This window comes from Salvelinus fontinalis, chromosome 22 (assembly GCF_029448725.1).
Source record: "Salvelinus fontinalis isolate EN_2023a chromosome 22, ASM2944872v1, whole genome shotgun sequence".
Lineage (NCBI taxonomy): Eukaryota > Metazoa > Chordata > Actinopteri > Salmoniformes > Salmonidae > Salvelinus > Salvelinus fontinalis.
This window is the reverse complement of record NC_074686.1, coordinates 2306839-2451017: the sequence shown is the minus strand read 5'-3', so window position 1 is coordinate 2451017 and position 144179 is coordinate 2306839. Positions and strand designations below refer to the sequence as shown.

Sequence of the window (144179 nt, the reverse complement as noted above, 5' to 3'; positions counted from 1 at the left end):
GCCTCTCCTTGTTCGGGCGGTGCTCGGCGATCAACGTCACCGGTCTTCTAGCCATCATTGATCGATGTTTCATTTTCCATTGGTTTTGTCAGGTCTTCTTACACACCTGGTTCCAATCCCATTCATTAATTGTTGTGTATTTAACCCTCTGTTTCCCCTCATGTCTCTGTCAGAGATTGTTTATTGTTATGTTAATGTTTTATTGGTGTGCGACGGGTTCTTGTACCCACATTTATTTTATTATGGACTTTGGTTTTGGAGTTAATGTTTTAAGTTATTAAAATACTCCATTTATACCAAGTTGAATTCTCCTGCGCTTGACTTCCCTGCCACCTACATACGTGACATGACACGACGTGACACTGCTACGTATGCTGTCTGACAAATCACTATTTTAATAGATCTTCAAAGTAAATATGGCATATTTTGATACATACTATCAGTGGCGACCCGTCATTCAGGGCAGGTGGAGCAGAGCCCAACCTGTTTTGAGCCCCACATTTTGATTCCAAATTTGCTGTCAAGTTTCAGTGTAGGACGGAGTCAGGCGCAGGACACAGAACTGAGTAAAAACGTACTTTACTCGAATAAATCACAAACAAATTCCATACAGGGAAAATATTCCAGCTCGACACAAAAGAGCGACCACTTAACAAAGAACAAACATGCACAAAACCATGTGGGAACCAGAGGGTTAAATAGGGAATAAATTAGAACGTCATGGAAACCAGATGTGTACAATCAAGACAAAACAAATGGATAAAGATCCCAAACAAATTCCATACAGGAAAAATATTCCAGCTCGACACAAAAGGGCGACCACTTAACAAAAAACAAAGACGCACAAGACCATGTGGGAACCAGAGGGTTAAGTATGGAATAAATTAGAACGTAATGGAAACCAGGTGTGTACAATCAAGACAAAACAAATGGACAAAGAAACGTAGATCGGTGGCGGCTAGAAAGCCAGTGACGTCGACCGCCGAACGCCGCCCGAACAAGGAGAGGCACCAACTTCGGCGTAAGTCGTAACTGTCCCCCCCGCCCCCCCACTTGATGCGCGGCTCCAGCAGCGCACCGACACCGGCCTTGGGGACGACCCGGAGGACGAGGTGCAGGACGATTCGGATGGAGACGGTAAATTCCTGCAGTGAGGAAGGGTCCAGGATGTCCTCCACCGGCACCCAGCATCTCTCCTCCGGACCGTACCCCTCCCACTCCACGAGGCCCCTCGCCCGACGCCTTGAGTCCATGATGGCTCGCACAGTATACGCCGGGGTCTCCTCGATGTCCAGAGGGGGCGGAGGAACCTCCCGCACCTCAGACTGCTGGAGCGGACCAGCCACCACCGGCCTGAGGAGAGACACATGGAACGAGGGGTTAGTACGGAAATCAGGGGGAGCTGTAACCTATAACAAACCTCGTTCAGTCTCCTCAGGACTTAAATGGCCCCACAAACCGCGGACCCAGCTTCCGGCAGGGCAGGTGAAGGGGTAGGTTTCGGGTCGAGAGCCAGACCCGGTCCCCCGGTGCATACACCGGGGCCTCACTGCGGTGGTGGTCGGCGCTCGCCTTCTGCCTCCTGATGGCCCATTGCAGGCGCACATGGGCAGCGTCCCATGTCTCCTCCGAGCGCAGAAACCATTCATCCGCAGTCTGTAGAGCCGTAGGGAGACCGGGCAAAGGAAGGGGGACAGCAGGACTTAGAAAACCGATCCACAACGACCAGGATCGTGGTGTTACCTCGTGACGAAAAAAGATCCATCACGAAATACACCGATAGGTGTGACCACGGCCGTTTTAGAACGGGTTGAGGTGTAATTTCCCTCTGGGCAGGTGTCTAGGTGCCTTGCACTGGGCGCACACCGAGCAGGAGGAAACATAAACCCTCATGTCCTTAGCTAAAGTGGGCCACCAGTACTTCCCACTAAGACAGTGCACAGTACGACCGATGCCAGGATGACCAGAGGAGGGTGACGTGTGGGCCCAACAGATCAAACGATCGCGGACATCAGACGGAACGTACAGACACCCAACTGGACACTGAGTGGGAGTGGGCTCTGTACGTAAACGCCCGCTCGATGTCCGCGTCCACCTCCCATACCACCGGTGCCACCAGGCAAGAAATCGGAAGTATGGGAGTGGGATCCATGGACCGCTCCTCTGTGTCATACATCCGGGACGGTGCGTCTGTCTTAGCGTTCTGGGAACCTGGTCTGTAGGATAGGGTGAAAACAAAACGGGTGAACAACAAGGCCCACCTTGCCTGGCGAGGGTCTCCTCGCCGCCTGGATGTACTCCAGATTGCGAGCCAATGCCTCCACGCCTTCAGAGCCTTGACAACAGACACAGAAGCGTAGATCGGTGGCGGCTGGAAAGCCGGTGACGTCGACCTCCGAACGCCGCCCAAACAAGGAGAGGCACCACTTCGGCGGAAGTTGTGACATTTGCAAAGAAGACAATACTCAAGTTTTTGTGATGGACCTCATTCATCTACAAAGAACACAACCACATCCATATTATAGACAATCATTTACTGATAATTATTGTTATTAATATTAGCCTATTATTACTACAATCTGTGAGTTCATTCAATACGACACGACAGTATCAACATTCAAGCAACATACAAATCCAACAAAAAACAGACTGATAACTGTAGTATAATAAGACTGTTCACTTCTATCAAGAAGTCATTACAGGATATTGTTAGGCCTACAAGTATGATTTAATTTATGCATATAACTGGACTCAGGGCCGGCCCTAGGCAAAAGCGACATAAGCGGACACTTAGGGCCTCTGGCTGCTAGGGGCCCCCAAAAAAGGAACTCAGTCGGGTCTCAGCTTACTGTTGAGAGTTGGAATGGTAGAATCGAAGAGAGAGGGATAACTGGGCCCCAAAATCTGCACAAGGTCAAAAAAGCACAAGGTCTCCACCAGGTGGCGTTTCTTTAGTTTTTTCCGCTCACCAAGCGAAGAGTTTTTGTATGGAGGTCAATGAGAGTGTCAAATTTTGTTAACAAAAAAATGTAATGGCTTATTTGCGAATATACGTGTTCTAATGATTAGGTTGTTACAAGTGTATTGATATAAGTAGGACATGTGACATCCCGGCAACTTTGAGAAAAAACATTATATCGGTGTCACGGCCCGTTGTAGGGAGGAGACCAAGGCGCAGTGTGATAAGCGTACATTCTTCTCTATATAAAGAATGAACACTGAACAAAACAAACAAAATAACAAAACGAACCGTTAAGCTAATATGGCTAGTGCAGACAGGCAACTAAACATAGAATAAGAACCCACAAATACCCAAGGGAAAATGGCAACCTAAATATGATCCCCAATCAGAGACAACGATAAACAGCTGCCTCTGATTGGGAACCAATTCAGGCCATCATAGACCTACATATGCCTAGACTTACAAACACCCCTAGACATACAAAAGCCCTAGACAATACAAAACAAGCATACCCACCCTCGTCACACCCTGACCTAACCAAAATAATAAACAAAACATAGATAACTAAGGTCAGGGCGTGACAATCGGAGATGTGCATGGTCGTAGTCACAACAGCCCAACAGTCCTAAACCCCATCTATTTCTACAATTGATGCCTTAAAATGTGATTTTAAACCTAAACCTAACCTTAACTACAATGCAAACCTTGTGCTTAACCCTAACCTTAAACTAAAATAAAAACTTTTACAATATAGCCAATATTGACATTGTATCTGTGATAACTAGTGGAAACCGTTTTGCCTGTTGTTCACACGCGTATCTGCCCTCTCATTGGCTCAACATTTTCTTTTCTTTTCATTGTTTGAGCAGCCACTAGAGTATCTGGTCAATATAATGGATAAACTGTGGTAGAATGCACAAGGTGCAATTTCAAATTTGGTTGTGTATCAGCAGTTTTCCTCTTGTTATGTCAGTCACTGACAGTCACTCAATTAGCTTATGTCAGCAATTTTTTTTAGATTGGTAAGTTAGTCTATCCAGCTATGCAAACTTGTAGAACTCATGGCCGAATTACAAAACGGATACGAAGGGCACGTGCCCAGGGGCCGTGACCTCCAGGGGGTCCCTATTGATTTTGTTAGTCACTCTTACTCAGATATCATATTAACATGGCATGGCAACATTTTTTAAATGTCAGGACATTAGCTTTAAAACTTGCAAATTCTTCTCTCTGCTACATGTTGAATTGTGCAGAATATCAGGTAACTTGCTTTAAAACCACAACATTTTCTCTATGCCCAATGGCAAAACATGCAGAATTGCAGGAAATTAACTTTAAAAAGTCAAAATGTCTCCGCCGTCAAGAGGGGAACCACTCAAATGTATTGTCCGCGAGGTGGGGGCCCCACAACCAAATCTTGCTTAGGGCCCCCAAAAGGCTAGGGCCGGCCCTGATTGAACGTAAAAGTCTATTTGTAAAAGATGGTGTTCTATTGTTAACATCTCAGCCACCTTCGGACAGCAACTCTGCTTCTTTCCTCATTATACTAGGTATTCATATAAATTCACCAGTAAACTGGTGTAAATCAGTGTAAATAATGAATAATATACGCCTTTTTACAGAAATGTATGCACTATATCCAATGTCCAAATGGTTGGTTGTAGTAAAGGGAGAAGTCATAACATTCCCATTGAGAACACTGATTTAAATAACCCGTATTCTAATTAATTCTGTTGTCAGACTCCTTGACAGAAAGCGAAGCGTCTGACTAACTCCAATTAACACCTCCTAACAAGCTAGGGTTCTGATTGTTCTGGCCTCTCAGGAAGGAAGCGTGCAAGAAATAGACTCTGGGGGGGATGGAGATTGGAACAAAAATCGACCTCGTTTGCTCTGTGTTTATGTCAGTGGATAAACGTATTCCGGAGCATCTGAAGCATCTGACGAGCTAGGTGCTCTTGTGTATTGACCTCTGCCTATAACACCAGGCATGAGGTGTGGCCATACAGTCAACTATGTAGCTTGACATTTAGGCGTGTCAAGTGAACACCCAAGATATTTGCCTTGAAGGAAATTAGTGCTTTAAAAGTAGCCTGCATAGATATTGGAGGGCAATGCAGCACAGGGCCACTAAGGTCTCAAGGGGCCCAGTAGCCTTGAGCCTCTACGCTAGAGGGCCACTTGCATCGTTGGTGCTTGAGGACCTTTATTGCATATGGTCTGGTCCTTTTCTCTTGCAGTCCATAATATACAGTCAAATCCTGATTTGAATATGACACGTGGGACCCACCAATCCTAAAGAAGTTCATAGATATTCCCTAGACAAAACAAGAGAGAGCCACGGGAGCCGCTACAAGTCAGAACTCCGAGAACAAGTCGATAGACTCTGGTTGCCGTTCACAACCATTCATGGCATGCACTTGAAACTCAGACCTTATTGAGTACAAGAGCTGGGTGCAGTGGGAGGAGAGCAGCAATAGGAAGTGGAGAATTTACTATTCTTTTTCAACTGCCAATGTGCACATCGGTCACACAGCTTCTCATAACAATGTTGTTTTGATTCAGTATCAGTTAGGCTCTATATTAGCCATCGATTTCATCTACATTGAATTAACCGGCAAGCTGTAATTTGAACAACTAGGCCTATTGCATTGGTATAGGTCTGAGTATACAGGGACTTTGTATGTGCCCTTCCCATAGGCCTTCTGTTTTCACATAAGAACCCAACTCAATCACCAAAGAAAATGCGTTCTCCGTACATAACTACAGCAACAGAGATATACACTTTGGGGCCGTATTAATTATGCACTGTGCGGCTGGGGCGAATGTGGTTCCGCCTTTAGATTATGCACTGTGTGGCCGTTTTAATTACGAAGTATTTTGACGTGTTTTAGCTGTCAGTCAAACTATGCAAAAGTGAAACCGAAACGTTAAGTTCGACAATTAAGTTTAGGCATTCATTCCGAGTGGTTAAGGTAAGGTTTAAGGTTTGGAATAGGGTTAAAACAAAACATTTTAAATGAATGCCTAGAACTGGGATTGAACCCGCGATCCTCGGAGCCTTAGCACATGCGCCTACTAGATGGTAATAGGCGCTCGCGCTGCCCCTAGTGGACGGTAGGAAATTGCAGTGGAAATAATAATGACACCTTGGAGTCTTATGCACCCAGGAGCAGTGGCGACCCGTCACTCAGGGCAGGTGGGGCAATTTTTTTTTGGGGGGGGCTTGCCTGTTTTGCATGTTATTTTGGCATTAATACGTGTCACTTACCAGTTTGCAAACAATGTAAAAAAATATATATATCATTGAGTTAATAAAGCCGCATAAAAACATGGTCTCTTTTTAGTTTTCTTGAGTAAGGGAGCTCCAAAATGCAGGTGTTTCAGCCTAGCTCAGTGCTTTCTGTGATGGTGGGGCAAGCCAGCAGAAAATACGGATTGGCTCCGTGATTGGCTCACTGTTATGTCACTAATGGGGACACTATGTCACCGCTAAGTCTAAGGGTAGAACTCTAAAGTTCTATCCCCATTTGGGTGCTGCCATAGAGTTACATTAGAAGTGCCCAACCAATAAGGCTCAAGGTCATTGGACACAGATAAAATTACGTCAAATCAAGTTATATCTACAGTAGCTTCGATTGGACTGATCATGTCAACATCATACTTTCAAAATCTTAGCTAGCAGTCATCATCATGAATCAAGTCAACAATCTACTGGCAAATCCCTTTTAATCCTTGTCATGTGAAGATAAATAATGAAAAGAAATTATAGAGAAAATGCTCAAAGTTGGAAATCGCAAATTCAACAATAAGTGGTTTGAAAGTAATCAGTGGCAAACTGTGAGTTCAAGACAACTGGGAACACGGGAAAAACGAGCTACGACTGTGAAAATAAGTTTTGAACTCGAATTGTAAATCGGGAACTCGGGCCTCTTTCTAGAGCTACGACCTGAAGATCGCTGACATCATCATGAGTCAACCTTTTTCTCCCAGTGTTCCCAGTTGTCTTGAAAGCACTATAAATACAGAGAATTGATGATGACAAAGTTTGATGACAGAATTTGCCCACGAAGGACCGCCGTGCCACCTTCAAGTGAGCACAGCACAACAAGGTGAGTCCAAAAATGTATCTTATGCTGCTGCATAAATTATGCAATATGGCAGGGAGATTTGTACAGTTGAAGTCAGAAGGTTACATACACTTAGGTTGGAGTCATTAAACCCCGTTTTTCAACCACTCCACACATTTCTTGTTAACAAACTATAGTTTTGGCAAGTTGGTTAGGACATCTACTTTGTGCATGACACAAGTAATTTTTCCAACAATTGTTCACAGACAGATTATTTAAATTATAATTCACTGTATCACAATTCCAGTGGGTCAGAAGTTTAAATACACTAAGTTGACTGTGCCTTTAAACAGCTTGGAAAATTCCAGAAAATGATGTCATTGCTTTAGAGGCTTCTGATAGGCTAATTGACAACATTTGAGTCAATTGGAAGTTTACCTGCGGATGAATTTCAAGGCCTATATTCAAACTCCGTGGCTCTTTGCTTGACATCATTGGAAAATCAAAAGAAACCAGCCAAGACCTCAGAAAAAAATTGTGGACCTCCACAAGTCTGGTTCATCCTTGGGAGCAATTTCCGAACACTTGAAGGTACCACGTTCATCTGTGGAAGGCTACCCAAAACGTTTGGCCCAAGTTAAACAATTTAAAGGCAATGCTGCCAAATACTAATTGAGTGTATGTAAACTTCTTACCCACTGGGAATGTGATAAAATAAATAAAAGCTAAAATAAGTAATTCTCTCTACTATTATTCTGACATTTCACATTCTTAAAATAAAGTGGTGATCCTAACTGACCTAGGACAGGGAATTTCTACGAGGATTAAATGTCAGGAATTGTGAAAAACTGAGTTGAAATGTATTTGGCTAAGGTGTATGTAAACTTCCGACTTCAACTGTATACTGTATGTTGTGTGTTGTGTAGTAAACTGTTAGTAACCCATGTGCCTAACCCTAATAATTTGGTCTGTCTTCTCCTCTTAATTTTGCCTACTGTTCTGACTTGGTGGCGCACATGTAGCTTATAACTTGTTTTTGGGAAATCCAATCATTGAATATTGTAAGAGCTTTCATTGTCTGCTTATATGCCCCCTTTATTTATCCTATGGTTCTGACTTGGTGTACAGGGAGAACACTGTGAGAACGGCCCATGTCCTGAATTCTGTTGCTGTAAATTTAAACACATAGTTATATTGACTAAGTTCATTCTAGCTCGCTCATTAATGTCTTAATCGAAATTATGGATTGCCTCTTGTCTGCTTGTTGCCGCCTTACAGTGCCTTGCGAAAGTATTCACTCCCCTTGGCATTTTTCCTATTTTGTTGCCTTAAAACCTGGATTTTTGGGGGGTTTGTAATTATTTGATTTACACAAAATACTTACCACTTTGAAGATGCAAAATATTTTTTATTGTGAAACAAACAACTTCAGCGTGCTTAAACGTGCATAACTATTCACCCCCCCAAAGTCAATACTTTGTAGAGCCACCTTTTGGAGCTATTACAGCTGCAAGTCTCTTGTGGTATGTCACTATAAGTTTGGCACATCTAAACACTGGGATTTTTGCCCATTATTCAAGGCAAAACTGCTCCAGCTCCTTCAAGTTGGATGGGTTTCGGTTGGTGTACAGCAGTCTTTAAGTCATACCACAGATTTACAATTGGATTGAGGTCTGGGCTTTGACTAGGCCATTCCAAGTCATTTAAACTACCGAGTGTTGCTTTAGCAGTATGCTTAGGGTCATTGTCCTGCTGTAAGGTGAACCTCCGTCCCAGTCTCAAATCTCTGGAAGACTGAAACAGGTTTCCCTTAAGAATTTCCCATCCATCATTCCTTCAATTCTGACCAGTTTACCAGTCCCTGCTGATGAAAAAACATCCCCACAGCATGATGCTGCCACCACCATGGATGGTGTTTTCGGGGGGATGAGAGGTGTTTGGTTTGCGCCAGACAGAGCATTTTCCTTGATGGTCAAAAAGCTCAATTTTAGTCTCATTGGACCAGAGTACTTTCTTGAATATGTTTGAGGAGTCTTCCACATGCCTTTTGGCGAACACCAAACGTGTTTGTTTGTTTTTTTCTTTCAGCAATGATTTTCTTCTGGCCACTCTTCCACAAAGCCCAGCACTGTGGAGTGTACGGCTTAAAGTGGTCCTTTGGACAAATACTCCAATGTCCGCTGTGGAGCTTTGCAGCTCCTTCTGGGTTATCTTTGGTCTCTTTGTTGCCTCTCTGATTGATGCCCTCCTTGCCTGGTCTGTGAGTTTTGGTGGGTGGCCCTCACTTGGCAGGTTTGTTGTGGTGCCATATTCTTTCAATTTTGTTTATGATGGATTTAATGGTGCTCCGTGGGATGTTCAAAGTTTCGGATATTTTTTTTATAACCCAACCCTGATCTGTACTTCTCCACAACTTTGTCTCTGACCTGTTTGGAGAGCTCCTTGGTCTTCATGGTGCCGCTTGCTTGGTGGTGCCCCTTGCTTAGTGGTGTTGCAGACTCTGGGGCCTTTCAGAACAGGTGTATATACAGTGGGGCAAAAAAGTATTTAGTCAGCCACCAATTGTGCAAGTTCTCCCACTTAAAAAGATGAGAGAGGCCTGTAATTTTCATCATAGGTACACTTCAACTATGACAGACAAAATGAGAAAAAAAATCCAGATAGTCAGATTGTAGGATTTTTAATGAATTTATTTGCAAATTATGGTGGAAAATAAGTATTTGGTCAATAACAAAAGTTTATCTGTCACGATCGTCAAAGGGACTGAGAGAGGACCAAGGCGCAGCGTGTGGAAAGTACATCTTCTTTTATTAGAAGAGAGGAAGAAACATGAAACAAACACTATACACAAACTAACCAAAACAACAAACGACCGTGAAGCTACAAACGCAAGTGCACACACAAACTACTTACGTTCAACATAGACAATTCCCCACAAACAGCTAAAGCCTATGGTTGCCTTAAATATGGCTCCCAATCAGAGACAACAATAACCAGCTGTCTCTAATTGAGACCCAATTCAGGCAACCATAGACTTTCCTAGATGCCTACACTCAACCATAGACACAGCTAGACTTCTATACTAAACATAAACCCAACTACTCTAATAAACCCCCTAAACTTTACAACCACCCTAGACACTACAAAAAACACATACATTCCCCATGTCACACCCTGACCTAACTAAAATAATTAAGAAAACAAAGAATACTAAGGTCAGGGCGTGACATTATCTCAATACTTTGTTATATACCCTTTGTTGGCAATGACAGAGGTCAAACGTTTTCTGTAAGTCTTCACAAGGTTTTCACACACTGTTGCTGGTATTTTGGCCCATTCCTCCATGCAGATCTCCTCTAGAGCAGTGATGTTTTGGGGCTGTTGCTGGGCAACACGGACTTTCAACTCCCTCCAAAGATTTTCTATGGGGTTGAGATCTGGAGACTGGCTAGGCCACTCCAGGACCTTGAAATGCTTCTTACGAAGCCACTCCTTCGTTGCCCGGGCGGTGTGTTTGGGATCATTGTCATGCTGAAAGACCCAGCCACGTTTCATCTTCAATGCCCTTGCTGATGGAAGGAGGTTTTCACTCAAAATCTCACGATACATGGCCCCATTCATTCTTTCCTTTACACGGATCAGTCCTCCTGGTCCCTTTGCAGAAAAACAGCCCCAAAGCATGATGTTTCCACCCCCATGCTTCACAGTAGGTATTGTGTTCTTTGGATGCAACTCAGCATTCTTTGTCCTCCAAACACGACGAGTTGAGTTTTTACCAAAACGTTATATTTTGGTTTCATCTGACCATATGACATTCTCCCAATCTTCTTCTGGATCATCCAAATGCTCTCTAGCAAACTTCAGATGGGCCTGGACATGTACTGGCTTAAGCAGGGGGACACGTCTGGCACTGCAGGATTTGAGTCCCTGGCGGCGTAGTGTGTTACTGATGGTAGGCTTTGTTACTTTGGTCCCAGCTCTCTGCAGGTCATTCACTAGGTCCCCCCGTGTGGTTCTGGGATTTTTGCTCACCGTTCTTGTGATCATTTTGACCCCACGGGGTGAGATCTTGCATGGAGCCCCAGATCGAGGGAGATTATCAGTGGTCTTGTATGTCTTCCATTTCCTAATAATTGCTCCCACAGTTGATTTCTTCAAACCAAGCTGCTTACCTATTGCAGATTCAGTCTTCCCAACCTGGTGCAGGTCTACAATTTTGTTTCTGGTGTCCTTTGACAGCTCTTTGGTCTTGGCCATAGTGGAGTTTGGAGTGTGACTGTTTGAGGTTGTGGACAGGTGTCTTTTATACTGATAACTAGTTCAAACAGGTGCCATTAATACAGGTAACGAGTGGAGGACAGAGGAGCCTCTTAAACAGGTCTGTGAGAGCCAGAAATCTTGCTTGTTTGTAGGTGACCAAATACTTATTTTCCACCATAATTTGCAAATAAATTCATTAAAAATCCTTTAATGTGATTTTCTGGATTTTTTTTCTCGTTTTGTCTGTCATAGTTGAAGTGTACCTATGATGAAAATTACAGGCCTCTCTCATCTTTTTAAGTGGGAGAACTTGCACAATTGGTGGCTGACTAAATACTTTTTTGCCCCACTGAGATCATGTGACAGATCATGTGACACTTAGATCGCGCACAAGTGGACTTTATTTAACTAATTCTGTGAGTTCTGAAGGTAATTGGTTGCACCAGATCTTATTTAGGGGCTTCATATTAAAGGGGGTGAATACATATGCACGCACCAATTATCATTTAAAAAATATATATTCTTTTGAAACAAGTCATTTTTTTAATTTCACTTCACCAATTTGGACTATTTTGTGTATGTCCACTACATGAAATCCAAATCCAAATCAATTTAAATTACAGGTTTTAATGCAACAAAATAGGAAAAACGCCAAGGGGGATGAATACTTTTGCAAGGCACTATATGCCATAGTTTGTACATCTCAATTGTCAGTCTAAACCACATTTGTTTAATAACTTCTTGAGAATACAGGGGGTGCTGTTTTCGCATTAGCATAATTGCCTCTACAGATTAAACTGCCTCTTATTCAATTATTGCTGTTACTATATGCATATAACCATATACCATTGGATAGAAAACAAGCTATGGTTTCTAAATCCGTTTCAATTTTGTCTCTGAGTGAAACACAGGTCATTTGACAGCACTTTCCCTGAGCCAGAAGAAGATTGCAAGATGTGTATGCTCGCTTCAACGCTCTGCCTATATATGGTCACGCCACCTATGACCCGAAACACACTTCATTCGACTTCCTCTGGGTGTCAGGAAGACGTCAGAGGAGAAATTTTTTGTTTATCTTGTACTGACGTGAAATAAGACCTATTTCTTTAGCGTGACCGACAACTTCCGGTTTTCTGAAACGCGCGTTTTAGAGGTGCAATTGTCTTTTGTTATGCTGACGTTACGGATGAAAACTATCTCCGTCTCGAAGTTTGTTTGATACATGTGACCATATCATCGTAATGTATGTTTTTTCAATATAGTTTAATCAGATTATTTGAATTTTTTCGGGAGTTTTGCCGTGTTCCGTTCTGTGAGTTTTTTAACTTTGGACAGGGACCGTGCCAGTCGACCAGTACCCAGGCTAAATGAAGAGGGAAAGTTGCCATTGTGAATGGATTGAACGACTCATCAGGACTAAGGACACCTTGATCAACATTCTCATGAAAGATCAGCAATAGTAAGACCCAATTTACGATGTTATTTCATATATCTGTCGTGCATGTGAACTGGTCGGGCGCGCCCAGCTGGTTCTGGCTGGCGTGGTTATGCTAATTTAGCGCTACATTTTGTTTTCGCTATAAAACATTTAATAAATCTGAAATATTGTTTGGATTCACCAGATGTTGGGCTTTCAATATCTGTACGCTGTGTATTTTTTCTGAAATGTTTTAAGACAAGTAATTAGTTATATAACGTTGGTCTCTGTAATTGTTCTAGCTGCATCAGCACTATATCAGATTGCAGCTGCAATGTAGAACTGTGATTTATACCTGAAAAATGCACATTTAAAAAAAAAAACCTATGCTATACCATAAATATGTTATCAGACTGTCATCTTATGAATTTGTTTGTTGGTTAGTGGCTATCAATATCTTAGTTTAGCCGAATTGGTGATAGCACCTGATGGAGTAAGAAACTGTTGGAGTAAGAAAATAGTGTCTTTTGCTAACGTGTTTAGCTAATAGATTTACACATTGTGTCTTCCCTGTAAAACATTTAAAAAATCTGAAATGGTGGTTTTATTCACAAGATCTGTGTCTTTCATTGGGTGTCTTGGACTTGTGATTTAATGATATTTAGATGCTACTATTTAATTGTGACGCTATGCTAGCGATGCTAATCAGTGTGGGGGGGGTGGGGGGTGCTCCCGGATCCGGGTTAGGTACTCTGTAGAGGTTTTAAGCAAGTCAGCCATATCCGCAATGTTTTTTTAAAGGCAATAAATGTTGCTGAATGAACTGTTTCGCTGCCAGACAAGGCTCCGCTGATAGCCAGGTGTAGCAGTGGTAAGGTGTTGGGACTGCTGTTAGGACTCTGCTGTTGGGACAGCTTTATGTAGGCCCGGACAGTGTGTGGGCAGCGTTTGTCACCGTTCTAGTGCAGTTAATGTATTGTTTAGTGTTGTGTTGTGTAGTGGCTTTACTGGCATGCATCCTACATTTATTTTATTTGCCCCACCAAGATTTACATGCTAAAATCGACCACCGCCTATCAGTCATAATCCGTACGAAAACGTCATGTTAGAGCCACGAGAAAGGCCACAGTGGCCTCTGAGACAGAGAACCAAGGAGGGTTGACATCCTCAGACCAGAACCTGAGGCTGTTTCCTCACCTCTCCAGTCACACACTATCATTGCTCTCACTGGCTAAACGGGACCACAGGTAACAACATGTTTCTGGGTCAGGAGGGTTCTAAAGCTCCCCTTCAGAAAGTAACCAAAGATACGCATTGATGCATTGAGATAGTGGTGAGTGTTTTACAGATGTAAAGTAGACTTTTCCTGGTTAAATAAAGGTTCAGTCAAATAAAACGTTGATTATTTGTAATATTTCCTCTTTTGATGTGTTGGATATTATGTCAGCCGATCTGCTAAGATCGTTCAACGAAAAGTCGCAGCTCAACAGATCCGTAAAAAGACAAGACAAGCATTTGGTTGACAACATGGACATAGAGTCACCATGTCAAAGTATTCATACAAGCCTATGTGCTTTATTGGTACCAGTTTAATGAATCTTTCATGCAGTTCTCGGCATATTTTATGCCCCCCCCCAAAAAAAAATCTTGCAAGCAAGGAAAATGTATCTTTGTCTTCTGTATTTTCAGCAACTGGTTCTTCACACATACATAGACTGTACAAACACATACAATACATCCACCCTCAAAAACATCAAATATATATTTTTTTACCTTTATTTAACTAGGCAGGTCAGTTAAAAACAAATTCTTCTTTACAATTACGGCCTAGGAACAGTGGGTTAACTGTCTTGTTCAGGGGTAGAACGACAGATTATTACCTTGTCAGCTCGGGCATTCGATCTAGCAACCTTTCGGTTACCGACCCAACGCTCTAACCACTAGCCTACCTGCCACCCCATGAGCTCTGTGACACTTCCACATTCCTTTATAAGGGAGACTGGGTCTGGGTGTCACTTTTTACTCAGACATTTTACTCTTGTGTGTTTTTCTCAAAAACAGTACATCTTACAAGACTATTTTGAACGTTAATATAAAGACGAAGGTCTTGGGTAGAAATGGTGACAGTTTTTATCGGCTTTCACCGAGGTCCAGAGGGCCGCACTGAAAATGTGTTATATTTCCTTGAGGTCAAAATGTTCCAAAAAGATTCTTCAGCTGTCCCCATAGGAAAACCCTTTTTGGATCCAGAAAGAATCATTTTTGGTTCAATGCGGGACTCTTTGGGTTTCATGTCGAACCCAATGGGAAAAGGGATATACTTGGAACCCATTACGGTTCTACCTGCAATCAAAAGGGTTCTTTCTGGAACCAAAAAGGTTCCATAGGTTCTCCTATGGGGACAGCCGAAGAACCCTTTTAGGTTCTAGATAGTACCTTTTTTTCTAAGAGTGTAGCCAACTACGTCCTCCTCGGACCCTGAGAGATACAGCCTAGTCATTGAGGGTCCCACTCGGTGGCGCATGACTAATGCCGGAGTGAGAGAGAGAGTGTCCTGCGGCTAGGCTGCACTTAACAGTGCATTGATTTTAAACCCCCAGTGCTCTTCCCATGGGGTGGTGGAACGCACCTCTGCCCCGTCGCCTTCCCCCGTCTATCTCCACACCACATCCTGTACCCACCTCTGTGCCCATTTGGGTGAACTAGATTGGATAGGTCTCTCCATACACCCCCCCCCCCCCCTTCCCTACCTTCCCTATGCTGGGGGTCTCAGGGGAGCCATCCAAGGTTCAGGGGCACTAAAGCTCCCACAAGACCGCAGACATGGTTTGGGGGTGGGATTGGGACAAGTGGAGTCAGGAGGCGGCCGAGTGGAACAGGTCTGTGGTCAAAATCAATGCATTGGCAATTTGAAGAACGCTTCAGACACATTTGGGAATTTCACATTCCCTATACCCTTCTCTCCTTGCGCCTGGGAGAGCTGCACCACTAGAGAAAAACAGGCGGATTACCAGGGCGCGTACTCAGAGCAAGTGTCTTCACTGACATTTTCAACCTCTCCCTGACCCAGTGTGTAATACCTACAGTATTAAGCAGACCACTATAGACCCTTTGCCCAAGAACGCCAAGGTAACTTGTCTAAATGACTATCACCCCGTAGCACTCATTCTGTAGCCATGAAACGCTTTGAAAGGCTGGTCATGGCTCATATCAACACCATCATCCGAGACACCCTGGACCCACTCCAATTCACAGACCGCCCCAGCAGATCCACAGATGACACAATCTCTAGTGCACTCCACACTGCCCTTTCCCACCTGGACAAAAGGAACACCAACAGTGCATTCAGACCCATTTACTTTTTCCACATTTTGTTACGTTACAGCCTTATTCAAAAACAGGTTTAGACATTTTTGCAAATGTATTCAAATTAAAAAACAGAAATACCTTATTTACATAAGTATTCAGAACTTTTGCTATGAGACTCAAAGTTGAGCTTAGTTGATTCTGTTTGATCATCCTTGATCATCCTTGAGATGTTTCTACAATGGGATTGAGTCCAACTGTGGTAAATTAAATTGATTGGACATGATTTGGAAAGGCACACACCTGTCTATATAAGGTCCCATAGTTGACATTGCATATTAGAGCAAAAACCAAGCCATGAGGTCAAAGGAATTGTCCGTAGAGCTCTGAGACAGGATTGTGTCGAGGCACAGATCTGGGGAAGCGTACCAAAAAAATGTCTGCTGCATTGAATGTCCCCAAGAACACAGTGGCCGCCATCATTCTTTAATGGAAGAAGTTTGGAACCACCAAAACTCTTCCTAGAGCTGGCTGCCCCGCCAAACTGAGCAATCAGGGGACAAGAGCCTCTGTCAGGGAGGTGACCAAGAACCCGATGGTCACTCTGACAGAGCTCCAGAGTTCCTCTGTGGAGATGGGAGAACCTTCCAGAATGACAACCATTTCTGCAGCACTCCACCAATCAGGCCTTTATGGTAGAGTGGCCAGTCGGAAACCACTCCTCAGTAAAAGGCACATAACAGCCCGCTTGGAGTTTGCCAAAAGGCACCTAAAGGACTCAGACCATGAGAAACAAGAATCTCTGGTCTGATGAAACCAAGATTGAAATCTTTGGCCTTAATGCCAAACATCAGGTCTGGAGGAAACCTGGCACCATCCCTACGGTGAAACATGGTGGTGGCAGCATCATGCTGTGGGGAAGTTTTTCAGCGGCAGGTACTGGGGGACTAGTCAGGATCAAGGGAAAGATGAACGGCGCAAAGTACAGTAGCCTACAGCATAAAGTCTTCTCTTTTCAACAGGAGCCATTTGCTTTCCAACCTGTGTTTTACCTCGATTGTATTTGAAATATTGTGGAAGGCCTGTTTGTCTGCGTGCTGTTTTTTCACGGACAGATTCACTATTCCTTATTGGGCTACAATCCACAGCGAGGCTATTTTTAAAAGAAGCTATTGATCTTCTGTGGCTAAATTATATGCCTTCTCGTGATGTAGTAGGCTATTCTGAATGATTTAATTTATTTCTGAACAGACAGCAGTAATTCTATAACTTTGGAAAATGTATTTCAATTTATCAGGGGTGCTGCAGTTCCATCCGAACCCTTTGATTGGCTATGATTCTATAAGGAAATAAATGATGAAGGGCAACGCTGAGAGTTCCAGGCTCACGTCTATCAGAGCAGAGAGGGAGAGAGATCATAGAAAGTGAATCTCATTCTAGTTATTGGGCCAGATACTGGCGTGCTTCTCACATAGCCACTGGCACGCCTTGGTCTCAAACATAGGTTACAATGTTTTGCAAACCATGAACCCGGGCCAGCCCAACCCGAATCAACTCTTAGAATATTAGGCCCAGGCTGAAAATCAACTTTTTCACAAGACATTTTTTTGTGGGGGCAGGAGAATTAACGAAGAGGCAACTCAAATTAACTTTTGCATCTTTTCAAATTTTTACATTGCAAAAAGTGAAAATAATTTCTCATGCCATGAGAGGTTCCCCCGAGCCTCTCCGGTGCATGTTTTGGTTTTTGCCTTAGCACCACACAGCTGATTCAAATAATCGAAGCTTGTTAATGGTTATTTAAATAAGCTGTGTTGTGCTATGACAAAAATCTAAACATGCCTTCAAGGTTCACCTTCCAGCAGGACGATGACCCTAAGCATACAGCTAAAGCAACACTCGAGTGGTTTAAGGGGAAACATTTACATGTCTTGGAATGGCCTAGTCAAAGCCCAGACCTCAATCCAATTGAGAATCTGTGGTATGACTTAAAGATTGCTGTACACCAGCGAAACCCATCCAACTTGAAGGAGCTGGAGCAGTTTTGCCTTGAAGAATGGGCAAAAATCCCAGTGGCTAGATGGGCCAAGCTTATAGAGACATTTTTTGTTTCAGAATTTTTATTTAAATACTTTCGCAAGCCACTGTAGATACCTCTCATTTTTAAACTGTGAAATCAATGCCTTTTGCTCTCCACTTTGGTGTTTTGAGATTGAAAACTCGTAATGCATTGTTAGGTAGAAATGTGTATCTTTCAGTGTTAACAGTGCAGGTGGGGACGCCTAAGTAGCTTTCATGTGTGCATGATAGTTCAGATTGATTTCTTCCAGCTGCATTCAGTATGGCGCATGCTTTAAGTACGGAAGACGGCATGTTTCCCTGTGTGTTAATGGGCTCTCAGCATATTAAGACTCAGGGCACAATTAGGAGGTGCTAGTTTGATCTCCCACCTCACAGTTCTATTTCAGCTCTGCCATGTGATTATGCCTTTGGGTGGGGGGGGGGGGGGGGTCTATTTAAAGGTAGGCTCCCACGAACACTGTTGAAAGGTAGGCTTTGGCTGGTTGAACCTTTCTGTTTGACTTACAGCACTCTCTTGTTGTAATGTTCAGAATGACTATGGGTATGTCTTTTGTCTGCAAGATGGTGTCGGGTTTGTAACATAGAGAGACATCTAAGGGCTTCAAATTGAATGGAAAGGCTTGTTGATCAGGCCAAACATGTCAGGGTTGGGGATGATTGTATTTCAGTGCATTTAGGAAGTGCATTGGGATTCCAATTAAAGAATAGAAAAATCCTTATTTAAAATAATTTACAATACATTTCCCATTCAATAAACAAATTATATTCTTAGGGGAAATTCAATACATTTCTGGAATTTAATGTAGCTTATTAAAATGAAAATGACCCCAACCCTGTAACCTTTTACAATGCATGAATTAAGAAAATATTGCAGTGTCTAAGTAGTTTTAATCAAGAACTTAACTGGCCCTTCTATTCCTAATATATTTTAGTATTGTGATTTGTGTTGAGTAACTATAACCATATCTTCTAATGCGTGGACCATTCCTCCCTAGGGCAAAAGTTTGTAATAGTGGACTGCCACCTGCTGGTTAGAATGAGAAAGTGCATTCTGTCTCTGACACTGATCAGACTCAGAAGCCTTACTTATTTAATCACAATAACAACAGCAAAAATGGTCTATATAGTTTATAATCATTGTGCTTCATAGTACATTTTGTCTCCTGAAGAGTAATTAATAATTTAATAATCAGTCAAAATGGTTTTGTTACAAATTGTATAATTAGTTACCTTACGTGAGTGAATATGCCTTATATCTCTGGTTTTAATTGAGAAATGATGATGATCTCTGAGGTCTGCTGTGGAAACTTGACCTATCCTTTAGTCTAGGGACTAGCAGTGATTCTCAACTAAAGTATCTATATCCACAGTAAAACAAGTCCTATATCGACATAACCTGAAACGCTGCTCAGCAAGGAAGAAGCCACTGCTCCAAAACCGCCCCAAAAAAGCCAGACTATGGTTTGCAACTGCACATAGGGACAAAGATCGTACATTTTGGGGAAATGTCCTCTGGTCTGATAAAACAAAAATAAAACTTTTTGGCCATAATGACCATTGTTATGTTTGGAGGAAAAAGGGCGAGGATTGCAAGCCGATGAACACCATCCCAACCGTGAAGCACGGGGGTGGCAGCCTCATTTTGTGAGGGTGCTTTGCTGCAGGAGGGACTGGTGCACTTCACAAAATATATGGCATCATGGGGCAGGAAAATTATGTGCATATATTGAAGCAACATCTCAAGACATCAATCAGGAAGTTAAAGCTTGGTCGCAAATGGGTCTTCCAAATGGACAATGACCCCAAGCATTCTTCCAAAGTTGTGGCAAAATGGCTTAAGGACAACAAAGTTAAGGTATTGTAGTGGCCATCACAAAGCCCTGACCTCAAACCTATAGAGAATTTGTGGGCAGAACTGAAAAAGCATGTGTGAGCAAGGAGGCCTACAAACCTGACTCAGTTACACCAGCTCTGTCAGGAGGAATGGGCCAAAATTCACCCAACTTATTGTGGGAAGCTTGTGGCAGGCTACCCGAAACGTTTGACCCAAGTTAAACAATTTAAAGGCAATGCTACCAAATACTAACTGAATGTATGTCAACTTCTGACCCACTGGGAATGTGATGAAAGAAATAAAAGGTGAAATAAATAATTCTCTCTACTAATATTCTGACATTTCACATTCTTAAAATAAAGTTGTGTTCCTAACTGACCTAAAACAGGGAATTTTTACTTGGATTAAATGTCAGGAATTGTGAAAAACTGAGTTTAAATGTATGTGGGTAAGGTGTAAACTTCCGACTTCAAATATATATACAGTGAGGTGAAGAAGTATTTGATACACTGACGATTTTGCAGGTTTTCCTACTTACAAAGCATGTAGAGGTCTGTAAATTCTAACATAGGTACACTTCAACTGTGAGAGACGGAATCCAAAACAAAAGTCCAGAAAATCACATTGTATGATTTTTAAGTAATTAATTAGCATTTTATTGCATGACATAAGTATTTGATACATCAGAAAAGCAGAACTTAATATTTGGTACAGAAACCTTTGTTTGCAATTACAGAGATCATACGTTTCCTGTAGTTCTTGACCAGGTTTGCACACACTGCAGCAGGGATTTTGGCCCACTCCTCCATACAGACCTTCTCCAGATCCTTCTGGTTTCGGGGCTGTCGCTGGGCAATACGGACTTTCAGCTCCCTCCAATGTCACGAATCCCGCCGAAGGTGGTTCCTCTTCCTGTTCGGGCAGTGCTCGGCGGTCGTCGTTGCCGGTCTACTAGCTGCCACGATCCCCTTTTCTGTTTCAGTTAGTTATGTCTGATTGTTACACCTGTTTCTTGTTTTTGGTTTTGATTTGGGCTATTTAAAACAGGTATGCCCACCTGCTTTTGTGCGGGCTTGTTTTTCTGTTCATGTGTGTGTATTCTCGTGGACTATTTTCTCCGGACTGTTTGGTCCTGCTTTTGGGCTGGTTTAAGTGATGCGCCTTAGTGTTTGGCGTTACCGTTACTTGTTGTTCTGGATTAAAAGATCCCGATTGAACTACCTCTGCTCTCTGCGCCTGACTCCACCACCCACTACTCCTAGAAGCCGTGACATCCAAAGATTTTCTATTGGGTTCAGGTCTGGAGACTGGCTAGGCCACTCCAGGACCTTGAGATGCTTCTTACAGAACCACTCCTTAGTTGCCCTGGCTGTGTGTTTTGGGTCGTTGTCATGCTGGAAGACCCAGCCACGACCCATCTTCAATGCTCTTACTGAGGGAAGGAGGTTTTTGGCCAAGATCTCGCTATACATGACCCCATCCATCCTCCCCTCAATACGGTGCAGTCGTCCTGTCCCCTTTGCAGAAAAGCATCCCCAAAGAATGATGTTTCCACCTCCATGCTTCACGGTTGGGACGGTGTTCTTGGGGTTGTACTCATCCTTCTTCTTCCTCCAAACACGGCGAGTGGAGTTTAGACCAAAAAGCTCTATTTTTGTCTCATCAGACCACATGACCTTCTCCCATTCCTCCTCTGGATCATTCTGATGGTCATTGGCAAACTTCAGACGGGCCTGGACATGCGCTGGCTTGAGCAGAGGGACCTTGCGTGCGCTGCAGGATTTTAATCCATGACGGCGTAGTGTGTTACTAATGGTTTTCTTTGAGACTGTGGTCCCAGCCCTCTTCAGGTCATTGACCAGGTCCTGCCGTGTAGTTCTGAGCTGATCCCTCACCTTCTTAATGATCATTGATGCCCCACGAGGTCAGATCTTGCATGGAGCCCCAGACCGAGGGGGATTGACCGTCATCTTGAACTTCTGCTTGCCTATTGTCCTGTAGACCATCCCAGCTTTGTGCAGGTCTACAATTTTATCCCTGATGTCCTTACACAGCTCTCTGGTCTTGGCCATTGTGGAGAGGTTGGAGTCTGTTTGATTGAGTGTGTGGACAGGTGTCTTTTATACAGGTAACGAGTTCAAACAGGTGCAGTTAATACAGGTAATGAGTGGAGAACAGGAGGGCTTCTTAAAGAAAAACTAACAAGTCTGTGAGAGCCGGAATTCTTACTGGTTGGTAGGTGATCAAATACTTATGTCATGCAATAAAATGCAAATTAATTAAAAATCATACAATGTGATTTTTTTTTAGATTCTGTCTCTCACAGTTGAAGTGTACCTATGATAAAAATTACAGACCTCTACATGCTTTGTAAGTAGGAAAACCTGCAAAATCGTCAGTGTATCAAATACTTGTTCTCCCCACTGTAGTTATGGCGAGTAAATCTCAGAAGGCTATCCACCACACTGGGGGGTAAATGTTTGTACCAAAATAGTAATGTAATAAAATCTGGCATGATGGCTCGAGGAAATTACTCAAGGAAATTACCTACCACAGACCGTCTCTCGTGCTTCTAGTTTCGCGGCACTGTCTACCAGGCAGAATATCAGATACTCGACATCGCTCACTTGTCACGGGTCTGCTGCTAGCTACCGTTCATTAAATAGCTGTTATGTGGTGACATTTACCTGGAGTAAGCCAACCTTTGAAACAAAAACCTACCGATGAAAAGGAGGACGAATCACATTAAAAAAAAGTTTTGTGAGAAATGGAAGTTTGGAGATAAAGGAGTTTCAAGAGGCTGGCTACAGTATGATGCGGAGGCTGTGGTGATTTGTTATTCTGTGTGTCGCCAGTATGCTAAAGTTAAAAGCAGAAACAACTCATTTGTCATCGGAAATAAAACAATGAAGCTGGAGAACATTCGTGACCGTGAACACAGCAAGTGTCACATTGCCTGCATGTCTGTGTCCCAGGCTCAAGCGGAGCCTCTCCTCTTGACACCCTCTGTGACGGCGCTAATGGCAATGTTAGAGCAGACAAGCACGAAGATGAAGATACTGTTTAGGACTGTACATGCCATTGGCAAGAAGGCGAGACCACTTCCTGTTTTCAACTGAATGTGCGAGTAAGTGAAAATGTTGTTACTCTTGTAGCTAGACTAGTACTTTTGAAGCTAGTTTTTTCAAGTCCATTTAGCAGACGTGTCCAGTATTGTATGTTATTTCTCAGCTCTTGATAAGCTTTGGTTCACCTCAAAATAGTGTATAAATACCATAACATTATAGGCCTACTGATGCTGCCATGGCTCTCCATGCTTTCCTATGGCTCTGTAATGTTCTATTTTAATGTTTGTCTCCAGATTCTGTTTACATTTTAAAGCATTGTGACACCATCGACTTTACCAGCCTAACCCTAACCCTAACCCTAACCCTAACCCTAACCCTAACCCTAACCCTAACCCTAACCCTAACCCTAACCCTAACCCTAACCCTAACCCTAACCCTAACCCTAACCCTTTTCAAACAAAGGGTAGAAGGCTAATTTAGCACAATCAACTGCCAGCTATATTGGATAACATGGTTGTATATTTAATTATTTTAGAAATTAATTTGATGTTTTATGTTTTATTTTTGCAGTTTGGATGAAAAAAAAGGAATCGCTATGGGCTCAACATATAACGTAAACTCCCTCACTTTTGTACATCGCCTTGGTCCGTACAATTGACCTTATTTTAGTGCCCCAAAAACGTAATCCTTCCAGATCAACTGTAATTTCAATACCATTGTAAAGCACAATTTCTCCCCTTTCCAACAGAATTCATGCCGAGACCTTCACGCTGCCCGTTTCTGCATAATTCAAGAAGGCAATGAGCTCCTTCGGGTCTTTTTAAAAATGGCGGGTGGGGAAGTGAAACTAATGCGTGATAGTGAGACGGAGAGGAGATGTGTGGGAAAACTACTTTTTTTCACTCGATCTGTCCACCTTATCGCCTCTAAAATGTAAATAAAACACTATAAAGAGTTTATATAATGTGTCATTACATACCTATTTGAAGGTTTGTGTCAAATTTGAATCGGGCTTTTAGGGCGGTGCTAAAGTGATCTTCAGAAGTAAACAGTGGCTTTGAGAATCATGATCGCTTACAGTGATGATGCAAAAAATGACTAGGTATCCCCCCCTTTACCTCCGTCACTGTCCATTTCTTGTTTTTAAACGATGAGAGAAGTGCTACACCTGGTGGAGAGAGATTGTAAGACAGAAATAGTTGCTTTATGTGTGTTGTGGGTTACGGCATGACACGTCACGATGTAACGGAGGGTCAGTTTTTTCAACTTTTTTCCAATACTATAGAGCCATTACCATGTCGATCAACGCTTGAATAGAAACGTAGTTCACACCCCAGATTTTGAAGTCAACACAGTTGCTACAGTCCCATTAGTTTTCTTTGTAGCCTCGTTTGAATGTCGCAGTTGCGCACATTAGTACGGAATGGGGTGAGTTAACGTTAGAAATGAGAAGCAGGCCAAAGAGTTTATGCACCATATTGCAGAGGTGGAGAGAAACAACATCAGAAAGAATCTGAAAAACACCAAATTTCTCTCCATCATGTCAGATGGCTCCACAGACAGTTCTGTGAAAGGAGGAGGAGTTAGTTTGTCAGATTCTGTCACAAGGGCAAGATCGAGTCGAAGTTTGTTGGCATCAAGTCAGTAGAGAAGGCAGACGTGGCATAACCAACACCATCAGTGCCATCATGGAAGGAGTGTGTGATGAGTGGGGAAGCAAGTTGGTCGCTCTGGGAACAGATGGAGCTGCTGTGATGACCGGAGCCAAGAATGTTGTGGTCAGCCGGCTGAAGGGGGTCAGGGCCTACATCATCGGCATCCACTGTATGGCACACCGCCTTGAACTAATCTTTTCTGATGCCATCCGGTCCAACGTGATGTTTCAGAAAGTAGGAGACCTCCTCAGTGGGTTCTACACCTTCTACTACACCAGTCTACTGAACAGGGCAAACCTGGTAAACAGCTTCCAGGCTCTTGGGCACACACCACTGGTGCCCACCAGAATTGGCGGGACCCGATGGGTACGACACCTATTGCGTGCACTGGACCACTTCCTGCGAGGTTACCAAGGGCTTGTCCAGCACCTGGAACAGGTGGTGGCTCTAGATTGCTATGCTAAGTACTCCAAAAGTCATCATCAATATGTAATGTTCAGTAAATAACAACAAACACGGTTACAATTGGTAACATCATGTTTCAATGCTTTATGCACTGATAAAATGTGTCATATCTAATATCGTTTTTTTTTTGACAGCAATTAATTGTCTATGTGTATGTCTTTGTTCTTTATGTATTTCAGATTCAATCTGCTGATTGCCAAAATGCCTGAGGTGTCCAGCAGGCCAATGCCAGGAAATACTGCATTACTGCGAGGGAGGCTGTTGTGACATACTAACACACCTGAGCAACCTGTCCGCCTGTCTGCAAAGGTCCACCATCACCATAGCAGAAGCCCACAGCTCCTTGTGCTCAACACAGGAAGTACTTAAGAAGTACAAAACCAGGTATGTTTATTTAAGCTGCAATAAGAAATACTTACCTTAATTAAGAGAAAGGATTACGTCAATAAGAGAGGGAGAGAGAGTGTGGTAAAATTAGCCTTTTATCATGAGAGAAGGGCCCAAGATGAAGGCCACAATGAATTTCGCTGACCAGAGGTGACAGCAAGACCCTCGTCACATCACAGGACAAAGTGCTTGACATGCTAGTTTAGAGTATGACTGACAGGTTCCAGGACGACAGTGTAGGGGTCCTGTGTGCCACCAAGCTGGTCAGCTTCACCAACTGGCCAGAGTCAGGAGATGAAGCAGCAGGTTACTTTATGTTTTGGATTACAGGGCAGTCAGGTTAGGTAAAGGTTCATTATCATATTTTAATAGATAGAGAATTAAAACTGCATGATGCTTGTTGTAATGTATACAATTATTCTAGATTTTGGTGACACTGAACTGGAAACACTGGTAGACCACTTCAAGCCTGTCCTGGAGACCTCTGGCATCCATGTTGAAAGGATCCCTGACCAGTGGACTGTTCTGAAGGTGCTGATGTACCAAGAGCCCCAGTCCCTGCAGAAGATGTCCTGGTTCCGTGTCAACAGGAACCATCAGCATTCTTGCCCTGATTTGCTGGCATTGGTTGACCTGCTCCTGTCCTTCCCTGCCTCAACAGCTGAATGTGAAAGAGGTTTTAATACCATGAAACTGGTGAAAACAGATTGGCGGTCCAACCTAAAGTCCAATACACTATCAGATCTCCTTATGGTCCAGCTGTCCTCTCCAGAGATCAGGGAGTATGATCCAATAAAAGCTGGGATGCTGTGGCACCAGGACTCTGTCAGGAGCAGGAAGCCAGACTTCATGGACCGTGCAAAGAGGGTGATTGCAGTAGAGAGTGAAGAGTCTGATGAGGAGGTTTAAGTTGATTTAAAATGGTTAAGGTTTACAAAACCTTAAATTGAACTTTTATGTTTGATCCTTAAGTACATTTAATAGCAAATACTTCAGTAGAACTTTAAGTGCAAGACTTCTTCAGTTGTATTCAGGCTAGAGGTCAACCGATTAATCGGGGCCGATTTCAAGTTTTCATAACAATCGGAAATTGGTATTTTTGGGCGCCGATTTTTTTATTTTTTTATTTTTATTATTTTTTAATTTTTACAACTTTATTTAATCTTTATTTAACTAGGCAAGTCAGTTAAGAACACATTCTTATTTTCAATGACGGCCTAGGAACGTTCTGCCTCGGAACAACAGATTTTTAACCTTGTCAGCTCGGGGGATCCAGTCTTGCAACCTTACAGTTAACTAGTCCAATGCTCTAACACTGATTACATTGCACTCCACGAGGAGCGTGTCTGTGCCGCGAATGCAGTAAGCTAAGGTAAATTTCTAGCTAGAATTAAACTTATCTTATAAAAAACAATCAATCAATGACTGTCATTGCTCCAATATGTACTTAACCATAAACATCAATGCCTTTCTTAAAATCAATACACAAGTATATATTTTTAAACCTGCATATTATACAGTATATATATATATACAAATCCAGGTTAGCAGGCAATATTAACCAGGTGAAATTGTGTCATTTCTCTTGCGTTCATTGCACGCAGAGTCAGGGTATATGCAACAGTTTGGGTCGCCTGGCTCTTTGCAAACTAATTTGCCAGAATTTTACGTAATTATGACAACATTGAAGGTTGTGCAATGTAACAGGAATATTTAGACTCATGGATGCCACCCGTTACATAAAATACGGAACGGAATAAACGCTTTGTTTTCGAGGTGATAGTTTCCGGATTAGTCAAAGGTATATGGTTTAGAGAGAAATAGTCGACGCGTTATAATTCCTGTAATAACTTGCGGCTGAACTTGACAGGGGTTCCTTCGTTATTTCACCGTTCATGTCTTCCATAGAGAATGTCTTGATCTACTTCAAATAAGGTTTGTGTTTCGTGCAGGCTTAAACCGCCTCGACGTTTTGATACCCGTGTAAATCTCACTAGGATAAGGTAACGTTTGTCAACATATTTTCATAAATCCACTCTACAAAAAAAATGATCTTCGCTTATATTTAGCCAATATTGATCAGAGTTACCTTGTCCTATGGATATCTACACAGTTATAAAATTGGCAAGGTGGTGTAAGCCTACACGAAACACAGACCTTATTTTAAGTGAATCTAAAAAATATCCAATGGAATAAATGAAGGAACCGCTTTTCAGATTTTGCTAGAAGGTGTCATGGGAATGACTCGCACTTTGGTCGTCAATTCTTACCATGCCCATTATTAAAATAGGATTTCCTGCATATAGAAATGACAGTTTTTGTTTTCAACATTCATCACAGGTAACTTAAACTCTATTTTTATTCAAACAGTTGAGAGTATTTGTCTCCTAAGCAGACTCTTCAGTATCATTGTCACTTCAGAGCTGTGTGTGTGTGTGTGTGTATTTATGTATTATATTAAGTTAAAATAAAAGTGTTCATTGTTCATTCAGTATTGTTGCAGTTGTTATTATTACAAAAATGTGTGTGTGTGTGTATGATATATACAGTATAAACCTTTTTTATTATTATATAAATCGGCCGATTAATCAGTATCGAATTTTTTTGTCCTCCAATAATCGGTATCGGTATCGGCGTTGAAAAATCATAATCGGTCGACCTCTAATTCAGGCTGGGAAATTAAATCTAGCCACAGCCAAAATGAACCATCATCTGATAAGTCTCTATTTTATCAGGGTATTTCTACTCAAAGCAAAGGATTTGTAGACCTGCTTCCCCTGTTTCCCCTTTGTATCAGGAGGGCACCAGTTCTATGTCCACTGCACTTCTCATCATTGTATCTCACCATTGTTGTTGCCATGTTTTGACTTCTATGTACTCTTATTCATTGTATCTGATCGGTTTTGTTTATTTCATTGTGTGCCCAACGTTTGGCGTTCTTGCACTCTGTACAGCACTTTTGGTCAACTACAGTCGTTTTTAAATGTGCTCTACAAATAAACTTGATTTGATTTGAGTAACCGTTGATCAATATATTAAAATATCATTTTTTCACATTTTGCTTTGGCCTCTTCTTTACATTTGTATTCAACATAATAACTTATTATCTAAATGAAATGTACTAAAATGAATGTATATGTGACACAAAAAGGCTATTTATTATTTTGGCCAGTACAAAATATGCTTCGCTGGTGGATTTTTTCATCTACCAGTCCCCTTGTCAGGTGAGCCAAAAAGTAAATTTCAGACCGTATATATATATACACTGCTCAAAAAATAAAGGGAACACTTAAACAACACAATGTAACTCCAAGTCAATCACACTTCTGTGAAATCAAACTGTCCACTTAGAAAGCAACACTGATTGACAATAAATTTCACATGCTGTTGTGCAAATGGAATAGACAAAAGGTGGAAATTATAGGCAATTAGCAAGACACCCCCAAAAAAGGAGTGATTGGGCAGGTGGTGATCACAGACCACTTCTCAGTTCCTATGCTTCCTGGCTGATGTTTTGGTCACTTTTGAATGCTGGCGGTGCTCTCACTCTAGTGGTAGCATGAGACGGAGTCTACAACCCACACAAGTGGCTCAGGTAGTGCAGTTCATCCAGAATGGCACATCAATGCGAGCTGTGGCAAAAAGGTTTGCTGTGTCTGTCAACGTAGTGTCCAGAGCATGGAGGCGCTACCAGGAGACAGGCCAGTACATCAAGAGACGTGGAGGAGGCTGTAGGAGGGCAACAACCCATCAGCAGGACCGCTACCTCCGCCTTTGTGCAAGGAGGAGCACTACCAGCGCCCTGCAAAATGACCTCCAGCAGGCCACAAATGTGCATGTGTCTGCTCAAGCGGTCAGAAACAGACTCCATGAGGGTGGTATGAGGGCCCGACGTCCACAGGTGGGGGTTGTGCTTACAGCCCAACACCGTGCAGGACATTTGGCATTTGCCAGAGAACACCAAGATTGTCAAATTCGCCACTGGCGCCCTGTGCTCTTCACAGATGAAAGCAGGTTCACACTGAGCACATGAGCACATGTGACAGACGTGACAGAGTCTGGAGACGCCGTGGAGAATGCTCTGCTGCCTGTAACATCCTCCAGCATGACCGGTTTGGCGATGGGTCAGTCATGGTGTGGGGTGGCATTTCTTTGTGGGGCCGCACAGCCCTCCATGTGCTCGCCAGAGGTAGCCTGACTGCCAATAGGTACCGAGATGAGATCCTCAGACCCCTTGTGAGACCATATGCTGACACATGCACATTTGTGGCATGCTGGAGGTCATTTTGCAGGGCGCTGGTAGTGCTCCTCCTTGCACAAAGGCGGAGGTAGCGGTCCTGCTGCTGGGTTGTTGCCCTCCTACAGCCTCCTACACGTCTCTTGATGTACTGGCCTGTCTCCTGGTAGCGCCTCCATGCTCTGGACACTACGCTGACAGACACAGCAAACCTTTTTGCCACAGCTCGCATTGATGTGCCATCCTGGATGAACTGCACTACCTGAGCCACTTGTGTGGGTTGTAGACTCCGTCTCATGCTACCACTAGAGTGAGAGCACCGCCAGCATTCAAAAGTGACCAAAACATCAGCCAGGAAGCATAGGAACTGAGAAGTGGTCTGTGATCACCACCTGCAGAATCACTCCTTTTTTGATTGTGTCTTGCTAATTGCCTATAATTTCCACCTTTTGTCTATTCCATTTGCACAACAGCATGTGAAATTTATTGTCAATCAGTGTTGCTTCCTAAGTGGACAGTTTGATTTCACAGAAGTGTGATTGACTTGGAGTTACATTGTGTTGTTTAAGTGTTCCCTTTATTTTTTTGAGCAGTGTATAAATATACCTTTTTTGGGTGGAAAGAACAGCTGACTGAAGACTGGACTTTCGGGCGGTTGAGTCCGTTTCCGTGATGAAACTTAGTGCTGAAACGAGCTAAAAACGAACTGGCGAATGATTTATATTTTGTCCATAACTAGCCAGCCAAAAGAGCAAGGGGTGCTGTGAAGGAAAATTTGGATGGCAATATTTTACTAGCTAGTTCCCAGATGACTACATTAAAATATATATATATATATATATATATATATTTCACCTTTATTTAACCAGGGAGGCCAGCTGAGAACAAGTTCTCATTTACAACTGCGACCTGGCCAAGACAAAGCAAAGCAGTGCGACAAGAACAACAACACAGACTTACACATAAACAAACGTACAATCAATAACACAATAGAAAAATCTATGTAAAGTGTGTGCAAATGTAGAAGAGTAGGGAGGTAAGGCAATAAATAGGCCATTGAGGCAAAATAATTAGAATTTAGCATTAACACTGGAGTGATAGATGTGCAGATGATGATGTGCAAGTAGAGGTACTGGGGTGCAAAAGAGCAAGAGGATAAGTAACAATATGGTGATGAGGTAGTTGGGTGGACTATTTACAGATTGGCTGTGTACAGGTACAGTGATCGGTAGGCTGCTCAGACAGCTGATGCTTAAAGTTAGAGAGGGAGATATAAGACTCCAGCTTCAGGGATTTTTGCAATTCGTTCCAGTCATTGGCAGCAGAGAACTGGAAGGAAAGGCGGCCAAAGGAAGTGTTGGCTTTGGGGGTGACCAGTGAAATATACCAGTCAGTTTTACGAGGGTATGTTTGGCAGCATGAGTGAAGGATGCTTTATTGCAAAATAGGAAACCGATTCTAGATTTTATTTTGGATTGGAGATGCTTAATGGGAGTCTGGAAGGAGAGTTTACAGTCTAACCAGACACCTAGGTATTTGTAGTTGTCCACATATTCTAAGTCAGAACCGTCCAGAGTAGTGATGCTAGTCGGGCGGGAGGATGCGGGCAGCAATAGGTTGAAGAGCATGCACTTAGTTTTACTTGCATTTAAAAGCAGTTGGAGGCCTCGGAAGAAGTGTTGTGTGGCGTTGAAGCTCGTTTGGAGGTTTGTTAGCACAGTGTCCAAAGAAGGCCCGGATGTATACAGAATGGTGTTGTCTGCGTAGTGATGGATCCGAGAATCATCAGCAGCAATAGCGACATCTCTTGCATTTCAAAGATGATGGTACAAAAAAGTTTAAATAAAACACATGTTTTTCTTTGAATTGTCTTTTACCAGATCTAATGTGTTATATTCTCCTACATTAATATAACATTTCCACAAACTTCAAAGAGTTTCATTTCAAATGGTATCAAGAATATGCATATCCTTGCTTCAGGTCCTGAGCTACAGGCAGCTAGATTTGGGTATGTAATTTTAGGCACATTTTTTTTTTTAAAGGGGCGGATCCTTTTTAAGACAGGTGGACGTACAATTTGCTTTTTTTACTGTCCTATTTTAATACGGCAGCTACTGGTAATTTCAAAGGCCTATGGCTTTTTATTCTTGTTTTTTCTCAACATGTTCAATATTCGATGCTGAACAAGTCTTAGTGTTGTAATTTGTGTCATTTCTTGTTTTTTTATATTTTGCTTGTGTGTCATAGGCCAGATCAACCAGACCAATCATTGGCTAAAGGGGCTATCTGCATTGTGTGTCACCCACCCCCCGCCAACCCCTCTTTTACGCTACTGCTACTCTCTGTTCATCATATATGCATAGTCACTTTAACCATATCTACATGTACATACTACCTCAATCAGCCTGACTAACCAGTGTCGGTATGTAGCCTCGCTACTTTTATAGCCTCGCTACTGTATATAGCCTCACTACTGTTTTTCACTGTCTTTTTAATGTTGTTTTTATTTCTTTACTTACCTATTATTCACCTAATACCTTTTTTTGCACTATTGGTTAGAGCCTGTAAGTAAGCATTTCACTGTAAAGTCTACAGCTGTTGTATTCTGCGCACGTGACTAATAAACTTTTGATTTGATTTCCGCACTGCTACGATATGGGCAAAAAACTTGGCCATATTTTTAACCAAAGATTCAATTGCAATTTAGATCAAAACACTTTGATCTTTGGAATAATGGAAGTAGAATGACTATTCTAATTCTATAGTTAGACTATAATAGTGGGCACTTTGAATACAGTGTTGTTTGACATGACAACGTATGAAAATGCCATGGACGTGACAGGGTAGGAACCAAAGTGATGTCCAGTGTTTCCTAGGGGACCCTATAATCTTTGGCTACATTAAATCTTTATTCATGTAGCCAACTTATTCATGCTTCGCCTATTCCTCTTTGATTTAGAAGATACTGTTCCATAAAGAACATGCTGATTTAGGCCTCCACCAGTACTGGTACCAGGCTGTATTAGCTAGCTACGTTTGCTCTGACTCAGTACTAGCCAGCTAACTAGCGATTAGTGTTTCTGTAAGATAAGTTGGATTAAGGAATAAAGACAGACACCAATGTTAAGTTCAATAGCCTTGTTAAGCATTGTACAAATCCCTACGCCTGGAGTCTGGGGAACAGTCCAACTAGTCGATTACCTATCAACTAGACTCCGTAACATCATCCTTTTCAATAGAAAGTGCAAACATAACGGCATAACATTGAGTTCTTAACAGTCAAGTCATAACAATTGAAAAGCATGACATTTTCTTTTTACTTCAGCTGTCATCTTCCTTTTTTTTTTTTTTTTTTAATTAACACACAACAAGTTAAGTCTCTTGCTTACAGAGTAAGCCTGTCCGGTGGCTTGCACAGCCGACCCACCCGTGAGTAAGTATTGGCTCTGACAGGGGTAGGATTAGGGCCACGAGCTGGAGAGTTTGGTGGGGTAGAAGCTTCACCTTCAGTTGGCTCATGTCTCAATTCTGCACCCCTTACCCTTAGGCCTGGACTGTGATCCAGGTCATCTAGGTGAGTGTATGGCATGTTCTGGTTTGTCTGTTCTGCTACGCGCAGATCCACCCGATTGCGACGATAGAGGGAGCCACCAACATCCACCAGGTAAGAACGTGGTGCAACTCTCTGTAGGCATGTGCCCAGCCTCCAAAGTCCTGTGTGGTCTCCCGGCAGCGGTTTCATCCTTATAGTTTCACCCACCTCCAGCTCTGGTAGGTCTCGAGCAGTCCGGTCGTAGAAGCACTTAGCGAGCTGCTTTCTGTGACGCAGTTTGTCCGTGACGCCAACCATGACGCAGGGCTCAAGTAGCTTGTTAGCTACGGGGATAGTAGTCTTCAGACGTCTGGACAGAAGGCGTTGTGCTGGGCTGCTGTCCATGTTTTCGGTGGGTGTGTTCCTCCACTGTAAGATCGCTTTCCATGGGTCGTTGCTGTCGCGCAAGGCCCTGCTTAACAGGTTTTTTGCAATCTTGACAGCTGATTCTGCCTTGCCATTTGCTTTTGGGTGTCTTGGAGAGGAGGTCACGTGGTCAAACTCCCATTCTGAGGCGAAACGCTTGAACTGTGCTGTGAATTGTGGGCCATTGTCCGTGATTACCTTGTCAGGTTGACCTTGCCTTGCAAACTGCGCCTTGCAGCGCTTTATGACCGTCTCTGCAGACAAGTCAGGGAGCAGTTCAATTTCCCAAAAGTCAGAGTAATGATCAACGAGGAGAAGATAGTCCTTTTGTCTGTGGCTGAATAAGTCCATGCTGATGATTTGCCAGGCCCTTGTGGGCAGTTCGTGTGACATCATGGTTTCCTTTTGCTGTTCATGAGCGTACTCGTTGCATGTGGTACAGTTGCTGACAAAGTCTTTAATTTCTGCTTGCATGTTTGGCCAGTATAATGTTTCACGAGCCTGACGGTAGCACGCGTCACCTCCAACGTGACTGGAGTGTATGCGGGTAAGCATCTCTGGACGTAGTGATTTGGGAATAATGACCTTCTGACCTCTGAACAAGACGCCATTTTGCACACTGATCTCATATCGAAAGGTCCAGTATTCTCTCACTGTGAAAGGTGTCTCCTCTTTCAGATATGGCCAACCTGCGAGAGCCATGGACTTCAGTGACTGTAGGTGTTCGTCCTTGTCAGTATGTTGCCTGATCTGGGCTAGGCGGTGATCTGTCACGTTTAAGTAGTCTGCCTGATTGATCTGTTGAACATCTTGTTGTTCCTGCTGTAGCGAACAGATGGCCTGCCGCTGATAGGCAGTGCCTCTACCTGTACATTGTGCTGTTGCCCTGCTCAGTGTGTCGCTGATGTACATCTCAGGTCCTGGCTTGTAAATGACCTTCAGGCTGTAGTTTTGCAGAGTCAGGAGCATACTTTGAAGCCTCTTGGGCGCGTTGAGGAGAGGTTTACTGAATATGGCAATGAGTGGTTTATGGTCAGTTTCAGCGGTGACCAGCTCTCGACCATATAAGTAGTGATGGAATCGCTGGCAGGAGAAGACGATGCTGAGGCACTCTTTCTCAATTTGTGCATAGTTTTGTTCGGTGGGAGTGAGCGCTCTCGAGGCAAACGCAACGGGCTGGCCTTCCTGCATAAGGCAGCATCCAAGTCCCCTTTGGCTAGAGTCGCTCTGGATTGTGACAGGCTTCGTGACGTCGTAGTAGCGCAACACTGGCATGGATGAAGCCAGAGATTTCATCTCCTGCACTGCGGCCTCGTGCTTGGGTAGCCAGTGCCATGGTGTGTCTTTGTCCAGCAACCGGCGCAGAGGCTCACAGACTGCTGATAGGTGTGGCATGAACTTTGCAAGATAGTTTGCAAAGCCGATGAGACGCTGTACTCCTTTTGCATCAGACGGGTTTGGCATGTCGAGGATCGCTTGGACCTTGTCTGGGTCCGGCTTCAGGCCTTTTGCCGAGAGAATGTGGCCATGGAAGTGGACGTCTTTCACCTTGAACTGCAGCTTCTTCAGGCCAAGACGAAGCTTAACTGATCGGCAGCGCTCCATCAGTGCCAGGAGCTTCACATCGTGGTCGCGTTCTGCTTCTTCGTCTGTTTCACCACAGCCTACGATCAGGATATCATCGGCGATGGGTTCAATGCCCTTGAGCCCAGCCAGTAACTCATGCTGCTTGCGTTGGTATACCTCAGGCGCCACTGAGACACCAAACGGGAGCTTGAGCCAGCGTTTCCGACCCCAGGGGGTCCAGAAGGTAGTCATGAAGCTGCTTTCTTCGTCCAGCTTGCATTGAAGGAATGCATCTCGGGCATCCACCAAGGTGAAAATCCTGGCCTTGGGAAGCTTATAGAGGACATCCTCTAGTGTCGGCATGATGTAGTGGGATCGTTTCAGTGCTTGGTTCAGATGCTTTGGGTCGATGCAGACCCTCAGCTTCTCTGGTTTTTTCACTATGACCATATTGCTGATCCAGTCAGTTGGTTCAGTCACAGATGTCATGTGGCCATCGGCCTCATACTTGTCCAGCTGGGCCTTCACAGCCACTTTCATTGCAATGGGCACATTGCGAGGAGCACACTGGACTGGAGTAATGCTCTCATCCACTTCAAAGTGTACCTCCCCAGGCACTGATTCAACGGGCATGGTGAATACATCGTCATATCTGCTGAGTAGTTGTTCTTTGGACAGGGGTCCATGCTGGACATGATCCACAATGTGCAGGTCATTTGGTACAGTGAACTGCATCAGTCCCAGGCGTTCGCATGTAGAGCCTGAGAGGAGAGGATTTTGACTGGTTTTCACAATCTCGAACTCCAGCTTGTGTTTGCGTCCCCGAATAACACATTCGGTCTCAAAGGTGCCCATAGAGCTCATTAGTTCTCCTGAGTACAGCTTTAGTCTAGTATCGCTGGGAAATAGATGTGTGTCAGGTGCCAGATTGATTTTGTCTTTGTAGCTCATTACGTTGCATGTAGCACCCGAATCCAGTTGACATTGTTGTTGCTTGTTGTGTAATCGTAGTGTCACAAACCATTTCTTCCCTCTTGAGTGTACAGCCCCAATGGATTCATGCATGTAAATGTCACTTTCACTGTTCAGCTCTGAACATTGAGTAACATCATCAACACAGTGAATCTTGCCCTCACTCACCCTTCTTTTGCTTTTGAGACACACTTTTGCAAAGTGATTATTAGTTCCACAAGCTCTGCATGGTTTTCCATAGGCCGGGCAGTGCTCTTTGCCACGTGTGTGTGTGTATTCCCACAGTATTTACATGCTACGGGGCTCTCTGTGTTCACCGTTCGTGGTGAATTACTCTGCCTCGATTGGTTTTGTCTGAATGTCTGCCTAGCAACAGCGTGAACAGTATCAACGTCGGAGCGTGGGGTTTCCGTTTCCATTGCTCTCATTCTCATGTCAGTGACTTCAGCAGTGCGGCACATTTCGATGGCAGTTACTAATGTTAAGCCTCTCTCTCTCAGTAGACGCCGGCGCGTATTCTCATTTGCAATTCCCAGTACTATTTTGTCACGAATCAGTTCATCTTTCAATCCCCCGTATTCACAAGTGGCGGATTTCTCTCTCAAACGGGTTACAAAGTTGTGTACTGACTCACCCTCTTCCTGTTTGCAGCTTCCGAAAACGAACCGCTCGTAAATTACGTTTCGGGCGGGTTTGAAGTAATTCTCCAATGCATCCAATATAGCCTTTGCATCACACCGTGAGGGTGAGATTGTGCCGGTAGATATGCCTGCATTCGCTGCCCATTAAACTCCTCAGAGTTGCCGCTTGTACCTCGTTGGGTTTCTCATGTAGACCGGTCGCCAGCGCATAGTCCTCGAATTCATCCCTGAAGTTGTCCCAATTAGTATTCCAGTCCCCTGTGAGAACCATGTGATTTGGTGGCGGAATGTTCGCTGCCATAGCAATGGAATAGGAGATTTCTTTGCCTTCAGTCATGGAGGTAGGTAGTGATGCTAGCTAGCCAGCTAACAACGAGTTGATCAGTGTTGTGAGTAGGAAACGGCTTGTGTTTGCATATGGAACGTAACTGCGCCTATACTGTACTTAGCTACAAAAATAACAAACGTGTGTTTTCTGAGCCACTTCTGATACCATGTTTCTGTAAGATAAGTTGGATTAAGGAATAAAGACAGACACCAAAGTTAAGTTCAATAGCCTTGTTAAGCATTGTACAAATCCCTACGCCTGGAGTCTGGGGAACAGTCCAACTAGTCGATTACCTATCAACTAGACTCCGTAACAATTAGCATTAGTGGTTAACACGATTTAGCTTAACCTGCTAAGAAAATACAAACAAAGCTGTTTGCAGATGTAAGAAACAAAAACTAATATTGTAATTATAGAACGCTTGTGGGTTTATATTAAGATCAAAGTGAAAACAGCATCGTTGTCATCAACATTGTCGCATGTGCTGCATTGACCATGCAGACTGAACAAAAGTGTCTCGTGGTCAAGCAACAACAAATGCGCTCCTTGAGCGACCGGGTGGGACTGAGTCTGTGTAGGAAGCGGCATGGAGCGCAGAGATGTATGACTCAAGTTGCGGAGTAAACTACAAATGGACGTTACACACGGCGTATCACATTTAACGAACCAAAAATTCAAATACCGTTATAGAAGGTAAAGTAAAAACCCAAACCGGTCCGTACATCAATACCGGTAAATAGTCAAACACGGTATATCGCCCAGCCCTACATAGTACAAAAACATAATTAGGGAGCCTGACCTTCAAATCCTGTTTAAAATAAATTAGCTAGGTGGCCTTGCCTTGCTTTCTTATGAATTGTAGGAATGTACAATCCCCCGTGTTTGTTTCAGCGTGTGTGTCTCAGCTGGTTTGCTTTGCCTCCGTGTGAGATTCAGAGTCGGCCATAAGGTGTCACCCTGCCCCTCAGTTTCCACGGAACTGTATTTAATGCGAGGCAATTATCAGCTGTATGGCTCTGTCCTGTCTCTAGTCATTAATGACTTGTACCTTTCTGTGTTTGCGACTGAAAGAGGAAAATGGATTTGATTTAAGAAGTTTCCTCATGTTGTAGACCTAATCTGAGTCCCAAGTGGCGCCTGATTCCCTATATAGTGCACTACTTTTGACCAGGGCCTATGTAGGTATAAGGGCGTCCTTTTGGACACATTTGGAGCCCTTGATTGACCCTTTTCTGTCTTACTATTGCATAAGCATGATGTTACACTGACCACCCCATATGTCCTATGTTTTACGACCTTATGGAACTGTTTGTGGACAGGGTATTCTGAGCGCATGAGTCATGAGCCTCCATGGAATTGGAAGGTGCTGAAAGATGTGTACATGACCTTGAGACTGTGATAAAGATCACGAATGTAGCAGAATCAACCGAGGCAGAGACACCTAATGAACACATCTCTGTCTGTCCTTTTCAATTCTCCTCGCCCTCTGGGTAATGTCTGAGAAATGTGTGTGTGTGGGTGTTTGCCCTGAATGCCACTGTGGGCGTGTGTGTGTGTGCGGTGTGGGGGGGGCGGGATGTGTGTGTGTGTCCTCTGTGTATGTCCTCTCTGTGCGTATGCCCGCCTGCGTGCGCTTTTGGCTGGGCAAATGAAATATTCATGGTGGCGGGGGATTGGCTGCTGAGAAAGGAGCGGGTTGTCGGAGAGGAGCAGGTCTGTTTTAAGGCAGGCAGTGCTCTGCTCTCTCACTCCGTATAAACACAGACGAGCAGGCGAGAGCAGCCCAGTATTCCAGTGTCTCAGTTGCAGCTCAGACACACACAAGTCCACACACACGCTCACAGAAACACACACGGGAGATAAGAGAGAAGAAGCCGGCTAACGCCACAGCTGCCTCGGCTGCCACTGATGTTTTAGCCCAGATGACGGGGAACTGTGAAGGGGAGCATGTGCTGACGGTAGGTCTGCTCTGCTCTGATACCATGAGTGTGTTTGGTTTTGTGTGTGTGTGTGTGTGTGTGTGTGTGTGTTTTCTCCATCTCTGACATTGTCTTGCTTTACCATAGAATAGTGGTCGTGGTTACAGAATAGAATAGAGGGTGTTCTATAGGATGTATCTCAGAGGGGAAGAGAGAGAGCAATAAGGTGGCAAGGGGAGAGTCCCTGCATGTCTCTTAGAAAGGAAATGGTCATTCCCGCTCTTCACTAGGCAGAATGGGAGAAAATGAAACAGGAACAGATATGGCTGCATTAAAGAGAGACCAGGAGAGAGAGAAAAGGGAGGGAGAAGGAGGAGCGTGAGAGAGGAATAGAGGAGGAAAATGTGGCAGCGGACTGGAGATAATTGAATCAAAACAAGACAGAGCATGCTCCTTTGATAAAAATGTATAGATTATGAATAGGATGTTTGTTTATCGATTGAATGGAAGCTGATGTCAGTCACATTGAGGGAAATAATAAATGATAGGGTATTGAAATAGCCTAGATAAGAAGAGAATGACAGGGAAGGGGGAATATGTAGACACCTGTGGTTACTAGGTTGCACATACAAGGAGAGGAAAATGTGTTTTAGAGAGGAGTGGAAATGGTTTCCATTTCTGTGTACCCTATGCTTTAGCCTATTTTCTGGGGGTGGGGGCATGCTATTTTCTGCTGGCTCTGGTATTGCGTTTGGCCTGTGTGTGACAGCGGAGATACAACTCAGGGGACTGGTGTGTCTATAGAGCTATGCAACTCCTCACTTACGTCACCTCTCCTGCCTGGAACGAGGCCCTGTAACGACAGCCTGGAATAGAGGGAACCTGGCTGGCTTTGAAATCACTCCTACACTAAACCAGAGTCACCCACACGATTCATTTAACATTCACAGTGACAAGCACCAGGGTCCAATGCACAGTGAATTTAATTTAAAATGGAAGTCCCCATTTTAACAGATAGGCTATACAGTAACTGACCTTTTACACACACACACACACACACACACACACACACACACACACACACACACACACACACACACACACACACACACACACACACACACACACACACACACACACACACACACACACACACACACACACACACACACACACACACACACACACACACTGTTCAATGGTCTGACATGATAAGCAAACTCAAAACCATATTGATGAAATTATTCCACACAAACTCAAATGCAAACATAGCTTATAGACTACTATAAATGCACACACACACACACACACACACACACACACACACACACACACACACACACACACACACACACACACACACACACACACACACACACACACACACACACACACACACACACACACACAGAGTTGTGACGATCATGGAATTTTGGATTACGGAAATTGGACAGTCAAATGACCGCGGCCTCCTTAATATTTTTTGGGGGACTCACATTTTCTCCTCTCCTTAGCTCCTGTATGCATTTGCTGCCATGTGCTGCCATTGAAATAGAATGAATAGTCCCCATTCAAGTCAATAATGACATAATGGGTGGACTGGCGGCCATTGCGAGTGTACCCATAGGAGCAAAGCAGGAAGTGTGAGCAGGAAGTTCACCCATCAATATTTGCTGTGATTTGTTGATTAATTAAACTCCACTGACATTACAAAAAATATGTTCCATTGCATGAGCCACATCAGTTAACATCATTTGAATTAACATTTTACATTACCATGGTAAGGGAAAGGGAAAGGGGGATACCTAGTCAATTGTACTGAATGCATTCAACTGAAATGTGTCTTCCGAAAGTATTGGGCAATACTTTACTTGACAACCAGCATCATATATATATATTTATCATAACAGCTGACATAAATTGTCATAGCACATATATTTATAACTGTTGTGACATACACTACATGACCAAAAAAATGTGGACACCTGCTCGTCGAACATCTCATTAAAATATCATGGTTGTGGAGGCTGTCTTTTTAGACTTCAGTGCAGCTTTTGACATTATAGATCATAGTCTACTGGTGGAAAAAACATATGTGTTATGGTTTTACACTCCCTGCTATAATGTGGATATAGAGTTTCTTGTCTAACAGAACACAGAGGGTGTTCTTTAATGGAAGCTAATCAAATATAACCCAGTTAGAATCAGGAATTCCCCAGGGTAGCTGTTTAGGCCCTTGCTTTGTTCAATTTTTACTAACGACATGCCACTGACTGAGTAAAGCCAGAGTTTCTATGTATGCGGATGACTCAATACTATACACGTCAGCTACTACAGCGACTGAAATGACTGCAACACTCAACAAAGAGCTGCAGTTAGTTTCAGAGTGGGTGGCAAGGAATAAGTTAGCCCTAAATATTTCTAAAACTAAAAGAATTGTATTTGGAACAAAACACACTAAACCCTAAACCTCAACTAAATCTTGTAATAAATAATGTGGAAATTGAGCAAGTTGAGAAGACTAAACTGTTTGGAGTAACACTAGATTGTAAACTTTCATGGTCAAAACATATTGATGCAGTAGTAGCTAAGATGGGGAGAAGTCTGTCTATAATTGTAAGGGGTGCGTAACTGGTGGCAGGGAAGTCAGACGCAGGAGAGCAGAATTAGGTAAAAGCTGGAGCAGTTTAATAGTAAACCCAACGGCATAATCAATACAAGATATGGGCACAATAACCCGACGCTCACTAGTCAAACAAATGTGCACAAGCACTTACAATAAACAATACCACACAAAGACATGGGGGGAACAGAGGGTTAAATACACAACATGTGTTGTGGAAAATATTAAATCAAATACTACTCAGATACTGGAGCTTGTGAATTCAATTAGACTTTAATTGCAGAGTGCAACAAAGCCGAGCACCTGCATGGAAGTACTGCCTTCTCATTCTTAGTGCTTGGCTTTTATAAATTTTTTCCTTTACATAACGTCATCACCCCATTTGCTTTGTTACATAGTTTCCATTCTCTTATTGGCTCAGATATCGGGGCATAGATTCTATTGGTGGCGTGACATGCATACCATTTAGCTAATGTTCCTGTCCAAAGGTCTTTACAAGTTCAGACCTACATTATCAACATATGCTTAACTTGTGTGCGTGTCCAGTAGCCTTCACAAGACCAGTCACGTCTTGTTAGTTTACCTTGCCTCATCTACACAGATTCTGCTTACGTTCTGTTCTTCACATGTCCAATGGTCAATTCGATGTTGATCTAGCTTGGACACTCACATTGGTTTAGCCTTCATTCTGCTTACATATGTCTAATATTTAAGTTTATATTGATTATTCTTTCTACTTCAAAGAGAACAGTATAGGTTACTGAAAATCATCCGATGACTGGAAAATCTCCAACACACGTAATGAGGGAAATGAAAACCAGGTGTGTGGGAAAACAAGACAAAACAAATGAAAAATGGATAGGCGATGGCTAGAAGACCGGCGACGTCGCCCGCCGAACACCGCCCGAACAAGGAGAGGCACCGACTTCGGCAGAAGTCGTGACAACACCTTATGGAACAACGGGGACTGTGAAGCCACACAAACATTAGCACAGCCACATGCATACACACACACACACCACACACACACACAATAACATACTCACTATACATACACATGGATTTAGTAGTGTAGATATGTGGTAGTGGTGGAGTAGGGGCCTGAGGGCACACAGTGTGTTGTGAAATGTATTGTAATGTTTTAAAATTGTATAAACTGCTTTGGCAGCAACTAATGGGGATCCATAATACATTTAAATACAAATGGGCATGATATTGCATTACATTTTTGCTATAACAGCCTCTTCTCTTCTGGGAAGGCTTTCCACTAGATGTTGGAACATTGCTGCGGGGACTTGCTTCCATTCAGCCACAAGATCATTAGTGAGGTTGGGCACTGATGTTGGCCGATTAGGCCTGGTTCGCAGTCGGTGTTCCAATTCATCCTGAAGGTGTTAGATGGAGTTGAGGTCAGGACTCTGTGCAGGCCAGTCTAGTTAATCCACACCGATCTCGACAACCCATTTCTGTATGGACCTCACTTTGTGAATGGGGGCATTGTCATCCTGAAACAGGAAAGGGCTTTCCCCAAAACCTTGCCATAAAATTGGAATCACAGAATCATCTAGAATGTCATTGTATGCTGTAGGGTTAATATTTCCCTTCACTGGAACTAAGGGACCTAGCCTGAACTAGGGCTGGGTGATATGGCCAAAATATCACATCACAGTATTACAATTTTTTATAGAACATTCTCAATACATACATTCTAATTGACTTCAATGGGTCTTTATTCATTCCGATGGTTTTATACTGTTCAATTCAACCAAAAATAATTACATTTCTTCCTTTTCTGCACTCATTTGAGATCAATTCCACACTGCCACGTAGGGCTGCATGATATGTGCAAACAATCTAGACTTGTGATTTAGAGCAAAACACTTGGTTGAATTGTTGGAATCATGGCAATAGAATGACTATTCTAATTCTATAGTTAGAATATAATAGTGGGCACTTTGAATACAGTGTTTGACGTGACAACGAATGAAAATGCCATGGAAGAGTTATTGTGACAGGGTAGGAACCAAAGTGTTGACATGTGTTTCCTAAGGGACCCTATAATGTGTTTCCTAAGGGACCCAATACTCTTGGGCTGCAGTCCAAACACTTAAAAGACAGACCCTCGTCCACTTATGCCCTTAGGGTATTCCCTGTCGCCATCTTGGAGGGCGGTCCAAATGATTAGCCAAGCAAGGGAAGTTTGCAATGTAAGCCCCTCCTCTCTCGTTTTTAGTCGGCTTTGTGAGTGTACAATTATGTTCACTGTGGGGCCTGAAACTCCCCATAATTAAATTCACGACGATTGTACATCCGCTAGGAAAAGTCAGCGAAAACTTAAAAACAACATCAATGGAGAAGTCAACATACAAGTGTAAGTATAAACAAATGCAAATAAGTTCGAAATTGTGCTACTAATGCATATGACGGCACAAACACGTCTCGTAAAAAGTAAATATGTTTTTGTTTGGTTCTTTTGGAATCTTTTGGAAATTGTAGAAATAAAACATTTTCCTTCTTCAGAAGTTCCAGCTAGGCAGGCTAACGTTAGTTAGCTAATTAATTTGCTAGCTACCCTACATTAGGCGTATATTAATAATTATATATTTAATATAAGTAGACATGCACTCATAATTGACTGTGGCGCATATAAAGCACCCACAATCATCGCGGAATGAATGAGTGACGAATTTCCGGCCAAGGGTGGTCCATTTAAAAATAATTTCTTCCTCCCTTGCCCTGCAAGTGTATACTCGTGAGACGTCATGATATACGTCTTCAGAAGTGTCCACTTATTTAAGGGCTGGGGGGATAGGGTGTCTTTAAGTGTTTGGACCGCAGCCTTTGGCTACATTGAATGTTTTTTCTTAGCCACTTCAAACAGCTGACATATTCTTGCTTTGAGTATTCCTCTTTGATTTAGAAGAAACTGTTGCACAAATGTACGTCTACACCATCACTGGTATGATCAGGCTGTATAGCTAGTTACGTTTGCTCTTGACTCAGCACATATATTAGCTAGCTAGCGATTAGAATTAGCAATTAGCATTAGCGGTTTACAAAATGTAGGCTCAACTTGCTAAGAAAAATCAAACTAGCTGTTTGCAGATGTAACAAACCCAAACTAATAGTGCAATTATAGAACACAAGTGGATTTATATTAAGAAGCAAAGGGAAAACAGCATCGTAGTCATCAACATTGTTGCATGTGCTGCATTGACGATGCAGAGACTGAACGCAAGTGTTTAGTGGTCAAGGAACAACACATGCGCTCCTTGAGTGACAGGGCGTGAGGCTAGGTCTTATGTGTTAAGTGGCTTGGAGAGAGAGCACAGAGAGATGACTTAAGTAGGGAAGTAAACTATAAAAATGGAAGTTACACACGGCGTATCACATTTAACAAACCAAACATTAAAATACTGTTATATAAAAACTCAAACCGCCCAGACCTAGACCGATCCATGAAAAACAGCCCCAGACCATTATCCCTCCTCCACCAAACTTTACAGTTGGTGATATGCATTGGGGTAGGTAGCCTTATTCTAAAAGTGATTTAAAAAAAAATACAAATCCTCAGCAATCTACACACAATACCCCATAATGACAAAGCAAAAACAGGTTTTTAAAAATGTTTGCAAATATACTAAAAATAAAAAACTGAAATACCTTACTTAAATAGGTATTCAGACCCTTTGCTATGAGACTCGAAATTGAGCTCAGGGGCATGCTGTTTCCGTTGATCATCCTTGAATTGTTTTTACAACTTGATTGGAGTCCACCTGTGGTAAATTAAATTCATACGACATGATTTGGAAAGGTCCACACCTTTCTTTATAAGGTCCCACAGTTGACAATGCATGTCAGAGCATAAACCAAGCCATGAGGTCGAAGGAATTGTCTGTATTGCTCTGAGACAGGATTGCGTCGAGGCACAGATCTGGGGAAAGGTACCAAAAATTCTCTGCAGCATTGAAGTTCCCCAAGAACACATTGGCCTCCATCATTCTTAAATGGAAGAAGTTTGGAACCACCAAGACAATTCCTAGAGCTGGCTGCCTGGCCAAACTGAGCAATCGGGGGAGAAGGGTCTTGATCAGGGAGGTGACCAAGAACCCAATAGTCACTTTGACAGAGCTCTAGAGTTCCACTGCGGAGATGGGAGAACCTTCCAGAAGGACAACAATCTCTGCAGCACTCCAACAATGAGACCATTATGGTTGTGCCTTTTACTCCTCTGTAAAAGGCACATGACAGCCCGCTTGGAGTTTGCCAAAAGACACCTAAAGACTCTCAGACCATGAGAAACAAAATTATCTGGTCTGATGAAACTAAGATTCACCTCTTTGACCTGAATGCCAAGCGTCACGTCTGGAGGAAACCTGGCACTATCCCTACGGTGAAGCATGGTGGTGGCAGCATCATGCTGTGGGGATGTTTTTCAGCGGCAGGGACTGGGAGACTAGTCAGGATTGAGGGAAAGATGAACGGAGCAAAGTACAGAGAGATCCTTGATGAAAACCTGCTCCAGAGCACTCAGGACCTCAGACTGGGGTGAATGTTCACTATCCAACAGGACAACGACCCTAAGCACACAGCCAAGACAACGCAAGAGTGGCTTCGGGACAAGTCTCTGAATGTCCTTAAGTGGCCCAGCCGGAACCCTGACTTGAACCAGATTGAACATCTCTGGAGAGATCTGAAAATAGCTGTGCAGCAACGCTCCCCATCCAACCTGACAGAGCTTGAGAGGATCTGCAGAGAGGAAATGGGAGAAACTCCCAAATTACAGTTGTGCCAAGCTTGTAGCATCATACCCAAGAATACTTGAGGCTCTAATCACTGCCAAAGATTCTTCAACAAAGTACTGAGTAAAGGGTCTGAATACCTATGTAAATAAGGTATTTCTGTATTTTTAATTTGCAAAACATTTTAAAAAACAACTGTTTTCGTGTTGTCATTATGGGGTATTGTGTGTATATTGATGAGGATAGTTTTTTATTTAATCAATTTTAGAATACGACTAAGGTAATAAAATGTGGAAAACGTAAAGGGGTCTGAATACTTTCCGAAGACACTGTATATAGTATATATTGCACTATTTTATGGCTGGTTATGACACCTACATAAGAGTGTCAAAACAAACAAAACCTACCACACAAGGCAAAACATTCCATTATACCAGTGGTTCCCAACCTTGTTCGGTTAATGTACCACCAAGTATATTTTGCTCTGCCTGGAGTACCCCTGAAGTACCCCCTCATGTGCATTTTACCAGTAAGCCTATGGTCTCGTGAGTCTTTTCAAGTACCCCCTGTGGATGGGCCAATTACCCCTTGTTGGGAAACACTGCATTACAACACAGCCTACATGTCAACAGGCTATGGTCATATAACTTTTTTTTAAATTCACCATATTAAATTATCATTGTAATTGCACACACATTGATGTTAAACATGCAGCTACCCCAGTGCTCTGTCGCTGATGATTGGGATGAGTACAGGAGCAGATTTTAGGAACAGGACACCCTCTTTATGACTGATGACTGATATAAAGGCATGTATGTGATAGGCCTCTCTGGCTTGTGTGATTATGATGGTCATACACTTTATGACACTGTCAAGAAGCATTATTGTCTTAGTCCAATTACAGTGACACGGGATGGTCATAATGCTTCAGGACAGTGTCATAAAGTGTATTTTCCACAAGTTATTTAAAATATGATTAAAAAAACATGAGTGTAAAAACAACAAAAAAGGATTTAAGAAACCAACTTTAAAACTAAAGGAAACTTCTTGGGAGGGAAAAACGAATTTGAATAAATTTGGGTTTTGACACTTATGTAATGTAGGTGTCATAACAGCCATAAAATAACGCAATATATGTCACAAAAGTGTAAATATTTGGTTCATGACAGTGTTATGACAGGTTATGACAAGTTATGTCAGCTGTTATGACATATTATTGCATAGTTAAGAGGTGTCATAATGTGTTATGACACTGGTTGTCAAGTAAAGTGTTACCAAGTATTGTGTAACAATACCAGAGGGCCAATGCGAGTGTACCCATGAGTTTACCAGTCAAATTGCCAGGGTTAGAGGTTTCAAGCCAGGTCTATTCATTCTATTTCGGTGTGTGCTGCTGCTGCATTGTGGGGGGCATTGCCTAGGCAACCAACGTGTCCTTTGCTAGTTTCTTGTTTCAGCAAGGAGCAACAAAGCATCATCACGTTGTTAAGAGCATGTTACCGTAGAAACCGACTCAACTGCACAAATGCCCCCCCGTCCTGTCTTTAATTTTCATGGCAGTCTTCATCCGTAACCGTCAGTTACACGGTTATACTGTAACACGCGCTGCTGTTGACATTGACAGCTTTAGATCCCATGCTTCTTGTGTGCCATTGCCTTGAGAACATACACATCATAGAGTATATGAATGTTATGTGATGCAGTTTTTAGACTGCAGAACGTCCCTAGTCCCCCGGAAATCATATTTGTCTCCAGCTCTCTACGGGGATCCAGTCTTTTGGGTTCAATAGATAGGTCTATCACCGATGTCTGTGAGAGGTTTTGCATGATATTATGTAAACTATGGTGTGATCTTGGAAGGTGTCAGAAGCAGAGGGGGCTGGGTGCGCTTAGGGCACATGGGCTAGCTATGGGGTAGAGGATGAGATGACTTTGTTATTGCTAGGGAGGTTGGCTGCCAGCTTCGCCCCCACCCCTTGTTACCCCCTGGCCTTGAATGAACAGGGTTGGGAACGGCTTATCCCAAATGAGTCTCTATGCATGCCCCCCCTTCTGATGCTCTCACACTCCAGGTGACGTTATGGTCCCCAGGTCGTGAGCCCCCCCCATTTAGAGTCCCCCTCCTCTCCCTCTCTGTTAGGGACAGTCAGGACCTTGCTGTCACCCCCCCCCCCCCCCCCCCCCCCCCCCCCCCATCGGCAGCTGTGTTCTGTGGGTAACTGGGCATGACCAACCAGCTCTCAGGGGGGTTATTTTGGACCGGAGTAGCCGCAGCAGCAGGTTGCATAATGTGTTTTGAAATTGTTATGAGCGGAATAAACCAGCTCTGATTCTGAACACGTGTGCTTAACTTACCCACACCGTGGACTCAACACATGCAATGCATACCAAACACACGCTGCCTGACACACATACAATAAACAGCTTTACATGCTCACAAGCATGCTAACAGATTTCCGCAGGCACTGTGCCTATTTTAAGAGGCTTTGAAGTGGTAATGAACCTGGAATGATCAACATTTCTCAGGTGTAAACATTGGCTTAGTATAGCCTTGGCCTATTTGATGCCTTGTATCCATCACAATGAACAGTCAACAACAGTAGCAATGCAGCCCACTGAGCCAAGCCCAGCATCATTACTCCAGCACTCCTAGCCCGCTATCAAACCCCTTTATTTATTTCTTGGCTCACCTTTGAGTGTGCAAAGCTGTCATCAAGGCAAAGGGTGGCTACTTTGAAGAATGTAAAATATAGCACCACAAACGATTATGTTAGGTCACCGCAAAATCACAGAAAGACACAGCCATTTTCCCAGCCAAAGACAGGAGTCACAAAAAGCAGAAATAGAGATAAAATTAATCACTAACCTTTGATGATCTTCATCAGATGACACTCATAAAACTTCATGTTACACAATACATATATGTTTTGTTCAATAAAGTTCATATTTATATTCAAAAACCTCAGTTTACATTTGCGCCATGTTCAGAAATGCCTCCAAAATATCAGGAGAAATTGCAGAGCCACATCAAATAACAGAAATACTCATCATAAACTTTGATGAAAGATACATGTTTTACATAGAATTAAAGATACACTTGAAGCGCGTTCACTAAAAGCTGACAAAATGTCAAAAAGTTCCATAACAGTCAGTAGAAACATGTGAAACGATGTATTGAATCAATCTTTAGGATGTTTTTAACATAAATCTTCAATAAAGTTCCAACCGGAGAATTCCATTGTCTTCAGAAGTGCGATGGAACAGAGCTCCCTCTCATGTGAACGCGCATGGTCAGAGCATGGTCAGCTCATGGTAGACCTTACTCATTCCCGTCTCCTTCGGCCCCACTTCACAGTAGAAGCATCAGACAAGGTTCTTCAGACAGTTGACATCCAGTGGAAGCCGTAGGAAGTGCAAACTAACCCATATCCCACTGTGTATTCGATAGGCGATGAGTTGAAAACCTACAAACCTCAGATTTTCCACTTCCTGGTTGGATTTTTTTCTCAGGTTTTTGCCTGCCATATGAGTTCTGTTATACTCACAGACATCATTCAAACAGTTTTAGAAACTTCAGAATGTTTTCTATCCAATACTCATACAAATATGCATATATTAGCAACTGGGACTGAGGAGCATGCAGTTTACTATGGGCACCTCTGGGCACCTTTTCATCCATGCTACTCAATACTGCCCCTGCAGCCATAAGAAGTTAACACTTTTTTGGTTACTACATGATTCTATATGTGTTACTGCATAGTTTTGATGTCTTCACTATTATTCTACAATGTAGAAACTAGTAAAAATAATGAAAAACCGTGGAATGAGTAGGTGTGTCCAAACTTTTGACTGGTACTGTATGTAGTAGCTAATGAGATTGAAGGCTCAGTTCAAGAGGGGTTTGTATGGTTCAGTGGAGAGAGAAAGGTCGGAGCAAATGAGACCCCAATGCCAGAGAGATGTGCTCTGTGCATATCACGTGTGTTTAACATCCTCACCTATTGAATCAGCTCTCTCTGCTGCTTAGCAGCAGTACTTATCTGTGTTTAGTGGGATATCTCAATGCCTCCTTCAATGGAGGAGCTGTTGCATTTGAAGCCCTCAAATACACTATCCTTTTCAAAATATGTTTCAAATTTCTGATGGTATTTTACAATACCTGAATATACATTTTTTTTTAGCTGTTTATGACCCTAGGGTGGCAACACTTAAATGATAAGTTATTTCAATGGGCTTTCTCCATTATGATTGTTTTATACTGTTCAATAAAACTTCAACCAAAAGTGTATCTCATTTGAGATAATTTCCACACTGCCACGTAGGGCTGCACGATATGGGCAAAAAAATCGAGGCCTTATTTATTTACTATTTATTCCAATTGCAATTTAGATAAAAACACTTGGGTGAACTGTTCGAGTCATGGAAATATAATGATTATTCAAATTCTATAGTTAGAATGTAATATTGTGCCTGGGAGGCGTTTATAGAATTAGGAATTAGAATACTAATGGGATCTCTTTGTATGTGTTATTGTTACAGGGTAGGAACCAAAGTGTTGGTCAGTGTTTCCCAGAGGAGTGGGACCCTATAATCTTTGGCTACATTTAATGTTTTCTTTTACTTCATGTAGCTAACATATTGATGCTTCGCCTATTCCTCTCTGATTTAGAAGATACTGTTGCACATTTAGGCCTACACCAGGCTGGTATCAGGCTGTATTAGCTAGCTTTGTTTGCTCTGAATTAGTACAATTATTAGCTAGCTAGCTAGCCAGCTAACTAGCGATTAGCATAAGTGGCTAACACAATTTGTTAGCTAACACAAGTTGCTAAGAAAATACAAAATAGCTGTTTGCAGACAGTAAGATACACAAACGAATAGTGTAATTATAGAACGCTTGTGGATTTATATTAAGAATCAAAGCTGAAAGCAGCATCGTTGTCATCAATATATTGTTGACCATGCAGACCGAAGAGTGAACCAAAGACAATACAGTAACTCTCTGTGAACAGTGGTAAATGATCTCGTGGTCGAGCAACAACAAGTGCTCTCCTTGAGTGACAGGAGGCGGGGATTGGTGAGAGAGAGGGAGAGGGATGACCCAAGTAGTGGAGTAAACTACACTGCTCAAAAAAATAAAGGGAACACTTAAATAACACAATGTAACTCCAAGTCAATCACACTTCTGTGAAATCAAACTGTCCACGTAGGAAGCAACACTGATTGACAATAAATTTCACATGCTGTTGTGCAAATGGAATAGACTAAAGGTGGAAATTATAGGCAATTAGCAAGACACCCCCCAAAACAGGAGTGATTCTGCAGGTGGTGACCACAGACCACTTCTCAGTTCCTATGCTTCCTGGCTGATGTTTTGGTCACTTTTGAATGCTGGCGGTGCTCTCACTCTAGTGGTAGCATGCGACGGAGTCTACAACCCACACAAGTGGCTCAGGTAGTGCAGTTCATCCAGGATGGCACATCAATGTGAACTGTGGCAAAAAGGTTTGCTGTGTCTGTCAGCGTAGTGTCCAGAGCATGGAGGCCCTACCAGGAGACAGGCCAGTACATCAGGAGACGTGGAGGAGGCCGTAGGAGGGCAACAACCCAGCAGCAGGACCGGTACCTCCGCCTTAGTGCAAGGAGGTGCACTGCCAGAGCCCTGCAAAATGACCTCCAGCAGGCCACAAATGTGCAGGCCACAAATGTGAAGTCCACGATCATCGCCTTTGTTTTGTTGAAGTTGAGTGAGAGGTTGTTTTCCAGGCACCAAATCACACTTCCAGAGCCCTAAGCTCCTCTCTGTAGCAGGGATGCAAACAGCGAAATTCGCCGTTTTGAATCCAAAATAGGTGACCTATGTGATTCATGTAGATCCGTTGAGAAAAGTTTTTTTTTGGGGGGGGGGGGGGGCTTTGGATCGCTACTGGCTGTAAGGGAAGGAGTGATGAGCGTTTGGAGCAATACTGTCTGTATCCAAGGCTCAGCCAATCATCCACATAACAGAATGCAGCACGCGACTGATTAAAGAAGAGACAACTAATGTGCTAGTTACATCATCAGCGCGTGCGCTGGAAAGACCGCGGGAGAGTGGAAAGGCAGTTTGCGCGTCCCCTGAACGATAACGGAGAGGTCGGTGAGAAGGTGATGAAGCGTACTTCATGGGCTGTAACCGAAAAACAACTGACATTTGGAAAGTTTGAGGTGAGGGAGAAACTGTGTTGGAACAAATATTGTTAGCATTATTAAGTAACGTTATCTTGCTAGCTGGATCGAATTCTCCGTTAGATAGCCAGAGAAATGTTGAGCAACATTAGCCAACTTAACTGATAAAATATTTGAGTTTATGGTGTGAAAATATGGTGGCTAATAAAGTCAGACAGCTAACATTAGGTACCTAACGTTACAATATCAGGTGCGCTAACCTAACCAATTCGCTATAGTTAACTGATGATGTAACTAGCACACTGGCTGTCTCTTCGTTATACGACTCCTTGCCGTTCTTCAAGTTATAACGTGTTAGTTTCTTACGGGACCCATGTTAACTAGCTAACTACTAACGTTATCTGTGAACTGATGTTTTCCCTCTAAAGTATCTGGTTAATTTTCAGAATAAGAGAATTAGGTGAAAATGAGGCGTTGCTTGTTAGTGGATTCAGGGATGAAGTGTAGATGTAGCTGGGCCACTACTAACGTTATCTGTGAACTGATGTTTTCCCTCTAAAGTATCTGGTTAATTTTCAGAATAAGAGAATTAGGTGAAAATGAGGCGTTGCTTGTTAAGCAAGTGGATTCAGGGATGAAGTGTAGATGTAGCTGGGCCTGGCTTAAACTTGATGTCACCATAGAGGTGAAAGGAACACCACACACTGTCCTTCTTTCTCACTTTTCCAATACAGTGGATAAAAAGGGTTATGCCAGGTGTACTCTCTGCCTGAAAGAGATCAATTATGCCAACAAATGGTATCATGCTCTGCTGGCACATTGTAGAACAGTTGTCCATAGGCACGTGCACAATGTAATAATGTGTAGCCCAAAGATATTGCTTTTGTTGTGTTGAACTTGACAGTAACACGTGTGAGTGAGGGGGGTATTTAATTTTCTACTCAGTGAACTATTTTTGCACACATGTAGCCTTGTGCACTTGATCGATGTCTACTATAGTGGCCACTATAATAGAGCAACAATAGAATGCCTGTTAGTTTCATTCTATTTCTACTTTAAGATGTTTTTTTCCCCAAGTGCAATATTTAGATGTGTGGTCACAAGCATTCTATTATAATATTATAAAGGCTGTCATGGCTAACTGCAATATTAGTGTATTGTTTTTTTATCAAGACTTGAGTGTCATTTGCATTTTTTGCTATGAGTTAGGTTCACATGAACCACTTTTTATTTTACACACAGAGACTGATCATGTAGATCATATTCTTTGTTGTTTAATTAGTTAAAACCTGCATTTCCCCCTAGCAGGAATTGTGTCACCTTTTTGGGCCCTCGCCAGTTTGTATCCCTGCTGTAGGCTGTCTCATTATCGTTGGTAATCAAGCCTACTACTGTTGTGTCGTCTGCAAACGTGATGATTGATTTGGAGGCGTGCTTGGCCACGCAGTCATGGGTGAACAGGGAGTACAAGAGGGGGCTGAGCACGCACCATTGTGGGGCCCCAGTGTTGAGGATCAGCAGAGTGGATGGGTTGTTTCCTACCTTCACCACCTGGGGGCAGTCCGTCAGGAGGTCCAGGACCCAGTTGCACAGGGTGAGGTTCAGACCCATGGCCTCAAGCTCAATGATGAGCTAGGAGGGTACTATGGTGTTTAATGCTGAGCTATAGTCAATAAACAGCATTCTTACAGATGGCGATTGCATCGTCTGTGGATCTATTGGGGCGGTAAGCAAATTGAAGTGGGTCTAGGGTGGCAGGTAAGGTGGAGGTGATATGAACCTTGACTAGTCTCTCAAAGCACTTCATGATGACAGAGTTGAGTGCTATGGGCGATAGTCATTTAGTTCAAGGTAAAAACCCAAACCAATCCTTGCATCAATACCGGTATTAGGGTAAAATACGGTATATCTGGACAGCACTCCTGGTTTTACAGAAATAAAAGCCAAAACACTAGAGAATTGTAATAGCAGTCTCTCTCCATGCTGTTTACCTCACAAGACCTAGCCCGCCCCCTGTCACTCATGGAGCGCATTTGTTGTTGCTTGACCACGAGACACTTTCGTTCAGTCTGCATGGTCAATGCAGCACATGCAACAATGTTGATAACAACAATGTTATTTCCACTTTGCGTGTTAATATAAATCCACAAGCATTCTATAATAACACTTAGTTTGTTTCATACATCTGCAAATCATATCAACATCAGCAAACAGCTAGTTTGTGTTTTCTTAGCAAGTTGTTACTAAATCATGTTAGCCACTAATGCTAATCGCTACTTAGCTGGCTAAGTGTACTGAGTCAGCTATGTAGGTCCCCTAGAAAACACTGACCAACACTTTGGTTCCTACCCTGTAACAATAACTCTGGCATTATAATAATTATTATATTATAATAATCATTCTATTTCCATGATTCCAACATTTTACCCAAGTGTTTTGATCTAAATCACAACCACTGCACTGCCAGCCAGGCAGAACCTCCCTTGTTTAAAGCCAATTTATGGTCAATCTCGAGAGTGTACTGTCCGTACATCATTTACCGCGTCGCGGCCTCTGCAGAAGTGAGCACATTCATACTTGCGCTTCGCAGAGCTGTTGTGAAGGAAGTTGCCAAGGAAGTGAGTTTGTGTTTATACAGGATGTGCACCCCTACCTACCCAATCATGTGAATGCAGAGCTATAGGGAGCCCTCCGCATTGTTAAAACATTTAGGAGGCTCATGGCAATGCGGTACGGAGCTTGATTTGGCCTCCGCACGCCTCCGGAGGCTTTGCAATTGCGTCACACCATCCGTACCGCGCCTCCGGACCTTATTGCCTGATCAAGCATAAATCGGCTTTTACCTGCACTGCCAGCCAGGCAGAACCTCTCCTGTTTCACTGGACTGCAAGCCCACCAGTCAAACATAACCTCCCCTGTTCCACTGGACTGCCAGCCAGCTAGGCCATACAGAGTGCAGCTTGCGTTATTGAAGCCCCAACATGATTGGTGTAACTCCCACAGTTCAAAGTCAGATGCTGAGCACTGCTGATTGTGCTGGTTAAAGGTAGATTTAGCAATGCATGAAGTAAACGGAAATATCGGTTCGAATTCAGCAACAACTAAGACCGTTGGAGCATGAGGCTAACTCCACTGTTTTGGTCCTGTAGCTATCACGTTGTAGCTGCGTGAAGCGCACCCGTGCACATGCGCAGATACTCTGTGTGGCTGTGTGAGAGCAGTGTTGCATCGCGCTCATCTGAATATCTGCGCTGCTGCTCATACCAACATCGCTGAGTCTGTTTAATATTATATTATTTTAAAGCCCATCTAGGTAATGATGTGTGCAACTCCCACAGTTCAAAGTCAGTTGCTGAGCATTGCTGACAGTGCCGGTTAATATTATATTATTTCAAAGTCCATCGAAGGACTGATGCTGCAAATTTGGGCAAGCTTAAAGGACCGTTTAAAAAAAAAAAAGTTTGACAAAATCTCTATTTTTGATGAAAGCACGCATTTGCTTGTGGACTAAAAAGTATTGCTCAAATCCAACAAAACAGAATATAAAATACTGAAATTACACAATTTCATGTGTACAACATCTGCATCACTGTATTATAGTTTTGCAGTTTTTAAAAGGACGTTATTTTGTGTTTTTGGAGCTTTGTTCATGTTTTCTGCATCCCCACATTCTGCCAAATGAGCCTGAGGAGGTCTATCGCTGGTCGGGTAAGTTTTTCAGAACCAAGTGAAATCACATAAAAAGTGTCTGTACACTTCTATAGCATGCCATTTACATTCCAAAGTAGAGATTGTCCTTTAAGCATGATGGTGCAATGCCCTGATTGTTGATAGGCCTAACTCAATGTGTCAATGTTTGAAACTTTATTATTAAATTGCCCCATTTCTGGGACGGCATTTTGCATCAGTACATTTATGATAAAAGAATACATCTACTTACTTACTGTTGCCAAACTGTCATTTATGTTACCTTATGCTAACACTGTTCCAGTACAGGTCCATGAGAAATAATTAAAGCAGATATGTGACCCACCACCTGGATTCAGTCCTACTGTATGTAGTACTGTAGCAGAATTTGAAGCTCAGAGCTAAAAAAATATCTTATACACTGCAGTTGTATGGTAGCGTACTAAACAACCAAAAGGTTTCAAGATTAAAGACTGGTTTATACTACTTCTATCGACATGTCTGTATACAGTTGTCGCAGTGACATTATGGACATTCTATTGTCGTCTAACATCAAACTTGTTCTTGTCGTTATAAAAAAGTATAAACACAAAAGCAGTCTGGTGGTCCAAAATAGCATAACTGGTGTATTTTAACACCAATAAACCCATTTGTTTCAAAATGTATCTAGCAAACCAGGCAACTAATATCAACTTTCTAAACAATATTTTGCTTAGTTTCTAGCTTGTTATCTAGCTAACGTTAAGTTAGCTGGCTAGCCATTTCAAATAATGACCTTATCATATAACTGGCAATGTCTTAACTTTAGCAAATTTGTAATCATGATTACAGGACAATAAACTCACAACAAGATCATTATTTACAAGTTAAGGGTGAGCTAATTACAGAAAATATCTTACGGTTGTGAGTGTGATTAAATAAAAGCAGGGCATTCTACTGGAGAATTTTAGAACTTGGACACTGTCTCGTTAGCCTAACGTTATGTTTTATTTTTACATTACAGCCTCCGTTAAACACACAATATCAAATAAAATCTATGTTTATTTGTCACATGCACAGGATACAGAAGGTGTAAACGGTACAGTGAGATGGTTACTTGCATAGTGGGGTCTTTTGTTTAAACATGTAGTTAGCTATCTAGCTAAATAATGAACCATAATCCCAACTCATAACGTTACTATCCTGCATGAATCTACAGGTAGCTAAAGCTAGCCAACTAGGTTCAATGTTAGCTAGCTAGCTAACATTAGGCTATAACTCGCAATGCAAATTGCTCTGAGATATGAATGATATTACTACACAGATCATACATGTAACATTAGCTAGCAAGCCAGCCAGCTTAAGTTAGCTAGCTAACACTACGCTTTAACTTGCAGTGAAAACAACTTTCTAACAAAATTTGAAATGTAGAATATCTAAAAATGTAGCTAACAAGACTCTCTTACACGTATACATGGATGAACGCTTCTCTCGCTCTGTCACGGATGCCATGGTTGCCCTTAGTTTGAAGATGTAATCTGGAGACAGGTGTTTCATACAACAGCTTTTTGTGTGTTCTCTTTTCGACTCCATCCGCATATTTGCAATCAAACACCTGAATTTTCTCCTTATCTATCATACTCTGCTTCCACTGAACATTTCACTGATTTCAAAACTCTGCCCTCCAGAAAGTGGAGAGCATTAGCAACACATTTGCAGTTCTTTGTGATATCGTTCAAAAATATGCGTTAGAAAGGATTACCTACACATACTGAGCAACTCATGTTATAGACGGAAAAGTGCTACATGGCAGACCAATCCGAACTCATCTCTCGGCATATCCAGCCCATCCATTATCTCAGCCAATCGTGGCTAGCGGGGAGGTTCCTCTCTTTTTCCGTGGCTAAACCAAGTAGGATCGTAATTTAACAATTTTATTTGTATTTACAGATGGCATACAAGTTTGTTATTAAGGCACATGAAAGTTCACATGTTCCAGAAGGCATTTATGCCAAAAAACGCATTCTGTAAGTAAAAAAATAGGATTACGTTCAAATGCCTCTCCTGTGAACAAGTCACATATAGGCCTAACCCCCTAGTGTAGGGGTATTCAAATCTTACCCTATAAGTTCCGGAGCTTGCTGGTTTTCTGTTCTACCTGATAATTAGTTAATGACACCCACCTTGTGTCCCAGGTCTAAATCAGTTCCTGATTAGAGAGGATTTTCTTTTTTAAGCAGTAGAACTGGCTTCAATGTCCAGATTTGGATTGGAGGGCCCTAGTGTACCTCACAACAAAGATCTCCTGGAACATGCTTGTGATAAAGTACCCTTACCTTTCCTTCAGAGGATGGAAAAATATGAATCTCTAGCCTCGTATGACCATCCTGATCTCACGAGTGTACGGTATTCTGTTTTGCTGCACGGATTCTGTTAAATGAAGCAAAACAAGAGTGCAGTGGTCAGGATGGGGGATCAGGCTAACATTTCCTAGCCCAGGTGAAGGAATACTGTCAAATAGGCCTAATCCCGAAGACAATACATAATAATAGACTGATAATCCTGAAATCAAATCAAACACACTGAAATGCTTTGTGTCACAGCAGCTTGTTCTCTGCAAAGGCACCAAAAGCTGTTGTTCCTGTTGTTCTTTGAATATCAGACAAATATCCATCTTGTTGGTAATTTCGGTGGTACCTATACTAATGGCTGGAGGTGCTGTGATACCAGTCTGGTGGTCTTATAAAGTCGTTTTTATACGCCTCTGGCTCAGTCGCTGTTTCAACTGTCAGTTTATTGGTCCATTTAAGGCCTAACATTTCATTCCATCTCTTTTAGGGTCTGGACGAGGAGGCCATCATTGACCTCGGGAAGACCAGCTCCACCACCAACACCAACTATGAGACGGAAGACCTGGAGAGTAAGTCTCGTCTAGACTTCTTCCCTGGTCTATACAGCCCTACCAATTTACTGTACCTTTGTGTATGTCTATGCATGTGTGTTAATTTCTGTGTGCAATGTGTTTGAGAAATGGTGTGCCAGTTGAATTGGCTAAATTCAGTCAATTGCATTGAATTGAAATGGATTTGAACTCAACCCTGGTTCCAGTCAGCCTCTGTGAATGTACCAGTTTGTGTACCTGCCTTTATTACTGTTGTGTCTAGATGCCTGTTTTTCTGTCTCTGTGTGGATGATTCCTGTCCACATTATAGGCCTAGATACGTGCTGTGAATAGAAAGGACAGGTGTTGCTGGTTTTGTTACTCAGGGGGCCTTGGCAGATTAAAGCCAGCCCCAGCCTGGCTCTCCTCACCTGCAGCTTTCCAGAAGGGTATGTTCATTAGCCAGACAAACATGAGCCCACTGACATATGGCAAATGTAATTGAGCTTAACTGTCGTGTACACCTTTATTCAAGTCCAGCTGGATACTCTGTGTTGCTGGTTGGAATATCCGGCTATATAAAAAAAAAAATCCCAAATTAGCGTCAAGCTTTGGTTTAAATTTCAAAAGGACTTCCAATGGTATGATATGCTATCCCGGTGGGCAAAACTGGATGAAATGATGTCATTGCAACCAGATACTGGGTATGACATAATTTCAAACAGTTTTGCCTGCTGGGATAGTATCAGCTGTGATATTGTAGTCGTATCGCATGAAAGTACTGTGCATATGACACGGTGGTGTCTGACACAGTGGTGTCTCCTTATAACCCAAACATTCTCTGCCTATCACTTTGATTAGCCGCAAATCTGGCCTCTTATTATCTGGCCTGTCAAGGTAACAAAGCTAGCATTCTCTCTCTGAGCAGTACATTCCAGGGGATTTCAAACACGACCTGTGATTATCTCTAATGGGTACTGAGAACGCCTACCAATCACCTGCCTAGTTCCCCAGGCAGAAATAGGCTGCATGTTTCATTGGAGCTTGCAGTAAAGTACATGGTATGGTTGACTAAGAGACTACTAAATGGTCAGTAGACTGTCTATGGTCATACAAAACAGTATGATGAGTAACCTTTTATTAGAGTGTCACGTTCTGACCTTAGTCCCTTTGTTATGTCTTTATTTTAGTTTGGTCAGGGCATGAGTTGGGGTGGGCATTCTATGTTGTTTTTTCATTGTGTTTTGTGGGTGATTATTTTCTGTGCTGGTTTTTGTTTCACCGTACAGGAGTGTTCGTTTGTCGGTTTATTGTTTTTGTTCAGTGTTCATTATTTGTATTAAAACAATATGGACACTTACAACGCTGCGCATTGGTCCTCCTCTTCTTATAACCACGACAAGCGTTACACAGAGGTCAATGTGTATGTCATGAAATGAATGACTACTTTCAATTTATGTAGGAAAATCTAAATAAACAAAAACTGAGATACAAGGTTTTTCCAGGAAGTGGGCGATATTTGAGTTACAATTATTTTAGACACAGAGCTGGCAGCGAGCCAGTTGTTATTGAAACCAATCCTCTGTGGTCCTTCTCCTGGGAACGAGGCAGAGACAGGAGAGGGTTTTAAAGCAAGTGTCATTGCGGCTCACGTCTGAAGAATGTAGCTAGCAAATAACATCATTACCAGATGTACTGTATTCCCCATGCCTGTGTCTGTTCTCTCTCTCTCTCTCTGTAGTTTGCCATTTTCTCTCTCTCTCTCTCTCTCTCTCTCTCTCTCTCTCTCTCTCTCTCTCTCTCTCTCTCTCTCTCTCTCTCTCTCTCTCTCTCTCTCTCTCTCTCTCTCTCTCTCTCTCCTTTCCCCTGTTTTGTTTCTTGTATTTTTGTCTCTCTCCATTCCTCTCCAACACTATATCCCTCTCTCTATTGCCCTTCTCTTTTTCTTTGTATATCCATCTGTTAGACTCATGTCTTTCTCTTATCTTTGCCTTCTCCCCTTCTCTTATGTCTTGTTTTCATCAGCTCTCCCAGAGTATCTCAAATCAAAGTAGAATGTCTCATCCTCCCAAAACGTCTATTGGCACAGAAAACTAGGACATTTGCATTTCAGAGCAAGAATCCAACAAACAGGGAAAATAAACAAATATGAAAAAAGTGATGGTATTTTTTCCTGTCTAAGTAGGTTATTCACAGGAAATGGAGCCTGGTAACCTGTAAATCTCTCTCTGGTTTGGTGTTGTGTGTCTCAGGCCACAGGGCGGTCTATGTCGGGGTCCATGTGCCGCTGGGCCGGGCGAGCAAACGCAGGCACCACCGCAGAGGCCACAAACACCACCGCAAGAGGCGGGAGCGGGAGGAGGACCGCGAGGAGGAGGACCCCACTTATGGTAACTAACTTCTACCTTAAAGTCCAGTTAAAAGCATCAGCTGACTGTTATAAATGTTAGTAGAGGTGCTGACTAAAGGAATAGTAAACTTCAGACACTTTATAGGCTGACAGAAATTGCTGACAACAATTTAATAGGTTAACAATTTTCATCCATTAAATTGTTGGGAGCATATATAGAATGTGCGATTTTCTTTCTTTCTTTCTTTCTTTCTTTCTTTGTTTTTACGCAACAAACCTCTACCTTCCTTGATGCCCTTTTTGCATCTCCTCATGCAATTGAATAAATGTGTGGTGGAACATATGGCTAAATAGACTTAAATCTATGTTGTTACCCTACATACAACAAGGCTATCATGGGGTAATTTGGAAAAAGAGTCAGGGCTTTTAGTGTCGCGCTAATGTACCGGTAGACATAATCATAATGTATTGGAATCGTGTCAACGCAAAACTCCCACCACAAATTCAGCTTTTGTCCCCAAATGATTTGTAACAATTTACTTTATTTATTGACATTTCTTAATTTTCACAAGCATCCTCCCCAAAAAAATGACAACTAAGATAATGCCCCTTTTACCCCCCTTCCCACACAGAACATCGCTCCCCTCAACACATACACAGAACTTGCTACATGAGAGTGCAGCATACAGATCCCTACCCTGCCCATCCCACAACCCCCCCCCCCCCCCCCCCCCCCCCCCCACCCAGTATTGGCCTCAATTATGTACAAAATAACAAGACAGAGTGTCCTCAAAATCAAATAATAGCAAATAAATTAGTCAACACAAATACAATATACACTCACCGGCCAGTTTATTATGTACACCCGTCTAGTACTGGGTCGGACCCACCTTTGCCTCCAAAACAGCCTGATACAAGGTGTCGGAAATGTTTGTTGCTTGGTATCAAGGGACTTAAAGTGTGCCAGGAAAACCTTCCCCACACTAGTACACCACCGCCACCAGCCTGTACCGTTGAGACCAGGCAGTATGGGTCCATGGACTCATGCTGTTTACGCCAAATCCTGACTCTGCCATCAGCATGACGCAACAGCATTCGTCGGACCAGGCAATGTTTTTCCACTACTTATTTGTCCATTGTTAGTGATCGTGTGCCCACTGCAGCCACTTTTTAGCTGAGTGGAATCCGGTGTGGTCCTCTGCTGCAATAGCCCATCCAGATCGACGAGTTGTGCGTTCCGAGTTGAAGTGTTATTTTTTATACAGTCGTGGCCAAAAGTATTGAGAATGACACAAATATTAATTTTCACAAAGTTTGCTGCTTCAGTGTCTTTAGATATTTTTGTCAGATGTTACTATGCAATATTGAAGTATAATTACAAGCATTTCATAAGTGTCAAAGGCTTTTTTTGACAATTACATGAAGTTGATGTAAAGAGTCAATATTTGCAGTGTTGACCCTTCTTTTTCAAGACCTTTGCATTCCGCCCTGACATGCTGTCAATTAACTTCTGGGCCACATCCTGACTGATGGCAGCCCATTATTGCATAATCAATGCTTGGAGTTTGTCAGAATTTGTGGGTTTTTGTTTGTCCACCCACCTCTTGAGGATTAACCACAAGTTCTCAATGGGATTAAGGTCTGGGGAGTTTCCTGGCCATGGACCCAAAATATCAATGTTTTGTTCCCCGAGCCACTTAGTTATCACTTTTGCCTTATGGCAAGGTGCTCCATCATGCTGGAAAAGGCATTGTTCGTCACCAAACTGTTCCTGGATGGTTGGGAGAAGTTGCTCTCGGAGGATGTGTTGGTACCATTCTTTATTCATGGCTGTGTTCTTAGGCAAAATTGTGAGTGAGCCCACTCCCTTGGCTGAGAAGCAACCCCACACATGAATGGTCTCAGGATGCTTTACTGTTGGCATGACACAGGACTGATGGTAGCGCTCACCTTGTCTTCTCCGGACAAGCTTTTTTTCGGATGCCCCAAACAATTGGAAAGGGGAAAAATGACTTTACCCCAGTCTTCAGCAGTCCAATCCCTGTACCTTTTGCAGAATATCAGTCTATCCCTGATGTTTTTCCTGGAGAGAAGTTGCTTCTTTGCTGCCCTTCTTGACACCAGGCCATCCTCAAAGTCTTCGCCTCACTGTGCGTGCAGATGCACTCACACCTGCCTGCTGCCATTCCTGAGCAAGCCCTGTACTGGTGGTGCCCCGATCCCGCAGCTGAATCAACTTTAGGAGATGGTCCTGGCGCTTGCTGGACTTTCTTGGGCGCCCTGAAGCCTTCTTCACAACAATTGAACCGCTCTCCTTGAAGTTCTTGATGATCCGATAAATGGTTGATTTAGGTGCAATCTTACTGGCAGCAATATCTTTGCCGGTGAAGCCCTTTTTGTGCAAAGCAATGATGACGGCACATGTTTCCTTAACGGGTAAACATGGTTGACAGAGGAAGAACAATGATTCCAAACGCCACCCTCCTTTTGAATCTTCCAGTCTGTTATTCGAACTCAATCAGCATGACAGAGTGATCTCCAGCCTTGTTCTCGTCAACACTCACACCTGTGTTAACGAGAGAATCACTGACATGATGTCAGCTGGTCCTTTTGTGGCAGAGCTGAAATGCAGTGGAAATGTTTTTTGGGGATTCAGTTCATTTGCATGGCAAAGAGGGACTTTGCAATTAATTGCAATTCATCTGATCACTCTTCATAACATTCTGGAGTATATGCGAATTGCCATCATACAAACTGAGGCAGCAGACTTTGTGAAAATGAATATTTGTGTCATTCTCAAAACTTTTGGCCACGACTGTACACTGCATTCGGAAAAAGCATTCAGAACCCTTGACTTTTTCCACATTTTTTTTACGTTACAGCCTTATTCTGAAATAGATTTTTTTTAAATTCCCCCCCATCAATCTACACACAATACCCCATAATGACAAAGCAATAACAGGTTTTTAGAAATGTTTGCAAATGCATAAAAAAACAAAAAACTGAAATATCACCTTTACAAGTATTCAGACCCTTTACTCAGCACTTTGCTTAAGCACATTAGGCAGTGATTACATCCTCGAATCTTGGGGAGCATTGCTGCACAGCTATTTTCAGGTCTCTCCAGAGACGTTTTCTTTTCCTGCCTTGTGACGGACACAGAACCTGAAGGGCTGGAGCTCTAGATACCACCTGGTCACACGAGAATTCCTGTCCTTACATGGTCTGGATCCAGGTCAGGGCTCTATGGTCTGTGTGCAGGTCAAATTCCCTCCCAAGAAGATAGTAACGCAGAAACAGTGAAATGTTTACTTACAGGCTCTAACCTATAGTGCAAAAAAGGTATTAGGTGAGCAATAGATAGGTAAAGAAATAAAACAGTAAAAAAAAGACAGGCTATATACAGTAGCGAGGCTATAAAAGTAGCGAGGCTACATTCAGACACCGGTTAGTCAGGCTGATTGAGGTAGTATGTACATGTAGATATGGTTAAAGTGACTATGCATATATGATGAACAGAGAGTAGCAGTAGCGTAAAAGAGGGGGGGCACACAATGCAAATAGTCCGGGTAGCCATTTGATTACCTGTTCAGGAGTCTTATGCCGGGGTCTTTGACGATTTTTAGGGCATTCCTCTGACACTGCCTGGTGTAGAGGTTCTGGATGGCAGGCAGCTTAGCCCCAGTGATGTACTGGGCCGTACGCACTACCCTCTGTAGTGCCTTGCGGTCAGAGGCCGAGCAGTTGCCGTACCAGGCAGTGATGCAACCAGTCAGGATGCTCTCGATGTTGCAGCAATATAACCTTTTGAGGATCTCAGGACCCATGCCAAATATTTTTAGTTTTCTGCGGGGGATAGGCTTTGTCGTGCAATCTTCACGACCGTCTTGGTGTGTTTGGACCATTCTAGTTTGTTGTTGATGTGGACACCAAGGAAATTGAAGCTCTCAACCTGCTCCACTACAGCCCCGTCGATGAGAATGGGGGCGTGCTCGGTCCTCCTTTTCCTCTAGTCCACAATAATCTCCTTTGTCTTGGTTACGTTGAGGGATAGGTTGTTATTCTTGCACCACCCGGCCAGGTCTCTGACTTCCTCCCTATAGGCTGTCTCGGTGATCAGGCCTACCACTGTTGTGTCGTCTGCAAACTTAATGAAGGTGTTGGAGTTGTGATTGCCATGCAGTCATGGGTGAACAGGGAGTACAGGAGGGGACTGGGCACGCACCCCTGGGGAGCTCCAGTGTTGAGGATCAGCGTGGCAGATGTGTTGCTACCTACCCTCACCACCTGGGGGCGGCCCGTCAGGAAGTCCAGGATCCAGTTGCAGGGGGAGGTGTTTAGTCCAAGGATCCTTAGCTTAGTGATGAGCTTTGAGGGTACTATGGTGTTGAACGCTGAGCTGTAGTCAATGAATAGCATTCTCACGTAAGTGTTCATTTTGTCCAGGTGGGAAAGGGCAGTGTGGAGTGCAATAGAGATTGCATAATCTTTGGATCTGTTGGGGCGGTATGCAAATTGGAGTGGGTCGAGGGTTTCTGGGATAATGGTGTTGATGTGAGCCATTACCAACCTTTCAAAGCACTTCATGGCTACAGACGTGAGTGCTACGGGTCAGTAGTCATTTAGGCAGGTTGCCTTTGTGTTCTTGGGCACAGGGACTATGGTGGTCTGCTTGAAGCATGTTGGTATTACAGACTCAATCAGGGACATGTTGAAAATGTCAGTGAAGACACCTGCCAGTTGGTCAGCACATGCCCGGAGCACACGTCCTGGTAATCCGTCTGGCCTCGCAGTCTTGTGTATGTTGACCTGTTTAAAGGTCTTACTCACGTCGGCTACGGAGAGCATGATCACACAGTCGCCTGGAACAGCAGATGATCTCATGCATGCCTCAGTGTTGCTTGCCTCGAAGCGAGCATAGAAGTGATTTAGCTCGTCTGGTAGGCTCGTGTCGCTGGGCAGCTCGCGGCTGTGCTTCCCTTTGTAGTCTGTAATAGTTTGCATGCCCTGCCACATAAGACGAGCGTCGGAGCCGGTGTAGTATGATTCAATCTTAGCCCTGTATTGACGCTTTGTCTGTTTGATGGTTGGTCGCATGGCATATCAGGATTTCTTGCTAGTCCCGCACCTTGAAAGTGGCAGATCTACCCTTTAGCTCAGAGCGAATGTTGCCTGTAATCCATGGCTTCTGGTTGGGGTATGTACGTACAGTCACTGTGGGGACGACGTCCTCGATGCACTTATTGATAAAGCCAGTGACTGATGTGGTGTACTCAATGCCTTCGGAAGAATCCTGGAACATGTTCCAGTCTGTGATAGCAAAACAGTCCTGTATATTAGCATCTGCTTCATCTGACCACTTTTTTATAGACCGAGTCACTGGTGCTTCCTGCTTAAATTTTTGCTTGTAAGCAGGATTCAGGAGGGTAGAGTTGTGGTCGGATTTACCAAATGGAGGGCGAGGGAGAGCTTTGTACGCGTCTCTGTGTGTGGAGTACAGGTGATCTAGAATTGTTTTCCCTCTGGTTGCACATTTAACATGTTGATGGAAATTTGGTAGAACTGATTTATAAGTTTCCCTGCATTAAAGTCTCCGGCCACTATGAGCGCCGCCTCTGGGTGAGTGGTTTCCTGTTTGCTTATTTCCTTATACAGCTGACTGAGTGCGGTCTTAGTGCCAGCATCTGTCTGTGGTGGTAAATAAACAGCCACGAAAGTATAGCTGAAAACTCTAGGCAATAGTGTGGCCTGCAATTTATCACAATATACTCTACTTCAGGCGAGCAAAATCTAGAGACTTCCTTAGATTTCGTGCACCAGCTGTTGTTTACAAATATGCACAGACCGCCCCCCTCGTCTTACCGGAGTGTGCTGTTCTATCTTGCCGGTGCAGCGTGTATCCCGCTAGCTGAATATCCATGTCGTCATTTAGCACGATTCCGTGAAACATAGGATATTACAGTTTTTGATGTCCCATTGGTAGGATATTTGTGATCGTACCTCGTCTAGTTTATTGTCTAATGATTGCACATTGGCGAGTAGTATTGACAGTAACGCCAGCTTTCCCACTCGCCTTTTTCGGGTCCTGACCAGGCGTCCGGCTCTTTGTCCTCTGTACCTGCGCCGCTTCCTCAGTCATTTGAATACATCCAAATGTTTGATTATGCCCCATTTTCACCTGTTATTGCTAGAAAAGTTTGCGTTCAACACTATTAAATACGAGGAAACCGGATTGCATATCAAACACTAGGCTAGAAGCGTCATGCCCTGATCTGTTTCACTTGTTCTTGTGATTGTCTCCACCCCCTTCCAGATGTCGCTTATTTTCCCCAGTGTATTTATCCCTGTGTTTCCTGTTTTTCTGTGCCAGTTTGTCTTGCATGTTAGTCAAGTCAACCAGTGTGTTTTTCCTGTACTCCTTTTGCTATTCTCTTTCTGATCGTCCTACCTGTTTTGACCCCTGCCTGAATCTGGACTACTTTCCCACCTGCCTGCCCTGACCTTGATTCTGCCTGCCCTTCAGTACCTTTTGGTCTGGTTTTGACCCTTTTGCCTGTCCACGACCATTCTCTTGCCTTCCCCTATTGGATTCATACATATTGTAAGACAACCATCTGCCTCCTGTGTCTGCATCTGGGTCTCACCTTGTGTCATAAGTAGTTTGTTGCAAGCAAACCTGTCAATATGACAACCGAATTCAAAAATATCAGTTGCTGAATCCAGCTGGTGAAACCAGAAACAAGGGAGCAATTCTGACGTTATTGTTTTGCTGATTCACTCAGACTTGAGTTCTGGCTCTGTTCTTTCACGTTTACCTTTTTCTACTCCCACCACACCACATTGAATTATTCCACTCTTTGTAATGCAGAGGAATTCACAGCACTCCATTCAGAAGCTAAGCTTTGTCTCCCGTTCTTCCCACACTCTCCTCATCTCTATATCTCCTGTCATCTCTCCCTGCCTCCCCCATCCATCTAGACACACCTTCCCAGCGGGTGCAGTTCATCCTGGGTACCGAGGATGATGATGTGGAGCACGTCCCCCATGACCTGTTCACCGAGTTGGACGAGCTGTCTTTCAGGGACGGGAGCGCCACTGAGTGGAAGGAGACCGCCAGGTAGGTCACAGCCCAGCCCAGGTTCCAGACTCCATACTCCAGGGTCCATGTGGCTTTAGAGAGGCCATGTTATTATGCCATTCTTTGTTCATTCAGGTCTAGATTCAACAGCACTTTATTGGTGCCGTAGGTTTTCCCTGAAACGTTGATGACAAATTTTGAAGTAGTCTCCTAGAATGTGGTAAAAGATTCAGGGAAACAAACTTTTTAAAAAATAAAACTGTACTGCTGCTAGACTGTTGGGGAATGGTTACGTGTCTTGTATGTGAATGTGTGATTAATGGGTAAGATTGACAGAGCTCTACTGCCTACAGGTCTGACTGTGAGTCTATCTTAGTCATCCTCCATAGCCATGGCACCATCACCATCCCAGACATTGTCAGCCTACGCTCACGGGCTCAGACATAAATACACAGCAATTTACCGATCTTAAAAAACGAGTTAAAAGCCTAAACAACTGAATAAAAGGTTTTCCATTACCTCTCAAAAGTGAACACCTCCAGGCAAGGCAAAATGTCTGTCTTCTGCTCAAGTTGTTCTTAGACAGCGTTTGGGAAATGGAAGTATGAGTATCGAAGCCATATTGGTGTGTGTTGTGTTGTGTAGGTGGTTGAAGTTTGAGGAGGACGTGGAAGATGGAGGGGAGCGTTGGAGCAAGCCCTACGTGGCCACCCTGTCTCTACACAGCCTGTTTGAGCTGAGGAGCTGCATCCTCAACGGCACCGTCATGCTGGACATGAGGGCCACCTGTATCGAGGAGATTGCAGGTACAGAAGACGTTTGTGTGTACACATTTGCATGCTATAGGATTAGCTAGATTTGTGTGTGCACCAGAGGTAAACAATGATAAACAATGATAAAAAGTTGGTTGAATAAGGTGAAATTTAATTGATCTCTCTGTATGTGTGTGTATGCAAGCTCATTTGCAAGTGCGTGTGTGTGTGCCAATGGTGTAAACCTCCAAGTTAACAACAATACAAGGCAATACAATGCGCCCGTTTCTGTGTGTGTCCAGACATGTTGATTGACAGCATGGTGGCGTCTGGCCAGCTGAAGGAGGAGCTGCGTCAGAAGGTGCGTGAGGCCATGTTGAAGAGACACCACCACCAGAACGAGAGGAAGCTCAGCAACCGCATACCGCTGGTGCGATCAATCGCAGACATAGGCAAGAAACATTCAGACCCGTTCTTGCTTGAGAGAAACGGTGAGATCCCCTGCGCCGCGCACACTCCATTTCTTTTTCCTCATCCTCGAAGGGCGTTGAAATAATCTTTGTAATCCTTGGTAATTCCAAAAAAGGAAAGCTGACAGCATCTCGTACATATGACCACAACAATCATGTATGTGATGTTTGCCATTTAGCAGACACTTTTATTAAGTGACTGACAGTACAGTGAGCGCATACATTTTAGTATGTGTGGCCCCAGCGGGATTCCAACCCACGACACTGGCGTTGCTAGCGCCGTGGTCTTACCAATTGAGCCACACAAGACCAAATGTCAAACTAGTGATGTGAGTAGATGCTACAATGAGGACATAAGCCTCATAGAGACAACTACTACGCCCCACTGTGAAAGAGAAATCTGGGTGCGGATGGTGCGAGCATGTGTGGCTGGCCTGTCTCAGGGTTTTGCTTCCGAGAATTAACAAATGGCTTCTACTCCATGTTGGAATGGTTGGGGTAATGCTCTTCTTGCAGTTCGATAGGTTTTGTTTATTGAGCATGACCTCTGGTTGTGGTGTGTACTCAGATGATCGTGTGTGACTGTTTATGTGAATTAAATAATTAGCTCGTGCTACAGTTGCAATGCTCTCTGGTCTCTGTCCTACTGTCACATTTTATTTTATTCAATGCATTAAATGCAATGTTGCCTGGGTATAAAATATGTGTGACATGTCATATATTGCATAGCTTGCTTGCACTGTATGTATACCAAACAAGTGGACCGATATGAAATATGACTTGTTTATTTGTGGTTCTGTGTTTGTATGTGCACCTCTTCTCTTGCCTGCAAGCATCTCTCTACCCGAAATGCTCTCCCTTAGTACAATATATGTCACTGTGTGATTGGTGAGTGGACAAGCTTATTGTTCTGTGTGGACACCTCACCTCTCTCACCTTTCCCCTGCAAGAACCTCTCGATACCTCTGTCTCTCTCTAACCACTCTCCTCCCAAGCTCCCCCCACCTTCCTTCTGCCCCCAGATAATGCACCCCTAAAACCACCTCTCTGATGAAATCCTCCCTCATATGTTTCTCCTTTTACCCTCCTTATTCTTTTTCCTCCCTTTCTTCTCTCCCTCCTCTCCCTTCTTTGTTGTTGTGTCTTCCCGCAACTCCAGGGGAGGGCCTCTCCGCCTCCCGCCACTCCCTGAAGCCGGGGGCCTCCGTCTCCAACCTGTCCCAGAGGCGAGAGTCGCGGATCTCTATCCTCCTCAACCTCCTCCTGCCAAACTCCTCCTCCGCCGGGGGGCCCTCCACCGGACCTTCGCCCCTCACCACCCCCCAGAACACGCCCCCTACTCCCCGCCGCTCCCCAAACCCTCCCCGCGCTTCTGGTCCCGCCCCGGTCCGCCAGGTCATCCCGGAGGTGGTGGTGTCACCGCCTGAGGACGACGAGTCGCCACCCACCGCCATTACGAAGGATGAGGAGGCGTATTCCGCTCAGCAACCGTCGCTGCACACTAGAGGGCTCCAGCAGCTGCCCTTAGAAGGCAAATATCTGTGTAGCCTGCCAGTGTGAGTCACGGCTTGAACAGAGAACACTAGCACCAGCATGCTGGCTGTGCCCTCCTTCTCTACCCTACCATAAATCTATTATCAACCACCAGCAATGTTCACTTTTTATACCCCTCTATTGACTCAACAAGACCTCACACAGCTCTCTCTCTCTCCACCTCACTCGGTTTTTCTCTACCTCATTCCATTCTTGCATACCTCTGTTTCTCTATCAAAACATCTTTATGCACTCTCCGTTTCTCTCATATCTCGCTCCATTCCTAGACTATTTATTGTTCACTTTCCTTTCTCTCTATCTCCACCTTTCTTCATCCAGCCCTTATACACTACCCTCACCTTGCTTGGCTTGGTCCCTCCACTTCTCTTTGCTCAGTGTGTGTGCATGGCTCTTTTCGAGAATGGTAATTGTGTTTTATCATTTACCATACCATAGTTCTGCAGTGTCCGACATTGACGATGGCCCGCTGTCCCGGGGCCAGTAACTTCTCTGTGCATTTTGTCATTCCAGTTTGACCTTTACCTGCTGGTACCGTAGAATCTCTTGGGAAGGAATGGGATGCGTGGGATAGAGAGCAGCAGTAGTTCTGGTGTTTGTTTTTTCGTAGCTGGTTATTTTGGACAGGTGTAAGCATCTTTCGAATTTCGGGAATGGGAGGGGATCTTCGGCCCCATAACTTGCAAAGAGAGAGGGTTCTGCTCCTCGTTCTGGTTCCGCTCCTCGTTCTAGCATCTCTTCATCTCTTCTCTCAACACGTATGGACCCAGAATCGAGCAGCTTACTACATGAAACTTTAATTTGGGGTTAACCAAGATTATCTGCTCTGTCGCTGTCTTGAAAACCATTTGAAGACTACACGTGGAAAAGTCATGCTATTTTTATATTTGAGCAATATGATTGGCCATTCATTCAACCACGCTCCTCGCGTGTCAACTTCTCGAGCAGTACATACTGTAAGCTGATGCGTTCACACGTGAGCTGTCCAGAATAAAAAGAAGCTCTCACCAATCCATTTCCTTTATGAAAATGTATTTATAAAAGTAAACCTTCAATAGTGAACATATAGTACTAGCAATATGCTGGCTAGTGTTGATTAAAAGACACCTGGCATTCATCTTGGCTAGCCTACTTTAGCCAGATTAATATCTTCTCTTTTGAAAGGCAGTTGTCGTAATGGGGAAGCGTCCTATTCTTAGATCTTCTCAAAATAACATACTTTAGAAACAAAAGTAAATGCAATTAATACAATGCAATTCTAAATAAGGATATTGCTAGATTCTATTCCATAGCTTTTTAATACATCCCATAATAACCAAATGTAGCCTATTACTAGCTAAACATAGAGAGAACGCATGCCAACCTATAGGCCCTGTATGACCCCAATGTATTTTAACTACACCATGTTCGGGCCAGTAGAAATTATGTTTGGACCAGTGAGAAAAAAAGTTAACCTTTCACTCTGGTTCTGTGATGATTTCTTTGTCCACTTTTTCATTGCAAACCTTTTTTTATTCATTCAGTCCTAAAATGAAAACCTGAAGGCGTTTAATCGACTGCAAGTTTTCCAGCCCTTGAGGCCTGTTTAGTCTAGTCAGTGTAAGGGATGAGTCGACAGGTCTCGTATTCTGGGTTATTTTTCCAGTTGCTGTCACTTCTCTCCATGACTGTCCCATTGTGAATACACTGTACAACCAGGACAGACTTAAACAACTTCAAATATCTTGTATTTTTCCAGAGCAGCATCGTTTGGCGTCTTCTCCATAATTCCTGAGTATAAACACACACGTCTCGGACGTTATCCCCATAAAGAGTCGAGCAAGGGACTCCTACAGTACGTGTGCAAACAGCATGCTAAATATAAAACCATAGAGAGGGGTTGGGGTGGGAGGGCTTTAACGTTGGCACGTAACTCTCTCAGTCCCAATGACATCCACAGTGACTTTTTGTTCTTCCCGGACCTGGATAGTATTTAGCCCCTGTATTTATAGCAGTGTGTGTAGAAGAGAGCCGAACCTGGAAGGTTGGGTCATGAGAACTAGAGACTTCTAGTTTGGAGGGAAACATGATTTAAGGTGGGCAACTGGTCGTCTTATTATAGGTACTAGTGTGGTTCTGTAATCTTCCATTACTTCTGTCTAGGAGACAACGTTTGCCAAGAAACTATACACTGTACTTGACCACGTTGTGAGTATCGCTCGAGTGAAGTTTGAATCCCATGTTTGACGACAGTTGCCAAGATACCAAGTACTAGACACTTACTTCACCTCGTTCTGAGTCTCGTTCATTTGAGTTTGAATCCCATGCTTGCGTAGACAGGAAGTGTAGGATGATTTGTAGGAACTATTAGGCTAAACCTTATAACACCCAAACCAGCTATCTCACCGACAAAATTGCTTGGTAAACCACCTCTCCCTAATGGCAGGCTATAGAGAGTTATTGTAGATTCAATAAAGCGTCAAATGCCTTCATTGCATCCCACACATGATGAATGCAGCTGCTCATTCCCGATCAGGCCCTGGGGTCACTTTAGGCTATTCTTCACCGTTAATGTCCGCTAACAACATAATTGACCCTGAGAGTTATAACTGCAATCGACACTATCTTATTTTCCACCATAATTTGCAAATAAATTCATTAAAAATCCTACAATGTGATTTTCAGGATTTTTTTTTCTCATTTTGTCTGTCATAGTTGAAGTGAAATGATGAAAATTACAGGCCTCTCTCATCTTTTTAAGTGGGAGAACTTGCACAATTGGTGGCTAACTAAATACTTTTTTGCCCCACTGTATATACAGTAGACCTGCTCACCTTTTGACTGCCGGATTCTTTAGTGAGAACTGTCTAATGCCACAGCAGCACTCATGTCAGGGTACCACACTTAACATGTAGTGCCAGCTCTTGGTATGCAGATGAAGACAAATGATCAGAGTCAGTAGTGTTTGTCCTCAGTGTGCCCCTGGTTTTGGAATGATTTGATTAGTCAAACTCGTTTACTGTACATATAGAGCATGGCCGGAGGTCCAGCATGGAGCGAGCATTCCGGGTTTAAGCTTCCGGATGCAATCTCCACTAATCCCTGTCACTCCCAGGGGCTTTGTAGGGAATGTGAGCAATAGCTCTTCTGTTCGTCCCAACATGGCTGCCTCATTGCCCGCACGGCCGAGTTAGAATAGGTCACAGGTCAAGGATGACCACAAGGAGGAAAATGTCACCCATTCATATTAATTTGAACATTCCTCTACGTTCTAGGTGACTGAGACCGAGGGAGTGGAGTGTGTGGTGTCGCTATGTTACAGTTCATTCATTTCTGTGGTTCTTTCCTCAATGCACGTCTCCCTCGCTGAAGTGCTGGCGTTTCCTGTGTACGGCTCACCTCACATGGCTATAGGGCGCATTGAAGTTTAGGTGCAATTTCTTGAACCCATATCACTGCAGGCCATAATGAAGTTTCATTATGTTGTCAATTAATTAAGGTCTTTTGAGATCGTATAAATTGAACTCTGTATCAAATACTATTTAGCAGTATTCATTGGTAGTCTGGGCCTATACAAGAGAACCTATAGAAAATAATTGTAATTAATTGATCAGAGTATGGCTACATCATTTTTGTATAGATTAAGGCTTCTCAAATTTTAGATATGAGAACCGGTATTGTGTTTTGATGCTTTGCAAATTGTCTGCATATGAGTGATATATGAAAAACACAATATTAGCAAAAGTAGGCATTCTAATCTCAGTATCCACGAGAATGCATTGAGCAGCAGGTGCCTCGGTGCTCCAGAGCTGACATTGCTAACACTCTTCTGCCACTCCCCTGTCTGTTTGTCGTTTCAGGGCCACTGATATCCACGCACTCTGTCCCCAGTAACCTGGATAGCAGCAGCAAGGCTGGAGACAGGAGGCCCTCCAAAGCTGGGGTCAGTAAAGATAAGAGCAGTGTGGACTTCAGCAAGGTAACCTCTGCTCCTGGGTAAAGAAACAGATGGCAGTTCTGCTTCTAGCTCCTAAGAAACTTTGCAACAAGCATTTCGCTACATCACAAGTGTTTCGCTACACCCGCAAAAACAACTGCTAAATATGTGTATGCGACCAATAAAATTTGATTTGATCATCAGCCACATTCATCCAGAGGACCAAGACAACCATCATCAATCCACAGCCCTTACTCTCTGGGCATAATAAACATCACCTGCCTTGTAGAACCAAGAACCAGTCTCAAAGTTAACTGTACGGTGTTTTAATTCAATAACTGGGTTTGGTTCAGTGAGCTCTCCCTCATTATATCACCTTACGACTCTTTCATCCATGTAATAAGTAGGCTGGCGGCCATGAGGAGTCATCAGCTTCAAAACAGCTTTCATGTGTATGCCAAGAAGCAACCTCTTACTGGGGGAGTCTAATCAAGAGAGGGAGACATAGTGTGTGTGTTTTTGAAAAGAGAGAGATGCAGATATGACCCATCTCAGTGGGCAAGGTTTCCCAGCTCTCTTAAATAGTTCAAGCAAACGACCTTGTGACGAAAGGAACTCCATTGCTCTGTACTGCCCTTATATTCTCCCTCTACGCCAGTGGTTCCCAAACTTTTGGGTGCGCCCCCTAGGGGAACTCAGTGCGGTGTTCAACTTAGTCTTGAAATTTGGAAATTGGGTAGTGCATCATCAGTATTCCTCTTGCCATGTCAGTCATTGCATACCTCAGAGGGCTTTTTATAATTTGTCAGAAATGTCCAGATCAACTAGCCCATGTCAGCTAACTTTTTTTTTAGCTTCTTTTTTTTAGCCCATGTTCGAGTCACTCAAATATCACATGAATACACATTAAACATGGCAAAATGTATAGAATTGCAAAAAATAGCTTTAAAACGGCTAAATCTTCTCTGCACCCCATGAGAAAATGTGTTGAATTGCAGGAAATAAGATTTAAACCTACAAAATGTTATCTCCACCAGCAAGAGGGTTGTGAACAGTGCTTGTGCCCATAGAAATAGACATGGGGGAGTAGATACTCCAGGTAGATGCTGTATAATGATACAACAAACCAGTGTTTTCCAATATACATCTGCATTCCCATGGGCATACCGCGGGTCCCGACAGACATCATTGCAGTGTGGTTGGCATTTTTCATGCTATAGGCGTGGGGGTCAGAAACTTTGGGCTGAAAATATTGTATGGTATATCCCCACAGATTATTTAGAACAGTTGTCTTTCTGTTTTGTATGTGTTATCTATTGCATTAAAAAACCCTAGTGTCGATGTCCGCGCCCCCGCGGAACTCTAGTTAGCATGATACAAAAAATCCCCATAAAAATCTGTCAGTTTAAGCTAGAGATTTGTTTTGCATTGGATGAATCTCAATCCGCCGATGTCGCACTTCCGCATCTGCGGTGAAAGGTGGCAGAGCTAGAGCGGTGTTTGTTCTACGATCCCCACAAGCGTCTTGGGACTCATTTGAAGTCAGTTCAGCCGCTCTGCCGACTTCTGTCTGTAGCATCCGAACAGTTTGGGCTACTCGCTAATATGACCCCTTTGTGGAAAGGTGAGACTCTCATGAACACGTGCATGTTGTTTTGCTCTAGGTCTCACAAGGCCTCACAAGACTCGTCTGAAGGTCCCCTGGTACCAGTTGAAAAAATGTATGGAAGTATATGGAGACTGTTAGTGCCAGAAATAAGGGGTTAAATACATGTAAAAAAAAATATATATATACAGTGGGGCAAAAAAGTATTTAGTCAGCCACCAATTGTGCAAGTTCTCCCACTTAAAAAGATGAGAGAGGCCTGTAATTTTCATCATAGGTACACTTCAACTATGACAGACAAAATTAGTTTTTTTTTTCTCCAGAAAATCACATTGTAGGATTTTTAATGAATTTATTTGCAAATTATGGTGGAAAATAAGTATTTGGTCAATAACAAAAGTTTATCTCAATACTTTGTTATATACCCTTTGTTGGCAATGACAGAGGTCAAACGTTTTCTGTAAGTCTTCACAAGGTTTTCACACACTGTTGCTGGTATTTTGGCCCATTCCTCCATGCAGATCTCCTCTAGAGCAGTGATGTTTTGGGGCTGTTGCTGGGCAACACGGACTTTCAACTCCCTCCAAAGATTTTCTATGGGGTTGAGATCTGGAGACTGGCTAGGCCACTCCAGGACCTTGAAATGCTTCTTACGAAGCCACTCCTTCGTTGCCCGGGCTGTGTGTTTGGGATCATTGTCATGCTGAAAGACCCAGCCACGTTTCATCTTCAATGTCCTTGCTGATGGAAGGAGGTGTTCACTCAAAGTCTCACGATACATGGCCCCATTCATTCTGTCCTTTACACGGATCAGTCGTCCTGGTCCCTTTGCAGAAAAACAGCCCCAAAGCATGATGTTTCCACCCCCATGCTTCACAGTAGGTATGGTGTTCTTTGGATGCAACTCAGCATTCTTTGTCCTCCAAACACGACGAGTTGAGTTTTTACCAAAAAGTTCTATTTTGGTTTCATCTGACCATATGACATTCTCCCAATCTTCTTCTGGATCATCCAAATGCTCTCTAGCAAACTTCAGACGGGCCTGGACATGTACTGGCTTAAGCAGGGGGACACGTCTGGCACTGCAGGATTTGAGTCCCTGGCGGCGTAGTGTGTTACTGATGGTAGGCTTTGTTACTTTGGTCTCAGCTTTCTGCAGGTCATTCACTAGGTCCCCCCGTGTGGTTCTGGGATTTTTGCTCACCGTTCTTGTGATCATTTTGACCCCACGGGGTGAGATCTTGCTTGGAGCCCCAGATCGAGGGAGATTATCAGTGGTCTTGTATGTCTTCCATTTCATAATAATTGCTCCCACAGTTGATTTCTTCAAACCAAGCTGCTTACCTATTGCAGATTCAGTCTTCCCAGCCTGGTGCAGGTCTACAATTTTGTTTCTGGTGTCCTTTGACATCTCTTTGGTCTTGGCCATAGTTGAGTTTGGAGTGTGACTGTTTGAGGTTGTGGACAGGTGTCTTTTATACTGATAACTAGTTCAAACAGGTGCCATTAATACAGGTAACTAGTGGAGGACAGAGGAGCTTACAAGTTACAGGTCTGTGAGAGCCAGAAATCATGCTTGTTTGTAGGTGACCAAATACTTATTTTCCACCATAATTTGCAAATAAATTCATTAAAAATCCTACAATGTGATTTTCTGGAATTATTTTTCTCATTTTGTCTGTCATAGTTGAAGTGTACCTATGATGAAAATTACAGGCCTCTCTCATCTTTTTAAGTGGGAGAACTTGCACAATTGGTGGCTGACTAAATACTTTTTTGCCCCACTGTATATATATATTAAACATGTTTCCTTATCTTTCTTATATCTAAGATATAGGACAATAATACGATAGCCTAATATAATGGGCCACGTGAGAATCTCTTGTATTTTAACCTATTAGCCTATTTTTGTGCATTTTGATTTTGCCTAGGGTGGCAAAATTGCTAGGACCAGGGCTGCAAAGCGAGCTACATCACATACACGTAAAATAACATTGCGTGACTGTGGTCGGGTTCGGGACCAGTTCTTGCGGGAGCGGGTGGGAGTCGGACAAGAAGTCAGCAAGAGCTAGAGGGCGCAGTATGAAAACCAGTGGGCGGGAGCGGGATGAAGAATTATTTCCTGCGCAGACCTCGTTCCCTAACACTAACACTCTCGATTCAACTCATCATCAAGCCTTCAATCATCAAGACACTCTCTTATATAGTTGTTACTCCCTAAAGTCTCTCTGTCCCATTCGGCTCCTATAGGTGGACATGAACTTCATGAAGAAGATTCCTCCGGGCGCTGAGGCGTCCAACGTGCTGGTAGGTGAGGTGGACTTCCTGGAGAAGCCCATAATCGCCTTCGTACGCCTGTCTCCCGCCGTCCTCATCACAGGGCTCACGGAGGTGCCCGTGCCCACCAGGTAGGTACACTACATCTCTACACCCACTCTTTCACTGCTCTTTCTCTGTCTAACCTGCTTGTTCTAGGTTTTATTCTTGCACCTACTCTCCTACAGTAACCTAAACCATTTGTATTTGGAGTCATATGTCCTATCACCAAATATACTCACTTATGTTGGGATTTAATTAAAATACATTGTTTTAGCCTATATCTGCCCATCTACATATATTTGCGTTAAGTCTAATGTGTGAAAATGGTTTGTGTCCTCTGCAGATTTCTGTTCCTGCTACTGGGTCCACACGGGAAAGGCCCTCAGTACCACGAGATTGGCAGATCCATGGCCACACTGATGACAGATGAGGTGAGAGGAGGGGAGATGTTTTACATGCTGTTTGTGCAATTATTATTTTATATTCTTATCAGGATTAGTAACATTCATTCATAAACATGAATTATATCCCCCCCTGACATGCATTGAATATAATAACTGTGTAACTTTTTCCCTTTAGGGGGATCCTTAAGTGTGGCATTCAGATTAGATACATTTTAAGTAAATTAGATCAACATTTAAAAGCTATACTCTTTCCTGCATGTCTTTGTAGATATTCCATGATGTGGCGTACAAAGCCAAAGACCGGACTGACCTGCTGTCTGGGATAGATGAATTTCTGGACCAGGTGACAGTTCTGCCCCCAGGAGAATGGGACCCCACGATACGAATCGAACCCCCCAAGAACGTCCCATCGCAGGTGTGGGTCTAAGATGACAATGAGCTTGCCTATAATCAGAAAATGAACAAACCCATACAAAAAAAAAAGTGTATATATATGTCTGAAGTTAAGCTTGATTTTAGATATTGGTCACATATTTAGTGCTCTTCAATCATGATCCTGGAGACCCACAAGGGGTGCGGGCTTTTGTTTCTGCCTAGCACTAACACACTTGATTAAACTAGTCAAGGGCTTGATAATTAGTTGAATCAGAGGTGTTAATACTAGGTTGGAGATATAGCCTGCACTGCACCACCTGTAGGCCCCAGGACCAGGATTGAAGAAGACTGGCTTGCATGGTAGTTTTCCATTATGTTTTTGATGATGTGTATGACTGTGCCTCCTGGTGGCAGTAGAGGATATGTCAGCCCTGTAATAACTTAGTCATGCGTGCATACATTTTCGTATGGGTGGCCCCAGCGGAAATCGAACCCACAACCCTGGCGTAGCCAACTCCATGCTCTACAAACTGAGCTACACTTATAATGACTCTCTCACCTTTAGATGAAGAGGAAGATGCCCTCCCAGCCCAATGGGTCGGCCTCACCCTCTGGGGAGATGTTGGAGGAGGATGAAGGCCACGGAGCTGGGCCCGAGCTGCAGAGAACCGGACGGTGAGTTAGACATATGAATTCATAGGGGAGGTTTCCTGGGGCACAGATTAAGATTAATTCTAAATTTAAAAGCATTTTCAATGGAGATTCAATTTTGAGTTTGTTTTTTAGTCCTGGACTTGGCTTAATCTGTGTCTGGGGAAACTGCCGCATAGAGGAGAGTTGATAAGGCAAAAGATTTCAAGGCAAAAGATCCGGGTGCCTTGCGGGGATCAGGTGACAAGTGGCTAATCTGTTCTTGCCTTCCATTTTGCTAGCTAACGTTCAATCGCTGGAAAATAAATGGGACGAACTGAAATCACATATCCTACCAACAGGACATTAAGAACTGTAAGAATATCTTATGTTTCATCGAGTCGTGGCTGAACGACGACATTAAGAAAATACAGCTGGTGGGTCGTACACTGCAAGACAGAACAACAGCCTCTGGTAAAACACAGCTGGTGCACAATATCTAAGGAAGTCTCAAAGTTTTGCTCACCTGAGGTAGAGTATCTCATGATAAGCTGTAGACCACACTCTCTACCTAGAGTTTTCATCTGTATTTTTCATAGCTGTCTACATACCACCACAGAGCACTAAAACCACACTCAATGAGCTGTATTCCGCCATAAGCAAATAGGAAAATGCTCACCCAGAGGCGGCATTCCTGGTGGCCGGTGACTTTAATGCAGGGAAACTTAAATCAGTTTTACCAAATTTATATCAGCATATTAAATGTGCACCCAGAGGGAAAAAGATTCTAGACCACCTTTACTCCACACACAGGAACGTGTACAAAGCTCTCCAACGCCCTCCATTTAGCAAATCTGACCATAACTCTATTCTCCTGCTTACAAGCAAAAATTTAAGCAGGAAGCACCAGTGACTCGGTCTATAAAAAAAGGGGTCAGATGAAGCAGATGCTAAACTACAGTACTGTTTTGCTATCACAGACTGGAATATGTTCCGGGATTCTGCTGATGGCATTGAGGAGTACATCACATCAGTCACTGGCTTTATCAATAAATGCATCAAGGACGTCATCCCCACAGTGACTGTACGTACATACCCCAACCAGAAGCCATTGATTACAGGCAACATCCGCACCGAGCTAAAGGTCAGAGCTACCGGCTTTCAAGGAGCGGGACTCTAACCCAGCTTATAAGAAATCCTGCTATGCCCTCCGACGAATCATCAAATAGTCAAAGCGTCAATACAGGACTAAGATCGAATCGTACCGGCTCCGACGCTCGTCGGATGTGGCAGGGCTTACAAACTATTACAGGCTCCAAAGGGAAGAACAGCCGCGAGCTTCCCAGTGACACAAGCCTACCAGACGAGCTAAATAACTTCTATGCTCGCTTCGAGGCAAGTAACACTGAGGCATGCATGAGATCATCAGCTGGTCCAGATGACTGTGTGATCACGCTCTCCGCAGCCGATGTGAGTAAGACCTTTAAACAAGTCAACATTCACAAGGCCTCTGGGCCAGACGGATTACCGTCTATACTCCGAGCATGCGGGTGTACTCAGAGCATGCGCTGAACAACTGGCAAGTGTCTTCACTGACATTTTCAACCTCTCCCTGTCTGCGTCTGTAATACCAACATGTGTCAAGCAGACCACCATAGTCCCTGTGCCCAAGAACACTAAGGTAACCTGCCTAAATGACCACCGACCCGTAGCACTCACATCTGTAGCCATGAAATGCTTTAAAAGGCTGGTCATGGCTCACATCAACACCATCATCCCAGAAACCCTCGACCCACTCCAATTTGCATACCGCACCAACAGACCCACAGATCTCTATTGTACCCCACACTGCCCTTTCCCACCTGGACAAAAGGAACACCTATGTGAGAATGCTATTCATTGACTACAGCTTAGTGTTCAACACCATAGTGCCCTCAACTCATCACTAAGCTTAAGACCTAAGGACTAAACACCTCCCTCGGCAACTGAATCCTGGACTTCCTGATGGGCTTCCCCCAGGTGGTAAGGTTAGGTAACAACACATCCATCCAGGACCTCTATACCAGGCGATGTCAGAAGAAGGCCCTAACAATTGTCAGACTCCAGCCAACCTAGTCATAGACTGCTCTCTCTGCTACAGTATGGCAAGCGGTAACGGAGCACCAAGTCTAGGTCCAAGAGGCTTCTTAACAGCTTCTACCCCCAAGCCATAAGACTCCTGAACAGCTAATCAAATGGCTACCCAGACTATTTATGCATAGCCACTTTAATAACCCTACCTGCATGTACATAATTACCTCGACACCGGTGCCCCTGCACATTGACTATGAATCGGTACCCCCTATATATCCCCACTATTGTTATTTGCTGCTGCTCCTTAATAATTTGTTTTTCATATCTCCTACGTTTTTTTTTTTAGGTGTTTTCTTAAAATTGCATTGGGCTTGTAAGTAAGCATTTCACCTGTTGTATTCGGCGCGTGTGACAAATATACTTTGATTTGAAATAAATGTTATTCATTATGAAATTCATGAAACATTTTTAAGGCAATACATTGAAACTGTTTATGAAGTCCAAATTAACAGCATACAACTCCTACATACTGTGACAAGTCATGAACAGAACTGCACAGCACATAACCACGGATATTGAATGGTTGATTTTAATGTTGTATAGATCGTTATGACTGCACAATTACGATGCTAACATAAATACACTGCTCAAAAAAATAAAGGGAACACTTAAACAACACAATGTCAATCATACTTCTGTGAAATCAAACTGTCCACTTAGGAAGCAACACTGATTGACAATAAATTTCACATGCTGTTGTGCAAATGGAATAGACAAAAGGTGGAAATTATAGGCAATTAGCAAGACACCCCCAATAAAGGAGTGATTCTGCAGGTGGTGACCACAGACCACTTCTCAGTTCCTATGCTTCCTGGCTGATGTTTTGGTCACTTTTGAATGCTGGCGGTGCTTTCACTCTAGTGGTAGCATGAGACGGAGTCTACAACCCACACAAGTGGTTCAGGTAGTGCAGCTCATCCAGGATGGCACATCAATGCGAGCTGTGGCAAGAAGGTTTGCTGTGTCTGTCAGCGTAGTGTCCAGAGCATGGAGGCGCTACCAGGAGACAGGCCAGTACATCAGGAGACGTGGAGGAGGCCGTAGGAGGGCAACAACCCAGCAGCAGGACCGCTACCTCCGCCTTTGTGCAAGGAGGAGCACTGCCAGAGCCCTGCAAAATGACCTCCAGCAGGCCACAAATGTGCATGTGTCTGCTCAAACGGTCAGAAACAGACTCCATGAGGGTGGTATGAGGGCCCGACGTCCACAGGTGGGGGTTGTGCTTACAGCCCAACACCGTGCAGGACGTTTGGCATTTGCTAGAGAACACCAAGATTGGCAAATTCGCCACTGACGCCCTGTGTTCTTCACAGATGAAAGCAGGTTCACACTGAGCACGTGACAGAGTCTGGAGACGCCGTGGAGAACGTTATGCTGCCTGCAACATCCTCCAGCATGACCGGTTTGGCGGTGGGTCAGTCATGGTGTGGGGTGGCATTTCTTTGGGGGGCCGCACAGCCCTCCATGTGCTCGCCAGAAGTAGCCTGACTGCCATTAGGTACCGAGATGAGATCCTCAGACACCTTGTGAGACCATATGCTGGTGCAGTTGGCCCTGGGTTCCTCCTAATGCAAGACAATGCTAGACCTCATGTGGCTGGAGTGTCAGCAGTTCCTGCAAGAGGAAGGCGTTGAGGTCCAAAAGAGTCGACAAATGTGTTATGGTCCCCTATATGGTATAAAAACCAAATCCAGAAGTACAAGATGTTATCTGGTGTACTCTACCGCATTAGTATAATGCTGCTACTTCAGTTAGCCTGCTGCAATGTGTTGTGGTTTTTCCCTTCCTCTAGGATCTTTGGAGGCCTGGTGATGGATATAAAGCGGAAGGCCCCGTTCTACTGGAGCGACATCCGGGACTCGTTGAACCTGCAGTGTCTGGCCTCCATCCTGTTTCTCTACTGCGCCTGCATGTCCCCTGTCATCACCTTCGGAGGGCTGCTGGGCGAGGCCACAAAGGGCAACATAGTGAGTGGTTCCTTGTACATGAGTATCAATGAATGCAACTCCGATTACATCTGTTTGTCTTCTATCTGTGATATATCACCTAATACAGTTGAAGTCGGAAGTTTACATACACCTTAGCCAAATACATTTAAACTCAGTTTTTCACAATTCCTCACATTTAATCCTAGTAAGAATTCCCTGTCTTAGGTCAGTTAGGAACACCACTTTATTTTAAGAATGTGAAATGTCAGAATAATAGTAGAGAGAATTATTTATTTCAGCTTTTATTTCTTTCATCACATTCCCAGTGGGTCAGAAGTTTACATACACTCAATGAGTATTTGGTAGTATTGCCTTTAAATTGTTTAACTTGGGTCAAACGTTTTGGGTAGCCTTCCACAAGCTTCCACCAATAAGTTGGGTGAATTTTGGCCCATTCCTGCTGACAAAGCTGGTATAACTGAGTCAGGTTTGTAGCCCTCCTTGCTCGCACACACTTTTTCAGTTCTGCCCAAAAAATGTCTATAGGATTGAGGTCAGGGCTTTGTGATGGCCACTCCAATACCTTGACTTTGTTGTCCTTAAGCCATTTTGCCACAACTTTTGAAGTATGCTTGGGGTCATTGACCATTTGGAAGACCCATTTGCGACCAAGCTTTAACTTCCTGACTGATGTCTTGAGATGTTGCTTCAATATATGCACATCATTTTCTTTCCTCATGAAGCCATCTATTTTGTGAAGTGCATCAGTCCCTCCTGCAGCAAAGCACCACCACAACATGATGCTGCCACCCCCGTGCTTCACGGTTGGGATGGTGTTCCTCGGCTTGCAAGCCTCCACCTTTTCCCTCCAAACATAACTATGGTCATTATGGCCAAACAGTTCTATTTTTGTTTCATCAGACCAGAGGAAATTTCTCCAAAAAGTACGATCTTTGTCCCCATGTGCAGTTGCAAACTGTAGTCTGGCTTTTTTATGGCGGTTTTGGAGCAGTGGCTTCTTCCTTGCTGAGTGGCCATTCAGGTTATGTCGATATCGGACTCGTTTTACTGTGGATATAGATGTAACTGTTTCCTCCAGCATCTTCATAAGGTCCTTTGCTGTTGTTCTGGGATTGATTTGCACCATTGTACGTTCCTCTCTAGGAGACAGAACACGTCACCTTCCTGAGCGGTATGACAGCTGCGTGGTCCCATGGTGTTTATACTTGCTTACTATTGTTTGTACAGATGAACGTGGTACCTTCAGGCATTTGGAAATTGCTCCCAAGGATGAACCAGACTTGTGGAGGTCTACAATTTGTTTTCTGAGCTCTTGGCTGATTTCTTTTGATTTTCCCAAGATGTCAAGCAAAGAGCCTTGAGTTTGAAGGTAGGTCTTGAAATACATCCACAGGTACACCTCCAATAGGCTAATTGACATAATTTGAGTCAATCAGAAGCTTCTTAAGCCATGACATAATTTTCTGGAATTTTCCAAGCTGTTTAAAGGCACAGTCAACTTAGTGTATGTAAACTTCTGACCCACTGGAATTGTGATACAGTGAAATAATCTGTCTGTAAACAATTGTTGGAAAAATTTCTTGTGTCATGCACAAAGTAGATGTCCTAACAGACTTGACAAAACTATAGTTTGCTAGTGATACATTTGTGGAGTGGTTGAAAAACAAGTTTTAATGACTCCAACCTAAGTGTATGTAAACTTCCGACTTCAACTGTATCTGCCACCTGCCTGGTGAAACAGGTTTACGACAAGGTCTTACCCTATTTGTTTATCACTAAAAGCATGTAGGATGCATATCACTATAAGTAAATAGTAGGTGCTTAGATGGTGTCCCTCTTCCTCACTGTGAGCTACTCTATATACTGTCTCTGTGCTTTGATCCTGACAATGACTTACACACACACACCCTACAGTGACCCTAGATGTCTTTATTAGGAGGGAGACTGTTGGCATAGCGAGCGTCAGCGCGCCGGGGTGTGTGATGTGTCTGAATAAACTGACCAGATGACGAGTGGCCGAGGGATATTACAATTGACAGGCCGACGTGATGGAAAAAGCAGAGAAGTTTATCTAGGCAGTCTGATGCTAGGCGGTCTGAGCTGGAATGTCAGTTTAAACATATGTATTATGTTATGTGGGGTGTTCTGTCCGCTTTGCCTCTTTTCCCCTTAGTCTCCCAGTCTCTCTGGTTCCTCTATGTATTTACCTCTTCGTCATCCTCCCCTTTTCCCTCCCTCTTTTCCTTCTCTTGCTACAGAGTGCCATAGAGTCTCTGTTTGGGGCGTCCCTCACAGGAGTGGCTTTCTCTCTGTTTGCGGGGCAGCCCCTCACTATCCTGGGCAGCACGGGGCCTGTCCTGGTTTTCGAGAAGATCCTCTTTAAGTTTTGCAAGTGAGTGCTACTCCGATCCTGGTTACACTTATTCGCACTGTGGCCTTCTGGCGGTAGTAACCTGCAAGGACAAGTTCACTACTGCCATTTGGGGATTTCTCATTTGTTTCTCAGTAACTCCCTGAGTTTTATATACTGTACATGTACAGTAAGTTACAAGGCCTGGAGTTTTTTCTGGTCAAGTCACATGGTCAGGAAAAACTTGGGGCCCTAACTAGTTATTAGAGAAGTTGGGACAGGCTCAAGATCATTATTGATGAATCCTCAATCATTTCATAAGGCATAGTCCGAGTGATTGCTAAAATCTACAGTACAATGCCATGTAAAAAGAAGTTGACATTGAGGTTAAGTAAAGTGTGCTTTCTCAATTTACCTAATTTTGCTAACCATTACTTCAGACAAAATCAAGACGTTAATATTTTTGTAATGTTTTTTTTTTTTTCAATCTTAAATTTTGAATTTAAGCAAATTCTAAATGTGCCATTAATCACAAAATCCTGCTAGTTAACTCAAATACATTTTTTAATCGTTTGACAGCCCTAATATTGTGTCTTGATCTCATCTACCGTACTCTCCACCCAGGGACTACGGCCTGTCCTACCTGTCTCTGAGGACCAGCATCGGCCTGTGGACGGCCTTCCTCTGCCTGGTCCTGGTGGCCACAGACGCTAGCTCCCTGGTCTGTTACATCACCCGCTTCACCGAGGAGGCCTTCGCCGCTCTCATCTGCATCATCTTCATCTACGAGGCCCTGGAGAAGCTCTTCCAGCTGGGGGAACACTACCCTGTCAACATGCACAACGAGCTGGACAACCTCACACTCTACTCGTGAGTCAGGGTCAGCGAACCTAGGTTGAGGGCGAAAGACGCGTGAAGTGGGCACTGCCATTTTTCTGCTTTCTTCAGTTAATGTATCTTTTCTATTTGGATTTCTATGTTTTAGATGTTACCACTGCCTATCAAAGGGGAGCTTATGGTTTTGTGCTATTTAGGATGGGGAGTGTAAGATGTATTCTCTTGACTCAGGTGTCAGTGTTCTCCACCGGCCAACGCCTCCGCTCAGATCTTGCAGACGTGGAACCAGACCGGACACACACCAGACTCTATCTCCTGGAACAGCCTCAACGTATCGGTTAGTCAGAGGACACACACTGCAAAAACATCTGTTGAGCCTGTGTATTTCTCTGACCCTTTACACTCTTTGCCAGATGTGTAACCTGCTCCATGGAGAGTTTGCTGGTCCTGCCTGTGGTCACCACGGCCCCTACATCCCAGATGTCCTCTTCTGGTCCATCATCCTCTTTTTCACCACCTTCTTCCTCTCCTCTTTTCTCAAGGACATCAAGACCGAGCGATACTTCCCTACAAAGGTGTGTTATTCACTTGTGAGCATGGTGTGTGTGTGTCTGTGTGCGTTCATCTAAAATGTAAATGTGTGAACTGGTAAGTTTTATTGTGCTGCATCAACATTCACAATTAACTTCAAGGTCTTCACATTCTTCCCACACAATATGTTCCACATTTTGCTATTACTGTTAGCTACTGTGTAGGTGTTCCCACTGAGTGAATTTTAATGACTGTGTTTTTTACACATTACCATGATTATGTATTGTCGTCAATATGGGTTGTACAGGTGCGATCCACCATCAGTGACTTTGCCGTGTTTCTGACCATTATGATCATGGTGCTGGTGGACTATCTAATGGGCATCCCCTCTCCTAAACTCAACGTACCCGACCGCTTTGAGGTAGGACCCCCTTGACTTATTCCACATTTTGTTGTTACGGCCTGAATTCAAAATGGATGAAGTCTTTTTTTTTTTATCTCATCCACCTAATAACCCATAATGACAAAGTGAAAAAAAGTTTTTAAAAAATGTGCAGAAATATTTCATTTACATAAGTATTCACACCCCTGAGTCAATACATATTAGAATCACCTTTGACAGCAATTACAGAGAGCTTTGCACACCTGGATTGTACAACATTTGCCCATTATTATTTTCAAAATTCTTCAACCTCTGTCAAATTGGTTGTTGATCATTGCTAGACAACTATTTTCAAGTCTTGCCATAGATCTTGAAGTAGATTTAAGTCAACTGTAACTCGGTCACTCAGGAACATTCCCTGTATTCTTGGTAAGCAATCTAGTGTAGATTTGGCCTTGTGTTTTAGGTTATTGTCCTGCTGAAAGGTGAATTCATCTCCCAGTGTCCGGTGGAATGAAGACTGAACCAGGTTTTCCTCAAGGATTTTGCCTGTGCTTAGCTCTATTTCATAATTTTTTTATCCTGAAAAACTCCCCAGTCCTTAACAATTATGAGCATATCAATAATATGATTCTGCCACCACTATGCTTTAAAGTTGTGAGAGTGGTATTCAGTAATATGTTTGGGGCAATTCCAACACAACACTTTCTATTCAGGACAAAAAGACAATTGCTTTGCCACATGTTTTGCAGTACTACTTTAGTGCCTTGTTGCAAACAAGATGCATCTTTTGGAATATTTTTGTTCTGTACAGGCTTCCCTATTTTTACTTTGTCAATTAGTTTAGTATTATGAACTACAATGTTGTTGATCCAGCCTCAGTTTTCTCTAATCACAGCCATTAAACTCTGTAACTGTTTAAAGTCACCATTGGCCTCATGGTGAAATCCCTGAGTGGTTTCCTTCCGCACCAGCAACTGAGTTAGGAAGGATGCCTAACTTTTTTGGTTACTACATGATTCCATATGTGTTATTTCATAGTTTGTATGTCTTCACTATTATTCTACAATGTAGAAAAAAATTAAAAAATAAAGAAAAACGCTGGAATGAGTAGGTGTGTCCAAACTTTTGACTGGTAGTGTATATACACTACATGGCCACTGTGTGTGTGTCCACAATCAGCTCCTTCGTTTTGATGACATTGAGGGAGAGGTTATTTTCCTGGCACCACTACGCCAGGGCCCTCAGCTTATCCCTGTTAGCTGTCTCGTCGTTGTTGGTAATCAGGCCTACTACTGTTGTGTCATCTGCAAACTTGATGATTGAGTTGGAGGTGTGCTTTCCACACAGTCATGGGTGAACAGGGAGTACAGGAGGGGGCTGAGCACGCACCCTTGTGGGGCCCCAGTGTTGAGAATCAGCATAGTACAGGTGTTGTTGCCTACCTTCACCACCTGGGGGAAGCCGTCAGGAAGTCCAGGACCCAGTTGCGCAGGGTGGGGTACAGACCCAGGGCTTAAGGATGAACTTGGAGGGTACTATGGTGTTTAAGGCTGAGCTGTAGTCAATGAGCAGCATTCTTACATAGGTTTTCCTCTTGTCCAGATGGGATAGAGCAGTGTGCAGTGCAAATAGCGATTGCATCATCTGTGGATTTTTTGCTGCGGTATCTAGGGTGTCTGGTAATGTGAAGGTGAATTGATCCTTAAGTTCTCTGGGATATGTGGGACGCTAACGTCCCACTTGGCCAAAAGCCAGAAAAAAATGCAGCGCGCCAAATTCAATATATTACTATAAAAATCTATCTTTCATGAAATCACATATGAAAGACACCAAATTAAAGCTACACATGTTGTGAATCCAGTCAACATGTCTGATTTCAAAAAGGATTTATGGCGAAAGCACACCAAACGATTATGTTAGCTCAGTACATAGCCACAGAAAAACACAGCCATTTTCCCAGCCAAAGATAGGAGTCACAAAAAGCAGAAATAGAGATCAAATGAATCACTAACCTTTGATGATCTTCATCAGATGACACTCATAGGACATCATGTTACACAATACATGTATGTTTTGTTCGATAATGTGCATATTTATATCCAAAAATCTTAGGTTACATTGGCGCCATGTTCAGAAATGCCTCCAAAATATCCGGAGAAATTGCCGAGAGCCACATCTAATAACAGGAATACTCATCATACACTTTGATGAAAGATACATGTTTTACATAGAATTAAAGATACACTTGTTCTTAATGCAACCGCTGTGTCAGATTTTAAAAAAACTTTACGGAAAAAGCACACCATGCAATAATCTGTGACGGCGCTCAGATATAACAACATTTCTCCGCCATGTTGGAGTCAACAGAAATACGAAATTACATCATAAATATTCCCTTACCTTTAATGATCTTCATCAGAATGCACTCCCAGGAATCCTAGTTCCACGATAAATCGTTGTTTTGTTCAATAATGTCCATTACTTATGTCTAAGTAGCTACTTTTGTTAGCACGTTTAGTGCCCATTTTCAAACGCTCGCGCAGATGCAGGCGAACTCGGACAAAAACTTCAAAAAGTTATATTACAGGTCGAATAAACTGGTCAAACTAAGTAGAGAATCAATCTTCAGGATGTTATCATAACTATCCAATAACGTTCCAACCGGAGAATTCCTTTGTGTCTCTAGAAGTAATGGAAAGCAAGACGATATCGTTTGGAATGCGCGTGACCAGAAACTGGCATTCTGCCAGACCAATGACTGAAACACCTCCCATCCGGCTCAACATCACAGTAGAGGCTTCATTCCACGTTCTACAGACTGTTGACATCAGGTGGAAGGCGCAGGAAGTGCAAACAGATCCATATCTTAAAGGGAATTGAATAGGTGATGAGTTGAACATCGACCAGCCTCAGAATTGTCACTTCCTTTTTGGATTTTTTCTCAGGTTTGTGCCTGCCATATGAGTTCTGTTATACTCACAGACATCATTCAAACAGTTTTATAAACTTCCGAGTGTTTTATATCCAATAGTAATAATAATATGCATATATTAGCATCTGGGACAGAGTAGGAGGCAGTTCACTATGGGCACGCTATTCATCCAAAAGTGAAAATGCTGCCCCCTATCACAAAGAAGTTAACTAGCCTCTCAAGCACTTCATGCTGACAGAATCATGCTGATTTACTTTCAGTTACCTTCGCTTTTTTGGGTACAGGAACAATATTGAATCAAGTGGGGACAGCAGACTGGGATAGGGAGAGATTGAACATGCCTTAAACACTCCAGCCAGCTGGTCTGCGCGTGCTATGAGGACGCAGCTAGGGATGCCGTCTGGCCCGGCAGCCTTGCAAGAGTTAACCTCTACAGAGTACCTAATCCGGATCCGGGAGCACCCCCCACCCCCCCCACACTGATTAGCATCGCTAGCATAGCGTCACAATTAAATAGTAGCATCTAAATATCATTAAATCACAAGTCCAAGACACCCAATGAAAGACACAGATCTTGTGAATAAAACCACCATTTCAGATTTTTTAAATGTTTTACAGGGAAGACACAATATGTAAATCTATTAGCTAAACACGATAGCAAAAGACACCATTTTCTTACTCCAACAGTTTCTTACTCCATCAGGTGCTATCACCAATTCGGCTAAACTAAGATATTGATAGCCACTAACCAACAAACAAATTCATAAGATGACAGTCTGATAACATATTTATGGTATAGCATAGTTTTTTTTTTTTAAATGTGCATTTTTCAGGTATAAATCACAGTTCTACATTGCAGCTGCAATCTGATATAGTGCTGATGCAGCTAGAACAATTACAGAGACCAACGTTATATAACTAATTACTTGTCTTAAAACATTTCAGAAAAAATACACAGCGTACAGATATTGAAAGCCCAACATCTGGTGAATCCAAACAATATTTCAGATTTATTAAATGTTTTATAGCGAAAACAAAATGTAGCGCTAAATTAGCATAGCCACGCCAGCCAGAACCAGCTGGGCGCGCCCGACCAGTTCACATGCACGACAGATATATGAAATAACATCGTAAATTGGGTCTTACTATTGCTGATCTTTCATCAGAATGTTGATCAAGGTGTCCTTAGTCCTGATGAGTCGTTCAATCCATTCACAATGGCAACTTTCCCTCTTCATTTAGCCTGGGTACTGGTCGACTGGCACGGTCCCTGTCCAAAGTTAAAAAACTCACAGAACGGAACACGGCAAAACTCCCGAAAAAATTCAAATAATCTGATTAAACTATATTGAAAAAACATACATTACGATGATATGGTCACATGTATCAAACAAACTTCGAGACGGAGATAGTTTTCATCCGTAACGTCAGCATAACAAAAGACAATTGCACCTCTAAAACGCGCGTTTCAGAAAACCGGAAGTTGTCGGTCACGCTAAAGAAATAGGTCTTATTTCACGTCAGTACAAGATAAACAAAAAATTTCTCCTCTGACGTCTTCCTGACACCCAGAGGAAGACGAATGAAGTGTGTTTCGGGTCATAGGTGGCGTGACCATATATAGGCAGAGCGTTGAAGCGAGCATACACATCTTGCAATCTTCTTCTTGCTCAGGGAAAGTGCTGTCAAATGACCTGTGTTTCACTCAGAGTCAAAATTGAAACGGATTTAGAAACCATAGCTTGTTTTCTATCCAATGGTATATGGTTATATGCATATAGTAACAGAAATAATTGAATAAGAGGCAGTTTAATCTGTAGAGGCAATTATGCTAATGTGAAAACAGCACCCCCTGTATTCTCAAGAAGTTAACACTCTTAACCTCTCTAGTGTACGTGAGACAGTAGCGTCCCACCTCTTCAAAAGCCAGTGAAACTGCAGGGCGCCAAATTTAAAACAACGGAAATCCCATAATTAAAATTCCTCAAACATACATGTATTTTACACCATTTTAAAGCTACACTTGTTGTAAATCCAGCCACAGTGTCCGATTTCAAAAAGGCTTTACGACGAAAGCAAACCAAACGATTATGTTAAGTGAGTGCCTATTCACAGAATAACACAGCCATTTTTCCAGCCAAAGAAAGGATTCACAAAAAGCAGAAATATAGATAAAATGAATCACTAACCTTTGATGATCTTCATCAAATGACACTCATAGGATTTCATGTTACACAATACATGTATGTTTTGTTCGGTAGAGTTCATATTTATATCCAAAATTCTGAGTTTACATTGGCGCCTTACGTTCAGAAGTTCCAAAACATCCTTTGATTTTGCAGAGAGCCACATCAATTTACAGGAATACTCATAATAAACATTGCTAAAAGATACAACTGTTATGCATGGAATTTTAGATGCACTTCTCCTTAATGCAACCGCTGTGTCAGATTTCAAAAAAGCAACCCATGCAATAATCTGAGTCGGCGCTCAGAGCCCAATCAAGACACAAATATAGCCGCCATATTATGCAGTCAACAGAAGTCAGAAGTAACATTCTAAACATTCACTTACCTTTGATGATATTCATCAGAATGCACTCCCAGGAATCCCAGTTCCACAATAAATGTTTGTTTTGACCGATAATGTCCATCAATTATGTCCAAATTCCTCCTTGTTGTTCTATCGTTCAGTATACTTTCCAAACTCACGACGCGCGGGCAGGTCCAGCGGAAAGTACGGACGAAAAGTGAAAAATGTTATATTACAGTCCGTAAAAATACGACAAACGAAGTATTGAATCAATCTTTAAGGATGTTTTTAACATAATTCTTCAATAATGTTCCAACCGGAGTATTCCATTGTCTTCAGAAGTGGAATGGAACATAGCTTGCTCTCACGTGAACACGCATGGTCAGGGCATGTTCAGGTCATGATAGACCTGACTCATTCCTCTCTCCTTTGGCTCCACTTCACAGTAGAGGCATCAGACAAGGTTCTAACGACTGTTGACATCTAATGGAAGCCTTAGGAAGTGCAACATTACCAATATCCCACTGTATTTTCAATAGGAGCTGAGTTGAAAATCGACCAACCTCAGATTTCCCACTTCCTGGTTGGAATTTCTCTCAGGTTTTTGCCTGCCATATGAGTTATGTTATACTCACAGACATCATTCAAACAGTTAAAAAAAACTTCAGAGTGTTTTCCATCCAAATCTACTAATAATATGCATATTCTAGCTTTTATGGCTTTGTAGCAGGCCGTTTACTCTGGGCATGCTTTTCATCCGGATGTGAAAATACTGCCCCCTACCCCAAAGAAGTTAAATGTTTTACTCACATCGGCCACAAAGAACGAGAGCTCACAGTCCTCAGGAGCGGCCTGTGTCAGCGGCACTGTGTTATCCTCAAAGCGGGCAAAGAAGGTGTTTAGCTTGTCCGGAAGCAAAACATCGGTGTCCGCGACATGGTTGGTTTTCCCTTCATAATTCGTGAATGTCTAGAGTCCATAACACATCGTCTCGTGACTGAGCCGTTGAATTGCGACTCCACTTTGTCTCTGTACTTGTAACGACCTGGGTGTCGGTGGGGTGTGAAATCAGACGCAGGAACAGCAGAGCTTCAATGCGGTGATATTTAATGCCTAACCGGCAAACCAAAATGTCCAACACGGACTTACTGGGTGTCATAAACACCTGTCTTCTAACACGGGAGACAAACCCAGTACACAATACAAAACCCACTCCCGAAATCCACAGCAACAGACGAACAATCCCGCACAAAGAAGCATACAATCTGGCTGGCTAATAAAGCCACACTAATTACCAATTACCCCAAACCAGGTGATACAAATAAACACATAGGGAGGGGGAGAAAAGGATCAGTGGCAGCTAATAGGCCGGTGACGACGACCGCCGAACGCCACCCGAACGGGAAGGAGAGCCTGCCTCGGTTGAAGTCGTGACAGTACCCCCCCTCTGACGCGTGGCTCCCGCAGCGCGCCGACACCGGCCTCGAGGTCGACCCGGAGGACGAGGCGCAGGGCGATCCGGATGGAGGCGATGGAAATCCCTTAACATAGATGGATCCAAAATGTCCTCCACCGGTACCCAGCACCTCTCCTCCGGACCGTACCCCTCCCAGTCTACGAGGTACTGCAGGCCCCTCACCCGGCGTCTTGAGTTCAGAATGGCCCGTATCGTATACGCCGGGGACCCCTCGATGTCTAAAGGGGGAGGAGGGACCTCCAGCACCTCACCGTCCTGCAGGGGACCAGCTACCACCGGCCTGAGGAGAGACACATGAAACGAGGGGTTAATACGATAATAGGAAGGGAGTTTTAACCGATAACACACCTCGTTTATTCTCCTCAGGACTTTGAAGGGCCCTACACACTGCGGCCTCAGCTTCCGGCAGGGCAAGCGGAGGGGTAGGTTTCGGGTCGAGAGCCAGACCCTTTCCCCCGGTACAAACACGGGGGCCTCACTGCGGTGGCGGTCAGCGCTCCTCTTCTGCCTAGTAGTAGCTTGTTGGAGGGACTCCTGGACGGCCCTCCAGGTCTCTTTGGAGCGCTGTACCCACTCCTCCACCGCAGGAGCCTCGGTCTGGCTCGGCTGCCATGGTGCCAGAACCGGCTGGTACCCCAACACACACTGAAAGGGGGACACATTAGTAGAGGAGTGGCGTAGGGAGTTCTGGGCCATCTCGGCCCAGGGAATGTATCTCGCCCACTCCCCTGGCCGGTCCTGGCAATACGACCGCAGAAACCTACCCACCTCCTGGTTCACTCTTTCCACCTGCCCATTACTCTCGGGGTGAAAACCGGAAGTCAAGCTGACCGTGACCCCCAGACGCTCCATGAACGCCCTCCATACTCGGGACGTGAATTGGGGGCCCCGATCAGAAACGATGTCCTCCGGCACCCCGTAGTGCCGGAAGACGTGAGTGAATAAGGCCTCCGCAGTCTGTAGGGCAGTAGGGATACCGGGCAACGGGAGGAGACGGCAGGACTTAGAAAACCGATCCACAATGACCAGAACCGTAGTGTTTCCCTGAGAAGGGGGGAGATCTGTCAGGAAGTCTACGGACAGATGAGACCATGGTCGTTGTGGAACGGGGAGGGGTTGCAACTTCCCTCTAGGAAGGTGCCTAGGAGCCTTACTCTGAGCGCATACCGAACAGGAGGAGACATAAACCCTAACGTCCCGAGCTAAGGTAGGCCACCAATACCTCCCCCGAAGGCTCCCCACGGTCCTCGTCACCCCAGGGTGACCCGAGGAGGGTAGGACATGAGCCCACCGAATCAGTCGGTCCCGAACACCAAGCGGTACGTACTTACGGCCCGCCGGACACTGAGGAGGCGCGGGTTCCGCCCGTAGCGCCCGCTCGATGTCCGAGTCCACCTCCCATACCACTGGCGCTATCAGCCTCGAGGCGGGGATGATGGGAGTGGGTTCGGTGGTCCTATCCTCCGTGTCGTAAAGGCGGGACAATGCATCAGCCTTTACGTTTTGGGAGCCTGGTCTATAAGACAACGTGTACCGAAACCGGGTGAAAAACATGGCCCACCTTGCCTGACGCGGGTTCAGTCTCCGAGCTGCCCGAATATACTCCAGATTCTGGTGGTCGGTCCAGATGAGAAAAGGGTGCTTAGCCCCCTCAAGCCAGTGTCTCCACACCTTCAGAGCCCTGACCACCGCTAACAACTCCCGATCCCCCACATCATAGTTACGCTCCGCTGCACTGAGCTTACTAGAGAAGAAAGCGCAGGGGCGGAGTTTTGGTGGCGTACCCGAGCGCTGTGATAGCACGGCACCCACCCCAGCCTCGGACGCATCCACCTCCACTATGAATGCCAAAGAGGGATCCGGATGCGCCAACACGGGAGCATCCGTGAACAGAGCCTTCAACCTGTTGAAAGCTCCGTCCGCCGCCGCCGACCACCGCAACCGCACCGGGCCCCCCTTTAGCAGTGAGGTAATGGGAGCCGCCACCTGGCCAAAACCCCGGATAAATCTCCGGTAGTAGTTGGCAAAACCCAAAAACCGCTGCACCTCCTTCACCGTGGTTGGAGTCGGCCAATTACGCACGGCCTTTATGCGGTCACTCTCCACCACCACCCCCGAGGTGGAAATGCGATAACCCAGGAAGGAGACGGCTTGTTTGGAGAACACACACTTCTCAGCCTTGACGTATAGGTCATGCTCCAGCAGTCTGCCAAGCACTTTGCGCACCAGAGATACATGCGCGGCGTGAGTAGTTGAGTAGATCAGAATGTCATCGATATACACAACTACCCCCTGCACGTGCAGGTCCCTGAGAATGTCGTCTACAAAGGATTGGAAAACGGCTGGAGCATTCTTTAACCCATACGGCATGACGCAGTACTCATAGTGGCCCGATGTGGTACTAAATGCGGTTTTCCACTCATCTCCTTTCCGAATACGCACCAGACTGTACGCGCTCCTGAGGTCCAGTTTTGTAAAGAACTGCGCTCCGTGAAATGATTCCACCGCCGAAGCGATGAGAGGTAGTGGGTAACTAAACCCCACTGTGATGGCATTTAGACCTCTATAATCAATACACGGACGCAAACCTCCCTCCTTTTTCTTCACAAAAAAGAAACTCGAGGAGACGGGTGAGATGGAGGGCCGAATGTACCCCTGTCCCAGAGACTCCGCGACATATGTCTCCATAGCCAACGTCTCCTCTTGGGACAAAGGGTACACGTGACTCTTAGGAAGCGCAGCGTTAACCTGGAGATCTATCGCACAATCCCTACCCGGTCGATGTGGTGGTAATTTCGTCGCTTTCTTTTTACAGAAAGCGATTGCCAAATCGGCATACTCGGGGGGAATGCGCACCGTGGAACCCTGGTCTGGACTCTCCACCGACGTGGCACCAATGGAAACTCCCAGACACCTTCCAGAACACTCCTCTGACCACCCCTGGAGAACCCCCTGTCTCCACGAAATATTGGGATTGTGCCGGGCCAACCAGGGAACACCCAGCACCACTGGAAACGCAGGCGAATCAATAATAAAGAGACTGATACGTTCCCTATGATTCCCCTGCGTTACCATGTCCAGGGGAACTGTGACCTCCCTGACCACCCCTGACCCTAATGGCCGGCTATCTAGGGAGTGAACGGGAAAGGGAGAATCTATCGGCACAAGCGGAACGCCCAACTTACGGGCGAGTCCGCGATCCATAAAGTTCCCAGCTGCACCTGAATCGACTAGTGCCCTATGCTGGGAAGAGGGGAAAAAATAAAGGAAAAAAATTGAGACAAACATGTGACCAACAGGGGGTTCTGGGTGAGTTTGGTGCTGACTCACCTGGGGTGATCGAGAAGCGTTCCGCCTGACATCTCGACTCCCAGACAGACCCCCCCAGCACCGGTCGAACGTGTGTCCTCTCCGACCACAGTTGGTGCAGGGGGGGCCTCCTCCTCCGGTACCCCTAGGCGCGGCCCCTCCCAACTCCATCGGGATGGGAGCCGGGGCGCTGGGTGGTGGAACGCACAGGACCCTCTCCGAACGCCCGCGGGCAGCCAGCAGAGTATCCAGTCGGATAGACATGTCAATAAGTTCATCTAGAGAAAGCGCGATGTCCCGACACGCTAGCTCCCTGCGGACGTCCTCCCGGAGACTACACCGGTAGTGGTCAATAAGGGCCCTGTCGTTCCACCCTGATCCCGCGGCCAAGGTCCGGAACTCCAGCGCGAAATCCTGTGCGCTCCTCTTCTCCTGCCTGAGATGAAATAGTCTCTCACCCGCCGCTCGGCCGTCTGTGGGGTGGTCAAACACGGCACGAAAACGACGGGTAAACTCCGGGTAGTGCTCCTTCGCGGAGTCCGGGCCATTCCAGACTGCGTTGGCCCACTCCAGAGCACGACCCGTTAGGCAGGAGACGAGGACACTCACCCTCTCCGCTCCCGAGGGAGTGGGGCGAACAGTGGCCAGGTATAGCTCCAGTTGGAGTAAGAACCCCTGACAACCTGCCGCTGCTCCATCATAATCCCTCGGGAGCGTAAGACGGAGCGCGCTGGAGCCGGGGGATGAAGAGTCCTGGGGGGGGGGAGCCGAAGGTGGAGAGAGGAGCCCACTCCTCTCCCATCGCTCCATTCTCTCCATCATTTGGTCCATGGCGGATCCGATCCGATGGAGGACAGTTGTGTGGTGGAGAACCCGTTCCTCCATCGATGGGAGAGGGTTGGCTGCTGCTCCTGCTGACTCCATTTAAATTGGTGCGGGATTCTGTAACGACCTGGGTGTCGGTGGGGTGTGAAATCAGACGCAGGAACAGCAGAGCTTCAATGCGGTGATATTTAATGCCTAACCGGCAAACCAAAATGTCCAACACGGACTTACTGGGTGTCATAAACACCTGTCTTCTAACACGGGAGACAAACCCAGTACACAATACAAAACCCACTCCCGAAATCCACAGCAACAGACGAACAATCCCGCACAAAGAAGCATACAATCTGGCTGGCTAATAAAGCCACACTAATTACCAATTACCCCAAACCAGGTGATACAAATAAACACATAGGGAGGGGGAGAAAAGGATCAGTGGCAGCTAATAGGCCGGTGACGACGACCGCCGAACGCCACCCGAACGGGAAGGAGAGCCTGCCTCGGTTGAAGTCGTGACAGTACTGACGTTTTGCCTGTTTGATTGCTTTACAGAGGGCATAACTGGACTGTTTGTATTGGATCATATTCCCAGTCTCCTTGCCGTGGTTAAATGCAGTGGTTTTCGCTTTCAGTTTTGTGCGAATGCTGCCATCTATCCACGATTTTTGGTTTGTATAGGTTTTAATCGTCACAGTGGGAACAACATCCCCAATACACTTCCTGATGAACTCTGTCACCGTGCCAGTGTAAACTTCAATGTTATTCTCATATGCACATACAAAACCACACACAATCAGAACCACACACACACCACTGCTGTTGGACTTCTTTTTAATATTGCACAAAACACTGCTCTCCATATCCCGCTTCCCTGGCACACGTGTAAATATCCTAATGCAAATTTGTTTGAGTGATTCCGGTGTGTTTATACTTCTGCGAAAATGTTATTCTATTTGTGTGCCGTTGAGCTTCTATTCTATTAATTTCTGTTTATTACTTTATTTTTCTATTATTGTTATTGCATTGTCCAGAGTTGAACCTGCAAGCATTTCATTGTACTGTGTTCCTGTGCATATGACCAATATACTTGAACTTACAAGCTCTTGCTAGCGAACACTATACCCTGACTGCAAGCCAGTAGCTTCAGTTTAAAAGCTAACTCTATGCTCTGGTCTACAGCCTACCTCCAAGCATCGCGGCTGGCTGATCTCCCCGCTGGGCACCAACCCCTGGTGGACCCTGCTGGTGGCGGCGCTGCCCGCTCTGCTCTGCACCATCCTCATCTTCATGGACCAGCAGATCACTGCCGTCATCATCAACCGCAAGGAGCACAAGCTCAAAGTGAGCAAGCACTGGTTTATGGCATAGACTTCCGTAGTCTACAGACTCCATTTCCACTGTCAAGGTGGAATAGAAACATGTTTACAAAGATGTTGTTCTGTCACCCTGTTCTGCCCATTATATTATCATTCACTGTGTTGAATGTAGCAAGTGTTTTCAATTCGGTGGTCCAGCTATACTAAAATGGCTTTTTATCCTCTTCTTTTCCACCCTGGTTTTTCCCCCTCTTCTCCGTCATGTAGAAAGGCTGTGGCTACCATCTGGACCTGCTGGTGGTGGCGGTAATGCTGGGTGTTTGCTCCATCATGGGCCTGCCCTGGTTCGTAGCCGCCACCGTGCTCTCCATCTCCCACGTCAACAGCCTCAAGGTTGGCAGCCTGCTGCGGTCTTTGTTTAGGCTTTGTTTATGTCAGTGGTGTCAAACTCAATTCCTGGAGGGCATAGTGTCTGTGTTTTTTTTTTCTCCTCCCTTGTACTTGATTGATCAATTCAGGTCGTCGATTAGTTAGGAACTGCCCTCACCTGGTTGTCTAGGTTTTAACCGGACACAAATGGAAATAACAAATAAATAAATAATACTCGGCCCTACAGGAATTTACTACGGAATTAAGTTTGACAACTCTGGTCTAAGTGAGTTATGGATTTGTTATTTGTGTTAAGTCTGGAAAAAAATGTGTGTTTCTCTGAGTATAATAAGTATTAATCTAATGTAATCAAATCTAAAGGTGGAGTCGGGCTGCTCGGCCCCAGGAGAACAGCCCAAGTTCCTGGGCATCAGAGAGCAGAGAGTCACCGGCTTCATGATCTTTGTCCTCATGGGCTGCTCTGTCTTCATGACCTCCGCACTCAAGGTGACACCTCTTTGGGTTTCAGAAAAGTGTTATATTAATAATCCATCTTTATTTTTATAGGACAATGGGAGCTGGACACCAATGCCATGACAGCCAATGTGAATGATAAGCAGTTGGACTGTTATACAGTATATTCACCTTACAGTTAAAATGTTGACATCTAATTTTTAAAGGCAGTTTAAATCCCACGTATTATTTATTATATACTGTATGTTCAACTTCTCCCCCACCCTCCAGTTCATTCCTATGCCAGTGCTATACGGGGTCTTCCTCTACATGGGAGTCTCTTCACTCAAAGGCATTCAAGTGAGATTATATTCAATGATATGATTGATGGAAGATATGATCAGCTTTTTTTTCTCTTTAAAAGTAAAGCAATGCTTTGTCTGTAATGATGAGCTTACTCCTTTGTAATTACACTCTTTTATCAAGAAAAACATCACATTTAAACTTAGAGCGTGTTTCATGACTAAAATATGAAAAGAACAATAAACGGGTCTCTCTCTCTCTCTTAGTTCTTTGACCGTATCAAGTTGTTTGGTATGCCAGCCAAGCACCAGCCTGACCTGATCTACCTGCGCTACGTTCCCCTGTGGAAGGTCCATGTATTCACCCTGGTGCAGCTCACCTGCCTTATACTGCTGTGGGTCATCAAGGTCTCCGCAGCCGCCGTCGTATTCCCAATGATGGTAATAACCATAGAGAGAAATGTGCTATAGTAATACTACTATCATTCCATCTCTCTATAGTAATATCACTCTCCACATCTACAAACTGGAGAAACGTGATATCGTGTCGACCAACAAGGGTGTTTGTAAACATTAAAATATCGAAAACCTTCTGTATGAGTCTATGGTCCTTTTGCTCCCTCTCTCTCCCTGAAAATATCCTATTTTCGCTTAAAGGTGCTGGCCCTCGTCTTCATTCGGAAGCTTCTCGACTTTTTCTTTACCAAGAGGGAGCTCAGCTATCTGGACGACTTGATGCCCGAGAGCAAGAAGAAGAAAGAGGATGACAAGAAGAAGAAGGAGCGGGAGAAACGGGTAACACACAAAAATACTTTTAAAGCCATTAGTTCCCAGACAACGTTCACTGTCTAGCACGCTAACATGACCTGTCCCCACAGAAATCAAGTGACTAGAACGGGCAAAGGGGCTCAGACCATGGCAATTTACCTGCACCCTCATGGGTACACTCAGTTGTAATTCTCCGCTTGTCCCCTTGGTCCCAGGAGGCCCAGGCTTTATTGCTCATAGAAGAACAGGTGGGCGTGAATGCTGTGAAGATCCATTATGACGGTGGGAACCTGCTCAAGATCCCAGTCAAAACTCTCTCAGGGAGGTGAGTTCTGCCCACCATTCAACCAGAGTACATTTCACTGACAGCTAAATGTTGGACATGCTTTGTCTTTGTATTATATGATTTTGTTATACTATTCAAATGTTTCCTCCATCTCTACATTCTTGGTATTGCATGTAAAGGTAACAGTGCTGATGTTAGTTCTGTAACGTGTTTATCTTGAACAGATCGTACAGAATAATCGCTCATACCCTCCCAATGGATGAAGAAGCGGTAGGGGTGGGTGTCTGATATATCCAGCCCACGTGCTGAGTTTTAACCCTACTCGGTAATTTACAGTAACATCAATGAGCGCATGGCCAAAATCGTAACTTGGCTATTTACTATACCTGTAGATGATGCCTTTTTATTGAAAACACATTCCTAGCGTGTTGCGTTTGTGTTTTGGGCGGGATTGTTATGATACATAATGCTACATAGTATCATGGCCAGGTAAAAAGGCTCTAAAACCATGTGAATACTAATGACTAATGTACACATTGATTAAGTAGAGAACTCACCACAGACAATCATTGTCCAAGAGTAACAATTGGCAACAGAGAAATTGTTACACATAAGCCAGTACATATTTTTAGTGCAAGATACAATGACGGAGAACTGGTGCCAAGTAGTCCTGTGTGCACTTCAATCTTTTGTTTGTTTACCTTATCCATATGCATGCATCTCTATCTCCCTTCCCCGTGTTCTGTCCTGTTCCTCGCTGCATGTAGCTCATGTGACCTCGGCAATGTTAATATCTCTGAGGAAATGGCCAAAAGCGGGGCGTGCAAAGCAGTGGCGATGAGCGCCGACTTCGGCCCATCTATGAAGCGTAGCCAAAGGTAGCTATGCTGAAAATGACTCCCCTTTAGCTGACCGCCCCCCCCTCCTTCTTAAAATGGGGGAGCTTTTTTCCAGGCACACCTCAGGTCTACTGAAATCTCACAAAGACAAGATCACATTGATAACTCACCCCTTATAGATCAAATAATTATATTATATTCTGTGACTAGCCCATTAATGAATAGGTATGACAAGAACAATGGATCCATTCTTATGTAATGAAAGTATTAAGTCATTGCTTTTGCTGTGCCATAACTTGTGTAATGTTCAGTTGCTTGTATGTTGTGACATCTACATTTTGTGTGGATGTTTGCAGAAAACGAGACTCGATTTTGTTTTCCTGAATATTGTATTTGCCTACAGATGCAGTCATATATTACAATATATATGAATGTATCTTGTAATATATTACATTACAGCATATAAAAGCAACACGTTCAAGAGGCTTTGCCCTGAGGTTCTGACGTCCTGAGGATCTAACACGATGCTGACACATTTTGTCTTTTTACCCCAATTATAATGGTTAAGAACAGCATATTTTAACACGAGCCCGCCATCTTCACGTTTAGAGTGTTAACAACTGTCTATACTTAGAGCATGGAATGAGCTTTGAGTTTCATTTTAGCATCTCATCACATTCTTTCAGACAGCATTGCACTTAAATCAGCAACCCATTTCCTGCTCATCCTTTACCCATTGATATTCTGGCCCAGCATAGCGCTGATGCTTCTCTCCCCATCCATCTCCCTCCCTTGTCTCTGGCAGCCAGGAGAAGGTGGCCTGTGTTAGAGTCAATATGGACACCACCGAGGCAGGAGGACAGAGTTCAGCCTTGGAGACGGCCTTGTGATTGAGGAGACCTTTGTACTACCACCCCCTTAACCCCACAGAGGGCCACTCTGGTACAGTGAGCAAGGTGAGAGAGTGAGCTAAGCCTGGAGCAGAGAAGTCAGACTGGTCTCTGGAGAAGCCCCTTTTGTGCGTCTCCTCGGTCAACAGTTGAGCTCCAGTTACCGCCAGTGGTCCAGTGTAGCTCTGGGGATCCTGAGGCCCCCTCAGCACACAGAGGACTGACTTCCTTGCAGTGGCGAGCACATTGCTGTGAACCAATCATTTCCCACCCATTGCCACAGCTGCCAAAAGATGGGGCCACCACTGCCACACTGATGCGGAATCTTCTTCGATTGTCATGTATACGTGAATTTACTTAATTTTAAAAGGTATATTTTCTCATCAAAATTTTAAGCGATATTTTGTAAAAAAAAAAAATAATAAGATTCACATCCTGACACATTCTGGTCTCAAATAATATATATTTACTTTACAAAATGTACTATACACAAACCAGCTACACCAGCTCCAGAAGCACATCACTCAAGCAATGATTCAGGTTGTTATTTCTGTGATTTCAACAGTGCAAACTGGTTACATCCTGACTAGACACTGGTAATCTAAACTGTTGCAAACCAAAAGAAGAATGTAGACATTCAGGCGCCTATACCCCATAATCTTTCTTGGTTGTGAAACATTGACAGAAAGGTTGGAGTGGCAACATCTTTTTACTGCCCCTGTACTGTATCCGTACTGTATACTCCGCAAGTTGCATTCTCAGTCTTGATATCGCTGCTCAGATGACGTTGTTCAGCAATTTTTTTGGTTTGTCACTGTTGTGCTGTTTTAGTGGAATTGTGTGCTTTTTATGTTTTAATGCACAATTAAAAAAATATATATATATATACTAATTAAGGAAGTGATGATATGAATATTACAATAAGCACTTTAAATTTGTTTGCCAGTAGGAATTAGTGCACAGGCCTGAATTGAGTTAAAAACATTGAATCTGAAGATCCACAGAACTGTTGCTGAAATGTCTAGAAAAAGTAACGACTCAGGAATCTACAAGATTTCTGATTGTGGAAAGTGCTTTACTCTCATTTGTCTCACTACTCATACCGTTTTTCAATAGCCTATTTGTCTATTGTTGGGACAATTCTTTTTGATAAACGGGGTGAAAAAAATCTAAATTACTGTGCCGTTCAGTTTTCTTCTAATAGCAATGAACGTTATTCTGTGCAGTAAAACTGTAAAACTGTAACTTATGCTGCACATGTTTTAATACTTGTCACATGTAAAAGAAAATATATATATATATAAAAAAAAGTTCAGTACTACAGACATTTCCAAAAATGAACCGTAAAATGTATTGCAATTATCTATTTCTAATTTGCTTAGCACACATGCTCCTGATTTAGCAATAATAGACGAGTGTTGAGTACAATGCAATGTGTGGAGTGATGGTTCTATTGAGCTGTCTAGGGGGAGTTTGTCAAACCCCATCCACTTTGTGTGTCTGCTCTATTGACTATATTAGTGTGTAGCTGATTATACAGACAATAGCTTATGTGCCTTGTGAATGCTCTTTGTGTCTTTTAGTCAAACTGTAATCAAACTTTTCAGGTAGTACACACACACACACACACACAAACACACAGCAGTAGTGATCTGAATGTTTTTGTGAAAATCATATCCTCTTCAACCAAACCGGCAAACTGAACTGATTAACAAGTTACAAATATTAACTCATTAGTACTTGATTGTAACCATTTTCTGTCAAGATATGTACTGTATGTTTTTATGTCACAGATGTAGTGTTTGTTCACAAATAGGAAGAACTGTAATGTAATCAAATAGATTTTTTTTTTAATGCAATATTACCGAATTATTGGTGAAAATGACAGAAGCCTGGTACATTTCTCCAAACACTTTTTTTTTAAACAAAATAATAATTTGAATAATTTTAGTTTGAACAGAATTCAGATAAAATGTTGGCTATTTCAAGTCATTACAAATATTGTCTTGGTGATCCTATATGTGTGAAGTAGGTACCACAATTCAACGTAGAACACAAATGGTATTGCAGTGCAATGGATTCGATGTGTATCATATGATCTGTACCTGGTGTTCTTTAGGATTACATGCCATTTAGCAGACGTTTTTACCCAAAGCAACTTAGTCATGCGGGCATACATTTTACGTATGGGTGGTCATGGGAATTCAACCCACTACCCTAGCGTTACAAGCACCATGCTCTACCAACTGAGCTACAAAAGACCACTTTAGGACCATATATTACACCGACCTCACTACTGCTGTCAGTCAAGCACAGAAAATCCTCCTGTCATGTTGTTGAATACCATAACATCATTTTTTTTTACTTTGCTGATGGAAAGCAATAAAAAGTGTGTAAAATGTCTTATTTCTTTCTCCATATTTAACCCAGGCGCAAAGCACACCATCGGCATGTGAAAGTACACAGTGCACAATACGCAGAGCTTTTTAAAGGCGTTGTCCTGTAGAGATAAAAAAAAAAAGACAAGACTATTGAAATTGAACATGTTTAATCGAAATGATGTCCCTATATTAAAAGTCATATTTGGCAGCGTTGGGGATTTTCAGCACCTTGTAGACTTTATTCTGGAACATTGTGGTGAAGTGAGGTCGGGAGTCGATGGACAGGAGGGTACATAGCGGCAACTTTCCTCTGTTCTCCTGATCCTTCACGTCCCAGATCTCAGGCATGCTGCAGCCTGGCCTGTCGAGTATAGCACATTTAGATGGGAATCAGAGATTGAGAGAACATAGTACTACAGGGCTTTGTTCATTAGGCACCAAAAGGAAGAAAACAGACTAAAACGGGGAAGGAAAGTGGCCAATAAGAAACTTGTTTTAATTTTCTATTGCAAAATGTTTTGCTATGGTATGCTTTATAATACCACCATGTTTACCAGTTACACCAGGAGTCCTCCAGGATGAAGTAGTCTGCCTGCAGCTGCATCAGATTCCTCTTCACCTCCTTGGCTGGTTTACGGCTGTACATGGTGTACACCAACTTGGTTCTTTCCCTGTGGGAATATGTTAGACGTAACTTACTGACAAACACAATGGGTGGTGCCTCATCAGATATTGTTGCAAAGTATAACCCATAGGGGAATTGTAGCAGGCTTATCTTTGCCAAGTGTCCTCGTAGTGGGGATGATTCACGATGGCTCTACCAGTGGACAGTTTCACACTCGCCATGGTTGGCATGGAGCCAGCAAACACAGCATCTTGGAACACACACAAATACAATTTAATTTCCCTTTTTGCAGCCCATTCCTTGTATCCCTCAATACATTTTTTGCATTACAATAATTACACTACTTCAGATTTATCCTAGATAGTAATGCATCTACAGAGCTTAGCAGCAACTGAACTAGCTCAGCCTACTATTGTATGCGCACTAATCTCATGCCCCTGAAGAGCACACACTAGGAATAAGTCGTAACGAGACATAACTCACCGGGCATGGTGTTGGCATTGATCCACTCCAGGAGTTGCTCCTGAGGCAGGTTGCTGAAGTCTCCTACGATTCCTCGCTGGCTCTGGAAGTTGGCCACACCTTGGATGGACAGGATGCCAAACACAGTGATGTGGCGCTTGAAGTATTCCCCTATCCACCCAAACAACTGCGGAGCATTGGAGAACATATATACCGGCAGATCAATGAAGACCCAACGTAGATCATTTATCAGGCAGTGTTTATTATAAATCCATTCACAAGGACATTTGATTTGGGGGATGTTTTTCATTTATTAAAAAGTTATTAACCCTAATGCTGACTATGGTGGAGTACTAATAAGAGATTAATTTGTTTCATTGCACTAACCATCTGTCCGCTCTTTATGCAAGATCAGCATGGCTTCTATAGCTGGTATGATGGAGGTCAATTAAGGAAAATGGAAAGTGAACCATGTGATTTCTATTGTCTCTCCATGTCTGTCTGTTTGTCTCTGTCAGTGTCTGTCTACAGACGTCTCACCTGTCTAGAGCAGATCAGGGAGGCCATGAGGCACATCAGCGGGGCCAGGAAGAGTTTGATTCCCATTACCAAGATCGCCAGCACGGCAAAAGCCACCAGCTGCAGACTATGGTACACCATCTGACACACGCACACACACACGGGCAGGGAAGCACAGTGGAAGTTATGAGCGCTGTAATGATGCTAATATGGGCTGTGATGTTGGTTTGAAAGTGAAAATAAGTAGCTAAGTTGGCTTACCTCCCCATTAGCAAACTGCCATCCTAAAATATGATAGCTTCCTCATGCAAACATGTTCTATCAGGTCTGTAGGTGGCACTAGTGTCCAGTGAATATAATACTTAATGCTACTTGTTGGATTGGGAAAATGCTTACTGCTCAGTGTCAATATCGACGTCTTCTTTAGAGTCAACTCTTTCGCGCCTAAGTTCTCCAGACTTCTTTAATTGCCTTCAAAGGAATTATTTAAAATACTACAATATACACTCAAATTGACTTAAATGAGCTGCAATGTCAAAATCGAGAATAATGTGTCTCACCTTTCCAGAAATGATGGCTACAATAACTACGTTTACCGGGAGTATCAATGTCTTAACGTATCCCAACAAAGTCTGGAAACAGAATACAGTATAAGAAAAGCACTTAGACATAAAAAAAATCAACAACCAAATAGTAGTGTCAAAAGTAAACCTACCTCCAGCTCCATAAAGTCGAACTCTGCAGCACAGGTGTACATCAACGTGTGGAAATCCTTGTAGTTGGTAAACTTGGATCTGATCAAGTTGCCAATGTGAGCCTGTGGGAAATATAGAGAAACACACGGTGAGGTTAAAGTCATACAGACATTCACACCTTCATATGGAAACATTTGAAACAGGAATGGACATTAAATGAGTAGACTCCATCAGTGAGAGAAAGGAAGGAGGAATACATTGTGGGGAACAAAGAACATTTGACTTCATGGGTCACTCATAGCCCACGTTAAGATCATGCTGAACAGACTTTCATCTAAGAACTTACATCATTGGACGCTCCGAGGATGAACGACATGAAGAATTTGAGAAGCACAGTGGAGGTAAACCAGGCAATACCTTGGACAAACTGAGGATTTAGAGAGGAAAAAGTTAACAAAAAAAAGTAATTGCATGTTACGTTTGGGGGTATAGAGTGGAGACCCTTGGGATGGTATAATACCATGGGAATTCAATATATTTCTCTTAAAGTCATGGAAAAATGGCAAATTGAGGAACGTAGTTTCACCAATTAACCCCAGCATGTAACTAAATAACTAACATTATACACAAAAATGATTCAAATAGGATTTCATACAATTGTGACGATTCCAAGTTTGCAGACTCTTGTGATATCGTCTCTCAGTGCGATGATGGCCTGGAAAACACCACCATACAGGAATGAGGAGTGACAGAATGACACTTGTGTATTCAGGCATTTCAATCTATTTCCCTGTCAACTCATCCAACCAGCAACCAGGGAAGAAATGTAGAAAGATGTCAAAAGTTCCAAATTCCCAAACAGCATGACAAAGCAGATGGCAAATGAAGCCTGAAAGGAGAAATAAATAACTTTTGTTCAGCAAATCAAAATACAGTGATCCATCATCATAGCATAATTGATGAACATTGTTCATGTTGGAACTGTTCTATCACCAATGTCACAACCATAGCAGATACTAGTATGTTTCTAAGCCTTAAACCTGTGACGATTATGTCTAAATATCAATTCAGTAGTAATACTTACCAGATGCACAACAAGTAGTGATTTCATCTTGGAAGTGGAGAGATAGCCCATAAAATAACAGGCAAACAGGCATGCAATCTGAAGAGGCAGACAACATAGGCATTTCAATTCATTGTCACGGTTATTGTACAGCTAAGGAGCTTCAGTACATAAACAAAGTCTTTTAAGATGACTGGTACATCCACAGGAATGTTACCAGGCTATTTTCCAGGCATGCATTTTTACCTCAGTGTGTGGATTTATTTACCTGAGTTGGCAAAACAAACTGGGCAAATGGCCAAGGAAGAAGGAACAAAACATTGCAAGCACCAAGAGCTACTAGGGATCTTCTTTCAAGGTTGGAACGCCTACAAAATCGTACAAAGACAACAGTATAATTTGCATTTATACATTTTCAGTGACATACACTGGGTGTACAAAACATTAGGAACAACGGCTCTTTCCATGACTTGACTGACCAGGTGAACTCAGGTGAAAGCTATGATCCCTTATTGATGTCACTTGTTAAATCCACTTCAAATCAGTGTAGATGAAGGGGAGGAGACCGGTTAAAGAAGGATTTTTAAGCTTTGAGAATCTAGACATAGATTGTGTATGTGTGCCATTCAGAGGGTGAATGGGCAAGACAAAATATTTAAGTGCCTTTGAACAGGGTATGGTAGTAGGTGCCAGGCACATCGGTTTGAGTGTGTCAAGAACTGCAACCATGCTGGGTTTTTCACACCCAACAGTTTCCTGTGTTTTATCAAGAATGGTCCACCACCCAAAGGACATCCAGCCAACTTGACATAACTGTGGATTGGAGTCAACATGGTCCAGCATCCCTGTGGAACGCTTCCGACACCATGTAGAGTCCATGCCCCGATGAATTGAGGCTGTTCTGAGGGCAAAAAAGGGTGCAGCTCAATATTAGGAAGGTGTTCCTAATGTTTTGTACACTAATATATATATACATTTATCTCAGTTATAAAACACAGATAGGACTTTGAAAAGAGTGGCGAAACCCAAGATGATGATAAATGGTTTAGATCAAAGGCATGTGAACTGAATATACCTGAGAATGCGTGTTAACAGCAGCATCTGCAGGACAAAGAAGGGAGAGGAGAAGCTCTCCCTCAGCGGTGGAGTCCACATGACCCGAGTGCTCTGGAATAGATAGCATTCACCACTATCCAACCGACATGATGATCTAAGTTTACATACACTGTATGAAACAATCAAATGACAATCATCTCAAACAAAACATTAATTGTACAGTGAGGAAACTTTAATATGGATTGCACTATGAGTACACAGCTCCAAACTGCACAACTCTCACCTCTCCATAGTTGAAGTGACACAGCACAGTGACGACCCCTCCAAGACGACTGCCACTGGAAAGAACCCCCCGCCCCAGCCGCGTCCTCAGAGCATGCGCAGACCAGCTGGCTGGTGTGTTTAAGGACATATTCAATCAATCACTATCCCAGTCTGCTGTTCCCACATGCTTCAAGAGGGCCACCATTGTTCCTGTTCCCAAGAAAGCTAAGGTAACTGAGCTAAACGACTACCGCCCCGTAGCACTCACTTCCGTCATCATGAAGTGCTTTGAGAGACTAGTTAAGGACCATATCACTTTCACCCTACCTGACACCCTAGACCCACTCCAATTTGCTTACTGACCCGATAAGTCCACAGACGACGCAATCGCAACCACACTGCACACTTACCTAACCCATCTGGACAAGAGGAATACCTATGTGAGAATGCTGTTCATCGACTACAGCTCAGAATTTAACACCATAGTACCCTCCAAACTCGTCATCAAGCTCGAGACCCTGGGTCTCGACCCCGCCCTGTGCAACTAGGTCCTGGACTTCCTGACGGGCCGCCCCCAGGTGGTGAGGGTAGGTAACAACATCTCCACCCCGCTGATCCTAAACACTGGGGCCCCACAAGGGTGCGTTCTGAGCCCTCTCCTGTACTCCCTGTTCACCCACGACTGCGTGGCCATGCACGCCTCCAACTCAATCATCAAGTTTGCGGACGACACTACAGTGGTAGGCTTGATTACCAACAACGACGAGACGTCCTACAGGGAGGAGGTGAGGGCCCTCGGAGTGTGGTGTCAGGAAAATAACCTCACACTCAACGTCAACAAAACAAAGGAGATGATTGTGGACTTCAGGAAACAGCAGAGGGAGCACCCCCCTATCCACATCGAAGGGACAGTAGTGGAGAAGGTGGAAACTTTTAAGTTCCTCGGTGTACACATCACGGACAAACTGAATTGGTGGAGGTCATTTTGCAGGGCTCTGGCAGTGCTCCTCCTTGCACAAAGGTGGAGGTAGCGGTCCTGCTGCTGGGTTGTTGCCCTCCTACGGCCTCCTCCACGTCTCCTGATGTACTGGCCTGTCTCCTGGTAGCGCCTCCATGCTCTGGACACTACGCTGACAGACACAGCAAACCTTCTTGCCACAGCTCGCATTGATGTGCCATCCTGGATGAGCTGCACTACCTGGGCCACTTGTGGGGGTTGTAGACTCTGTCTCATGCTACCACTAGAGTGAAAGCACCGCCAGCATTCAAAAGTGACCAAAACATCAGCCAGGAAGCATAGGAACTGAGAAGTGGTCTGTGGTCACCACCTGCAGAACCACTCCTTTATTGGGGGTGTCTTACTAATTGCCTATAATTTCCACCTTTTTGTCTATTCCATTTGCACAACAGCATGTGAAAGTTATTGTCAATCAGTGTTGCTTCCTAAGTGGACAGTTTGATTTCACAGAAGTGTGATTGAGTTGGAGTTACATTGTGTTGTTTAAGTGTTCCCTTTATTTTTTTGAGCAGTGTATAATGTTTACATACCCTATATTACTCATCTCATATGTATATGTATATACTGTACTCTATATCATCTACTGCATCTTGCCATCTTTATGTAATACATGTATCACTAGCCACTTTAAACTATGCCACTTTATGTTTATATACCCTACATTACTCATCTCATATGTATATACTGTACTCTATACCATCTACTGCATCTTGCCTATGCCGTTCTGTACCATCACTCATTCATATATCTTTATGTACATATTCTTTATCCCTTTGCACTTGTGTGTATAAGGTAGTAGTTGTGGAATTGTTAGGTTAGATTACTTGTTGGTTATTACTGCATTGTCGGAACTAGAAGCACAAGCATTTCGCAAAACTCGCATTAACATCTGCTAACCATGTGTATGTGACAAATAAAATTTTATTTGATATAGCGGTATAAATCAATAACTAATTCACTGTTTGTCACAGAAACAAACTAGGTATGATTTATTCTATAAATGTCTAGCATACTTTTACAACCTTTGTTTTGAGGAAAAATTCCAGTTTTGATTTGATAGAGGGCATGTAGTCTATCAAATTTTTATTTCTATCAAATCAAAACTGGAATCTTTCCTCAAAATAAAGGCTGTAAAAGTATGCTAGACATTTACAGAACAAATTATACCTAGTTTGATGTTTCTGTGACAAACAGTGAATTAGTTATTGATTTATACAGTTTTAAATGGCATTTGATAGAGTTGATGTATTTCTATCGAGTCAAAACTTTGTCATCAAAAAATGAATGCTCAGTCATAGGCTGATGAATAACGTTAACTATTACGTTCATTAATATATGAGGCAACTATTGAAACTTACCAATAATGACTGTGATTCCAATGTTCATAAAATATCGCACAGTTATGCCTACTTTATCTCGAATAAAAGCAGAGTCAGACCCGTCAGACACGCCATCTTTGGTTTGCAAAACGCAGAGAGAAACACATTTTCGTGCTTGTCGTTTATTGACATGAATGGCAAATGCAACGCGTTTACCCTTTCCATCATTTGGGATGCCTTTGGTTGAGTTGAACAATTCCCCATCGTCACTTTCAGGGCAAAATTGGGCCAGGTCGATTGACCGGCGAGTCTTTATAGCCATGTTTTCAGACTTCGAGTCCGAGAATGCCTCAAAAGATGACATAAGTGGTAGGAAACTCGTTTCAGTATTTTCAATTGTTATTTTCTTTGTCAAAGTTAAAGAAATTAGCTAACGTTAGTTTGCTAAATAGCATTTTCTGGCCACTCAAGTTCAAAGGACTTTAACTAGTAACCATGGAAACCCAGAATCAGCATTCTTCTAAAACGTTTTGCTGCCCAGTCATTTTATTAAAGCGTATTAAAAACATTAGCTAATATTCATTTCTTGGTTGAAAGGGTCGCGTATCACGTGGTTCTGAATCACTATTCAAAGGTAACGCGTACCACACATGTGGCGTGTGGTATACCACATTCACCATATGAATGATGTGATTGGTAAGATTTTTCCACCTTTTAATCGGGTTCTTTTTTTATACCGGATCAAATAATTTATTTAAAAAAATGTCTGTGTTTTCATTCATGATTGAACAAACGAACGTGAGGTTCCATCTGAACTGAAATTCATATTACCCTCAAATATAACACAACAAATAGGATTCAGGGTGGGGTTCTTTAAAACTGATTGCTTGATTCAAGCCAGTCCTACAAGTTTATATTAAATACAATATTACACAGATTTACAGTTTACATACTTTATTTATTATTTCACTCAAAAATAGGTTTAATTATCATGGTATTAAACATAATATTACACAGGGATGTCCTTTTTCCCCAAAGCTTATTGTTGTTCACTTCAAAACCAGTTCAAAGCCTTTCTGTTTGTGTGGCTGAGTGACCACTCAGTTCTTCTGTAGTGCCCTGTGATCCGGTAGATGTACAATGATTGTGTAGACAAGGGTGAACTCGCTGGGCATTCTAAGATAGTGTATTCAGTCCAGTCAGTAGTGCCATTCTCCCATGGCTCATTGGCTCAGTTGGCAGCATTGGGTGGCCCCTCAGGTATGAGAGACATGAAGAACGTGACAATAAAAGACCAAGTCGTAGAGAGAAAGCCAGCATGGGGAATACCATTGGGATCCTCCAGTCCTTCCTCTCCACTGTCCCCATCATCGTCCCCCAAGCCTTCATCCATCATCCGCTCCTGTGTAGGCCAAACATGGCAACACGTAAATTAGTCATCACACAGATAAACTGGAATACTGGACAAATGTATTCCTCTAACATTTCCAACAAACTCTTTCCATCAAAGACATATTTGCTACACGTATCAATGCAATTGTAATCATTCACCACAGCAATACCATATTATGTTACCAGACACGCATTACATAAATAATTAATCACTGCTATTACAAATTAAATTACTGTATAATTCAAGGAGTTATCTGTCCTGACATTCAGAAGCACTTTAACCTTTAGTTTATGGTCAGAGGTTAAAGATGACCTACCATCTCTTGGAGGTCATGATGAAGGTCCGCCTCCATCTCATCCTCTTGGGGCTCATATCCATGGTTCTGAAATTCATTCTCCGGGTTAAAAGGGAACCACCCTGCTTGGTGCCTAACATAAACACAGAGCCATTGATAAAACCTGTGATCCATAATAGGTGACTGTTCACAACACATTTGTTGGGTCAAAGACCCAAGAAGACCCAGATAGAAAGGTATAGGGTTAATATAAAGGATTCAGAACAATCTCATTTTCAATTTACAGTCTAGCCTGATCCCAGAGCTGTATAGCTAATGCTATGGATATTGGCAAGACAGCACATACAGATCTGGGTCCAGTCTAGTATGTGACTGTTAGCAAGGACACATAGTATTAAGTTGAGAGGGTGCAGGGGAATACTCACAGATATAGCAACAACATGGCGCCCATCACCATGACAAAGTGGCTAAAGGAGGAGTAGAAGTAGATTATGCTGAGCAAGATGGCGATGCGTGACCCCGTGTACACCCAGTCCAGCCAATCACGGTTCAGCTCTTCTTCGTTCAGATGCGCCTCCCCTCCCTGGGCGTTCATCTGGATGTCAGGCTCGCCACGGCGCTCCTCCAGGGGAAGTGGGTTCAGAGGATCGGATTGACCGGGCTGGGTCGAGAGCAGGTCAGGCCTAAAGTGGTGAGATGAGGCAGCCAACATCTGACTGAAGGGCGAGAGAGACAAAGAAAAGAGAGAGAAATTAATATAAAGAGAAACTAATCAGCGACAGATTTCATGTGAATATTCAAAAATCTGCATAAAAACAAATGCACATTTTCCCACCAGAGATGTTTCCATCAAATGGACTTGTTGCAGATAAAAGGTTGTGCATGATGACAGTGCGAATAAACATTTATTTTGCGGTTGAATTCCCATGTACCTGTCACGTTCCTGACCGGTTTTCTGTTATTTTGTATGTATTTGACGGTCAGGGCGTGAGTTTGGGTGGGTAGTCTATGTTATGTGTTTCTATGTTGGTAATAGGGTGACCTGATATGGCTCTCAATTAGAGGCAGGTGGTTTTCATTTCCTCTGATTGAGAGCCATATTAAGGTAGGTGTTTTCACACTGTTTGTTTGTGGGTGGTTGTCTCCTGTGTCAGTGTCTGTGTATGTTACGCCACACGGGACTGTTTCGGTTTCGGTTTTGTTTGTTTGTTCGTTTTATGTAGTCAGTTTTCCTGTTCATGTGTTCTTCGTGTTTCATATAAGTTCGTCGTCCAGGTCTGTCTACGTCGTTTATTGTTTTTGTAATTATTCAAGTGTTCGTCGTGTTTTCTGTTTTGTTTATTAAAAAATCATGTCTTATCACAACGCTGCATTTTGGTCTAATCCTTGCTACTCCTCTTCGGATGAGGAGAAGGAGGAAGCCCGTTACAGAACCACCCACCAAACCCGGATCAAGCAGCGGGACCACCAACAGTGGTCCACGAAAAAGGATTGCAGGATTTCTGGAGTTGGGAGGAAATCATAGAAGGAAAAGGACCATGGGCTAAGGTGGGAGTGAATCGCCGCTTTGAGGAGTAGAAGGAGGCAGCCACAGCCCAGGAGCGGAGATATGAAGGTACGCGGCTAGCACGGAAGCCCGTGAAGAAACCCCAAAAATGTCTTTGGGGGGGGGGGGGGGGGGCTAAGAGGTAGTGGGCCAAGAGGTAGTGGGCCGAGGGCAGGTAGGAGACCTGCGCCCACTTCCCAGGCTAACCGTGGAGAGCGGGAGTACGGGCAGACACCGTGTTACGCAGTAGAGCGCACGGTGTCTCCTGTACGTGTTCATAGCCCGGTGCGGGTTATTCCACCTCCCCGCACTGGTAGGGCTAGATTGGGCATTGAGCCAAGTGCCATGAAGCCGGCTCTACATATATGGCCTCCAGTACGTCTCCTTGGGCCGGCTTACATGGCACCAGCCTTACGCATGGTGTCCCCGGTTCGCCTACATAGCCCGGTGCCGGTTATTCCACCTCCCCGCACTGGGCGGGCGACGGGGAGCATTCAGCCAGGTAAGGTTGGGCAGGCTCAATGCTCAAGGGAGCCAGTACGCCTGCGCGGTCCGGTATTTCCGGCGCCACCTCCCCGCCCCAGCCCAGTACCACCAGTGCCTACACCGGTGCCTCCAGTTTCGGCACCACGCACCAGGCCTACAGTGCGCCTCATCCGGCCAGAGCCATCCGTCTGCCCAGTGCCATCTGAGCCATCCGTCTCCCCAGCGCCATCTGAGCCATCCGTCTCGCCAGCGCCATCTGAGCCATCCGTCTGCCCAGTGCCGTCTGAGCCATCCATCTGTCCCGAGCCGTCAGAGCCCGTCTGTCCCGAGCCGCCAACCAGACAGGATCTGCCAGAGCCGCCAACCAGACAGGATCTGCCAGAGCCGCCAACCAGACAGGATCTGCCAGAGCCGCCAACCAGACAGGATCTGCCAGAGCCGCCAACCAGACAGGATCTGCCAGAGCCGTCAGCGAGCCTTGAGCGTCCAGAGCCATCAGCGAGCCATGAGCGTCCAGAGCCGTCAGCGAGCCATGACCAGCCAGAGCCGTCAGCCAGCCATGACCAGCCAGAGCCCTCAGCCAGCCATGACCAGCCAGAGCCCTCAGCCAGCCATGACCAGCCAGAGCCGTCAGCCAGCCATGACCAGCCAGAGCCGTCAGCCAGCCATGACCAGCCAGAGCCGTCAGCCAGCCATGACCAGCCAGAGCCAGCCAGCCAGGATCCGCCAGAGCCGTCCAGCCAGGATCCGCCAGAGCCAGCCATCCAGAACTGCCCCTCAGTCCAGAGCTGTCTCTCTGTCCGGAGCTGCCCTTCAGTCCGGAGTTGCCCTCTCTATCCTGACCTACCTCTCTATCCTGACCTACCTCTCTATCCTGACCTACCTCTCTATCCTGACCTACCTCTCTATCCTGACCTACCTCTCTGTCCTGAGCTACCTTATCCCGGTGCTGCCCCATATATCGACGGTACCCTTTCAATTAAGTGGGTGGAATAGGAGGGTGGTCATTCAGAGGGGAATACGGAGCTGGGATTGACTATGGTGGGGTGGGGACCTCGCCCAGAGCCTGAGCCACCACCGTGGTCAGACGCCCACCCAGACCCTCCCCTAGACTTTTGGTGGTGCGTTCGGAGTACGCACCTTGAGGGGGGGGGTTATGTCACGTTCCTGACCGGTTTTCTGTTATTTTGTATGTGTTTGACGGTCAGGGCGTGAGTTTGGGTGGGTTCTATGTTGGTAATAGGGTGACCTGATATGGCTCTGAATTAGAGGCAGGTGGTTTTCATTTCCTCTGATTGAGAGCCATATTAAGGTAGGTGTTTTCACACTGTTTGTTTGTGGGTGGTTGTCTCCTGTGTCAGTGTCTGTGTATGTTACGCCACACGGGACTGTTTCGGTTTCGGTTTTGTTTGTTCGTTCGTTTTATGTAGTCAGTTTTCCTGTTCATGCGTTCTTCGTGTTTCATGTAAGTTCGTCGTCCAGGTCTGTCTACGTCGTTTATTGTTTTTGTAATTATTCAAGTGTTCGTCGTGTTTTGTTTATTAAAAAAATCATGTCTTATCACAACGCTGCATTTTGGTCTAATCCTTGCTACTCCTCTTCGGATGAGGAGAAGGAGGAAGCCTGTTACAGTACCGAATAAAAAATAAATGGGTTTCCATCGCTCGGTAGCCTAATAAACTGCATGGTTTCCCAAGACGTTGTCACGACCGTCGTATGAATAGTTGGACCAAGGCGCAGCGTGAGTAGGAGTTCCACATTTTAATGATAGTGAAACTTCTAAAACAACAAAGAATATAACGATCGTGAAGTACGTAGCGCACATAGGCACTCATACAAAACAATATCCCACATCGCAGGTGGGAAAAAAGACACACTACGTATATTTCCATCGCCAATTCTCACATAATTATTTTAAAGACACAAAAAGATCCCGCCATGCTGAAAAAACACATTTTCTGTCGACAATTAGGAAATTGTAGTGACATTTCCTGTTTCCATCAGCCCGGTCTTGACTTTTTTCACGCGTCAGTTAATTCATACTGAAAGTCAGGTAATTGTGATTGAATCTCAATGATTGCATATCTCAGCAAGGGTAATTGAGCATATTGTCCAACAGTTGTTGTGAGACAGCAGACTTACTAGTGCATGTAGTAACGCCGGGCGTACACCTGCTGCCACCACAGCAGCGTCATGGGATTGTACTGTATGCCAAGGTAGGCTGGCATGTTGTTGGTAGGGCCTTGCTGTGGAGAGAACTGGTTCCACATGTAGCTGCAATAGAAGTACACAGCTACAGGGTAAACAGTTCGGCATTACCTGTAGAACAATTAACACATACAAACACAAATCTATTAGGAAGTGAGAGCTCTCAACAGTAATACACCTCTTGGACAATCATTACATGTGGCCAGAACTAACAGTGTTATAATTGAGAGGTTGGTGTATAAGGGCTTACGCTTGCATTAAGGCAGGGTGTGCTGCATGGTTAGGGACGGGGCCTGTGCGATGTCTCAGCCCGTCAGAGCTCTCTCCAGTGGAGGTTGATTGGCCATCTTGGCTATGGGAGGAGAGACTGGGGCTCTGACCCGTCTGACAAAACCAATCAAGAAGTTGATTATTTTACTTCTCTAACTCCACCTAACAGACTTTTCATTCCTCAGGAGCTGCGTGGATTACAACAGAGAGTAGGCCTAGGTTAGCCTGGTCCCAGATCTGTTTGTGCTCTTGCCAACTCCATAGCTCATTGTCAAGCCATTTTTGGCATGACAATGAGTGACAAGGAGTTGGCATGATAGCACAAATAGACTACAGCTAGTCCTAGGTGTGCTGGGATGATGAAATGAGTGGCAATGAACCGAGCAGTAGGATAGGTGTTGCATGCATAAGGGTAACTCACCGTGAAGCCAGTAGAGGGGACTCCAGGGGCCTTGTTGCTGTGGAGCTTGGGGGACCCGGGAGGTGTGCGAGATGCACACACCAGGTGGACCATGTGATACTCATCCTTCTGTAAGAGTCATCCGTGGCCATTAGCAAGGACAGCCACACTATTGCGTTGACAAAGTACAATCATCAGAGGAATCAGCTTGACTTTAAGAATGAGATCTAGGATCAATGCATACTTTGCTGGAATCTCTGATCAGAATACCTATGTCAAGGTGAAAGATAAATGAATGCAGCAGACAGACCTTTCTGAGCACATCTTTCAGTATTAAGTGATCCAAGAGGAGCTTCCCAGAATACACCAGCCTCTGGTCTTTGAAGCTCTACAATACAAATCAGACAGTTGAGAACATAGTAAGCATTTCACTGTAAGGTCTACTCCTGTTGTATTCGGAGCACGTGAGAAATAAACTTGGATTTGATAGACCAGATGATTTATTATCTGACCCTGCTGGTCATGTATGACAGTCTTGAAAAACGATCTGGCTTTAATGGCCACATCTACTCTTAAATCTCTAGTCAGAAGAGCAACCAGAAGAGGACTGGCCACCCATCGGCTCCTGGTTCCTCTATAGGTTTCTTCCTAGGTTCCTGTCTTGTATCAAGTTTTTCTTAGCCACTGTGCTTCGGTCTCTACATTGCTTGCTCTTTGGGGTTTTAGGCTGGGCATCTGTAAAGCACCTCGTGACAACTTCTGTTGTAAAAAGGGCTTTATAAAATATATTTGATTGATTGATTTGATAACCCCTGAAAACAGGGGTTTTCCTTTCGCTTTCCTTCACTTTGGGTCCAGAGAAGATTCCCTTTCACTTTCTTATATTTCATAAGAACATATAAGTAGTAGTGATTGAAATAACCAGAATAGCTGGTATGTGTACATTTATTTTGCAGTACACGGAACGTTAGCGATGTGGTCAGCATGTAAGTCTATAGCTTACACTCAGCTTACACTCAGCTCCCAGACTGTGACGGAAGAGACTTGGAAGGATGGCAACGCGAGACTTACATGCTGACCACACCGCTAACGTTCCGTGTACTGCAAAATAAATGTACACATACATGTTACTCAATAATTTCATCCAAACAGCTTGCACGGCTGCATAGCCAGGCACTAAAATAGAACTTGGTTCTATTTTTGACACTTGATGCACTGCAAGTCCCACCTCTCCCATGGTTTTTAGGAGCATATACCTACGTGGGTGATTGAAAGATGAACTGAGGTGCACACTCCAGTCCAGTTGGTGGTGGTAATGCACTTTAAAGTTGGTTGCCAACCGCCATATAAAGTCCACAGAAGAAGAAGACTGAAGGAGGAGTGACTACTAGAAACCAACTAGGTTTCCCCTTTAATATGTGGATTAAATGTCGGAGTAGAGAACACATGATTTTGTGTGACCCATAATGGGTCAAAATTCTACAAAGAAGAAGAGGACCTTTTTCCTTTCAGGTAAAATAACAACCCAATGTTTATATCTCAGGTCAAATTAGCTAGCAACAGCGCTCAAGGTCTCTGCTAGGTAAAGCCCCGCCTTATCTCAGCTCACTGGTCACCATAGCAGCACCCACCCGTAGCATGCGCTCCAGCAGGTATATCTCACTGGTCACCCCCAAAGCCAATTCTTCCTTTGGCCGCCTCTCCTTCCAGTTCTCTGCTGCCAATAACTGGAACGAACTGCAAAAATCTCTGAAGCTAGAGACTCTTACCTCCCTCACTAGCTTTAAGCACCAGCTGTCAGAGCAGCTCATAGATCACTGCACCTGTACATAGCTCATCTGTAAATAGCCCATCCAATCTACCTCATCCCCATACTGTATTTATTTATCTTGCTCCTTTGCACCCCAGTATCTCAACTTGCACATTCATCTTCTGCACATATTACCATTCCAGTGTTTAATTGCTATATTGTAATTACTTTGCCACCATGGCCTATTTATTGCCTTACCTCCCTTATTCTACCTCATTTGCACATGCTGTATATATATATTTCTACTGTATTATTGATTGTGTGTTTGTTTATTCTATGTGTAACTCTGTGTTGTTGTATGTGTCAAACTGCTTTGCTTTATCTTGGCCAGGTCGCAGTTGCAAATGAGAACTTGTTCTCAACTAGCCTGCCTGGTTAAATAAAGGTGAAATAATAAAATTAAAATAAAAAACATGCCTACCACTTTAAAGATGCAAAATATTTTTGGGGAGAAACAAACAGAAAACTTGAGCGTGCATAAATATCCCTCCCAAAAAAGTAAATACTTTGTAGAGCCACCTTTTGCAGCCATTACAGCTGCAAGTCTCTTGGGGTATATCTCTATAAGCTTGGCACATCTAGCTACTGGGATTTTTGCCCATTCTTCAAGGCAAAACTGCTCCAGCTCCTTCAAGTTGGATGAGTTCCGCTGGTGTACAGCAATCTTTAAGTCATACCACAGATTCTCAATTGGATTGAGGTCTGGGCTTTGACTAGGCCATTCCAAGACATTTACATGTTTCCCCTTAAACCACTCGAGGGTTGATTTAGCAGTATGCTTAGGGTCATTGTCCTGCTGGAAGGTGAACCTCCGTCCCAGTCTCAAATCTCTGGAAGACTGAAACAGGTTTCCCTCAAGAATTTCCTTGTATTTAGCACCATCCATCATTCCTTCAATTCTGACCAGATTCCCAGTTCATTCCTATGAAAAACATCCCCACACCATGATGCTGCCACCACCATGCTTCACCTTGGTGATGGTGTTCTCTGCGTGATGAGATGTGTTGCGTTTGCGCCAGACATAGCGTTTATTTTTATGGCCAAAAAGCTCAATTTTAGTCTCATCTGACAATATATATATACCTTCTTTCATATGTTTGGGGAGTCTCCCACATGCCTTTTGGCGAACACCAAACGTGTTTGCTTATTTTTTTCTTTCAGCAATGGCTTTTTTCTGGTCACTCTTCCGTAAAGCTCAGCTCTGTGGAGTGTACAGCTTAAAGTGGTCCTATGGACAGATACTCCAATCTCCGCTGTGGAGCTTTGCAGCTCCTTCAGGGTTATCTTTGGTCTCTTTGTTGCCTCTCTGATTAATTCCCTCCTTGCCTGGTCCGTGAGTTTTGTTGTGGTGCCAGGCAGGTTTGTTGTGGTGCCATATTCTTTCCATTTTTTAATAACGGATTTAATGGTGCTCCGTGGGATGTTCAAAGTTTGGGATATTTTTTTATAACCCAACCCTGATCTGTACTTCTCCACAACTTGGTCCCTGACTTGTTTGGAGAGCTCCTTGGTCTTCATGGTGCCGCTTGCTTGGTGGTGCCCCTTGCTTAGTGGTGTTGCAGACTCTGGGGCCTTTCAGAACAGGTGTGTATATATACTGAGATCATGTGACACTTAGATTGCACACAGATGGACTTTAATTAACTAATTATGTGACTTCTGAAGGTAATTGCTAGTAGTTGCACCAGATCTTATTTAGGGGCTTCATAGTAAATGGGGTGAATACATATGCATGCACCAATTTTCAGTGTTTTATTTTTTGGACTTCACCAATGTGGACTATTTTTTGTATGTCCATTCCATGAAATCCAAATAAAAAAACTATTTAAATTACATGTTGTAATGCAACAAAATAGGGAAAACTCCAGGGGGATGAATACTTTTGCAAGGCAATGTATGTGACTCGTTAAGCACATTTTTACTCCTGAACTTATTTGCCATAACAAAGAGGTTGAATACTTATTGACTCAAGACATTTCAGCTTTTAATTAGTAACATTTTTGCTCAACATAATTCCACTTTGACATTATGGGGTATTGTGTGTAGGCCAGTGACAAATCTCAATGTAATCCATTTTAAATTCAGGCTGTAACACAAAATGTGGAAAAAGAACAGGTTTGAATACTGAAGGCCCTGTGCAGTTTAGTTAATCGGATTGACAGGATTTAAGAAACCAAAGATTAGGCTAGACGTATTAGGGCAATGACAGCATCAGTGGTAGCGAGACATTTTTGAGTTTACATTGACATTCTTGTGATGTCAGTGCTACAGTAAAGCTGAAATCTACACCAAAATCGTATCTTTTCAACAGACTGTTTTTGTTAAGAAGGCTCCGTCACCTGGTTAATACTATTATGGTAAACAGTAGAGATCGATGACACAAACCAGAGAAGTTGGAGAACACACAACAGACAGATTACTAGACAAGAGTGCTGTTAAGTGCTCAGTGTTTACAATGATTACTGAGCAGGAACCGTAATTAAATCAGATTATAGGGGAGAACAAAGAAATCGCAGGGTCCTTATTCCAGCCTGACGTCAAATCTACACACTTCCAAGCCAAGAATATTTTCAAATATATGCTTAGCACAACCTTTTATTCATTGCTTTCTCCTCTTCCCGCCTCTCTTTTTCCCGTAGAGTAGTTTGCTACGGTGTGTTTTGACATTCTTTCAGATGCGGTGATGGGTTATAAAGTCTCATTCCCACAGGCAATAGGTTTTCACAGCACTGACATTAGGCTATGTATTTCAGTAATATGACATGACATAAATTCAAAAGTGTTGACCTACATATAAGCAGATGTATTTCCAGGTTAGGAAATCATCACTGTGTAGCAAAAAGCAATTACTGGGGTACACAGGATGTTGATGCCGAAAATGTGTTTGTGATTTCAGTTAAAACTAAATGAAGCTAGTTAGATTGCAGAACACTGCAGTCTTGTTTGTTTTCTTCTCCAGACAAATAAATGAGGTCAATAAACACATAACTGTTTATAAACCTCCTATAGTACTAAGTGAATCATTCACATCAAAGAAAACATTGAGCTAGGATCGGGTCCTCTGTTTTCTTTCTCCAACAAAAGCTAGGTCGATCCGCCCACTTACTAAGAGGATTAAACCCACTAATTGAAAACCCCTCATTCACTTAAACAAAGGCTTCAATTCTAATTAGTCTTGGACTACTAGGGTATGTAACGTACATATAGCCTACTTCTGCATCAGGGACGTCAGTATCATTTTGACATTTGTGCTACTTATAGTCTGCCTATATAATATATCGGGGATGGGGACACATTCTCAGATGGCTGTAACCTCCAAACTTCAAAAGCCAATCAATCTATAATGCAATATATTTCTAACTGAATGTCCAAACCCCATCTGAATCAATGATTTATATATACACTAGCTGTTATGAAGCCACCGTGCCTCCATCTTGGCACTCCCCCAACATCGGAAAAAATATTTTGGAAGCTATAAAAATGCAATTATTGTCTACATTAGTTTCTGACACGTTTATTTTGTTACAGACACTTTGAAGCATACTTTTAAATTATTATGTGAGCTAAACATAAAAATATATATTTTTTTGAATGTACTAATGTTACTGTCCCCACTACAATTATTATTAATTTATTTTTGAAATACATGTAATTTTGGCCTTGAAACATTTCATTGAAACATGAGGACTGCTTCTTCTGTGGAGTGTCAATACGGCCGACCGGTGGCTTCGAAGCCTCTCATTGGCCAATTCATAGCATCAGCAATCCAGGGTTTATAGACAGTGCATTCGGAAAGTATTCATACCACTTGACTTTTTCCACATTTTGTTACGTTACAGCCTTGTTCTAAAATGTATTAAATTACTTTTCCTCATCAATCTACACACAATACCCCATAATGACAAAACGAAAACAGGTTCGAAATTTTTGCAAACGTATATATATTTTTTTAAATACCTTATTTACATAAGTATTCAGACCAATTGCTATGAGACTCGAAATTGAGCTCAGGTGCATCCTGTTTCCATTGATCATCCTTGAGATGTTTCTACAAACTGATTGGAGTCCACCTGTGGTAAATTCAATTGATTGGACATGATTTGGAAAAGGCGCACACCTGTCTATATAAGATCCCACAGTTGACAGTGCATGTCAGAGCAAAAACCAAGCCATGAGGTCGAAAGAATTGTCTCTGAGCTCTACGGACAGGATCGTGTTGATGCACAGATGCACAAGGGTACCAAAAAATGTCTGCAGCATTGAAGGTCCCCAAGAACACAGTGGCCTCCATCATTCTTAAATGGAAGATGTTTGGAACCACCAAGACTCTTCCTAGAGCTGGCCGCCCTGCCAAACTGAGCAATCGGGGGAGAAGGGCCTTGGTCTGGGAGGTGACCAAGAACCTGAATGTCACTCTGACAGAGTTCCTCTGTGGAGATGGGAGAATCTTCCAGAAGGACCACCATCTCTGCAGCACTACACCAATCAGGCCTTTATGGTAGAGTGGCCAGGCGGAAGGCACTCCTCAGTAAAAGGCACATAACAGCCCGCCTGGAGTTTGCCAAAAGGCACCTAAAGGACTCAAACCATGAGAAACAAGATTCTCTGGTCTGATTAAACCAAGATTGAACTCTTTGGCCTGAATGCCAAGTGTCACATCTGGAGGAACCTGTTTTTGCATTGTCATTATGTGTAGATTGATGAGTGCTGCAGAGATGAAAAAAAACGATTTAATCTATTTTAGAATAAGGCTGTAACGTAACAAAATGTGGGGAAAAGTCAAGGGGTCTGAATACTTTCCGAAAGCACTGTACATCATTGATCTGAACAGACCTCAAGGGAAATGAATACGGAGAGCAATCTCACTGTACGTAAGCCAGAGCCTACTCACCGGTTTACTGGGATACACATGTGAGATATGGGTTTTTAGTTTCTCCACTGTCCAGTTCAGGAAGCAGTTGATTGTCTGGTCATCATACTTCTGGTTGGGTGCCTTGATGACAATGATAACAGGACTTTCGGCAACACCCTGGTCCATGTTTTAAACCATCAATTAGTGTCCTCTTGGAGTCTTATGGTGCCTTGCACATAGCCCAGATATGTTGGGCTGGAACAACAGAATGGTCTCTTCCAATGCGGAGGACTACTAAATATGATCAATCTCCAGCTGCAAGATGTAACGTTAGCTAATACTAGGGCACAACATCGAAACCTGGGAAAAAAAGATGAAAGCCACATTGTTTGGACAAGTTTACCCTGTTGTGCAAGTGAAGTAAAATGGACTTACACAGACTAAATACCAAGCTAGTTGGCTATCTATGGTTTGTCAGAACAGAAAGTGACAGGTATAAAAAGGATCCCCTCTCTGATAACGCCTAACGTTACTTACTTAGGTAGCTAACTCTGGCTAATGAGAACTTCACAGATGTACCTTCTTTTTTTTTTTTTTAGTTATGACATTGACTAAGTACTAACTACTGTACTGTATGCTTGTCAATCAGGTAAGCTGAGCGTTAGCACATACAGCTAGCTAGCAACCAGCCTATGGTACCAGCAGAAGTTTCAGCGCTAACGCTGGCTAGCTAACAACAGTTATCTTAGGTTATCCTAACTGTTGGTAACGCAGATGACGATGATCAGTCCCTCGCAATATCAGGCCGATAAAATATATATACCCACCTTAGCTTCCAGCGACTGAACTTTAACTTGATCACCTTTAATTAAAGATCAGTTACAATTCCTTAAATATAATCTGAATATCCGGCGTGTTGTTATTGTTGTTGTTGCTGGCCTGCTAGCTAGCTGCTAGCTAAAGGAAAGTGGAAATATGTTATCGTGTCTGAAACAGCTGTTCGGCCCACATCCGGAATTCGTATAATCGAATTGCGTGAAACGAGTTTGAAAAACGGTAGTAACATTTCGTTATATGCTTGTTATATGCTCGCTGTATTACATTTATACTAAACAAACATATTATATAATTTATAATATTTTACTGAGTTACAGTTCATATAAGGAAGTCAGTCAGTTGAAATAAATAAATTAGGCCTAATCTAGGGGTGCCACTTTGGTTTTAGAAGTGGGGGGTTCATAACCTGGAGGGGTGTCTGGTGGTCCTCCCTGAGAATGTTTTGTGCATCTAAAACGTATTTCCTGCATTTTCACACAATCCTATATGCTGTCTCTATTTAGAACAAAAAGTAATCAAAAATGCCCACTGTCATCAAGCTAAGTAAGAGATCATCATTAAATATGTTTAAGTGGTTTATAAGACTGACCTAGATCAAAGGTAATGAAATAATAAATATTGTGTTACCTTTACTAATAGCCTAACAAATGAACAACTCTTGAAAAAATACAGACTTTTGATTTTCTTTAAGACATCCTCTATATCAAATTTCAGCCAGACCGACCAGCCAGCCTGAGCCGCCTGCACACCTGACCCCCTCTAATCAATAACTCAACACTCTCCCAACACAAGTTCCTCCCTAGTTCCCACATAGATTTTTTTAGTTCCCAAGATTTAAAAAAAATATTATAAAAAAACACATACACCTCAATTATACATTAACACACAGAAACAGCAAATCCTCCATATAATTAATCTCATAGGCCTAATATTACTGTAGAGCTCGTTTTACTTGCACACAATATAGTAGGGTTGCCCCGTCCTGTCCCTAGGGGTCCACCACCTTGCAGCACCCCAACCCAACACACCCCACTCAGCTTTAGGATCTTAGTGAACATTCATTATTGATTTCGGGTGTGTTAGGCCGAGGCCAGAGTGAAAACCCACAGGATGGCAGATGCCCATTCTGGCATAGAACATACTCTATGCCAGAATTCAGCTACCCTTAACAAGACCATTAAATATGCAAATCAAATGTTATTGGTCACATACACATGGTTAGCAGATGTTAATGCGAGTGCCACGTTTTCATTTTGTCTGTACTGTGAGTCGGGTGCAGGATACTTGGCCCAGTTGTCCTGCAAGACTTCTGATTGGTCAATACCAGGCTAGGGTGGGGCATCCCGTTCCTTTATTCGGTGGAGAAAAGCTGAGGAGAGGGGAGACTGAACATCTGAACATCTACCTCCCAGCATAACATCTTGATTTGTCCTTCTCAAATAAACCAGCCCCCCCCCCCCCCCCCCCCCCTGATTTGCTTTGGAGTTTGTGTTATTGAAGAATAACATCAATTGCTAACACTTGGTGCCATGTTCCAGATTAATTGGTCTGAACAACAACAAGAAAAACGTATTAACTGTGTGTGGGGAGTCAACTCTTAATCTCCTGATTGATGGCAGAATTGCTGGGTGAGTCTAGATCAATATCATTTTAAAAGAACCAAATCAGGTTAGAATAGTGCATGCAATGATTCATGTATCTTTGATGTATAAGTGTTCAAGTACTTTGTTTTATTACAGAGTTTAGTCCTTTGTTACTCTATGAAAAGGTTTGAGTCCTTACTCTATGAAAAGGTTGGAGTCCTTACTCTATGAAAAGGTTTGAGGCCTTACTATATGAAAAGGTTTGAGTCCTTACTCTATGAAAAGGTTTGAGTCCTTACTCTATTAAAATGTTGGAGTCCTTACTCTATGAAAAGGTTGGAGTCCTTACACTATGAAAAGGTTGGAGTCCTTACACTATGAAAAGGTTGGAGTCCTTACTCTATGAAAAGGTTGGAGTCCTTACTCTAAAAAAAGGTTGGAGTCCTTACACTATGAAAAGGTTGGAGTCCTTACTCTATTAAAAGGTTGGAGTCCTTACTCTATGAAAAGGTTGGAGTCCTTACTCTATGAAAAGGTTGGAGTCCTTACTCTATTAAAAGGTTGGAGTCCTTACTCTATTAAAAGGTTGGAGTCCTTACTCTATTAAAAGGTTGGAGTCCTTACTCTATGAAAAGGTTGGAGTCCTTACTCTATTAAAAGGTTGGAGTTCTTATTCTATGAAAAGGTTGGAGTCCTTACTCTATGAAAAGGTTTGAGTCCTTACTCTATGAAAAGGTTTGAGTCCTTACTCTATGAAAAGGTTGGAGTCCTTACTCTATGAAAAGGTTGGAGTCCTTACTCTATGAAAAGGTTGGAGTCCTTACTCTATGAAAAGGTTGGAGTCCTTACTCTAAAAAAAGGTTGGAGTCCTTACACTATGAAAAGGTTGGAGTCCTTACTCTATTAAAAGGTTGGAGTCCTTACTCTATGAAAAGGTTGGAGTCCTTACTCTATGAAAAGGTTGGAGTCCTTACTCTATGAAAAGGTTGGAGTCCTTACTCTATGAAAAGGTTGGAGTCCTTACTCTATTAAAAGGTTGGAGTCCTTACTCTATGAAAAGGTTGGAGTCCTTACTCTATGAAAAGGTTGAAGTTCTTACTCTATGAAAAGGTTGGAGTCCTTACTCTATGAAAAGGTTTGAGTCCTTACTCCATGAAAAGGTTTGAGTCCTTACTCTATGAAAAGGTTGGAGTCCTTACTCTATGAAAAGGTTTGAGTCCTTACTCTATGAAAAGGTTGGAGTCCTTACTCTATGAAAAGGTTGGAGTCCTTACACTATGAAAAGGTTGGAGTCCTTACTCTATGAAAAGGTTGGAGTCCTTACACTATGAAAAGGTTGGAGTCCTTACTCTATGAAAAGGTTGGAGTCCTTACTCTAAAAAAAGGTTGGAGTCCTTACTCTATGAAAAGGTTGGAGTCCTTACTCTATGAAAAGGTTGGAGTCCTTACTCTATGAAAAGGTTGGAGTCCTTACTCTATGAAAAGGTTGGAGTCCTTACTCTATGAAAAGGTTGGAGTCCTTACTCTATGAAAAGGTTGGAGTCCTTACTCTATGAAAAGGTTGGAGTCCTTACTCTATTAAAAGGTTGGAGTCCTTACTCTATGAAAAGGTTGGAGTCCTTACTCTATGAAAAGGTTGGAGTCCTTACTCTATGAAAAGGTTGGAGTCCTTACTCTATTAAAAGGTTGGAGTCCTTACTCTATTAAAAGGTTGGAGTCCTTACTCTATTAAAAGGTTGGAGTCCTTACTCTATGAAAAGGTTGGAGTCCTTACTCTATGAAAAGGTTGGAGTCCTTACTCTATTAAAAGGTTGGAGTCCTTACTCTATGAAAAGGTTGGAGTCCTTACTCTATGAAAAGGTTGGAGTCCTTACTCTATGAAAAGGTTGGAGTCCTTACTCTATGAAAAGGTTGGAGTCCTTACTCTATGAAAAGGTTGGAGTCCTTACTCTATTAAAAGGTTGGAGTCCTTACACTATGAAAAGGTTGGAGTCCTTACTCTATGAAAAGGTTGGAGTTCTTACTCTATGAAAAGGTTGGAGTCCTTACTCTATGAAAAGGTTGGAGTCCTTACTCTATGAAAAGGTTGGAGTCCTTACTCTATTAAAAGGTTGGAGTTCTTACTCTATGAAAAGGTTGGAGTCCTTACTCTATTAAAAGGTTGGAGTCCTTACTCTATTAAAAGGTTGGAGTCCTTACTCTATTAAAAGGTTGGAGTCCTTACTCTATTAAAAGGTTGGAGTCCTTACTCTATGAAAAGGTTGGAGTCCTTACTCTATGAAAAGGTTGGAGTCCTTACTCTATGAAAAGGTTGGAGTCCTTACTCTATTAAAAGGTTGGAGTCCTTACTCTATAATAGGTTTGAGGCCTCTGAGGCCTCTTCTTGTTGCATAGAAGTGAGTTGCTAGAAGTAGCAATTTTTACACGTGTGGTTAATGTAAGCCTTCAACAAGCTTTTTGAGTGAACATAAGTTATGGGTAGCCAGGCCCTATAGAAACAATTTGTGTTCTAGAAGAGGTTTGAGTCCTCAAAAAGGGGTTGCCATATCCCTCGACTTTACCTGAAACGATACAAGATCACCGGTGAAGTGCAACCAGTGGAACGGAAGAAGAATTCCTCACTACCGGCAGACTGTCAGAACATAATTTCTAATAGTTATCTATGTGGGACTGTTCCCACTGTGGAAGAGATGGTCACTTTCAAAGGGCTATGTGAATGATTTACCTTGACAATAGGACATTAGAAAATTATTGTCTTGCCGACAAGTGAAAAATGTTTGACATTTTTGTTTCTTGTGAGTTTCCTGCTAATACAGGATGCGGGTGGTGTTTCCATTTCTAACACAGAGATGCGTCAGCAGGATGGGGGGCACTTGGGCGTCAATACGTTTCTAGCTTCTCTCTCTACACAATGCCACAGTAGTAGTTGTGTTTGCACGTATGCTCCATTCACATCAAGGGCAGGATTTTCCATTAAGGGTTATTCCTTTTAACCAGAGTGAAATGTTGGGTACATGGAGAGATGTTAATTGGTATAAGGCGATTATTGGTGCTAATTTGGGTGTGAATGTTGAGTATCAACATGCGAGAGTACCTAGTTCTGCAGTACCTTCCTTCATTTGAGATGACCAATGACACTCATCAGCAACCACTTTACCTAGTTATTACACATGCCCCTGTTGGGTGGGTATGTTTTAATAGGTCACTCTCTGAATTTGTCTCAACTGCACCAGGACGCGTTTGTCAAAGTAGGACAGATTGAGCAGACAACGGATCTATCTGCCTGTGACTGTACTAAGGCTGCGGAATGTCTCATGTCTGTTGAATTGATTCTCAGTAATGGGATTTACTTTATCTCTGGATTCTATGCCTATTCCTGGTTACCAAAGTTGTGGAAAGGGTCGTGTTATTTGGAAGATGTAAGACATTCTGTGAATTCTCCTTTTTCACAACGTCATAAACGTGTGATTTACAGGAACGGAAAGATTCTTTGCGATTGTTTTTCCATTTTATTGTATTTCTAAAATAGCACGGGAGTTATTAATATGGCTAACTCTTTGGAAATCCTAGCGAATAGTACAGTTGAGAGTACTTGCGTTAATTACAGCTGAGATGGTTGCCATTCGGACTGTGGCGATGCAAAATCGTTTGACCCTTGATTATCTTCTGTCCGCACAAGGGGGTACATGTGCTGTTATTGATGCTGAATGCTGTACTTACATTCCTGATAATTCTGAGGAAATAACTGACTAATCCAAAACATCAGGCCTGAGGGTGCTAATTATCATGATTATAATCCAGATGATTTAGGATTAGTCATGTGGTTGTCTTCCACATTCGGTACATGGGGAAGTTTTTCGGTGAGCATGATACTTCCAGTAGTGGGAGTTGTGGTTATTTTTCTCATCCTCATCCAGGTTATCAAGTGTCCTATTGCCCAATGTTTGTCCGACGATTACGGGATAAGGGATATCATAAGATTCATCAATGGTGTCTTTTTGGAGATGGGTGTCAGTGGTGTTCACAAGAATGTGGTAGGGATCATAAGGTTCTTTGTCATCACACCAAGCCTCATGATTGTGGTCAATGTGCCCTTTGTAACTGTCTTCGGTGCTGTAACGAACCATGCTCTCTCAGATGTGGTATCACACTTGTTAATCCCTCTTTTATATAACTTTGTGTGAAATCTATTTCTTATTGCAACGGCAAGTAAAATATGCCCTTTGTGTTTTATAGGAATGCAAGGTGTTTAATGTGAATGATTTTATCCTTACTGCTAATGTCTTTTATTCTGTATACTTTTTCATGTTTTCTATTGTTTTCTAAAAATACATTTTTCACTATATTTATTTTTTAAATGGTCTAGGGGGAGTATAAGAGTATTTTGAAGATAAAAACACTATGCAGAGGACGAGAGAACTAGAGTTAACGATCAATAGGAGTTGGTTTTCAGTTCAATATTTGTTTAGAATCTGTGGGATGTCAGTCCTGAAGGGCAGCATCCCGGAGTCACCTCTTCACTGTTGACTTTGAGACTGGTGTTTTGCGGGTACTATTTAATGAGGCTGCCAGTTGAGGACTTGTGAGGTATCTATTTCTCAAACTAGACACTCTAATGTACTTGTCCTCTTGCTCAGTTGTGCACCGGGGCCTCCCACTCCTCTTTCTATTCTGGTTAGAGCCATTTTGTGCTGTTATGTGAAGGGAGTAGTACACAGCTTTGCATGAGCTCTCCAGTTTCTTGACAATTTCTCACATGGAATGCCCTTAATTTCTCAGAACCAAAATAGACTGACGGGTTTCAGAAGAAGGTTATTTGTTTCTGGCCATTTTGATCCTGTAATCAAACCTACAAATGCTGATGCTCCAGATACTCAACTAGTCTACTAAAGACCAGTTTTATTGTTTTTTTAATCAGGACAACAGTTTACAGCTGTGCTAACATAATTGCAAAGGGGTTTTCTAATGATGAATTAGCCTTTTAAAATTATAAATGTTACGTCCGTTGATGGAATGAGGAGACCAAGGTACAGCATGGTAGGCGAACATCTTACTTTATTTTAAAATGAACACCAAAAACCAACAAAATACAAAACGAACGTAAAGTTCTGCAGGCTATACAGCATCTAACAAAATCAAGATCCCACAACTGAAGGTGGGAAAAAGGCCTGCCTAAGAGTGATCCCCAATCAGAGACAACGATAAACAGCTGCCTCTGATTGGGAACCATTCTACGCCAACAAAGAAATAGAAACATTGATTTGCCCACCCAAGTCACACCCCGACCTAACCAAATAGAGAATAAAAAAGGCTCTCTAAGGTCAGGGCATGACAATAAACTTGGATTAGCTAACACAACGTGCCATTGGAACACAGGAGTGATGGTTGCTGATAATGGGTCTCTGTACGCCTATGTAGATATTCCATTAAAATCTGCCAATAGACTCTTGCCAAGAAGGAGATCAAGAAGGAGGGTAAGAGGAGCATTATATTTAACACTGCACCGTAGCCTAATACATTTTTATTATTTTCTACATTGTAGAATAATAGTGAAGACAAAACTATGAAATAACACATATGGAATCATGTAATAACTAAAAAAGTGTTAAACAAGTCAAAATATATTTTTTATTTGAGATTCTTCAAAGTAGCCACCCTTTCCCTTGATGACAGCTTTGCACACTCTTGGCATTCCCTTAACCAGCTTAATGAGGTAGTCACCTGGAAATCATTGTAATTAACAGGTGTCCCTTGTTAAAAGGTAATTTGTGGAATTTCTTTCCTTAATGCATTTGAGCCAATCAGTTGTGTTTTGACAAGGTAGGGGTGGTATAGAGAAGATAGCCCCTATTTGGTAAAATACCAAGTCCACATTGTGGCAAGAACAGCTCAAATAAGCAGAAAGAAACAACAGTCCATCATTACTTTAAGACCAAAACAATCAAGCGCTATGATGAAACTGGCTCTCATGAGGATTGCCATAGGAAAGGAAGACCCAGACAGACCTCTGCCGCAAAGGATACGTTCATTAAAGTTAACTGCACCTCAGATTGCAGCCAAAATAAATGCTTGACAGAGTTCAAATAACAGACACATCTCAACATCAAGTGTTCAGAGAAGACTGCATGAATCAGGCCTGATCAAACTGCTGCAAAGAAACCACTACTAAAAGACATCAATAAGAAGAAGAGACTTGCTTGGGCCAGGAAACACGAGCAATGGACACATCCCTGGAATCATTGTAAATAAGAATTTGTTCTTAACTGACTTGCCTAGTTAAATAAAAGTTACATTTCAAATTAGACTGGTGTAAAAATGTGTGGTTTTTGGTTCCAACCGCCGTGTCATTGTGAGATGCAGAGTAGGTGAACTGATGATCTCCGCATGTGTGGTTCCCACTGTGAAGCATGGAGGAGGAGGTGTGATAGGGTGGGGGTGCTTTCCAGGGGACACTGTCAGTGATTTATTTAGAATTCATGGCACACTTAACCAGCATAGCTACCGCAGCATTCTGCAGCAATACGCCATCCCGTCTGGTTTGCGCTTAGTGGGACTATCATTTGTTTTTCAACAGGACAATTACCCAAACACATCTACAAGCTGTGTAAAGCCTATTTGACCAATAAGGAGAGTGATGGAGTGCTGCATCAGATGACCTGAACAGCATTCTCACATATGTGTTCCTTTTGTCAAGGTGGGAAAGGGCAGTGTGGGGTGTGATTGAGATTGCGTCATATGTGGATTTGTTGGGGTGGTATGTGAATTGGAGTGGGTCTAGGGTTTCTGGGATGATGATGTTGATGTGAGCCATGACCAGCCATTCAAAGCACTTCATGGCTACCTTCGTGAGTGCTACGGGGCGGTAGTCATTTAGGTTACCTTCGCTTTTTTGGGCACATGGACTATGGTGGTCTACTTGAAAACGTAACAATTGGTCCGCGCATGCTCTGAGTACACATCCTGGTAATCCGTCTGGCACCGCGTCCTTGTGAATGTTGACCTGTTTAAAGGTCTTGCTAACATCGGCTACGGAGAGCGTGATCCCACAACTGGTACTTTCATGCATGCTTCAGTGTTGCTTGCCTCGAAGCAAGCATAAAAGGCATTTAGCCTGTCTGGTAGGCTTGTGTCACTGGGTAGCTCACGGCTGGGTTTCCTTTTGTAGTCCGTAATAGTTTGCAAGCCCTGCCACATCCGGCGAGCGTCAGAGCCGGTGTAGTAGGATTGAATCTTAGTCCTGTTTTGACGCTTTGCCTAGTTAATGGTTCATCTGAGGGCATAGCGGGATATCTTATAAGCTTAGTGTCTCGCTCCTTGAAAGCGGTAGCTCTAGCCTTTAGCTCTGTGCGGAGGTTGCTGTAATCCATGGCTTCTGGTTGGGATATGTACATACGGTCACTGTGGGGAAGATGTGGTCGATGCACTTATTGATGAAGCCGTTGACTGAGGTGGTATACTCCTCAATGCCATAGTGCCTATATAGTGCCTTGCTGTTGACCAGGACCCATAGCTAAAACAATGTTTTAAGTAGTGCGCTATGTAAGAAATAGGGGGCCATTTGGGATGCAAACCATGTCTTTTCTGTTTCTTTGTAACATTATATTTCACTCTTTTTTTTCTATTCAGTGGTGCTCTCAAAAAGTATCTCATGAATAGACCTGGAACCAACTTATTACTGCTGAGCACTATGACCGTGGGATTGACAATAACCCATTTGGAGAGTTTGAATGGCTTTTACCCCAAAAGTACTTACAGTGTGGGTAAGTTCAGCTGATGACATGAAACCCTAATAGACCTTACTTAGTCTATTCATTCTACAATGACGCAGGAAGATGGTTCTCTTGACAACAAAATGTTTATAGTCTTCATATTCCGTTTCTGCTTTTTCTGTAAATGACCATGGGCAAATGGAGGCGTTAGGATAAAAAAGTTCTAACATGATTTACAATTTTTGTATTTTTTTTTAGCAGTAGGCCAGTCTACATCCACTGTAGACTAGGTTCCACCCACTGTAACTGTTTGGGGACACATCATTGATGGTCACACCTTGACAATGTTGTTAGGTAAAGTAAAGTGCGAAGTTTCGAAAAAACAAAGACTTATGCTAGACCCAAGGTAAACGAACCCCTCAGACACACTAGAATACAGTGCCTAGTGAAAGTCTACACCCACCCTTTGCACAGTTTTCACATGCTGCTGCCTTATATTTCAATTTAAAAAATGCAATTTAAAGTGAGAAGACTTCATCTGGGGAAAAAAGACTGCAAAACTCTCAGACTGGATTTGTTCCGTTTGTTACGTGAAACCCTGATAGACTTTGCTGTGACAATTAATTCTACAATGGCACAGGAAGATGGTTTTATAATCTGTGTCACGACTTCCGCCGAAGTCGGTCCCTCTCCTTGTTCGGGCGACGTTCGGCGGTCGACGTCACCGGTCTTCTAGCCATCGCTGATCCTGCTTTAATTTTCAATTGATTTTGTCTTTGTTCTCTACACACCTGGTTTTCATTCCCCAATGACATGTTTGTGTATTTAACCCTCTGTTTCCCCCATGTTTTTGTGCGTGATTGTTTCTATGTTCATTTCGGTACATGATGGCTGGTTTTTCGACGGGTGCTGTTTTCACCCGGGCGTAATATTGACCGTTTGTTATTGGTCAAGTGTATTTGTTACCTTGTGGCTTTATTTTTGAGTAAAGTACGTTGCGTATTCATGTTGCTCTCCTGCGCCTGACTTCATACCTCAGCTACACTCACCTTCTGACAATCTGACTGTTCTTCGTATTCCATTTCAGCTTTTTCTGTGAATGACTGAGCAAACGGAGGGTCACCACTTTTAAACATTCGAGAATTTTCTTGCAAACGGTAGAGGCTACTTTCTTAGAATACCGTGGAATACAGTCTTTGAGAGTGCATGAAAGTAGCGTACAGGGGTCATCTTCCTGTCAACTGTCTTTCTGCCACATACTGTATGCCTGGGGAAGACACTGATGGTTCCAACAGGAGCTACATGTTACCAAGGAGACATGCACTGCCAGCCTGCCCATACTAGTCCCTCTAATGGTCCACACTGCATTAGCGGCTAGGAGATGTCTAATTTGTTTCATTTCCTTCTCCCTTTGTGAATACGTCCATTTATTTCCTTTACACAAAGACCTTTTTTCACACTGCAGCTCCAAAACCCTCCATGGGCATTACTCTTTGATGAGAAGCTTCCTGTGTGTTACTGGTGTTGGGGGAAATGCAGCAATAGCAGGGGTCCAAATCAAAACGGCAATAGATGTGAGATGTGATCACATGACTTGACCTAATAAGGCTTTTAACTCATCTAACGCTTACTCACAAGATTTTTTCAATCTTATTTGTCAACAGGTCACGAAAATAATTGAAAAGGTCCACTGCGATTGAATATATCTCATTCCAATCTTATCTAGCCTATTCTATTCAGCAGGCTAGATATAGGACAACTCGGAGGATGTGTACGTATGGGTTGCTATAGTGTACAGTAATCTGATATGATGTCCGACATGTACGGTAGATGGAACAGATTTGAATTAATTCAGAGTTGTCAAGGCTAGATCACATAATATGCAGGTCTTCATTCCATCCAGTCTCCAACCCCTGAATTAATAAGAATTTACCTATAACTTAAATAAACCCATGCCCATTTACAGCCCAGGGAAAAATCTTCTGATACCACTGCTATCAATGCTGTTTATGTTGCACAGACCAGGACTTTGAACAGGCCATGGAACATAGTGAATGCAGATTAGAACTCCCTGGCTGGAGCTCAAGGGCGCCAGGCTCCCCAGCATTGCGCACTCTTGCCACCATCTTTACACACACCTGCCTCCCCCCCGTTACGCGCATCAGCGATTATTGGATTCACCTGGACTTTATCATCTCTGTCATTACTTTCCCTATATACAGTTGTAGTCAGAAGTTTACATACACTAAGGTTGGCGTCATTAAAACTCGTTTTTCAACCACTCCACAAATATCTTTTTAACAGAATATAGTTTTGCCAAGGACATCTACTTTCTGCATGAGAGTAGTAACTTTTCTAAAAATTGTTTACAGACAGATTATTACTTATTCACTTATTTCACACTGTATCGCAATTCCAGTGGGTCAGAAGTTACATACACTAAGTTGACTGTGGCTATAAACAGCTTGGAAAATTCCAGAAAATGATGTCATGGCTTAAGAAGCTTCTTTTTTACTTGACATCATGGGAAAATGTAAAGAAATCAGCCAAGACCTCAGAAAAAATATTGTAGACCTCAAGTCTGGTTCGTCCTTGGGAGCAATTTCCAAACGCCTGAAGGTACCACATTCATCTGTACAAACAATAGTACGCAAGTATGAACACCATGGGACCACGCAGCCGTCATACTGCTCAGGAAGGAGAGCTAGAGATGAACGTACTTTGGTGCGAAAGTGCGAATCAATCCCAGAACAACGGCAAAGGACCTTGTGAAGATGCTGGAGGAAACATGTACAAGGTATCTATATCCACAGTAAAACGAGTCCTGTATTGACATAACCTGAAAGGCCGCTCAGCAAGGAAAAAGCGGGAGGCTTGCAAGCCGAAGAACACCATCCCAACCGTGAAGCACGGGGGTGGCAGTGTCATGTTGTGGGGGTGCTTTGCTGCAGGAGGGACTGGTGCAATTCACAAAATAGATGACATCATGAGGGAGAAAATTATGTGGATATATTAAAGCAACATCTCAAGCTTGGTCAAAAATGGGTCTTCCAAATGGACAATGTCCCCAAGCATACTTCCAAAATAGCTTAAGGACAACAAAGTCAAGGTATTGGACTGGCCATCACAAAGCCCTGACCTCAATGCTTTAGACAATTTGTGGGCAGAACTGAAAAAGCATGTGCGAGCAAGGAGGCCTACAAACCTGACTCAGTTACCCCAGCCAGCTCTGTCAGGAGGAATGGGCCAAAATTCACCCAACTTATTGTGGGAAGCTTGTGGAAGGCTACGCAAAACTTTTGACCCAAGTTAAACAATTTAAAGGCAATGCTACCAATTACTAATTGAGTGTATGTAAACGTCTGACCCACTGGGAATGTGATGAAAGAAATAAAAGCTGAAATAAATCATTCTCTCTACTATTATTCTGACATTTAACATTATTAAAATAAGGTGGTGATCCTAACTGACCCAAGACAGGGAATTTGTACTAGGATTAAATGTCAGGAATTGTGCTAAAACGGAGTGTAAATGTATTTGGCTAAGGTGTATGTAAACTTCCGACTTCAACTGTATGCCTGGTTCACCGCTCTGTTCCCTGCTTCAGCATTGATTGTCAAATGTTCTTGTATACCGGTGTGCTGACGCTGTTCCTGTTTCATTCCATGTCTGTTCCAATTAAATGTTTGACTCCCCGTACCTGCTTCTCTACTCCAGCATCGGTCCTTACACAGCTGGCATTCTCCTTTCCTTTATGTGGCTCATTTTCAGCACACCACCCACCTCATCCATGTTCCCATCGCTCTGGGTATTCATCGTCACCTTGTGTAAGTGACACATCAGCAAGGATACACAGGCACTTGCGTCATCTCACACCAGATGTGAACTTGATGCAAACAAATGGCAAATACATTTTTCTTGATGGAATGTTACTCGTTTGACTTAGTTTCCGGTGGCTTCTGCTGTAGGGTTGCTGTTACCGGAGGTTCCCCTTTTGTGACATACCACTGAAATGGAAGTTAATTGTAAGTAAGTAGTCATGCATGAGCCTTGGCTTGTGCGAGCTGGGGCGGCTCCTAGGAGCAGAAGCCCATCTCCTATTTCTGTAGTGTGAGGAAGCAGAATGTACAAGTACACCTCCTGGACAGGACACTAGTCTATTGCAGGGCCTTACCCCCAATCTACACTATCTCCTTAATACTGAGTGCCAAGCAGAGATCATAAGTTCCCTCTTCTACAGTCTTTGGTATGACTCGGCCAGTGCAGGAAAGACAAGTACTATTTTCTTATTCCTGAACGTGTAGCCTATGCGCACTGTGCAGAGAGCACAATATCTGTTTCTCACCTTTTTAAGTTAGATTATAGGACACTTTAATGTAGTGGATTATGATTGAGAAAATACATTTTTTGAAAAATCCTATGCAGGACATACAGTCGTTGTCACGGCTTTCTTCCTGGGATGAAAGAGAGGACCAAAATGCAGCGCGGTTATTGTTCAACATGTTTAATAAGATGATAAACGATGAACATTAACAAATAACAAACGTGAAAGCCGAGACAGTCTTATCTGGTGCAGAACACAAACACAGAGACAGGAAACAACCACCCACAATCCCCAACACAAAACAAGCCACCTATATATGATTCTCAATCAGGGACAACGATTGACAGCTGTCTCTGATTGAGAACCATATTAGGCTGGACACAGAAACAGACAACCTAGACACACAACATAGAATGCCCACCCCAACTCACGCCCTGACCATACTAAACACATACACAAACAAGGGAAAACAGGTCAGGAACGTGACAGAACCCCCCCCTCAAGGTGCGAACTCCGGGCGCACCCCTAAAACTCAAGGGGAGGGTCTGGGTGAGCATCTGTCCGCGGTGGCGGCTCCGGCGCAGGACACCACTCCACCATTGTCTTTATCCCCCTCCTTAGCGTCCTTTGAGTGGCGACCCTCGCCCCCGACCCTGGTCTAGGAACCTTCCCAAAGGTCCCTCCTGAATAGAGGAGATAACTCAGGACAGAGAGGTAGCTCAGGACAGAGAGGTAGCTCCGGACAGAGAGGTAGCTCCGGACAGAGAGGTAGCTCCGGACAGAGAGGTAGCTCCGGACAGAGAGGTAGCTCCGGACAGAGAGGTAGCTCAGGACAGTGGGGCAACTCCGGACTGAAGGGCAACTCCGGACTGAAGGGCAGCTCCGGGCAGAGAGGCAGCTCCGGGCAGAGAGGCAGCTCCGGGCAGAGAGGCAGCTCATGACTGGAGGACAGCTCATGACTAGAGACCAACTCATGACTAGAGACCAACTCATGACTGGAGACCAACTCATGACTGGAGACCAACTCATGACTGGAGACCAACTCATGACTGGAGACCAACTCATGACTGGAGACCAACTCATGACTGGAGGGCGGCTCATGACTGGAGGGCGGCTCATGACTGGAGGGCGGCTCATGACTGGAGGGCGGCTCATGACTGGAGGGCGGCTCATGACTGAAGGGCGGCTCATGACTGGCGGGCGGCTCTGGCAGCTCCTGACTGGCTGGCGGCTCTGGCAGCTCCTGACTGGCTGGCGGCTCTGGCAGCTCCTGACTGGCTGGCGGCTCTGGCAGCTCCTGACTGGCTGGCGGCTCTGGCAGCTCCTGACTGGTTGGCGGCTCTGGCGGCTCTGGCAGCTCCTGACTGGCTGGCGGTTCTGGTAGCTCCTGACTGGCTGGCGGCTCTGGCAGCTCCTGACTGACGGACGGCTCAGATGGCGCTGGGCAGACGGATGGCTCAGATGGCGCTGGGCAGACGGATGGCTCAGATGGCGCTGGGCAGACGGATGGCTCAGATGGCGCTGGGCAGACGGATGGCTCAGATGGTGCTGGGCAGACGGATGGCTCAGACGGCGCTGGGCAGACGGATGGCTAATACGGCGCTGGGCAGACGGATGGCTCAGACGGCGCTGGGCAGACGGATGGCTCAGACGGCGCTGGGCAGACGGATGGCTCAGACGGCGCTGGGCAGACGGATGGCTCAAACGGCGCTGGGCAGACAAATGGCTCAGACGGCGCTGGGCAGACGAGCAGTGCAGGCGGCGTTGGGCAGACGGCCGACTCTGACCTGCTGAGGCGCACAGTAGGCCTGTTGCGTGGTGCCGGAACTGGTGGTACCGGACTGGAGACCCGCACCTCAAGGCTAGTGCGGGGAGCAGGAACAGGGCACACTGGATTCTCGAGGCGCACTATAGGCCTGGTGCGTG

General features: G+C 43.6%; 2 protein-coding genes and 1 pseudogene across 9 annotated transcripts; 1 reads left to right on the top strand and 2 right to left on the bottom strand.

Annotated features, from left to right (window-relative positions):
- Window positions 1–38841: 38841 nt before the first annotated feature.
- LOC129819544 (sodium bicarbonate cotransporter 3-like) lies at window positions 38842–107541 on the top strand. Of its 7 annotated transcripts, none has more exons than XM_055875891.1 (27): window positions 38842–39166; window positions 59162–59243; window positions 61457–61594; window positions 68533–68671; window positions 69278–69438; window positions 69687–69875; window positions 71014–71385; window positions 75245–75363; window positions 79178–79335; window positions 79590–79677; window positions 79919–80065; window positions 80591–80700; window positions 84581–84755; window positions 86996–87129; window positions 87712–87957; window positions 88156–88261; window positions 88467–88499; window positions 88763–88876; window positions 101095–101256; window positions 101499–101624; window positions 101982–102107; window positions 102345–102413; window positions 102623–102796; window positions 103013–103150; window positions 103339–103448; window positions 104177–104287; window positions 105054–107541. In XM_055875891.1, exons 1-27 carry the CDS (start codon window positions 39131–39133, stop codon window positions 105136–105138), a joined length of 3648 nt encoding a protein of 1215 aa, XP_055731866.1. In that variant the 5' UTR covers window positions 38842–39130; the 3' UTR covers window positions 105139–107541. The 7 variants fall into 7 exon arrangements, with proteins under 7 accessions (XP_055731866.1, XP_055731863.1, XP_055731867.1 ...); XM_055875888.1 differs by having other exon boundaries at window positions 38846–39166; window positions 88338–88499; XM_055875889.1 differs by having other exon boundaries at window positions 38847–39166; window positions 75245–75327; window positions 88338–88499.
- Window positions 107542–107644: 103 nt separating this feature from the next.
- Window positions 107645–115378, bottom strand: LOC129819449 (probable C-mannosyltransferase DPY19L1; annotated as a pseudogene).
- A 99-nt stretch (window positions 115379–115477) lies between these two features.
- On the bottom strand, window positions 115478–128987 carry LOC129819546 (homocysteine-responsive endoplasmic reticulum-resident ubiquitin-like domain member 2 protein). Of its 2 annotated transcripts, none has more exons than XM_055875896.1 (9): window positions 128628–128977; window positions 127840–128160; window positions 121449–121526; window positions 121160–121267; window positions 120719–120852; window positions 120403–120534; window positions 116654–116944; window positions 116250–116361; window positions 115478–115942 (listed from the first exon to the last, which is right to left on the bottom strand). In XM_055875896.1, exons 2-9 carry the CDS (start codon window positions 127984–127986, stop codon window positions 115772–115774), a joined length of 1173 nt encoding a protein of 390 aa, XP_055731871.1. In that variant the 5' UTR covers window positions 127987–128160; window positions 128628–128977; the 3' UTR covers window positions 115478–115771. The 2 variants fall into 2 exon arrangements, with proteins under 2 accessions (XP_055731871.1, XP_055731872.1); XM_055875897.1 differs by having other exon boundaries at window positions 115850–115942; window positions 116250–116315; window positions 128628–128987.
- Between the last annotated feature and the right edge of the window lie 15192 nt (window positions 128988–144179).

What these genes read in the sequence shown, in the direction of transcription:
- LOC129819546 (XM_055875896.1), bottom strand. Translation starts at nt 127,986, where the DNA reads ATGGACCAGGGTGTTGCCGAAAGTCCTGTTATCATTGTCATCAAGGCA. An exon ending in TGAAAGATGTGCTCAGAAAG is followed by an intron (nt 121,268 to 121,448) that starts GTCTGTCTGCTG and finishes TGACTCTTACAG; the next exon opens with AAGGATGAGTATCACATGGT. An exon ending in TCCCCTCTACTGGCTTCACG is followed by an intron (nt 120,853 to 121,159) that starts GTGAGTTACCCT and finishes TGGTTTTGTCAG; the next exon opens with ACGGGTCAGAGCCCCAGTCT.
- LOC129819544 (XM_055875888.1), top strand. Translation starts at nt 39,131, where the DNA reads ATGACGGGGAACTGTGAAGGGGAGCATGTGCTGACG. An exon ending in AAGGGGAGCATGTGCTGACG is followed by an intron (nt 39,167 to 59,161) that starts GTAGGTCTGCTC and finishes CATCTCTTTTAG; the next exon opens with GGTCTGGACGAGGAGGCCAT. An exon ending in CCGTCGTATTCCCAATGATG is followed by an intron (nt 102,797 to 103,012) that starts GTAATAACCATA and finishes TTTCGCTTAAAG; the next exon opens with GTGCTGGCCCTCGTCTTCAT.